This window comes from Mustela nivalis (assembly GCF_964662115.1).
Source record: "Mustela nivalis genome assembly, chromosome: 3".
NCBI lineage: Eukaryota > Metazoa > Chordata > Mammalia > Carnivora > Mustelidae > Mustela > Mustela nivalis.
Window position 1 is genome coordinate 114,688,248 of NC_139022.1, and position 144,179 is coordinate 114,832,426.

General features: G+C 36.6%; 1 protein-coding gene and 2 long non-coding RNA genes across 5 annotated transcripts in view; 1 reads left to right on the plus strand and 2 right to left on the minus strand.

Annotated features, from left to right (window-relative positions):
* The window catches only part of LOC309861028, a 5,163-nt gene extending 4,888 nt beyond the window's left edge, over positions 1–275 (minus strand). The window contains exon 1 of the long non-coding RNA XR_014309737.1: positions 49–275. This is a non-coding gene — a long non-coding RNA (uncharacterized lncRNA). The remainder of the gene's footprint in view (positions 1–48) is intronic.
* Positions 276–12,902: 12,627 nt separating this feature from the next.
* Positions 12,903–118,876, minus strand: SLC12A2 (solute carrier family 12 member 2). Of its 2 annotated transcripts, XM_082723097.1 has the most exons (27): positions 117,308–118,876; positions 91,845–91,964; positions 90,462–90,537; positions 90,063–90,158; positions 72,258–72,397; positions 70,319–70,429; positions 68,046–68,154; positions 65,002–65,129; positions 64,820–64,904; positions 60,398–60,549; positions 54,295–54,402; positions 53,138–53,261; positions 52,001–52,102; positions 49,970–50,125; positions 48,460–48,559; positions 43,533–43,644; positions 41,816–41,956; positions 34,360–34,466; positions 30,507–30,586; positions 27,696–27,821; positions 24,842–24,889; positions 23,287–23,409; positions 21,714–21,825; positions 19,466–19,552; positions 17,840–17,975; positions 17,436–17,503; positions 12,903–15,809 (listed from the first exon to the last, which is right to left on the minus strand). In XM_082723097.1, the coding sequence occupies exons 1-27, from the start codon at positions 118,037–118,039 to the stop codon at positions 15,674–15,676; spliced, it is 3,615 nt and encodes a 1,204-aa protein (XP_082579223.1). In that variant the 5' UTR covers positions 118,040–118,876; the 3' UTR covers positions 12,903–15,673. The 2 variants fall into 2 exon arrangements, with proteins under 2 accessions (XP_082579223.1, XP_082579224.1); XM_082723098.1 differs by lacking the exon at positions 24,842–24,889 and having other exon boundaries at positions 117,308–118,869.
* Positions 19,506–39,336, plus strand: LOC309860722. Of its 2 annotated transcripts, none has more exons than XR_014309557.1 (5): positions 19,506–19,595; positions 30,271–30,383; positions 35,276–35,332; positions 35,858–35,962; positions 38,987–39,336. It is a non-coding gene; the product is annotated as an uncharacterized lncRNA (long non-coding RNA). The 2 variants fall into 2 exon arrangements; XR_014309558.1 differs by having other exon boundaries at positions 35,928–35,962.
* Positions 118,877–144,179: the final 25,303 nt, after the last annotated feature.

Genomic DNA, 144,179 nt, shown 5'->3' on the forward strand with positions numbered 1-144,179 from the left:
CGAAATGCCTGACATTCAATGTATTCAATTCGCCTAGGTCTTACCTACCTTTCCTTTCCTCCATTTTCACTCCAGGAGTCGCCCATTCTACCCCTAATTACTTCCCAGGCAGGCGTCTGGTTACTCGAAATTGGACGCCTCTAATTCCTCTGCCAGGGTCCATGTCAACCTGAGAAGAGCTGGAAGCTTTTTCTAATCCTAAGGAGGCAAAAACGCGCTAAAAAGAGAACAAGAGCGTCTCCTGGGTCAGCTCACGATGGCCAGACTCCCGTCTTCAACCTGAAAAGAGAACGGGGTAAATATTCAAGTCCCAGACGTTGCTAGCCCCTGGAGCCACACGGGGGAGCCCCTGTCGGGCTAAACGCGGATAAACGCGGAGGGCAGGGCCCCGGGATCCGCGGAGCACGCGCGCAGCCGGAGGCCTCGGGATCTTCTCCCAGCGGCCCCGCCTGCCCTGACAGCCCCTCCCGGCCACCCCCCACCCCCACCCCCGCGACTGCCGGTGGAGGTGAGGTGCCCTTTAAGAAAATTCAACTCAGAATAAGGAAGAAAATCTGTTTTTAAAAGCAGAAAATATTTTCAAGTCACGTTCTGTTCTTCAAAAACACTCCCTCTTCCCCAATAAATAAATAAGGGTGAAACTTGAGAAATGTCAAACGGGCGACAGCAGTCAGGAATGAAGTCAGGACTACAGTTAGAGGAGCTGGGAGACAGGGCACAAGAAAGAAGCGGGAGAGAGGAGAGGAAATAGGTCATCCAGATTTCTCCTGTGGGTCTGCCCCTGAGTAGGGAGTGACCCGTCTAAGCAGGATCCCCGCTCCCTCGCGGAACCCGAGACTCAGCATCCCCTGGCTCGGAAAAGGACCTCTCAAAAGACCGGAGGTTTAATAATAAACAAGGATTTGCCTCCATTCGTGGACTTCCCAGCGCAAAGTTTTCTCCAAACAGCTGACAACTGTGAACCGAAATGGGACTGTTCAGTCATCCTCAAATAATAAATACCACCGAGGAGCGTTTAAAGGGCATTTAAGATAACAGCGGGTGCCTGGACTTGGCGGAGCAGGTGACTAATCCCTTAAGCAAACACTTGGACACCTAGCTAAACACTGGCTCCCCTTCCTCGAGGACTTGGCCACCTCACAGAGCGCCATGCCTCCCCACCCACCTTCCTCTTCGTGCTTTGTGGCTCACTTCGCGTGGGAGGGGCCTTTGAAAGGTGACATCAGGGAGGGCGCCCCCTCGCCAGCTCCCCTGCCCTGTTCTTCCCCAGGGATTCTTCCTTATGCCCACCAGCTGCCCCCCCCCCCCAGCTCCCCCCCAAGCTGATCCCTCCCCCAGTTCTTCTCCCCAGTGCTCTGGTTGATCCCACCCTCTCCTCCTTCCCATCCCTTAACCCCCAACCTCGCGGCTCTCCCCCACACTCCTCCCCTGGATCCCCTCCCCCACCCCCAGCCTCCTTGCTGCCTGCCCCTCAGCTCCCTTTCGGGTTCCTTCTCTTTACCCCTCCTGCCTCTTTCACCTGCTCTAGGCCAGCTCTCCCCCAAGGCTGGGCAGCAAGGGTCTCAAGGTTGTGCTCCCCTTCCCTAGGCTCAGCCTCAGAACTACCTGGTCTGGAGCCTTTGGGCTTCCCTGTTGGGAACGTGAAGACCCCTCTTAAAGGCTGGGTTCTTGGGCTTCGGCCTATGCCTTCTTCAGAGGATGTCTCAGAGCTTTCTAGTCTTTTGTCCTCTGCAGCACACAGCCCCTAATTTTTCTCTGAGGAACAAATAAGGGGTCCTTGGCAAGGACATTGTTTAAGATTTGGAAGCCTATTTGTCCTATGTAAAATGAGGATAATAATAGAAACTAGCTTATTGGAGATTTGGGGATTAAATGAGATAACACATGGAAAAATTGCCAGCTGTTACTGAGAAGTCCTTCATGATACGCATCCATACCCCTGTGCTTCTTTGCACTCAGCTAGATGGGAAAGGTATCAATGTGTAACTTTTAAGTTCCATTAAGAGCCAATAGTTGTGACCTTTTTCTCCCGCAAGTGTTTTTCCAGGGCATTAAAAAAAAAAAAAAAAAAAAAAAGTGCTTAGCTCTTCTTGGATTTTGACACTGCTTTCCATTCTATTTACTTATTTATAAGAGGTGTCCGTGAATTCCTCTAGGGCAGGGACAGTGTCCTATTCCTTTTTATGTCCCTGGAACATTACTTGGGATGGAGTAATTCAATAGATATTTATATAGTTCGGTATTTGTCTTTATAGGTCATTTATAGTTGGAAATGGCACAATAGCCTAGGATCAGAATAAGGAGAAGCTAAGGGAGTATGAGAGGACCGCATCATACCACCGTGACCGGGCATCGCTCCAACATTCTGTGCACATTTTAACCAGTTGAGTGAGGGGGTGGGTGATCCATTATTACATTTTATACAAATGGTTGACATACCTAGTGATAAATTAGGCCCTATTTTTAAACAAGTTGTTCTATTCATTTGCTCCATAAATGTTTACTGAAAACCGACTGTGTGCCAGGCACTTGCTAAGTATTAGGGAGAAAACCACCAATAAGTATTCACTGAACCAATAATTACTTATTAAATGACCTTTCTTTAAATGATATTCTAGTGATTAGCATGAAGGAAACAAAATAAACTAACAGACAGAAATAGTAGTTATTGTGAGTAGGGCCCCAAGAATTCAAGCAGACATGAAACATTTTCCAGCAGGCAAATCATATTAGCGTGTGGTTGTTAGGACTGGAGAGCCCTTAAGGCAAGTCACCAGTTCAGAAAGCTCCATTCCTAATAGGGCTCCATGCCTTAATTCCATGTATCCACTTCCCTGCCATCATCAGCCTTCTCCCTCAAATAAATGATATTTTCATTTCTTCATTCACTTAAGAATCCCGTATTGAAATCTACTGCCCCCAACTAGGATAAGCCACTGGAGATATGGACGTATTAAAGAAGTTACTCAATCTAATTGAGAAATCAAATAACAATGGCATAGCCTCAGAGATCAAGTGGGAGGGCTGGAGAAAGAATTTGGCAATGGATAAAGCAGAAAGCCAAGCAGGTCTGGGAATAGGTGTGCCTACAGGATGAGGTGTTTAAATATGAATTCAGCCTGAGGATACTGGGGTCTGGAAGTTGTGAGAATTTGCTGTTGAACCTATGAAATAATTTACCAGTAAAATCATTGGGACCAGGGAGGAAGCAAGATGGCAGAAGAGTAGCATACTGAAACAGCATTAGGTCCTAGGAGTTCAACTAGTTATCAAATCATCCCGAACACCTACAAACTCAACAGGAGATGGAAGAGAAGAAGAGCAGCAATTCTAGGAACAAAAAATCGACCACTTTCTGGAAGGTAGGACTTCCAGAAAGTGAATCTGAAGCATCCAAAAGACAGATGCGGGGGGAGAGGCTGGTTCCTGGTAAGCGGAGGAGCAGTGGAGCACAAAATTGGAACTTTTAGAAGTCTGCTCCACTGAGGGACATTGCTCCAGAGGCTAAGTGGGGGCTGGAGCCCTTGTGGGGACAGTGTGGTCTCAGGTCCCATGGGGTCACAGAAAGACCAGGAGTGTCTGACGGTGGCAGAGCTGCCAAGTATCAGAGCGGGGAAGCTGACTACAGAGCGGAGCTAGAGCCAAGGAGTGCGCTCTCAGTTCAGGGTTACCTTAAGCTGGGATCCAAGGCACAGTTGGACCAGTGCTCTTTAAGCAGGGACCCCACAAGTGGCAGATCTAGACGCCCTCCTTCCTTCTCCAGGAGGAGCACAGGAGCAAGTAGCAGGAATCTGCTGGGTTTGGAGACTCCAAACGGGGCTGTGCACCTATGATAGAAATGCTCAGTCACAGGCTGGGTGAGCATGGAGTGTAGCCAGAGACCAGGGAGACAGGAGGGGTTGATGGCTTTTCCCTGAGGCTGCACTGAGGAGCAGGGCTGGAGCTCTCAGCTCCCCTGTGACCGGAAATTGGGAAGCCGCCATTTTCATTCCTGTCCTCCAAAGCTCTACGGAAAGTGTTCAGGGAACAAAAGCTCCCGAGAGCAAACCGGAGCAGATTACTTAGCCTGGCCCCTCGCAAGGGTGGTGCAATTCTGCCTCCAGCAAAGACATTTGAGAATCACGGGCAACAGACCCCTCCCCAAGAAGATCAGCAAGAACATCCAGCCAAGATCAAGTTCACCAATCAATGAGAACTGCGGAATCCCAGAATTAGGGGAAAGCAACACATAGAATTCATGGCATTTTCCCCATGATCCTTTAGTCTTACAAAATTAAATTTTTTTCAATTTTATTTTTTTCATGTTCTATTTTTTAAAACTTTTCATCTTTCCTCTTTTAATGTTTTTTAACTTTTATCTTAACAATACATTTTTTAAAAAATGGTTTTGTTTTGTTTTTTTAAAGATTTTATTTATTTATTTGACAGAGAGAGATCACAAGTAGGCAGAGAGGCAGGCAGAGAGAGAGGGGGAAGCAGGGTTCCTGTTGAGCAGAAAGCCTGATACAGGGCTTAATCCCAGGACCCTGAGATTATTACCTGAGCCAAAGCCAAAGGCTTAAGCCACTGAGTCACCCAGGTGCCCCTTAAAAAAAATCTTCTAAAATTTTCATTGTTATAGTCATATTTTATCCCTTCATTGTATTTAACCTTATTTTTTGTATACATATAGGGTTTTTTTCTTTAAAATTTTGGGATAAAATATCTTCTAATAGATCAAAATATACCCTAATGTTAGCACATGGCTTTGCTCTAGTTTCCAGTCTGATCACATTCTCTCCTCTTTTTTTTTTCCAAGCAACTTATCAATTCCTTTTTTAGAGTCTTTTTAAAATTTTCATCTTTACAGTCATATTCCATCCCTTCATTGTGTTTACCCTTATTTTTTTGTGTGTATATATATATATATAAGTTTTTCTTTCTTTAAAATTTTGGGAGGTAGTTTCTTCTAAGAGACCAGTATACACCCAAAATCAAGTGGGTGGCTCTGTTCTATTTACTGGTTTTATATATATATATATAATATATATATATATATATATATTGTTTGTTTTTTTAATTTTTTCCCCCTTTCTTCTTCCCTCAGTTTTGGATCTCTTCTGATTTGGTTAGTTGGTTAGTGTATATTTTTCTGGGGTCTTGGCCACCCTTTTAGTATTTTATTAGTATTTTATTCTCTCATTCATATATTCATATCTGGATAAAACAAAAAGGCAGAAAAACTCACCAAAAAAAAAAAAAAAGAACAAGAGGCAGTATCGATGGCCAGGGACCTAATCAATACGGACATTGTTAATATGAGCTAGAGTTCAGAATGACGATTATCAAGGTGCTCACTGGGCTTGAAAAAGGCATGGAAGATATTAGAGAATCCCTTTCTGGAGAAATCCCTTTCTGGAGAAATAAAAGAACTAAAATCTAACCAAGATGAAATTTTAAAAGCTATTAATGAGGTACAATAAAAAATGGAGGCCCTTACTGCTAGGATAAATGAAGCAGAAAAGAGTATTAGTGATGTAGAAGACCAAATTATGTAGAATAAAGGAGCTGAGAAAAAGAGAGATAAACAACTACTGAACCACAAGGGGAGAATTTGAGAGGTAAGTGATACCATAAGACGAGACAATATTAGAATAATTGGGGTTGAAGAAGAAGAAGAAGAAGAAGAAGAAGAAGAAGAAGAAGAAGAAGAAGAAAGAGAGAGGGGGGCAGAAGGTATATTGGAGCAAATTATAGTAGAGAATTTACCTAATATGGCAAAGGGGAGGAGCATCAAAATTCAGGAGGCACAGAAAGCATTTCCATTTCTTTGAAAAAAAATGATGGTATTTTGATATGGATTGCTTTAAACATGTAGATTGCTTTAGGTAGCATAGACATTTCACAATATTTGTTCTTCCAATCCATGAGCATGGAAATTATTCCATTTCTTTGTGTCTTCCTCAATTTCTTTCATGAGTACTTTATAGTTTTCTGAGTACAGATTCTTTGCCTCTTTGGTTAGGCTTATTCCTAGGTATCTTATGGTTTTGGGTGCAATTGTAAAATGGGATCCCTATCAAAATATCATCAATTTTTTTCAAAGAAATGGAATAATCCTAAAACTTATATGGAACAAGGAAAGATCCCTAATAGCAAGAGGAATGTTGAAAAAGAAAGCCAAAGTTGGTGGCATCCCAATTCCAGACTTTCAGACTTCTATTACAAAGCTGTCATTGTCAAGAAAGTATGGTATGGGCACAAAAACAGACACATAGATCAATGGAACAGAATAGAGAGCCCAGAAACAGATCCTCAACTCTATGGTCAACTGATCTTCGACAAAGCAGGAATGAATGTTCATTGGAAAAAAAAAGACAGCATCTTCAACAAATGGTGTTGGTAAAATTCGACAGACACACGTAGAAGACGAAATGGGACTATTTTCTTATACCCCCCACAAAAACAGACTCAAAATGTATGAAAGACCTCAGTGTGAGACAAGAATCCATCAAAATCCTTGGGGAGAACACAGGCAGCAACCTCTTCAACCTCAGCTGCAGCAACTTCTTCCTAGAAACATCGCCAAAAGCAAAGGAAACAAGGGCAAAAATAAACTATTGGGACTTCATCAAGATCAAAAAATTTTGCACAGCAGAGGAAACAGTCAACAAAACCAAAAGACAACTGATAGAATGGAAGAAGACATTTACAAATGACATATCAGATCAAGGGCTAGTATCCAAAATCTATAAAGAACTCATCAAACTGAACACCCAAAGAACAAATAATCCAATCAAGAAATGGACAGAAGACATGGACCGATATTTCTGCAAAGAAGACATCCAGGTAGCCAACAGACGCATGAAAAAGTGCTCCACATCACTCAGCATCAGGGAAATACAAATCAAAACCACAGTGAGATACCACCTCACACCAGTCAGAATAGCTGAAGTTAACAAGTCAGGAAATGACAGATGTTGGCAAGGATGTGGAGAAAGGGGAGCCCTCCTACACTCTTGGTAGGAATGCAAGCTGGTGCAGCCACTCTGGAAAACAGTATGGAGGCTCCTCAAAGAGTTGAAAATAGAGCTACCCTATGACCCAGAAATTGCACTACTGGGTATTTACCCTAAAGATACAAATGTAGTGATCCAAAGGGGCACATGTACCCAAATGTTTATAGCAGCATGTCTACAATAGCCAAACTATGGAAAGATGAATGGATAAAGATGTGGTACACACACACGCGTGCGCGCGTGCACACACACACACACACACACACACACACAGGAATACTATGCAGCCATCAAAAGAAATGGAATCTTGCCATTTGCAATGATGTAGATGGAACTAGAGGGTATTATGCTGAGCAAAATAAGTCAATCAGAGAAAGACAATTATCATATGATCTGATATGAGGAATTTGAGAGGCAAGGTGGGGGGGTTTGGAGGGTAGGGAAGGAAAAAATGAAACAAGATGGGATCGGAAGGGAGACAAAACATAAGAGGCTCTTAATCTCATAAAACAAACTGAGGGTTGCTGGGGTGTGGGGGGGGGTAAGGGAAAGGGTGGTTGGACTATGGACATTGGGGAAGATATGTGCTACGGTGAGTGCTATAAAATGTGTAAGCCTGATGATTCACATACCTGTACCCCTGGGGTAAATAATATATTACATGTTAATTAAAAAAACTAAAAAAAAAAAAAAATCATTGGGACCAGAACCTTCTTTGGAGATAGCACTTAAGTTACGTTCAATTCATTCCATGCTGTTTAAGTTTTCTACTTCTTGCTGTGTCCATTTTAATAATCCTTTGTTAATTATCAGTCACTATGCACTGAAATTTTTTTAGTTTAAATTGACTAGAGCATGCTTGTATAATTTCCAAGTTTATACACTTCAAATATTCCTTTCCTTTTTTACATGTGTTTCTCATCTCTTGATTGGATTTGTTTCCTAGAAGAGACACACTTTTTGAATGTTTTTATCACATCCATTAACTTTTTCAGGTGTCATGACTGAAGAAACAAATCCAGAGAAGAAATGTTCTGTTTTTATTCTCCCCCTCTTTAGAAATGACCTAAATCACATAGAAATTTTTCCTTATAATCCTATAAAAGTATGTTATAAGGTATCAACCTATGGAAATAGTCATTAATTTCCAAAAGATACCATTGTCTTGCAAGTAGCAGTCTGTAGAGGGAAAGTCACGATCATACCTCTAACAGGCTTAAGTAATTCAAAATGTCAAAGTTACTCTTCTACTGGTAAAACCATGGCACAAAATTTGCTTCTTGGCAGAAAGCTGCACATGGAGCTCAGGTTGCACAGAGAGCTGACATGTTCTGTTGGATGAATTTGTACTAGAATAACTGATAAACAAAGCTATCTCTTGAACTTTGGGACTCAAACTCAACGACCCCAAGATCAAGAGTTGCATGCTCTACCAACCAAGCCAGCCAGGCTCCCCAGTCTCTTGAACTTTTTAGAAGGTGACCTGGAAGAAAGACATTAGTATAGTTCAGTGATAGGAATATGATTTTCTGTTTACTACAGGAGACCATGTTTTTTCGGATAAGTTATGAAGGATAAAAGGACTGGAAGGCCCCTCTGTGAGAAGAAATGAAGTGTGGAGGAACCTTTTTCCAGAAACTGACCCAGGTTCCTGCCCTGACTCCACTGCTTACTGTGCTCATAGCTCCTCTAAGCCTTGCTTCTCAGCTCTACCATGAGGAAAATACTCCCCGCTCCAGAGGGGTCTGGTGAAAGTTAAGTAAGCTAAAATATGTAAACAGATAGCATAAGAAGTGTTTAGTTGATGGGAATTCTCTTTTCTTTCCCATCTTTCCCAAATTAGGAGGAAGAAAATACTCAACCCATCAAGGCACCATGAGTGACCCCCTCCTCATGCTCAACACACAGGAGGAGAACCCATCACTCAATCCTATTGAATATTTCTCCAAAACATCTCAAATTTCTGCCTCTCTCCACCTCAGTCTGAGGACGAATGAGTATCTTCCCAAAGAGAAGTTAATCCTGTACCATGCTTCTTAGATTTGTTGGACTTGGTGTTCAAGGGTAATAGGGTGACCTATTGAGATTTAATGCAACATAATAGAGAAAATTAACCAGACTGTTTTCAGTTGTTTTAGAAAAAGTATGCTCTGCCTGTTTTGGTGAGGGAAGACTGCTATTGCATTCTGAATGGTTACTGCATTTCTGGATGCTGTAGGAAAAGGAGTTACTTCTGTGATCTGGAGCTTGCCTGCATTTTCCTGTCCATGAAGACTCATCAGGAAAAGAGGAAGAGAAGGCAGAGCTGGTTCTTATACCAGGGCTGGGGAGATCCTGCCCTGTGGTGTGAGTGGGAACACCTGAGAGATACCACCCGAAGGAGAAAAGAAAAAACAGGTGCCCCAGATGGAACTGCCATGGCTGAGAGGGGCAGGAATGCTCTGCCCAGTGGCCTCTGAGCACCCACTTTGAGTGTGACAGCTGGGCACGGTTGTGTGACTGCTGGGCTGGAGTGGAACAGGAGGGCTGGAACAGATACGAAGTGCTGAGTGCAGAGCTTTGGGAACCTATAAAAAGGTGGTGGCAGCTGACGTCAGGCCTGTAGAGCTGTCTACCTCGGAAGCAACTGCTGGAGCCTGGGCAGCGCAGCCCCTGGAGCAGCAGCCAGCCAGGGCAAGCGAAACTCCAAGGCCCTTCCGTCAGTTCTGGGGCCGCATAAACCCCAGACTCTAAGGGCAAACCCAAGGGAGAGGGTATGGCTCCCCCTGACAACATGCCATCTTTCAACTACAGTTGCTGCCCAACTACTTGTTTTGTGTTTGTTGTTTTTAAATTTTATTTATTTGACAGAGACAGTGAGAGAGGGAGCACAAGCAGGGGGAGTGGGAGAGGGAAAAGCAGGCTCCTTACTGAGCAGAGAGTCCGATGTGGGGCTTGATCGCAGGACTCTGGGATCATGACCTGAGCGGAAGGCAGACGCTCAACCAACTGAGCCACCCAAGTGCCCCCCCCCTTTTTTTCCAGAAGTCACTGATCACTCTCCGTGGTGACAGTCTACCTGAAGAGTCACGTCAAGACTGGAGAGGCAAACCAGAGAGAGGGAAAGGATGAGAGACAGAGCGCTAAGGATGCTGCTCTGAGTCTCTGCTTTTACAGAGTCCCTGAACTCGGCTGTCTTCCTGGCTTTCCTTTCTCTATTCGCCGGCTCTGGGCTCTATTCCTGCCACTGACAAACAACTAATTAATATAAAAGGAAAGCCACGAGGCATTTGGAGGGTTATTTGAGTTCACGGCTGGTATGAGGGGAGATGGAATTACTCATGTGCTGTGGAAGAAAGGAGTGGGGCGTGCGTAAAGGACAAAGGGAGCCATAAAGAAGGGAGGGCTATCCTGAGAAGCAGCGGATGTGAAGGGGAGAAATTTCATGCAGAAGAGATTCGGCAGGAGTACTGTAGGATTTAACAAACTCTCCAGATGATTCTGAAGCACACCACTGTTCTAGTTAGTGTATCAATGCATAATACACCTGTGTTTCATTACTATCAACTTTCTGAGAAAAGCCCATGTGTGAAACTTATGTCAATAACACTGAACTCGCAGGTGCATAGACAGTAAACAAAGGATTATCTTTACTGATGGGAAAGTCATAGACTACCTCAAGGATGTAGGGTACACCTCTGAGATCAGTACCATGTAGCTCAGAGATGCGCATTATGATCAAAGGATTTTGAAATACAGAAGAAGAAATTAATTCTATTCTTCACCATCCACTGTTTCCCAGAAGGAAGTATGAGGGCAAGACTTTTGGCCATGAAGAGGCTGATCTTTCACAATCCCCGAATATTCCTTGAAGCCTAACTTTCCACCTTCCCCGCCCCCTCCCCCTTTCCCAAATCATCCCTGTCATCTTTTAAATTTCTTAACTAGTTAAGTTTCTTAGGAACTTGAAGGAGAGTTGTTTAGACTTAAGCAAAAAAGTCGAGCGGTTGTAATAAAAATAATCTGTGGCTTATCAGTCATTTGGATAAACCCCTCTAGCTCCCTTTTCAAACCGTTACTACCTTCTTTCAAAAGTGGCTTAATTGGGGCTAAATGTACATCCAAAAAAGTAAAATTGTCTCTCACTGAAGTAGTTGTTAATATGCCTTGATGTGTACTGTATGTAAATAAAAAACTCTGCCCGCTTCATTTTACAGCTTTTCTGATTTATCCGTCATTAGAGATATAAGCCGTAAAACCACCCTGTAAACGGCTTCCTTTTAGACCAGAACAGAATGTCCATGTTTCTCTCCCCATCTCAAAAGTGGCAGCAGTTATCTAATGAGATTCTGACCAGTACTGAGTCCCAGACCTCTCTGCGTTCAGTGTCCACAGATCACTGATCCTATGCTGTGGATCAAAAAAACACAATCTCCTTGCAGCTGTGGTCAGAACATCTTGCTAATTTGCATTCATACTTGAGAAGAGGGGAACAAAGGTTACGTGTGGACACGATGCCAGGTTTTTGGGGATGAGTTACGGATGTAGGAGTAGAGCAAGCACAGGTAAGGCTGTACAAGGGGGCGGGGACCAATTAAAAGGCCGTCACATTTTCTCTAAAACAATACTCGCTCACTCCTAACACAAAATTCATGGGTAGGTTTAAGAGGAGAAAATGGGCTTAAGTTCTCAATGCTATTTAATAGCCTACCCAAAATGCCTATCACAAGGGAAAGAGGTCTCTGACCACTGCCGCCCGATTCCATAAAGAGCAACAGGACTTAGACATTTAGGTATTTTACTCGTCTACAAAAACAAGTATATCGAGCTGGTTAACCCACCAACACATTTTGGGTATCTACTACCTAAACTAGCTAAATTAAACAGTACTTTCTGGTGAGTGTTTCCCAGGATTTGTCCCATCTTTACTCAAACAGTCAAGCATTAAACTACTACCTATTTGCTGTAAACCTACAAACATCCTGTTGACACATACAAGACAGAATTGTGTCAGAGGCATTTATCTTTTCTTACTGGTGAAGGAACAAAACATACTGGCTGGAAGGTGAACTCCATTCCTGTTTTGAAACCCGGTGGATGCTCTGATACTAGAAAATGTCACATTTGTAGTTGCCTTTGAATTCTCTTTTAACTCCCCGAAGAAGTCACTAGTCTGAATAGATTTTTGGAAAATAAACAAGAAGCAAAGAACATGCAATGGACACTGATATTTGGTTTCAGATCTATTAAGCCAGACTGTAGCCAAACTATTTCTAATCAGAGTCCACATTACCTGAGCACACACTCATTGGCAATACTGGATGTCTAATATGGAAATGGCTGGTCTATGCACCCTCTGAGTTATGGATCAGGCAGTAGTGAGTGCGTAACAGAGATATCCCTGGAGATGAAAGATCCGGGCTCTGGGCCAACATTCTTCACTGATTTACCACATGACCTCGGGAAATTCCCTACATTGCTCCAAGTTGCTTTCCCAAGAGTAAGAGAGAGAAAATTAACTGTCTGCGTATATAACACACTTATTATAATGTTCAAAGGAGAAATGTACAGTTATAAAACTGTACATTAGCTTAGCCAAAAATCGTCTGAAGAAAAGACAGAGACTATGGATCCATTTTTGTTAAAATAACTTAAATAAAATAACTTAAAAAGAATTAGAAAAGTAAAATCACTTTAAAAAAATCAAAATGAGCTGCATCTTCTAGAGTTCAATGACACTGTCAAGTATCAATAGTGATTATTTCAAAGGCTTAGGGATAGTGTACAATATCAAACAACTTTCTAACATATGAATTTTAAAGGTAAAAGCCAGTAAACAACTCAGACATCGTGAAAGAACAGTTACATAAACGAGGGTACATCACAAAGTCGCCAAAGTTTAATAAAACAGGTACAACAGAAGAGTAGACATTAAATAGTTTTAATGAATCCACTTCCTTTATTGCAGTAACCTCTGTACAAAGCAGCAACTGCAATACTCAACGTTAAAACATTAGAAAAGCATTTGTGTGACAGTTATAGTACAGTATTATCAAAATATTACATTTCAAACTTAGTAGATAAACATCCACCAGAGCTCAAATTTTAAATTATTTCCATAGTCTTTAAAAATAGGTAATGTCAGAAAGCATATAAAAAGAATGCAAAAGGAAACCTAAAATACAATGAAATAATGTAACAAATAAATATGATTTAATTAATCATCAGCTTAACACCATTCTCTCTAAACCCAATAAGTATTTACCTATAGGAATAATGAACTGTCAAATGCCATTGCATATTTATTTCCAAGTTATCACCAATGATTAGAACTCAAAAAAAAATTGGCATTAAAATAATCAAATTTAGCATAAACAAAATAAACTAGAATAGCTTCAACACTAGTTTGCATCTCTAAGAATTGTTGAAATTTATTAGAGTACTACAACAACCTTGAAAATTTTGACCTGGTGTCTAGTGTTAAATGAAAGTAATTTTTTTTTTAGTGAAAAGCTTCTTACATTATTTCACAGACAATATTACCCTCCCCCCATTATGCATATTTAGATATATTTTATGTACTTTATACACATATGTAAGATGCATGACATTTGGTTCCTGCAGTACAGATCACAATGATGGTTTCCTGAATGGGAAAAACTTAAAAAAATAAAACAAAACAAAACAAAAAACAAGTGTACCTGTGCACATTTTCAAGATAGCAGCACTCAGTTCATGCCCTATTATCCATTTAAAAAGTTCAAACATGGTATTGTTTACTGAGTATATGACATTTCTACGGTCTTCCCCTGAAACACTACAAAACCTGCAATAAAGGGAACAATGCTATGAGTTATAATGAAGGGGAACAAAAATCCTAGAAAAACAATTACTTCATTTTAACATTCTGAATTCAAAATGATCAGATCTCCACTTTTCATTTCGTTTATGCTCATGCAGCAAAAATACTGCACTACTGACAGCAGTAGTGATTTTAACAATATCTACCAAGATTCATGAAAATCTGCATATATTCTTCACCACCAAAATTCATACCAACGAACAGTAGAGGACGTGTTCTCCATTTATCACTGAACAGTAACTGTGCGAAGTTACGTGCCCTTCAAATGATCACCAACTCCGTGAATCCTGTATCTTTCAATCTAATTTTGAACTTACGTCTACTGAAACAAAAAAAATGTTAATTGAATGAATCTTGATCACTTTAAAATGCAAAAAACCAGCAACATAAATGTCATTTTATATACACATATGCATCTGTGTATGCATATACACATACATACACACATACAGATATGTAGACATATATCCCTTGAAATGTTTTTAGGAAATCCTTCCTTGAATAAAAAATGAAAAACTTCACATTAATAATCGTATATAAAGCTTTTAGTAACAGTACATATGCACTGTCAAAATTGTACTAGTAGACTATGATGTCAAAACAGACATTCCAAAAGCACAAACTGGCAGTTTTTCTTAACACAAAAGTTTTAAAGTATTAAGAATGGATTAAATTTAAATGTTCAGAATAATCTGTTCAAACCTGAGTATATTAATTAAGACTAAGTGTACTTGACAATTGAATGAATTAAGCCTAAAAACATTTCACTAAGAAACCAGTGGTCCATTTAACCATTTGATGAAGCACTAAAAATTTTAATGATTTATAAAGGATATGTATAGTGGAATCCCACATATTGTTTACTGAAATATTTTACTTAATGACATTGCTTTGTCTAATTTTCAGGAAAAATCTTTTAGCATTTCCTAAAAGTCCCTCAAAATTTGAGGAAAACTCTAAATTAGGACAGATCTCTCTTCTTATAGATACAAATGATTTTGAGGACTTTGGTCTAAAGAATGGCAATACAGGATTTTTCAGCATGGTATACAGAAGTACTGAATAAATCTTCACCCTTCCCTAAGATTTCAAATAAAAATACAAATAACAGCCAATTAGAGATTTAAAAAAAAGAAAGGTTTATTGGGTCTTCTTTTCCTAGATCCACAATTTATACATACCCCTACAAACCTAACCTTGGGGTCACTTTTTGGCTACCATTTTTTGTTTGTCTGTTTTGGGTTTTTTTTTTTTTTTTTTGCATTTTTCATTAACCTGCCCTAATTCTTGCCTTTAGTATCTAACAGATACCTTTATAAAAGTAATAGAAAACATACAGTACTCAACACTAATTGGTCAATGGAAGAAGAAAACAGCGTCCATTTCATTTTAAGTGGGAGAGACTAGAAACGAAAATAACAGCTGAAGGCAAAATTTGACATTCTATAAATTTATAAAAGAGGATATATGGATGAAATTTGGTTAATTTCAGAAGGCACCTCAAGGCTAAAGGCTTTTTGTACTCCTTTCATCAATCACAAAATAACACACTTTTATTGCTATTCAAGTAGCAAAGGAAAACTTTACTCTCGTGAGCTTCAGTCCAACAACAAGGAATCATCATCATTCATTAAGACTGAAATACAGAACTGACTAAAACTGAAGTCTCCATACACATATCAGTGGAGCAACTTCCCTGTGTGCTTTCAAATTAATGAAAAAGTGAAAGAAAAGTCACAGTTCGCCATTGTGATGTTAATGTGTCATTGAAGATTTCAGTGACTTCACTAGGCACTCAAGTACCATCTAGAGGGCTGTCCACTGTACAGGGCCTTTAAGAATAGAAGGTAAGGACACTCTGATGGTTCCCTCGGACGAGGAGAATTGGTGGTAGGTCCTTCGAAAGAGCTTCTAACCACGCCATATAGAGAGCGCTAGAGACAGCACCTTTCCGGGCAACTGGCAGACTCCTGGTATCAAAAAAGAAAGGAATGAGGCCATGCATTTAAGTTGAAAAAAAAAAAAAAACCTGTAATAAAAATTATATATTGAGTCACTAATAATAGTAACTAAGAGTACAGTGGTTATATAAATCATTTTGGAGTGCAGGCAAATTGTGAACATGGTATAGCAGTGACTATACTCATATCACTATTCCCCCTTTTTCATGTTTGAACAAAAGCTTTTTAAAAATTCACCTAATAAGAACAGAAATGAGTATTTCTATAAATGGCAACACATTTGGTATCTAACGTTAAACCTCTCATTTGCCCTTCCTCAATAAGGATAGAATTCTTCTAGGAGAAAGGAATGTTTCTACCTAAAGTAAGAAAGCAGAAACCACACATGGGTAAATGAGATTCAAACATAATTAATTCTACGTATTAATTTTCAACTTCTCCTATCTTTCTGGGCTTTGATTTTTTTTTTTTTTTAAGATTTTATTTATTTATCTGACAGAGATCACAAGTAGGCAGAGAGGCAGGCAGAGAGAGAGGAGGAAGCAGGCTCCCTGCTGAGCAGAGAGCCCGATGCGGGCCTCGAGCCCAGGACCCTGGGACTATGACCTGAGCTGAAAGCCGAGGCCTTAACCCACTGAGCCACCCGGGTGCCCTGGCTTTGATTTTTATCTGTAGATAGTGGTAGTAGTGACCAGCTGCTCTGGGGAGTGTTTCCAGATTTCTGTTTTAACATATTCCATTACAGATATCTGATCAGCAGCCGCAAAAGCTGAAATTTCCTGTTGTATTGTTTTCTGTTAATCAAAATAACAATCATCTGGTAATACTTTATTTCATCATTTGCCCTATTTTTGGAGGCCTGAACCTTTTTTTAACCTATCTAAGGACCCTGGCTCCATGATGGAGAAAATCTGGGTTCAAGTAATATGTAACTAATCTGACTCAGTAAAAGAACAGCCAGATAGCCCCTAGATCCAAGAGAGGACAGAACGTCTGTCTGTATAATTTGTGTGTGAAACACAGGGGTGTAGACTCAGACAGGAACCACTTTTTAAAATTTCATCCCCAAGATAAGTTGATGGTATTATTTCTATAAGGATTTTGTCCTGGGTCCAAATTTTCCTTTTTTTACACTTTTAAAAAAAATTATTATTTGAAGTACACTCTACCCTACAATGTGGAGTTTGAACTCAAAACCCCCACATCAAGGGTCAAATGCTCTGACTAAGCCAGCCAGATGTCTCACACCTCACCCTGGGGTCCAAATTTTAACTTGAGGCCCTCATACTCCACGAAGACTTAATGGCTATGTCGTGGTGTCCTTCAAGCTAAGGAATTTTTAAAAGGTGGGAAAAAAGATAAAAGAAAAATTCCAGAATAAACTATTATGAAAAAAGAATGACTTAGATTCATATAAACTTAAGGTTAAGATTTTTGTTTTACTTCCCTCCCCCCTTAAATGATTTCTCTATATGCTTAAAGCAAAGTATATTAACAAAAGTTTGTTTTTTCTTCCTTATAACTGTTAAGTCATTACCGAGGTTTATGTAGGTATGTACTTGGCATGGAAATTGATCCAAATTGCAACATCATAAAATGAACGCTCAAGAAAATCTTAGTATAGACAACACTTACATGACAATGATATTAGCTGTACTTGAATGTTCCTTTAATAATTCATTTAACCTGATCTGCCGGTAGGTCTGAAATGAAACAGGACAAAGTCATTCCTGAACCATTTGAAAAGTAGAATTTAGTGTAGTTCATAGAGCTATAAGTAAACAAAAAGAAATCTTTTCACTTACTTTTTGTAAGTAAACAAAAAGAAATCAAAGGAATTTTGCTGTAATAAAAATATCCATCCCTTAATTTAGAAAAGAACTGAGGATTTATACACACTGTTCACATACAGATCCAATTTAGAGGAGACTGAATTTATTCCTCCCGTAACAAATGACAGTTCCTGATACTTGTGTCTTCCTTATTTTTTAAAAAATCAATGGAATATTAAGAAAAAGAAAGCAGAACAGACAGAATACCTTGGTTTTATAGAGTTCAAGCTCATTGTCTGTTATTCGCCATGGTTCATCTTCTTTCATTTTATCTGCAATATCTTGTTCTTTGTCATCTTCATGAAGTCTGTATGGCTCAATCATTTCATCAAAAGCTACAATACTTAAAAAAAAAAAAAAAAGACCCAGAAAGATTACTGACAATTAACTTCAATTCAAATACCTTAACCCTAAGATCTCAAATGCTAAATTAGTACTTGAGAAGTTAGTGTTTTCCATCTATTATGCTCTTCCCCACACCCCACAACCATCACTTTGGCAACCTATTTAGAAAATAGCAATTGTTAAGTTTCTCAAACTGATAAGAAATTTATTTTTTTTTAAAGATTTTATTTATTTATTTGACACAGAGAGATCACAAGTAGGCAGAGAGGCAGGCAGAGAGAGAGAGAGAGAGGGAAGCAGATTCCTGCTGAGCAGAGAGCCCGATGTGGGACTCGATCCCAGGACCATGAGATCATGACCTGAGCTGAAGGCAGCAGCTTAACCCACTGAGCCACCCAGGTGCCCTCAAACTGATAAGAAATTTAGAACTGGATTCACAATAACAGAATTGCAATTTCAACTGCTCACACTCACCTGTCTATATTTAACCCCTGCTCCTATGCCCACCACCCCCTCAACCTACATACATTTTCATCACAGCTGCCAACATGATCCTTTTGAGAAATATGTCAAATTGTATTGCTCCTTTACTCAAAATACTCAAATGCTTTCCTAGTTCAAGTACCAATGAGCAAAAAGAGGAATAGTAGTAGAAAAGGTACTAGAATATTCTGAAGAGAGGAGTGGGCAGATAATGAACATTTAAGAAGATGCAGAATTAATCTCTAGATCCAAAGATACTTAATAGGATAAAAGACAGTGAAAGAACATTAACAACATACTAATCCTCTATGAATGTGCAAAACATTTTTCAGTATCAAGCCTCATACAAAGCTCCTGGTATATATTATTTTATAAAAGGAAATAAATCCTTCCCTGATCCTAAACTTACAAAGTGTACCTTGTTATTTTATATTTAATTCCTTATACCGGTTTCATCATTTATTCAACATTTATTTGAGAATAATTAAAATTATGCCTGGTGGTATAATTATACACATAATTATAATATCCTCTATGTGCCATTTTCAGGTAGACAATTCCATGAAGATACTTTTCTTTGACTCTTGAGAATTCTGAATGCAACTATTATGGGCAAATTCTTAGATACTCCCATTTTAGTAATAAAGCAAAATAGTAAAAACGTAATATATAACATGGAGTAGGGATTGAGTGGTGGTAATGAATATAGGCATGAGCAATGGAAATGTAAAGAACCATGTGGAATTTCTGTGGCATTAGGATTTTCAGAAATCACTTAGGCAACAGTTGCTGAATTCTCTGAAAACTGAAAGCCCTTTAGACTTACCCTGGTATCTGCTATAGGCACGCCAACCATCAGTGCCAGATTAAAAAGAGTTAACTTCACATGTAATAACAGAAGACAAAACCCCAGGTAGTTAAAATTGAATGATTATCTCAGTAGGTGGTCCATAAAAAAATTTAAAAATCAGAAATCTGTACAGAGTAATTTATGCAACAACTTACTTTTCTTTCTTTGGCTTAGTATTAATATCTCCTAAGACCATGATATCAGAGAAGTCTATCCGGAACTTGCTCAGCAAAGTAGCCATCCTAAAACAAAAATGAATAGCACTGAGAGACATGAAAGCTGTATGTAAGTATTTTTATTCTATTCGGGCTGAATCAGTACATCTGAAGAAGCAGGATTTATAGGAAAACGGAATCAGGTGCTAGGCAAAGTCCATCTGAATTAATTGACATGGTATGTTCAACTAAGTAGACAACTAAATCCCCTGAGTAGAGACTCCTCTTACATTCTTTTACTTTCTCTGAAATCGTCTTAGTATCCAATAATGAATGGGTAGAGCAAGACATTAATAATGAAATCTGAACTAGTTTTTAAATTTAGTTTTTGTTATGGGGAGTGAGAATAGACCTCCAGTTACAGAGCGAACAAACCACAAGGCTGGCAGGCATAGCCTGGGGAGCAGAGTTAAGGGTATTTACTAGTGCTGTACAGTGGACGGCAGCTGCTCCACCTGCGGGGAGCACAACGGGCCACACGGAGAAACTGAATCACCATGCTGTCCATCTGCAACTAATGGAACACCATGCGCCAGCTCTAGTTCAATAAAGACTTTTTTAGACAAATTATACTGGTAAGTATATGGATTTCAGCAAAAACTAGTAAACACTTGTAGGTTTAATTATTTTTGGATTATTCTTCCATCCATGAAGAATGCATATCTCAAGGTCTAAACATGAGTTTCTTGGGGCCAAACTAAAGCTATAACTGATGCCAAATGAAGTTCACAGAATTTCTGAGGTGGCGGGACTGGGACAGACATGAAAAAGGGGCTCCAATAAGTCTTTGAGCTTCCAGTAAAGAAATCCCTTTTCATTGGGGAACCTGGGTGGCTCGGTAGGTTAGGCCTCTGCCTTCAGCCCAGGTCATGGTCTCAGGGTCCTGGGATTGAGCCCCACATTGGGCTCCCTGCTCAGTGGGGAGCCTGCTTCCCCCTCTCTCTGCCTGCTTGTGATCTTCCTCTCTGTCAAATCAATAAAATCTTACAAAAAAAAAAAAAAAAAAAAAGAAGAAATCCCTTTTCGGAGGCATAGCTGGCAGTGAAGCCTTGGTGACAACAGCAGAAAAATGGAAGGAAAACCAGTTAGCAAAACAGAATTCTATCTTTAATCACTTGAGTTTTCTAAATTAGGATATTAGAAAACAGACTGCCTACAGGTCTAGCTTTTAAATTATTTCTAGTATTTCTTGCATACTTCACTGTTTGAGATGAGTTTACACTTCGCTGAATTCTAGTATAAAATGACTATGTGTGTATGTGTCAGGGCCCACAAAACTCAAATCTAAGGCATGAAAATAAATATGAAATGAGCCCTAGAATGCAATGAATGGTACCAAGTATGTTGTTTTTCAGGAAGGAAGGGTAACAACTGATGGGGAGACAAGGATTAAAAAAAAAATGAGGGAAGGTGTTATGAAGAAAGTGATAGCAATGCATGACATAGAGGATGGAGTATTTCCATAGAGAAGGGAGGGAAAGCTAAGAACTATTTCCAGCAGAGATTAGGAAAGAGTAGGAAGGAGTACATGTCTGAAATGGCATGCTTGTTTAGGGCTGGTGCAGAACTGTAAAATGAAGTGTAAGGCAGAGTTGGGGGAATAGGGCATGTAACAGAGATGAAATTGAAAGTGATTTGGGCAGAGGAATCATATGACCAGAGCTCTGGTCTCCAAATGTGAACACAGGAGCAATATATACAATATATGCTGAAAAGGTCCAAGACAGGACATGGCGTACTTAGTGACGCACTGGAATCAGAACTAGAATAGAATAGCGCAGCAGAAATAAGACAATGGGTGAAAATGGCATCCTACATTTCTGTTGTCTTCAAGTCTAAAAAATGTATCTCATATGTAAATATGTAATCCGGGGGACATCCCCTGATTTTGTTTTAGAAAGTTGCTTAACAGTCTTATGCTCCAAGTTTTTAATACTTTCTAAAATGTCAACGTAGGAAAAAATAATAGGTATCAAGTAACACTAAGTACCTATAACTTAAACATGAAGACTGAATTAAAGGGAACATGGTTTTATTCATGTAACTAGAACTTTTAGTTTTAGTACAGAACAGGGCAACATGACTGGCATTTTCTGGATTGTCTCTGTTTTACCCTACCAAATGTATACTGTAATAATGAGATAGATATTGTAATAAGATAAATGCTCTTCAACTTAAATAGACTTACGCTCTCCGGTCATGGTCTATTCGATTTATTTTCCCACCAATGAATACTCTGATTTTACAGTCTTTCCACTTTTTCTTGGTAGTCAGAAGATAAGGTATCAATAAAGTCAAACCTAAATCATAAAAATATAAAAAATCATTTACTATATGCTAATGTCTCAATTAAGAGCTTTTAAGTCAATTTAATCTTTTAAAAAACATGTTTACACAACTTCATATTTAAAAAAAATTTCTTTCCATCCTTCCTTAATAATTCAGTCAAAAAGCCATGAGGTAGGTCTTAACAAAGAGGAAAGCCCAATGGAATCCAGCCCATGTGAGGAAGGCAGTGAGGTGGGGAGAGTGGCCTAGCAGAGTAAGGCGATCAGTCACATATAGCAGGAGTGAGGGAATGAGAGAATTCACTGAAAATAATGGGAGCCAGGTTTCTTACTGAAATGAGAAATACAAGAAGGGGGAAGCTGGACTAAAGTCTGCAGCGTTGGAATTGGTTTTCAATCTATACCTACACGTACAAACATGTGTGTTTCTGGGACCTATCCACTGAGAGGGCCAGGGAAAGCAGGGACACCCTAGTAGCAATAAGCATATTTAATGCCAAGATCATTGTTCCTAAATACTATTCTCCACTAAAAGCAGCTGGGCTCCTCGTGTAGATGGTCATTCAACGGTGGTGCAGGCAAAGTACTAAAGTGAGCCTAGAACATCTCATTATATCAGAAAATAAAAAATGGCTGGGAAATGCCAAACGGACATACAAGTTGGCCTCCACTGGATCTTGTTGGCCAAATACGGGAACAATGTGAACACCAAAACAAATCACGAGAATGACAAATCATCTCCTACTGAATACAGTGGGAATCAATGAATCCTCAAGTATAGAAATAAGAAGGCTCCTTCCTTACAGTAAAATACCAACTAATAAATAAGGAAGAATTAATGGGACTGGAAAATCATCATGTGACAACCACAACCACACCACACCAACAGTAACAAGAGCCAAAACTATCAACAGGTGCTAAAGATGGGGGGTGGTAAAAGTTGCAGTAACAGTGGCCTATTTACATAACCCCTAAATGCCTTCCAATCCCCTCATACATGAAACTACACAAAGGCAACAGTCACTTCTCATTCTAAAGATCTAGTGAAACCCATCTTACTGAGTGGTCACATAAACCTCACCAATGATGAGGTAAATCCACATCATGTGCCCCCAATGAGATGTAGACAGAAGAGCAAGGCATCACTTCTGTGAGATTTCTACCAAAATGACACAACTTGAAACAATTATGATGAAAGATCAAATGGTACTTCAAATCTAGTGACATTCTAAAAAAAGTGAGTCACATTAAAAAAAAAAATATTAAGGTCACGAGCTCAGGGAAGAACCAGTCAACTTCCAAAGTGAATGACACTGAAGAGAAAACAATTAAGCCCGACACCTGATTCTGAAATCAATCCCATTGTTTTGGGGAATGCTGTCTATGAGCGAAGCATACATGCCATTTTGCTGTACTAAATTCCCACAACCTCAGTATACATAAAATTGCTAAAAAGCGTATCAACAACCTTACCTCCATCATCAAAAAGCCACCAGACATCAATAGTATTCTTTCCTTGTTTTTTCTGAAACTGTGTACTTGCTTCAAGAAGCTTTTGGTCAGCTACATTTAAGGGCACAGCAGGGCCTTTGGATTCTAAACAATTAACCAGAAAAATAAGATGTAAGGGAGATAAATATTCAAGTCCCTTTTGCTGAATTCCTACAATTTCCTAACTTTTGTGTATTTAAATGTTTATAATGAAGACAGTTGTATATGGAGTCCATCATAAGCTTTCAGTTGTTTAAAATTTAAATGTACTTTAAAAAATGGTTACAGGTAAATGTATCTTTACAAGAGCTAAACTCATCCAAACTATCTTGCCTAATTTAAAATATTTTAAAGCACTGTGAAGGAAAGAGAATCATAAATACCAATCAAGAAAATTATAACTGACTGCTAGATTTTCGTTTATGGGAAGCCATGTTAGGCTAACTGGACAAATTAAGTTTATGCCTATGCTGTGAACATATTTCTTTTATAATGTGGTTCCTCAATAATATAAAGATCAAAAACATTTCTTACACATAATGTTGTTATCAATAATATAAAAGACAGAAGGAAGTGGAAGACAAATGAATACAATCTAACAATTCTCACAGTGAAACCTCCAAGCCTAAGGAAGGACAACTTCATCTTGACCTAACTTGTCCCCTCGGTGTGTGATGCCCAAAGAAAAAGCCATGTAACGACACATCTTTCTTTGAAGCACAGAAAGATGGTAGGAACTCCTTGGAAGGGCACTGCTGGCTGTAGATCTCAGGAACAAAATACCAAGGGAGTTCCCATTTACATTCTCAGGAATTAAAAAATAAAATAAAAAAAAATCAGCACTGACTCTATGAGCAAGCAAATGACTATTATGAGAGTCCTACACTAACTGTTTATGAGCAGGAATCCACAGGAGGAAACCTGCTCACGTCTGCAGGCTGTGTCCTTCACTTCTCATGCTGCCATGATGCACGCAAACGTGATGAATGATTTTGCATGATGACATAGTATGGCTGCCAAACCACACTGCTCCGTAACTCTCACCTCTATCTCCTTCTCATTAAAGTCATGCATGGGGACATGACTGTGTATCTCCCAAACGCAGCAGGGCTGTGAGAAATATTATAATTTTTGAAATGAAAAATATATTAGTATCAAAATTAAGGGCTTGGCTGGGTACAACTGATGGTAAAGAATGCAAGGGACACTGGCAAAGAGACCCATTTCAGTGTCTCTGCTTATCATCTGAACCATGCGGTTTAAATTAAAAAGACCAATATTGACATTCAGTGTCTGGGCATTTCAGAAATGCTATGATGATTTAAAATAATTTGTCTTTGATATAATACCTTTCCCTGGGATGATTTAACTTTTTTTAGGTGAACTAAAGATTTTTTTCTAATCTGCATTCAATAAATAACTGTAACATCACCTTACCATGGAGATAAAACTCAGATAAAAAAAAAATAGCAGAGTTGGAGTTAAAGAGTTAACAGTATGAAAAGGGGATTAAAATAAAATGATGAAAAATGCCTGCCTTTTTTCAACAGTGGTTGAGTTGGAGTCTTGCCATCCTCTTCCTCATCTAGATTATGTTCAAAAAACACAAAATATAAGTTAATTGCCTTTATATTAGTAAAATAATGAAAATGTAAATAGAGCACATTTATAAACAAAGCACAGTATGAAGAGACAGTCTGTGAAAAATAATCAAGACTGAAGATAGATATTTTCTGCACTGAGGGTTGAGGATTTTTAAAAGTAAACATTTTTAGAACCCCTCCAAGAGGGCCACTAATACTCACACCTAAATTTTATTCCTGTAGAACTGATAAAAACTTCAGCAGGATTTTTAAACTTTTAAACTTTCATACTTGAAATCGACTGAAAAGATTCTGAACTATGGCTTACAGAATAGAAATATGACATTAAAAACTGATATTGCAGATAATACATAACTTTTAATCAGTGCCACTGCATCACTGTGCAAATGACTGAAAAGTAATTTTAGAAATATATAATGGATATTTGGAATTTACAAAAATTAATCACTTGAAATAATAAGGAATTTGATCAGAGACAGTCTTTGGTTTATATAAAATACCAGGTTATACAGATATATATATATATATTTAAAAATATATAAGCATATCTACATGTTTATACATGTACATATATATGTACTGTTTATACATGTATATGTACATGTACATATATATGTACTGTTTATACATGTATATGTACATGTACATATATATGTACTGGTCCATCTATATTTCAAAATATGTAAGTATTTTCTTGGAGTTAACAGTTTTCCTAACCTCAGTTTTTTTTCTTCATAGAAGCTTCTTTTAGTTGTTCAAGGAATAGAGAACTCCCAACTTGCACAGGAAAGAGTTCACTGCTCTTGAGTTAGGGGCTCCCAGGATTCCACTATTATTACCTTTAACTCTTTTACTGGCTTTGTGAGCTTGAACTAGTTAACTCCTCACCTTCCTCGTTAGTAAGAAGAGTGAAGGATACCTACCTCTTCAGATTGTTACGTTGCAAGCATGAAAGCACTCATCTCAGTGTCTAGCACAAAGTAAGTACTCTGTGTGCCCCAATAACTAAGACAGACATACCAAACATCTAGGATTATATTAGAATTACACAAGAATGTTTTTTAATATTCTGAAGACTTTTCAAATTATATAAACTTTTCTACAATTTCTATACTAATTTTGAAAAGAACTGGCTAGAGAGGAAATAAACACAAAATAAATGAATGCTATTTTTGAACTCTGATTTCTTATGCCTGTGATAGAACAAGAAACATTTCAATGTTTACATTTGATTTTATAGCATTAAATATTATTGTTCTTATAAAGTAGGTATTTGATACTATCTGCTTTTGAGGATATTAAAAGTATATGGGCACACTGTGTATTCATTGTAAAGAGGTCAAAAAATGTCAAGGAAATCCTGACACTTAAAAATGACTTACACTAAGGTAATTAAAGGTATTATAGGTTTTTACACTTTTATAATAAAAAGGGAGTAGTTTCCCACTCTGTAAAAATAATGACTTCACAGGGCTGTGACACACACACAGTCATGAGCTAACGTATGGATAATGCCCACTGCAATGTGGGAGGCACAGAGCGGATGCCTGATGATTACTAATTACTTCTTCCTTTCCTATCATAGTTTTACCTATCCATTCCTAACAGATTCTCTAAAGAAAGGGTCTATTTTAGGAAAAAGAAAATGGCAGTAAAATTAAAAAGTAGGAGGAAATGAAAGCATGTATACCATAAACTAAAAATAAATGCAGGAACATAAGAACAGTTATCAAATCTTTTATAGTTTTGCGATGAAACAGGAAAAATTATAATTGATAAAGCAAAGAACTTAAAGGGGAAATGGGTGTTAACTAAAGCCTCAACTATCATTACTCTAAGCATACAAGGTGAGAAAGGAAAGAAATAAAAAGCAACAGTATAATTTGGAAAAGATTAATTTCAAAGAGACAGAATTTGTCCAAGGTAATCAATTTCAGAAAAAGAATGGTACTTCTTTGATAGGAATCAAAAAAGTATGATATGGTTTGATGATTTACAGTGCAGATTTTTCTTGTGGCATGCCAGTTGGGGCTAGGACAGATGGAGATACTGGCCTGATCAGAGGTAGGAGAGTGAGGGTGGGAGAGTAAGATTTGGAAGTCATCCCTCTTTCCGTCTGATAAACATGACATCGATAGATATATGGATGAAATTATCTGAAAGCCTCATGAGACGTAGAAACCTGTGTGTGGCTTAAAACCAGGGGTAATATGTCTGCGATTATGGCCTAATAGTTCAGTAACCAAATACCAACACCTCGTTCCTTCAGAGAAACTAAAATGAGGAACAGAACTACATTTGATTTTTTATTACATGGTTTTACTTCAACAACTCCAGGTTCAGTAGATGTTAAAAAATCTGGATTTCTTAGTACATAAATAAAATCCCTGGTATTTCAACACCTGGGTTGAATACAGAAAAATTAGGTAGATTATTTTTATCAATTTTAATCCTTTCAGTGTTATCTTATGCTCTACTCTCAGATTACATTTCCTTCCAAGTTCAGATTTAACCCATGCTTCAAGCTAAACTGTTCAAAGTATAAATAAAAACATGCAAGAACATAGGAGTGTGTAATTAATGGGCATGTTTTCTGTTCTGCAATATACTTTAATAACTGAAAAACAGCTAGTCATTTTGTAGTCATCCATTTTACCTTATCAACTAGAAATGAGCAGTACTAATTACAGAAGAGGTTACTTAATAAGACATGTTATATAATAAAACCAATTTCTCCCAAAATTAAACATTATCCCAGATAACATCTTTTGTCTGAATAAAAATTACCTTTGTGTGTAACAGCTTTCTCATCAGATGGTTTTGAAGTATCTAAATCCGATTTTTTACTGTACTCCATACTTAGTACTACATCCTTAACACCAGGAGATTTCTCTTGTGATGACAGTAATTCTTCTATGGACATGAAAGTAATCAAAATGTTATCTAAATCTTATTTTAAAGACTAATGAAAGCAACATGGCATAGTATTAATTAAATGACAATTCATAGCAAAGTTTATTATGAAATAATAAGTTTACAATAAATAAATATTTCTTACATGAACATATGTGATCATCTCTTTTGAAAGGACTATTCACTCAAACATTCTGAGCCATAGTTAAGCATCAGACATTTGACTCAGGTGCTGGGGAATTCATAATGAGTGAGATTCAAGGAAATTAAGAATGTGGTAGACAACAGAATGATGTATAAAATATGAACGAACTCTCAAAGTCATTTACACATGTAAAAACTACAAAATGTGACAAATATTCACATACCTGTAAGATGACAGAAAACACTGAAAAATTACACTCCAGACTAGAAAGCTGAAGCCAGAGGATAAGCTCATGGCAAAAGTACCATTTCTTCATTTTTATTTAATTTTTATTTTTTTAAAAGATTTTATTTATTTGAGAGAGATAAAGAGCGCACAAGTAGGGGGAGGGGCAAAAGGGGGGGAACCCGACATGGGACTCCATCCCAGAACCCCGAGATCATGACTTGAGCTGAAGGCAGGTGCTTAACCAACTGAGCCACCCAGGAGCCCCCATTTCTTCATTTTTAAAGCACTTTGGCAAGAGTTGGTAAACAGTTAACTTCCACCATGAAAACATGCATCACAAAGACAAAAATACATGAAAATGGACCATCCACACATAATCTTCGTCACTGATTTGTGTATATGAGGAGAAAGATCAAGAGAAACGACATTATCGGAGGTACCAACACTATGCTAAGAACTTTACAAGCTATGTCTTTACAACAACCCTTATAAAGTAAGTACTATTTGGGGTTTTTTTTTGTTTTTTTTTTTTTAAGTTTTATGTAAGTAATCTCTATACCCACTGTGGGGCTTGAACTCATGACCACAAGATCAAGAGTTGCATGCTCTTCTGACTGAGCCAGCCAGGTGCCCCAGTGAACATGTCTGAAGAGATGAGGAAAGAGAGGCTTGGAAGTCGACAGATACGCCCAGACTGCACAATTACTGTACTAAGAGAAAAAGGTGGGATTTTCAAAGGAGATCCGACTCCAAAGCCTCTGCTCGTAATCCTGTACCGAACCAAATTCCTGTCTCCAAATCCTGATAATGAGTAACAAGACCTTCAAAATAATTTTCATAATAATTATAAACACTGAAAATATTTTCTTAAAGTTCCGGTCACATTCAAATCTCAGTAAATTACAAAGCTATAAATATAATTTACTAGTCAAGCTGTGATACTTCTGAGAGTGAAAGGGAACACTATTAATTATGCAGTGTTAACAAGTACCCTAAACCTCAATCACTTGTAGTGCAAGAGAGAACTGAAATAGTGTTTTGCAAGGCCTACTCCAGAGGAAGAAAATGCATTTTCAGCAAGCCATACTTTTGTGTTACTGGATAAAGACTTCAAAGCGTTCCTTTCAAAACTGCACAATACCCTTGAAATGGTGGGAGGAGGGGGAGGATTACAACTGTTTAAATACATAAACAGATGACAAAAGTTCATGATGTGCCTCTCAGCTATTTAGGCTTAGTTATTTTTGATGATTTCGTTAATTAATTGATAAGGGCAAAATATTAGGTATGCAATTTTCTTCAGCTTATTCATTCAAGTACTAGAAAATCATTAGAGGGTACGGAATTTTCCAGTTTTTATTAAGGTGGGCAAAAGTAACCAGTACACCTTAATTAGATTTTAAGCTTCATCTAAAAACTTTTTTTTTTTTTTTTGTAAATGCTTTAAAAATTACATACTTGGAAAAGAGATTAGTGTCACGGATTAATGATGGGGAAAAGACAAAGTCTTTGGGGGCTTAAAGGGATAGGGGTAGTACAGGGAGATTTTTGTGGCGATGGAACAGTTAACATATCTTGAATCTGGTGTTTATATGAATCAGGGACATGTGTTACATGGCAGAGAACTACACATGTGTTCATGAACACATGCACACACAAGTTTAAGTAAAACCTATGAAATCTGAATAAGGTAGGTAAACTGTCCCAATGTCAATTTCCTGGTTACGACATATAACAACAGACATACAAGATGTTACTATTGGGAGAAACGGATGAAGGGTACTTAGGACCTGTCTACTATTTCTTTTTTAACTTCTTAAGATCTGTAATTATTTCAAAATGAAAAAGTTTAAAAAATGATTCATAATTCGTAGGGTCTTATGTCAAGACAGAGTAAATGTTATCACCGAGTTTAGTTTTTCATTATTAATATAACTCTGTAAAAAGGCATGACCTTCAAGAACGTGAAAATGTCTGATGATTTAGCAGTCATTATTTTGTCCTCTATTTTATTTATTACATATTTTTACAAATTTGGCCAATCTTAAACCATAACTAACCCTTGTTTCTCTTAAGCTTTTTAGATGGTTATGACTGAATTTTATTCTCTCTGTTAATAACCACCAGCCATCATCCATGTTGGTACAAACTGTTGCAGCCAAATAGATCTGATCTCCACATGCCATACAGTAAGTACATGACTGAACTGACAGCGAATGTTGAAGTTACTGAAGAGTATGTGAGAATGCCATCATTTTCTAACAAAGTCACTTCAGTTTTTAAAATGAAAAACTTATTCAAGCAAGATTTACCTTGTCCTTGTAGATGAGATATATCCAGACCCTCTTTTAGGCGGATAACCACTACTCCATATTGTATGTCAAAGGCGTCACTGTAAGAGGGGGAAAAATCAAAATCACAAACATTTTTGTGTCCTCCTCTATAAAATGAAGACAGTAAGAGATTTTTCTTTCAGCTTTAAATGTCTGATTTTTAAAATACACTTTTAAAAATACAGTGAGGCCCATATGATGATGCTTTCAAATCCTATACCATTTCCTTTTCTTTTTTCTGTAATTCTTTTAAAAACCACTTAAGTATAGATCTTTATAATACTGATACTCTACCTACACCAGGCATTTAAGAGCAGTGCCTGTGCTAACATCATATCCTATCAGAAACAAATTAAAATTATAGAAAAATAACATCAGTATTCCCACCATACTTTATTTAGGCTTATACCCTGAAAGTCAAGATAAATACATAAAGACAAAAGAAAATCTACTGAAAATGTGAACAGGCTGGAGAGTATAAAGGGATCACTTCTGAAAGGAGTCAGTGTATTTTTTTTAACTTTGAGCCAGTGTATTTTAAAACAATTCTTACATTTTTACAAAAATGGTTTAATGAGTAGTCTAAAGATTTCATATGCATTTGCAGGCATATATTCATATGTCCTTTCAAGTTTTTAAATACAAAAGGGAGCATCCTATAACACACACAAAATATGTTAAAACCTCGAAGACAATTCTAAAAACACACTTCAATGCTGGAAACTGTTGAGATGATGGATCACGCAGATCCAATTCTTCTCAAATCTACTGCAAGAATACAAATTTCTAAACCTAGCTTGTTGCCCAGAGTGTAACAGGCTCGATTAACTTTTATTTTTCATTTTTATTTTTACCTTTGGAAGCAATAAATACTCACTATATGCAAAAAAGTGATATATAATCTATAGTTACATATAACAAAAAGAAAAGGCTAAAAGCTTAAAAAAAACAAATTTTGGTTCATACTGACACACACAAAAACATGTATCACTGTAACAGGTCTTTTATTGGTGTTTTGTTTTTTTAAAATAATGGAGAGACAATTTTGGCCTCATTCCTATAATGAATTAACTAAGGTCTAAAGAGATTCATCAGAAAAAGAAATTAATGGACATATTAACCTACCTCTGTTGTATATTGAAAGAAGTAACACTAGAGAAGAGTAACGTAAGTATTTAAAAAATAGTTAATAAATCCCAAGTGAATTAAAATCAATTTGATTAAAAAAAAATCCAGAGAATATAAATTCCTGAGCTTACTTTGGATTAAAATAGCTAAATGTTTTTGTTGTCAACCATAGGGATTTCTATAAGCTACATAATTTCTCTAAGCTATAAAAACTGATCTGGAGTTTCAGACCCTCCATGCTGTCACTAGGCACAGTAAATAAACGTCAACTGCTCTAAGTATTTTTAAACGACTAAACTGAAGTGCCATAAGATAAAAGGATATGCAATATCATTGCTTTAAAACTGCCATCAGTCGCCAAGGCCCTGGAAAACCAGAGAGCGTTATTTTCCTATCTTTTAATTGCTGCCTGCTGTACAATACTCAGAGTAATATTTGACTCACAAACATTCACTTCAGTTCCTGGAGTCAGAAAGATCCTTTTCTTTCAGTGTTCCCATATGAGCTACTACAACTAACAGTGTAAAAATTATTTATAAAAATTGCACTTTTTCTATTTTCTGTAACAATTACTCCATCTTCCTGGTCTTTCATCTTGAGAAAGAAAAAGTACAGCCCATGGAAAATGGCCCACATGATTTAACCTTTCTTTTACACCCTCCTTCCTTTCCAAATTCCCATAGATACAGAAATATACAGGGCAGAATTAGAAAGTAGGATGAAATGAGGCTTACAAAAATGTATTAACCCCAAAGCTAAAGAACAGTCACAGCACTTGAAGATCCAGCAGGGCTTTAATTTTACTAAGAGCACTTAAGAAATATTTGGGTAAAGTACTTATTCATTGTATACTTTACTAATCAATATAAAGAGGTGTTTTAAATCTCTTTATAGGATTATGGGTGATCCTTCAAAGTTATTTCAAGGTAGCTATGAAAACAAAACTGTCGGGGAGCCAGGGTGGCTCAGTCAGTTAAGCAGCTGTCTTCTGCTCAGGTCGTGATCCCAGGGTCCTGGGACTGAGGCCCACCTCAGGCTCCCTGTGGAGCCTGCTTCTCTCAGAGGATAACCTGCTTCTCCCTTTCGCTCTGCCTGCTGCTCTACCTACTTGTGCTCTTTCTATCTCTCAGTCAAATAAATAAATAAAGTCTTTAATACAAAAAAAAAAAAAAAAAAAGAAAGAAAACAAAACAAAACTGTCTTATATGCTACAGGTAAATAAGAATTGGTTCCAATGGGAGTTCCAGTAAGGGAAATAACTCCGGTGAGTTAAGGGTAATCAGATCAAACTTCAGAGAAATAAGATTTGAATCTGGTCATAAGACCTACTTTGCCAAATATAATTTTTTTTAAAAAGGACAACTGTTTGTACATAAAGGGAATACTTTATAAGAACAAATGAACAGCTCTATTTTACCAGCAGCTGTAATAAGAAAACACTATTCTTCTATCAAGAATGGTGGTGTGGGGCACCTGGCTGGCTCAGTGGGTAAGAGCATGTGACTCCTGATCTTGGGGTTGTAAGTTCAAGCCCCACATTCGGTTGAGATTACCTTAAAAAAGAATGGTGGTATAATAGACTCCTAAACACTGAAAACAGTTGCCAGAGCACAGTCACTAGGGAATGGAATAAAGAGGTGATGGGGATTCAGGAAGACACTTATCATGATGAGCACTGAGTGACGTAGAGAATTGTTGAAGCACTATATAGTACATCTGAAACTAATATGTTAAAACTGGTATGTTAACTATATTAGAATTAAAATAAAACATTTTTTAAAAAATGGTGGGGTGAAAAGTCCCCTTCATTCTTTAAAAAGCAGTTTGAGAGAGATAAAGAGACCCGTTAAGCAAATTCCAGAATACTAGGAAAGGAAGTACTTCAAAATTAAGAAGAAAATCTGGCAAAAATAAAAAGAAATCTTATTCTTTTTATTAAATAACTCTGTTCCAAAAGCATTTGCGGTAGATTAAGCAGATGCATTCATAAAAAATCAATTGAGACATAAACAGACTAAAATCAGTAAGAGAAAAAAAGACAAAATAAAAACAACAACAACAAAAAGAATGCATTAAACAATCCCTACAAAGGCAGCTGAAGTCATGTTAACCACAACTAGGATCACTGATAAGTATCCTTCATTTGAAATACCACTAACAAGTGAATAGCAGACCCAGAATTTACACTCAAGAGTAGAAAAGCAACTCATGTAAGTACACTAAAAAAAGAGAAAAGAAATATAAATGAGCTAATGCATTAATCAATTAACTGTAAAACCAGTTTCCAAGGACAGCAAACTAAAACTTCTGAGGGTGATATCAATGATGATATGCCTTTCTCAGCTCCAGATATTATAATGATGTAACAGAAGGTGACGGATCTGACAACACTGGGAAATCTGCTCAGCAGTAGCTACAAGGACTAGAAAAAGCTTCCTAACTTAAAGGGGAAGCCAGAGTATGTACATGTGTGTTCATTTGTATATGTGTGTGAATGTTTGAATGTATGAAGTGACATAGAAACCTCAATAAAAAATTTTTGTTAATAGCTCATCAACTGAAAACCTAATAACCTCATCAGATTGTTTTTCATTCTTATGCTTCTACTAGAAGAGACTATATGAGAAACCTTTGCAAACAAGGCTTCAAAAACCAGCAAGTTTTCACTTTCTGAGTCAAGTTACTGAGTTGAAAGGATACTTACTGAAATATGTTTATGTACATATCCACATCTCGCATATCTGCTTGCAACCAGTCTTTCTTAAATCCAAGGACAAGTGTATTGGGCTTCATACGCCCAAGACCAGCAGCCTAAAGTACAGGAAAAAATATAACTTTAAAGATATACTATTCAGCAAAATATTTTTTAAAGGATCTAATCCTCCAAATGGATAGACTATAAACATTTTTAAGCTGTGCACCCTTAACAGCAAAAACTCTTGAGTATCTAATTCACGCATGTTTAATAAACTATATATATTACATTATCACATATTATGATGAAACATATGCAAAACTTGAAGATAAATGCTTTAAAAATTCTAAATGGACATTTTCATACTCCTATGATTTGCCATAATTTCTCAATTTTTAGTAAGAAAAAGATAGCAGTATATCTAATCTTTCATAAAAATCATAATGATGGTGTTATCCTTGGGTTTTTGCTAGCCATTAACATCCAGAAGCAAAAGTCCAAATGGAACGCAAGCATTATTTGTTGCAGTTCTGAATTCCACCACTAAATTTTGACTTCTTTTGATCAATCATGCACAAGTTTCTCCTAAGAAGTGGCTAACTTTCTTCCTCAAATGTTCCATCAAATTATTTTTTGTGTAACTTCATCAAGAGCTGCAAGTCAATATGCTTAACATACCCCAAATCCCATGAATCTCTTCTTTTGAAAGATAGTAAAACACAGATTTTTGAACCCCACTATATATTTGCAAAGTTTTCTCAGAGCCCCAAATAAAAATTTTCTCACCATAAAAGAAGTAATTACTCATTTCTTGCCTCCCTCCAGGTCCTGGTAACATTTAATATACTTCTGTCACTTGAATTTGCTTGTCCTCAATGTCTGCCCCTTGTGACTGGTTTATTTTATTTAGAATCATGTCTTTCAGGTTCATCCTCATTACACCATCTATCAGAACTAGGGGCTGAATGATATTCCACTGTTTGTGAGTACCACATTTTGTTTATCCATTTATCTGTTGTTGATGGAGGCTCACCTTTTGACTAGTGTGAGAAATGCTATCAACACTGACATACAAAGATAAAAACCTGTTTGGCCCCTTGCTCCAATTTCTTCACATGTATGTCAAAGAGTAGAACTGCTGGTCATATGCAGATTCCATGCTATGCCAATGAACCACTGAACTGTTTCCCACAGCACCTAAAGCATGCTATGAGCCCACCAGCAATGCATGCATTTCAATTTCTCCACATGCTCAGCAACACTTGGCATTTCTTGTTTTTGGTGGGGGGGGGGGTGGCTGGCAGAGAGGGGTTGTTTTAAATTATAGATATCCCAGGAGTATAAAGTTATCTCATTGTGATTTTGATAAGCATTTCCCTATGACTAAGGATACTGAGCATCTCTTCATGCATTTATTAGCTACCTTTAGATCTTTCTTGGAGAAATGTTTACTCAAATCCTTAGTCAATTTTTAACTGGGTTGTTGGTCTTTTTCTTCCTGTTTTAGGAATTCTTATGTTCTGGATATTAAACTTCATCAGATGCATGACTTACAAGTATGTTCTTCCATTCTGTAGGTTGTCTTTCACTTTCTTGATGTCCTTTGATGAACGTAAGTTTTTAATTTTGATGATGTCCAATTTATCTACTTTATTCTTTTGTTGCTCATGCTTCTGGTGTCATATCTAAGAATATACTGCCAAATCCAAGGTCCTGAAAATTTATCTCTATATTTTTTTCTAAGAGTTTTATGGTTTTAGCTTCTATATCGCTGATCTATTTTGAGTCAATTTTGGTGCATGATGTGAAGTCACATTTATTTATTTTTTATTTTTTAAAGTAATTCTACTGTCAATGTGAGGCTCAAATAGAAATCAAGTGTCACATGTTCTACTTGGTGAGTCAGCTAGACATCCCCACACTCAAATTTTTAAACAAGACATACTTAAATCATGTTTTGCAACGATTAAATTAACTCAAATATATTTAGTGCCTACCATGGCCCACTCATGGTCCTAAGGACTTGGGATAATTAGAAATATTTCTAACCATTTAAAACTTCAATTCATTCTCAAAACATTCTTTCCATGCACAAGTTTCTTTCAAAAAATAAGATTTTTTTCCCCCACTCAGTATTAAAAACCACTCTTTGCCTTCAAAGGATAGATAAAAAATAACCATTATTGTTTTTTACAACTATCTGTTAGGTACCAAGATAGCCACTAACCCACACAGTTTTGTTTTTGTTTGTTTGTCTGGTAAAAGTAAAGCAAGAAACATCTTTGAGTTTTAGCACTTTTTAAAGAACTAAGCCACAAGATATCCAGTAACTTCTTGATGGCACAAAATGTTGTCCCTGTAATCCTCTTTTTATTTTCTTTTTCATCACAAACTTTTGTCACAATATTATAATTAAAATGTTTTATTTTTATAAAATTAATAGTAACATCCCACAGCACTCTGTGCCCGTTTCAACTTCATTATTTCAATAACTTTTCCCTGAATGACTGAGCAAAGAAATTTCAAATGTATCACTCATCCCTAAATACTCTGTAAATTCTAATCCAAGTAGCTATTCACTCACAAGTAATGTTTTGTTTCCATAAAACATCATGTGTTTTAAAGAATCATTTATTCCTGAAAATATGTCTTCTCTAGAACAGATTTAATGGTTCATAAAAAATCAGGTTTTTATGGAATTCCACAATTGAAACCAATCAGGCAGAATGCAGTCCTCTGAAGCTCGTCTCTAGTTTCAAACATTCCTGTAATTTGTTCCTCTGACTCTTTAGCAATGTTTTCTGTTCGTCTTCCCCCAGAATTTGCTGATGAGAAATGTATTTATTATATTTTTCTGGGCAGTATCATAACCGTTCTTACTGCAGCAGAAAGACCACTTAACGTCCACAATGGTACATGGCTTTTATTTTTGCATTTCACTATTAAGTAAAAACATTTCCAAACATTATGCAGTTAAGTACTGCTGTGAGATTTGTATCACTTTAAAAATCAGTGAGAAAGAAAACCTGTAGACTTGTGGCTCCTTGTCCTGGATGGTTAAAATGTTCAGCTAATAGTGATGGCTTTAAATTATCATTAGCAATTATCCCATGGCTCCGTAGATTTAGGATGTTGCTATAGGATCTGGACATAATTTATATTTCAAATATTCTTATTGGAATGTGAAATTATTTTGGTCTACTTATTTTAGAATAATTTAAAAGAAATGACCATTTACCTTAAAATCTGGCTAATGAAGGGGAAAGGTGCCAGAAACACTCCGTATATATTACAGAGTATACTTCTAGGCTATTTTTGTCCTGGAAAAAGTTAGAGTTATGTCTATAATGAGATTCTGAATGAGATCCACTGATTTTTTTTTAAATATATTTTTTTAAAGATTTCATTCATTTATTTGACAGAGAGAGATCACAAGTAGGCAGAGAGAGAGAGGAGGAAGCAGGCTCCCCGCTGAGCAGAGAACCCGATGCGGGACTCGATCCCAGGACCCTGAGATCATGACCTGAGCCGAAGGCAGCGGCTTAACCCACTGAGCCACCCAGGCGCCCCATGAGATCCACTGATTTAAAGGGCCATCATAATCTGTGATCTGAATTTTCAGTAAGAACTATTAGATTTTCATCTTTGCAATGAAGGTTTAAAACTGGATTGACAGGTTAATGGCTCCAGCCATTAAAAACAGAAAAGAAGGGGTGCCTAGGTGGCTCAGTCCTTAAGCAGCTGCCTTTGGTTCAGGTCATGGTCCCAGGGTCTGGGGATGGAGCCTCCCATTGGGCTCCCTACTTGAAGGGAAGCCTGCTTCTCCCTCTCTCACTCTCCCTGCTTGTGTTCCCTCTCTCAGGTGTCTCTCTCTGTCAAATAAATAAATAAAATCTTAAAACAAACAAAAGAAAAGAAAAGAAAAGAAAAGAAAAGAAAAGAAAAGAAAAATCCAAATGTATAAACAAGTCAGCAGTCCTGATGTGTCACTGCCAAAGGACTCCTTAAGCAAGCTACAGGTAGAATGCCTCTTTTTAAAAAACTGAATCTCAACTTTTACTGTGAAAGTTGGATGTTTAAATGCCAATTTAAAGATAACAAAAATGCTTATCATCAGTAACTAGATAAATGAGGGACAGAGAAATGAAAAGTCAGAGAGAAAGGTGTAGGAAAGCCTAAGAAAACCATCTAAAAACAGCATTTCTTGGACTATAACATAAATCACTGAAGAAACAAATCAACATACAAAAAAACTATTTTGACAAAGATTATAAATCTCTAACAGATATATAGGCATTTGCCATTTGATGTAACACCTTTCCAGAAGGTACAAAGTAAAGAGAAATACTGCCAGTGGCAATTTATACCAAGATGTCAGTGATTAATTCTCCCATGTGTAAATTTATTTTGCACAGATAGCTCTGCCACCAGAATAAAGTCAACCTCTTGGACATCTAGGTCAAGTGCTGGTATATGCCAGGCTTATAGGATAGCCTCAAAATACCACTCTTCTATGCATCCCACCTTTGTTCCACACTGCTGAAATGCTCAAGACCCACTGGGGTGAACATGTTAGGGGACGTCTGATGGGGATAATGCACCTTCACTCTCATCAACAGTGTCATTTTTATTATAGGAACCTTTACAGGCAGATGTCATCAAAATGCAGGACGTGGACTGCACAGCAGCACCTGTCCAGTCACAGAATGGCAACCTCTCAGGACTCACTGCAGACCTGCTAAGCCACAGCCCAGCAGGTTGTTCTCAAAAGTCCACCACGTGATTCCGATGCAAGCTCAAGCTTAGGAGCGCTGCTCTAAGAAAGCATTTTCCCTCATTTCCTACATAATATTGACTAAATACATAGGAAATGCTATAGAAATGTTCTATACATTGTAGAAAACAAACAGGATTTACCCAGTGGAAACAACCTTATGACCAGAGATAGGAATTTGTTTAAATAATAAAAATTTCGCATAGAAAAGTGAATAGGGGTACCTGGGTGGCTCAGTGGGTTAAGCCTCTGCCTTCATCTCAGGTCACGATCTCAGGGTCCTGGGATGGAGCCCGCATCAGGCTCTCTGCTTGGCAGAGAGCCTGCTTCCCACCCCCCCAACCTGCCTCTGCCTACTTGTGATCACTCTCTGTCAAATAAATAAATAAAATCTTTAAAAAACCTTAAAAAAAAAAGTGAACAAATAATCATGTACCCACTACCTAAAGAAAATAAACAGCCTATGTTTCCTTCTCGTGCCCGCTTTGTATTTTTACTATGTATTTTATTATTTAGGCAGACACACCTACACATTTTTAATTTATATAAAATTTAAAATTTTATAGTACCCCCATATTGTTCCTATATTTTAGCTTGCTATTCTCCTTAATGCTCTTTGTTTTCAAAGTTTCTCCCTATTGCTATATAGAACTCCACTGCATGATTATACCAGGATCTTTAAAACCATGACTGATGGTTGTTGAATTTATGCCCAGCTCTTTGTCACTACCACACATAAAGCTGCTCTGCAGTTTCAGATAATCTCTACACATGAAAGTTTCCCTAAGGTACACATGTAAGAACGGGATGTCCTAGGATGCCCACAGTTTCAAATTTGCAGGACATTGCCAGGTTGCTGCCCCAAACGGTTGTCCCATCTGTGTTATTATAGCAGTGCCAAGATTTCCAAGTGCTCTAACTGCTCCTAACACTTTCAAGTGGCAAACCAAACTCTAGTCAGTCTAATGGAGTAAACATGTATTGTATTATATTAATACATCATATACATTGTAATAATGTAATTACATGTACATTAATTACTTTAATTAATACAATGTATTGTTTTAATATATCCATTGCCATTTATGTATCCTCTTCTTTTATTTTTGCTCCTATATTTCCCTCTTCCTGATTTACACGATTTCTTTACATATTCTGGGCCATATTCTTTTCCTAGTAACATGTTGTCTCTCTGGTCTGTGGTTTCCTATTTTTGTTTTCATGGTTTTTTTTTTTTAGAAGCCCAAAGTTCTAAATTTTAACTAAAGAATACTTATCTCTTCTTCATAGTTCAACTTTCTCTGTCTCATTTTAAAAAATTCTTCCCTACTCCAAGTCACAGAAGTATTCTGTATTTTCTTCTAGTAGTTTAAAAATTTGCCTTTCATATTTGAGTCCTTAATCCATCTAGAAATAGTTTTTATATAGTCTTTATAATGATCTGTTACATCACTTTTTTACAGGGATAATTCATTATCCCAGACCATCCTGGATTTAATGCTACCTCAGTCATTTATTAAATATCCTATACAAGTGGTTCTATTTCTCCTGTTTTATTTTTTTTATTTTTTTATTTTTTTTTTTTAAAGATTTTATTTGTTTATTTGACAGACAGAGATTACAAGTAGACAGAGAGGCAGGCAGAGAGAGAGAGAGAGAGGGAAGCAGGCTCCCTGCTGAGCAGAGAGCCCGATGCGGGACTCGATCCCAGGACTCTGGGATCATGACCTGAGCCGAAGGCAGCGGCTTAACCCACTGAGCCACCCAGGCGCCCCTATTTCTCCTGTTTTATTCCATTAATTAAATTATCACTACTTCAATACCACTATGTCTTAAGTGGTATTGTAAGTAGTGTCTGTAGTTTACAATAAGGCTTTCTATCTGCCACAGAAAGCCCACTTCCACCCTTATTATTCTTGAGGATCACCTCAGATATTCTTACCCTTGTACTTGTCAAGTGTGAGAAATGTGAAACATTCAAAAAGAAGGGGCAGGCGCGCACATACACACAAAAACAAAACAAAACAGAAGGAGCACGGATGATAGCACTCTGAGCCTCCCACCTCTGCTTTAACAAAGTGAATGGGCTTCCAGATAAGCTTTCTTTGAAGAAAGGGATTCCTACAAAAATAGGATAGCAAACACTATCTTAGCCCATTTATTTCTTCCCACAACCTTTAGGGCTGATTGAGGAAATTAAGTTTCAAAGAAGATGTGTAACTTGCTCAGAAAATATCATAATAAGGAAGTGGCAGTGCTAGCATTTAACTCCAGGACTAATTTCAAATCCCATGTAAGTACTGTGTCATACACAAAAATGAAAGCGAAGTCTAAGTTTAGTAAATAAATAGAAATATAGTAAGGAACTAGAAATTAAAAAAAAAATTACGTAAGAAGTGCCATTACTTACCACTTAAAAAAACCCCACTGAGGTAGAGTGGAAAATGACGGGGAAATATCTTAAGGAAATAGCTTAAGATAACTTCCAGATAGATTTTGCCCTGCCAACCAACAGCACACTATCTCTGTAGTTCTTTAAGCACTCAGATTACACAAATCTTAATACTAATACAGATATTTTAAAAGATACACCATATTTATTAATATGAAGAATGACACCTAGCATGCAAAAGGTTTTAAAAGCTTACACAAAACTTGAATTTTGTTATTTGAAAAATGTAACGTATTTACCTGCATTAAATACTGTGCACCTTCTCTCAAATCATCTGCATGGACTGGAGCATAAAAAGCTTTCATCTTGTTTTTGATAAGCCACCGCTGGTATTTGGCTTGATCAATGGACATCTCTTTCATGGCTTGTCTTCGAGGGCCCTTTTGGATAAGAATATTAATAATGCCTTTAACTGAGAGATAAGCAGTCTACATTTGTGAAAATCACCCTGTTATACTAGCTTAAATAAGGTGCCTAAACCTTGGGGATGGGAGAGAACATTTCATTTCCATGTCAATGAATTCTTTCTGTAGCCCTGAAGATTATGACAAGATAGGGTTGATGGAACAGTTAAGGCACAGGAGGCACCATGAAAAGAGAGAAGAGAAGAGGAAGAAATACACACTGAAACATAAATAGGAAGTTTTGCAATACACTAAGTAAATGAGAGAAATAAGAAATTATTGAAAATGGAGAAGAGATCATTGGAGAAAAGTAAGAGCCTTCTGTTTTTCTACAAAAAGTTTCCCAATTTATTGTTTGTCCCCAATGTCTGCATTATTAATTTTGAGGAACCTGAAAATATCACTGAAAAGGCAAGTTTGCTGTAAAATATAAATGCATTTTTTCCTTCATACTTCTGTTAAATGATGAAGAACAGAATTAAGGAAATGAGATTTTCAACTTGGAATTCTATTTAGATCCTTGCAAGCAACACATAAAATGTGTTATATGCAAATGTATATAAAGTAAAAATCTAAAAGTAGGTTTAAGAATACGCCTTGATTGTTCATGAAAAAGTAAAGGAAAAATACAGTTTGTTTTTCCTAGGAGGAAAATTGCCTCATTTGTAATTTCTTGTGGTCAAAACCCCAACCTGAACTGACCAAACCTAGAGACAAATTGAAAAACTCCACCAGTCCTAATGGGGGACCAGGAGCCAGTGTCTTCGTGTTCTCTGCCAGACCGGCTTTGACTTTGGGTCTATACAAGTGAGAGGGCAACTCTAGCAGGAGCTGAGACATGGGGCATCCAACACACATTTCTAACAAGATGCACAGAACGGTTTGGGACAAAAGCTCTTTTGACAAATACTCCAATTTCTCATGCAGAACAGGTGACCCATCATCTAGCAATTCTTCTCAATAGACAAAATGCCAAAAATAGAAAATGACTTTTGGGTGAAAAGTTTACCACTATTTTTAGTAATGTTAGTACTCATGGTTAAAACACAAATGAAGAGGAAATTAACAATGTTCGAGCTTGGAAATTTAGCACTCTGCTTTTCTTTCATACTAGATGTTAGCTATTTACCACAATTCATCTACCTCCTTGAACCTCTTTTTTCCTCTAGTAGTAAACATTCCTTGTGTTCTCAGAACAGTATGAAAAATCTTAGTAAAAAAATGCATATAATGTATTTCATTTAGACTCCTTACCAAGAAGCTACTTTTCTTAGCCAAGCCATTTTTTAAGAAAAATGTAGTTTGGTAAAATCTCATATTAAATAAGAAAAAGAATGAAGATCCAAAATTCTAAAGTCTTTTCTAAAATGAGGTTTTGAGACTGCTTAGAAAATTTTGAATATTTTGAAGAATATAACTAACTTCAAAAAAACCCCAAACTCAACAGATCCATCTTGTCAAATTGCTTCATACTCAGAAAGCCCCACAAATTACAAGTTATACACACAGAGCAAAAAATGCCTTAATATAAAAAAACAATACAAACACTTACCATATGTACATGACTACAGATCATCAAACCAACATTTTTTGTGAAATCATGAACAAGATGAAGTAAAGCTGGGCGTGAATTTGGAGCACCTGTCATAACAAGACACTGTGGCCTAATTTAAGATTAAAAAATAAAACAAAATTAGAGGAGTTTAGATTTTTGATAACATGGACATGTTTTTAAGTTGCTTCTCTTAAGAATGTATTATTACACTAGAATCTCCTTTATGCAACTGTCTTCAGGACAATACACCACAGAATTCTCAAAAGAAGAGGTCTTTCAACCAGGGTTTATCAGTACACGAGAAATGCAAAAACAAAACTTCTTGGAACAAACATCATACCAAATGTGCTTCTAAAATAATAGGTAATATAATATATCAAGATTCTGGTAGGTATTGCAAGAAGAAATAGAACAGTAGGGGCGCCTGGATGGCTCAGTGGTTATTAAAGCCTCAGCCTTCAGCTCAGGTCATGATCCCAGTATCCTGGGACGGAGCCCCACATCAGGCTCTAGGCTCAGCAGGGAGACTTCTTCTTCCTCTCTCTGACTGCCTCTCTGCCTACTTGTGATCTCTGTCTGTCAAATAAATAAATAAAATCTTAAAATATATATATATATGTAACAACTTTTCACCGTCTAAAGGTAATAAAATATTCCAGGTTCTTTCACAGAACTCAAAAAACTTCCTAAGAATATGGCGTTCTCTTCATGTACAAACAGGTCACCTTCCTTCTTAGCTTGATCATATTATAGTGATTTCTACTTCATAATATCAGCTCTCTCTAATCTAGCTTAATTTTCATGACAGCCATCATATAAGAAAAATCAGCTGCAGTTGATTTGAAGATTTTTATCTGAAGTAAAAGTTTTAATTTTAATTATGATGAAAATCAAAACTAAATTGAATTGCCTTTGTAGATAAAAAACAGTGGTATGACTTTCACATATTCTTAACTCTTGATTTTAGCTGACAAGAAATGGAAATCAATGTTATTTTATGAAAAATATTTAGGTATCCATTTTAGAAGTTCAAATATTACCATAAATTCTTTAAGTTCAAATATTACCATAAATTCTTTAAAGCAAGAATTTATATTATTAAAACAAACTTTAACAAAAGGCAAATAAACTAAAATTTCTGATTTAACCACTAAATTAAATCTTAGGGTAGGTCCTAATCTCATAAAATAAGCATGAAAACTTGAATAAATACTATTAAAAAAAAAAAAGAAAGAAAGAAAAAAAACAGGGGCTCCTGGGTGGCTCAGTGGGTTAAAGCCTCTGCCTTCAGCACAGGTCATGATCCCGGGTTCCTGGAATTAAGCCCTACATCGGGCTTCTGCTCAGCGGGGAGACTGCTTCTTCCTCTCTCTCTCTCTGCCCGCCTCTGCCTACTTGTGATCTCTGTCAAATAAATAAATAAAATCTTAAAAAAAAACAAAAAAACAAAACCAGAACAAAAACTAACCTATCCAGAATTTTAGTAAGCTATCTGAAAAAGAATTCTCCCTGTCTGGGAGAATGACTTGGGAGAATCAAACACGACATCATCCTCTACAGCCCAGTCTGCTCGGTCTCCCCGTCTGAGCTTTAGCAGGTTAAATAGCTCCCCACATAGAAATTACATAATTTCTAACCTTCTTGGTAGCTTACAACTGACACTCTGAGTGACTTACAATCCATTTCCTCTAAATTGGAAGCAGGCTACCCTTCATACTTTGTTTCCCTTTCCTGTAAGCTACACCATGGATGTGGTGATGACTTTGATCACATGGACAAAAACATCTGCTAGGAAATGACAGAATGACAAGATGCAAGAAATGTGGGGCCTGAATGAGCCAGTGCAGCAAGTGTGCCGGCCATAAGCCACACATATGTCTCTGGACTATCATGTACCAGTGATGTCTGTCTTGTAGAGCCACCGCATAAGTTAGTATATTTTAATGGTAGTTTAACTTACACTTTAACAAACCTAGTCCTACAGTTAAATAACTTGTAGTCCCTATCTTTACTAAATGGTAAATATACCAGACAGGCTTAATTTGGTATAGTTGTATCATGCCAAAATGTATAGTACAAAATATATTAGAAATGATGAGTACCAAAGACATCTGTTTCATTTTAACTCCTTCCTCAAAAAACGCCATCGTATAATGGGATTTTTAAGGCACAAAAATCCACAAAAATATGAACAGTAATACAGAAATACTGAAAGCCAGAAAGCAGATGGTAGAACAAGAAAGGATGTAACAAATCAAGAAGAGGCTAAATCTATGAGCAAGCTGTGACGCTACCTGATTTTATGCCTAAAAAAAAAAATCACCAAAATGCCTACAAATTAGAGGTGGTAGGTGCCTCCGGAAGAGGAAGGGGCCATGTATTAAAGAGACCAAAGTCAGAAGCAGTTGTTTCAGCTCGGCACAAGAAACCACTAGACAGAACCAAATCATTTCCATCCCTATGATGAACAAGTATCTCTATCCTCCCCCAATTGTTAGGCTAGGGCTTATTTGCCAGAAAGGGCTCAAAATCACAACGTGGTATCACTTCCTGATACTCAGAATGGCTAGTACCAAAAAGACAAAAAGTAAGCAAGGATGTAGAGCAAAGGGAGCCCTCATGCACTGGTGTTTGGGGAATGAAAATTGGTGCAGTCACTATCGAAAACAGTTTGGAGGTTCCTCAAAACACTAAAGAGAGAGTACCAGAGGGTCCTGTAATTTTACTATTGTGTATTTTGGTGATGAAAATGAAAACACTAATTGGGAAAGATAAATGTACCCATATGTTTATTGCAATGTTGTTTACAACAGTCAAGATACGGAGGAAACCTAAGTATCCAGTGGTAGATAAATGAATGAAAAATATGTGGTATATATACACACAATGGAATATTACTTGTTCATAAAAAATAATAAAATCTTGCCATTTGCAACAACATGAATGAACCTAGAGGGTATTATACTAAGGAAGATAAGCCAGACTGAGAAAGACAAATACCGTATGATTTCACTTACATGTGGAGACTAAAAAAATAAGAGAAAATAAACAGCAACAAAGGGAGAAAGAGAATCATAGAGAACAAACTAATACAACAACAACAACAAAGAAAGAAACAGACTCATAAATATAAACTGCTGGTCACCAAAGGGAAAGGGATTAGGGAGATGAGCAAAATGGGTGAAGGGATTAAGAGGTACAAACTTCCAGTTATAACGTTAAGTCTTGGAGATGAAAAGTACAGCACCGGGAAGAGCTGATAATACTAAAATACATGTATCACGGTGAGCACCTTCATCATGTATGTGATGGTTAAATCACTATGTAGTATACCTAAAGCTGATTTAGATTTTTAAACATTTTTAAAAACCTTGTTATCATTATTTTTTTAAGCAAGTTCTATGCCCAATGAGGGTCTTGAACTCATGACCTTGAGATCATGCTCTACTCATTGAGCCAGCCAGGTGACTCTAAAACTAATTCAGTATTATACGTCAATATACTTCAATTAAAAGCATTTTTTTTAATTAAAAGAGAAAAAAGAAGTCTGCTGGTCTGTGAGATACCAGCAACAACCAAAGGCAAAAGCAGCTACTTTCATCGGGGGAGGAGTGAGAACACATTTGCACACTGAATCTGGAGATCTCCCAACCTCCTTTCCAACCTAAGAACTCTGGTAGCCAGGACTTTTATCAACAAGCAGAATATTAGAATATTCTTTCTGGGCAATCTAAGAAAAAAACAAAAAACAAAAAACAAAAAATGAAAACAAAAAACAAAAAACAAAAGTCTTCAAGATGACTTAAATTTCTCAAAGAACCAGTAAAACCACATTAATCTACAGTAAGGGTTTTACTGACAAGCCCCACCTATAAATGCAGTTTCCCTGGCCATGGACCACAATTACTTCAGACCAAGCTAAACCTAAGAACCCAAATTAAAGAAACAGGAAACAGTGAATAGAAGACTTCAAAGAAACAGAAACTACGAAGCTCAGAAAACAACATCTTTCATGAAGTTTGGTGAAGGGTGAGATGCTCATGTATATAAAGTTAGGAAAAGAAAAGAATGGCTCCAGAGGAAACAAGGAAGGTGTACAGACAAGAAAAAACAATCATAATTTACTACATGGATCAGCTGGGAATCATTTTAAAAAGTTATAAAAATATAAATATGAAGTACGACCTAATCAAAATAATGACATAATAGTATACTGTGAGGATGGGATAAAGGGAAGAGCGCATGTGTGTGCCACCACATGCGGATGAAGGGCATGCACAGATAAGGCCTAAAACATCAAAAATACAGTGAAACAATAACAATGTCTGAGAATATCAAGTAATTACTAAATGGATCAGTGAAGAGTTGAAAGTGGTTGCCTGTGGTAGGTCACAAGGGGGGACACAACAGATTTTCATGACAAACCCAAGTTTCTTCTCTCTCAACTATGTTTATGTGTAATTCTGATAAAGATTTAAGAAGTTATTTTGGAATAAAATATCTCTTTTCAATGTTCCCATTCCTATAACGAAGGAAAGCAAAAGGTTTTCATTGATGGCAAATTAACTTTGATTCTACTTAGCAGTTATAAAGTACTTACAGAACTTCGATGGCTGCAGAGGGAAGAAACAATTCACTTTGTGAGCACTGACACTTAAAAGCCTTCAAATGGGAGACTTCTAACACTTTCACTCTTGTAACATTTTTGTAAGTTAAATAATTCACCTCTTTGTCAACTTTTTGTAACTAAAAAATCTCATCCTTGTTTTTGAATAAAATGCCCAACCAAAGTCCAGCCAAAACAAAAAAATAATCTATGCTTTCAGGAAACCTCTCATGAAATAGCAACACACAAAAATGTTACTGAATGTTAAGAATGGACTACCATATACAACCAATGATTCTATGCTACCTTACTGCTCACCTAAAGTTTTTCACATGGTCTTCCACTCCCGAAAGACGAATCGAATGTTGCAGTGCATTTAGGTAAGTCAGAGCTTGTGTAGAGGATCCCCAGTTCACATCTGTGGGAAGACAGTGTTCATGTAGCAACACACCAACATTAACCAACAATCAAGAACCTATCTGAGACACAGAGAAGTAAACAGAGCTTTCATATATTAAAAAAAAATCAATTGCTAAAATAAACCACTGTACTCTGAACTATAGCATGACACTATGCTAATCTGAACTGTAATTGCTTTTAAAGTAAAATGTAGAAAAAACTAAGGTGACAAGGCTGCACACATGCCAGGCATGCAACTAAAGAAAGTACCACAAGTAGTTTTTAAATTATTACAAATATAGCCAGACATCTAACAAGAAAGAGGCAGATCTCTGAAAGATTTCAAAACTCTGAAAGGACCATTTATAGTACATAACTGTATAAGTTATTTGTACAGGCAAATTTCATTCTGTATTGAATAAACAGCCTGGACACCAAATATGATTTTAGACATCTGTTATTTTAGAGAAATAATTGTTTTTAAGATGGTTAAAACATTACCTTCTTTGTCCATTTCATTTCTAAGGCCAGCACTCTTATCCAAAACTTCATATCTGGATTACAAAATGCTTCCTCACAATTTCACATGGCAACATGTGAACTCTTCTTTTGGGGCCCAAATTTGTCAAACCTTTTTTACTGGTTCTTCCCTCAGAGTTAGAGGTCACCGTACTACACTGGATCAACATAACCAAGTGTCATCGTCTTATGTGGAGATAGACCCAATAGTTATCAGTGTGATAACTTCTGGGTAATCTTTAACTATTTCCCAGTTAAAAACACCTTTGTTGGGAGGCCTGGGTGGCTCAGTGGGTTTAACCCACTGCCTTCCGCTCAGGTCACGATCCCGGGGTCCTGGGATGGAGTCCCACATCAGGCGACTCGCTTGGCGGGGAGATTGCCTTTCTCTCCACCTCTGCCTGCCTCTCTGCCTGCTTGTGTGCTCTCTCTTTCTGACAAATAAATTAATAAATAAAATCTTTAAAACAAAATAAAAACAAAAAAATCCACCTCTGTCAAATCTTCTTTCTAATATACTGTAAATTCTATGGTACTTACTATACAACAGGTACTAAGACTACAGTAGTAACATATATATTTATGAGACTAACAGTTACTACAGGAGCTATTTCATTAAGTCTAACCCTTCAAAAAAATTTTTTTTTAGGTATATTGAGGGCCACCAGCATGTTAATAATGCAAATGTGTCATTTTTCTGTAAGTAGGATTAGTTAAGTCTAATTTACAGGTAAGTAGGCATTCCAGAGAATAAAGTTATTTCCCTAAAATGATATGTATTTGGAAATGAAGCATTTTAGGTTTTATAAAGCACCTTTCAAGTACACAAAAGATGATGCTTCGATATAAAATAACAAAGAACTTCTAGATGTTTTCTAGCTTGAAATAATAAATGTGAAAAACTACTGACCTGGTTTTTTGTAGGTAACATAAATATACAGCCCAAGGACTATTACATATGTTAGCAATGCAGCCCACCAGTTAATAACAAACATCACTATGCAGCAAAGAATCGCTCCAAGAAGTGATATCCACATGTTGTAGTATTTGAATGCAGGACGCCACCCTAACGGTCACAAATAAAACAGATACATCAAAGTCACTCAGATACCTTATCTGCTTTAGACAGTGGTACATATGTATGCACAAAATAACTTTCTTTGTGGTCACTTTAAATAGTAAGTATAAGGATAATGTGTAACAGTAAAGCCATAGGGCATTACTAAGCCCAAGATCTGAAGGCCAAGAAGAGAGCCCATCTGTTTACTTCTGTTTTATTCTATATTACTAGTTTCTGTATTCAATAAATTCTTCATCAAAAAAAAAAAAAAGTTTAAATCAAACTATCTTAATGAATGGTTAAAAACTACAAAAAACTGAAAGAATTTTTCAAATGTAGCCCTTAATAGTGTAGTTTTATGTTCTGGATTTTAGCAGAAGACATATCTATATTCTAATGAATATACAAGAGAGTTCAAACAGAATGTTCTTGAAAATTGTTAGAAGTTGACCTACCTGCTAGAAAAATTAACAGTTAAATATAGAAACTTACCTTTGGTTAAGTATTTAAGAATTAAGTTCACTCTAAGAAAAAAAAATGCTGAAGACCACGTTTTAAAATTTTTATTTCAGAGCCAAAAATATTTTTAAATCATAATTTAATATATTTCATATTCTTTTTTTAAATTAAGTTTCACACAAAGCTATGAGAAAGAATCCAGGAAAATTCTGGGGACCTTTTACCTAATTTCTCTCAATGATAATATCTTGCAAAAGGATACTGTAATATCACAACCAGGATACTCATATTAATAGAGCCAAGATAAAGAAGAGGCCAGAACAAGTATCCCTTGTGCTGCTTTTTACAGCCACACATACACTTCTAAAATTTATATTCTTAAAGTTCTGAGAAGTTTTTAGGTCCCTAGAACGAAAAGTGCTTTTTGTTCCTTCAATTCTTTCCCTGGTATCCAACTGTTGTCATGGTTTGTAACAAAAAGCCATCAATAAAAGTATAAGAGGCACTTTTTCAGTTGCAAGTGACCCTTTATAATAGAACTCCATAGAACTTATTGTGTTGAAAATATTTTTCTGGGCAGGAAAATATAGCTAAGAAAATATTTTTCTTAGCTATACCATTATAATGTTCTTAGAACCTAAACAGAAATCAGCTAAATAAACAAAAACAGGGAAAGAAAAGCACAATAATTCTTTCAAAGTGTTAGAATTTGAGATTAATGCTCTTACATGCTTCGAAGACAAGAAACAGTATATTACTGGGAAACTTCATGATAAAGAGATCTTTGAAAACTCACTAAATTTGACTCATCTGTGAAGGCTGACTGAGCATTAATGGGCTAAACACTCACAATACCATCTTTTTTTTTTTTTATTTTAAATTTTTTATTTTTTTATAAACATATATTTTTATCCCCTGGGGTACAGGTCTGTGAATCGCCAGGTTTACACACTTCACAGCACTCACCATAGCATATACCCTCCCCAATGTCCATAACCCCACTCCCCTTCTCCCAGCCCCCCTCCCCCCAGCAATCCTCAGTTTGTTTTGTGAGATTAAGAGTCACTTATGGTTTGTCTCCCTCCCAATCCCATCTTGTTTCATTTATTCACAATACCATCTTTTAAAATGTGTTAAAGTTGGGGTGCCTGGGTGGCTCAGAGGGTTGAGACTCTGCCTTGGGCTCAGGTCATGATCTCAGGGTCCTGGGATCCAGGCCTGCATCCAGCTCTCTGCTCAGCAGGGAGCCTGCTTCCCCCTTTCTTTCCTGCCTGTGATCTCTGTCAAATAAATAAATTTGTGATCTCTCTCTGTCAAATAAATAAATAAAATCTTTTTTTTTTAAATGTGTTAAAGTCTTATTTTCTCTAAAATCAAAGACATTGGTGCATTTACAAAATTTTTTAAAAAATGTAAAATCACCTGGAGATTTTGCAAGTGATGCATGGAACACCGAAAAATTGATCAATGCATATGATGCAAGGAAGAAGTTAGAGATAATTGGAGCAATAACATTCAGCTCAGCTGCAAAAGAAACACAAGGTGTTACTTTTTGACTTTTTAAAAAATGAAATTATTTTAAACCTTTAGATGACAGCCTAAGGAATAGTCCAATATCCAGCATTCAGACTTAACAGATACGTATATTTGGTCATATATAGTTTGTATAATTTACTTTTCAAGAATCTAACCTTGGGTCCACAGTTGAAACCCTTTATACCCCATTCTTCCAAAGTTGGTATATTTTTTTCCAATGGTACTACACAGTTTTACTAAATATATATAGTTCACAAGCATTAGGCAGTTCTGTTTTGGGTATTTTAAAAGTCAGACAAATAATATCACTATATTTATTATTCTACAACTTGACTTGATGCATTTGTTATACTGGAGATTCATTCATATTGATATATGAAAATCAATTTTATTCATTTTTTTTACTCCTGAATATTATTCTGCAGTTTCATTCTTTTGCTAGTAGGTATTCAGTTTGCTTCCATTTTTCACTATTATAATTAATGGCACTAGGAACATCGTTGCATGGGGCTTCTTGGGTATATATTCAAGTTTCCCTAGGGTAAATATTCCTAAAGAGAATTGCTGGATTGTGAGAAACTTAACTCAACATGCTAATTTGTTCTCCCAGAGTAGCCTTACCAAATAGATACCTAGCAACATTACATAAGAGTTAGTTTCCACACATGGTGGTATCATCAGACATTTAATAAAAGCCCACTGTCATCTTTACCAATGAAGACCCATTTAGTTCACTTGCGATCAGAGGCAAAAGTGCCCAAAACTAGATTACTGAAGTCTATACCTTCAGAAGGGGGACCTGAAATCTTTTCCCTTATGCTATTATCTCATTTGTTTCAGGGACAAGAACCTAGGAGTTCCCTCTCATGAGGCTTTAGTGACAGCAATAATTTGAGCAAATATTTACTGAGCACTATTATTTGCAGTATTTTCTATATGCTCTTTAAATTGATCACAAAGAAACTAACTTCATTTAGTAAGCAAAGTAAGGTTTTCTATTAGCACGCCATGTATATGACTAACCAATTAAGATGAATCCAAGGGCAATTAAGAATGTTAAGATGTAGCCACGAAGAGGTTCATTATTTTTCCCGTAACCTTTAGCAAACATCTGGAAAGCTGGGTAGATGTTGTCCTTACAAAGGGCCTAGGGAAGAAATGTCAATATTAGAAGGAAACAGAATGCAATTAGCTGTACATATTTCTTACAGTTTTGATAGGTTATTCAGGAATAGAACACAAGTTCCTAATTCTTGGTTCTCTTTCTTCCCCTTGGATGACTCTGCTTTACCTACAATCTGTAAAGGAGACCATGTATTTCAAGCATCAAAAGGTGGCTGGTTCAGAACACCACTGAAGTTTTTATCTGCCTAACCCTACCCTCACACTGAAATTCTTCCATGCAAAAAAAAAAATTTAAAAAATCTGAAAACTTAGGGTGACATAAGTATGACCTACATTAAGAAAAAAAGTCTGAATCCTAGATTTAAAGCATATAAAAATCCCAATTATAAACTTAACCACTTTTCTTAAAACTTTACTAAGAACTGTTTAAAGAAATATATTCTACATTTATGTACTGACTGGCTATTGAAGTTGCAATATTAAGAACAAGGCTGCAGAATCAATGTTTCTTTTTTGGACTTAGTAAAAATAAGTATTTCCTGTTCAGTATTAGCTATTTATATCATATTGATTAAAGGGAGATAATGTCTACCTTATGCAACTTTCTACCCTAAGTAGTTAACAGAACATGTGGCATATAGTAGGCATTCAAATATCTGTAAAGTAAAACATAAAGGCTGACATACTGCTAAGAGGGACAAGATCCTTTAATTCTTCTGATTTATGCTTGGAATGCATTCATTAATCTTGGTAAGACAACAGAAAAAATTAGCAAAGAGAGTATGTAAAAAAAAAACAAAAACCCATCACTACTTCCAGAAAGACAACTCAAGGATTACATCCTGACAGTAGGTTAATGCACTAAAGTTTATAAAAATAGAAACATTCACATTCAAACACACAAAGTTAAACATCTGGCTTGAGATATGTGTGTATAAGTCATATACACATATGAGGTTGTAGAGGTAAACAAAGGATTTGAAAAAATAATCCCAAATTGAAATGTGCTATCAAAAATTACCCTTCAATAACATCTGTAATATGAAAATACCTACCTGAAATATTTTGGGAGCACTCACAAGGGATGCTAATGCAGAAGAAAGAGTGGCTGAAAAGATACCAGCAGAAATTAATGGTGCAAATCCTGACACCATGCTCATTACCTTAAAAAAGGGACAAAAATGAAAAATTAAGTCTTGCAAACCACTAAAAAAAAAAAGTACTATACATATTTATTATGCTAATGAAGGAGACTGATATCAGGGAAATATGGTAATAATGAACAGGAATAATGGTTACATGCATTATAAATTTCTGAAACAGAAATTTTCTTAGCCTTTACCTTCAATCTTTTTTTTTTTTTTTAAGATTTTATTTATTTATTTGAGAGAGAGAGAGAGAGAATGAGAGTAGAGAGGTCAGCAGGAGAAGCAGACTCCCCGCAGAGCAAGGAGCCAGCTGTGGGACTCGATCCCCGGACTCCAGGATCATGACCTGAGCCGAAGGCAGTTGCTTAACCAACTGAGCCACCCAGGTGCCCACCTTCAATTTTTTTATTTGGTAAAATTTCAAAGACATACAATGGTAGAGAAAATACATAATGAGCAAATCCTCATGTCACTGTGAATCAAACCCCAGCTATCACTTAATGCATAAATGTTTCAGTACGTACCTCTAATCGGTAAGCACATTAAAAAACCTTAACGGCAAAGCTGCTGTCACAGTTTGAAAAGTAATTCTTTAATATCACCAAATAGCCTATTAGCATTCCAATTCCCCCAACCTGTCCATCTTTTCTTGCCTTTTTAAATAGTTTGTTTCAATCAGGATTCACAAAAGGACCACACATTAAATTTGGTTGATATGTCTCTTAAATCTTTTTCAATCCACGAGTTCACTGTTTGCTTCCTTTACATTTTATTATTTTTGGGTCACTGTCCTATAGAAGCCTCACACTCTGGATTTTGCTGACTGCACCTCCAACTTGTGTTATTTAACCTGCTGGTCTCACCTCTGTATTTCTAGTCAACTGATAGACAAGATAGAACTAGTTGACTGATAGGTCATCAGACTGAAGCCAGGTCTTCTGACAGGAATATTTCAAGATGGTACAATACACTTCTGTCAGGTAGTTCTTTCTGTTTGTGGTTTTGTTTTGGTTAAGGTAATAGACCTGTACTGTGGTTATGTTTTTTCTTTTTAAAAAGAGACCTTAAGGGCACCTGGGTGGCTCAGTTGGTTAAGCAACTGCCTTCGGCTCAGGGTCATGATCCTGGAGTCCCATGATGGAGTCCCACACAGGACTCCCAGCTCCGCAGGGAATCTGTTCTCCTTCTGACCTTCTCCCCTCTCATGCTCTCTCACACACTCTCTCTCAAATATATAAATAAGAATTTTTTTTAAAAAGAGACCTTAAATACTGGACCTAAATGTGGAAATATTTCTGCCTGAAAGGATCTAAATCTATGATTGGTCTTCACATAATCCGGGAAGTAGGAAGTTACAAATAAAATGAAGTCAGCCAAGCACTGGTGACGGGTAAAGCTTAACAATGTATGCTAGCTAGGTACATTACACTGCTTTTCGATCTTCGTACATGTTCAAACATTCCCCTACTTAAGTTTAAAAAAAAAAAATGGATTGACCACTTAGATCGTGACATGACAACCAGATAAATCCAAACTCAGAGGCAAAATGCAAAGTAACCTGCCTAGACTCTTTAAATATCAGTGTCCTGGAAGATTACAACAGGCAGGCTGGTAAGTCCCAGATTAAAGGATTTTAAAATAATAACTAAATGCCATGCATGACCTAGATTGTATCTAGGATATAAGAAAAATAACTGAAAGAGACATTACTGAAACAAGTGGGGAAAGATGAAGGTGGAATATATTTCGGTAACAGTATTTTATCAACATTAAATTGCTTAAGTGGGATAACTATACCACACTCATTTGGAGTATTTCAAATACTCTGATAGGCATTTTATGATATGTATAATTTATTCTTATATGTTTGAGGAGAAAAAGAATATAGATATATTCAAAGATAAAGCAATGGGGTAAAATATAAACTAGTAATTTTAAGTGAAGGGGTAGGTAAACAGGTATTCACTGCACTGTCCCTTCACATTTTTGAAAACTGTGAAAAAATAAAATTAAGCTGGAAAATACATCTGGTAGATTCAGGTACTGCCATCTTGACCCATCCATTAAAATTTCACCAGCAGACAAACAGTGACCATCACCTAAATTCATTATTACTTCCTTAGGAGATATTTACGTGTGTGTGTGTGTGTGTGTGTGTGTGTGTATTTTTCCCTTTGGTAAAGTAAATTTGCATTTATTATAAAGGAAATTTCTATCTGTAGAGAAGTTTCCCTCTCTTTTTTTAATATCTTAATTTAATTTTATAATTTTCAGTGTTCCAAGATTCATTGTTTATGCACCACATTGAGTACTTCATGCAGTCCATGCCCTCCTTAATACCCATCACCGAGAGTACTTATTTGAGAGAGAGAGAGTGTGCGTGCCCAAATGGGGATAAGGGGAGAGGGAGAGAGAGAATTTTAAACAGCCTCCATGCCCACCTCGGAGCCCTACACAGGCCTCCACCCCACAACCCCAAATTCATGACCTGAGCCAAAATCAAGAGCTGGAAACTTAACTGAATAAGCTACCCAGGCATCCCTACTTTTCATTTATATTGACCGAGACCATGTGCCAACTGACACCAAGGAGATAAGGAAATATGCTGTTAAGGTATTAGTGACTATTTTACACTTGACTGTAATTTTATATTTTAAGCCAGATGTAAAGTTAACTACAGGCACAATCCTTGGCCATAATGCATAAGTCTGGTTATAAGTGTATATAATTCCACCTTGTTAAAAATCCCCCCATGTATCTTTCAAAAGACTCAATTTTAAAAATGAAAACTACATTAAAGTGTTTTAATGAACATTAGTATTGTCCTCTCTAAGCATTTCAAGGAGAAAAAAAATCCTGAAAAGATCATTTTCTATTCAGCCCTTTAGTAACAACTTGGTTAGCTATATGCCATGTGCTTTGCACAATTACTGTATTTCACAGCTATTAATACTAGATCAGCATTGCCAATTCTGTCTTTAGGTAAGAGATTATAAAGGACATATAAGATGGACCAAGATCAAAAGGAGCAGACTTGATTTCTGTTATATATACTTATCAAATACATAATGACCTCAAAGATAAGTGCAAAGACAAATGAAGAGAGAAAGTAAGGAACAGAGAATATGATAAATTGCTGGATTAAGGCAAAACAGACACCACAAGCATTATATGTATCTGTAACATTTCATCTGTCATGTTTTGAGTAAAAATTCCATTTTTCTTCTTCCATTATATCATCTCTTACCATAAACAGAGGTAAATAATGCTCCACGCTTACCTAAACACTATGCTTCTAAAATCTGCCAAGTTTCCTGTTTTCTAATTATTTATTTACCTAATAACCTCTGCATTTTCCACCATTTAAAGTTAAAATATGAGTAGTAAAGATAATGATAATGAATGTAAATAATGGTAACACCAGTGTTGTTCAGAATACAAGGATAACAGAAACAAAGGTCTCTCTAATAAGGGGCGGGAAAGACAGAAGTCCAATAAAAGGTAGAAAAGTGGCAAGTAAAATGAATGGTAAGATTCTGCATGGTGTGTCTGTGTGGGGGTATGTGTGTGGGTTGATGACTTGTGATTTAGAAAATCTTCATAAAAATGGGTCTCCTTGAAAGCAGGAAGATTTGGACAAATGTAAAGAAAAAAGCAGGTGCATTTCCAGCAGAGTGAAGCACCGAAACAAAACAAAACAACCTTAAGAGAGTGGGTTAAACACGTATGCATGTGTATGTACACAAACATGTAACCCCTCAAGTTCAGTATGGATAGAAGGCAGGGTGATGTTAAGTCTGGGTATGAAGGGTTTTGACTGATAGAGCAAAGAAGCTCATACTTTATTGAGCAATAAAGCTTAATAGTCAGGTTTCAGATGACATTAAAATATAGAACTATATTCAGAAACATGAAGATTATACATGAAAAATAAAAATTAAAAAAAATTTAACATAACTTGAAAAGAATATTGTAAAATTTAAAAAAAAATTAAGAAAAGTAAGGCGATCCAAATCACTTTTCCTCTTAAAGTATGAAAAGTCAATTACATGCAAAACAGTGTGATCAAATGTGGCTTTGTATAGACTTCATGATTAGATTCCAACTTACAGCCTCCTCAGATACATTCTGTTCGCCATTCTTCAAATGACAAGCAATTTGCATTTTTACAGGATTTTTTTCCAAATTATTTTTACTTTACAAAGCACTTAAAAATTGTTTTAAAAATTTATTTAATTATATTAGAAAAGCAGCTTTATGTAAACCAAACTCCTCTTTGGTTTCATGAGTCCATACCAGACTTGATAAAGACAACACACTTTTGTATTTTAAGGCAACAACACAGAAATCTGATTGGCATTTTTAGTCACTGGGCAGAGATCAACATTTGCGCTTTTCATACACAATATCAATGTCAGAACTGGCCTGAATCATTAGCGGGATATGAATACTTTCTTTCATTCCTACAACTATGCCTAGTCTTGTGACTAGAACAAACAAACTTCTCTTACATAATTGGGTTCAATATTTATAACAACTGAAAATGTAGTCAATTCCTTAAAACACAAAATAAAAAAATACTGCCATTAAAAATTTAAGTCACAAATTTATTATAAAATTTAAGTATTCTATATAAAATGTATATTGTTCTAAAATATAGTGAACGCTCAGTTACTCTGTTTATGTTTACACTAAACTGTAAAAACACTAGAATCAAAATTTTTAGTTTTCATTCTGAATTAGTATAATCTTCTCTGTAAAAACCTATAAATGTTAAAAAATTTCATTTCACTTTCAGAACCTTACAGAGGTAATAATAAAAAGAAGAAGGACTGATATTCTCTAAATACTGGACAAACAGTATTGTGTTTTATATAGCTCTTGTGTTTTAAAAGGTCACAAACTTTCAAGAATGCATTAAGAATTTTATTCTATTGTTCAATGGGAGTTTAGCACAGCATGAATACATGGGCCTTACCTAATAACAATACTGATACTCACCAATACTTTCTAAAAAGGGAAGTTATTATATAAAGCAGTTATGAAGACACCCCAAAATAGAAACTCAACTCATTTCATTGAGTGCAGAACTCATTTAAAATACTTAAAGGGTGGCCTGGCTGGTTCATTGAGTGGAACATGCAACTCTTGATCTCAGGGTTATGAGTTCAAGCCCCACATTGGGTGTGGAGATTACTTACAAGAAGATTTTCTAAAAAACAATAAAATACTCAAAATAATACTTAGGTATAAATACTTAGGTATAATACTTAGGTATACTTAGGTATAAATCTAACAAACACATTGAGCAAGTACTTGTATTCTGAAAACTATACAACACTGATGAAAGAAACCAAAGATCTAAATAAATAGAGAAACATACTGGGTTCATGGATTAGAACACTCAACAAAGTGAACATGTCAATTCTCCCCAAATTGAAACACAAGTTTAATATGTTCCTATCAAAAATCCAGTTAAGACTTTTTGTAGATAAACATCATTCTACAATTTATGTGAAAAAGCAAAAGGAACTAAAATAGCTAAAACAATTCTGAAAAAGGATAAAGTGGGAGGAATCGATGTACTTGACTTTAAGACTTATCATGTAACTACTCTTAACAAGAATGGATGGTACTGGTGGACTGACAGATGAAAATGCCAAAGAAGAGATCAGAGAACCCAGAAATAGACCCAACAAGTATGACCACATGTGAGATGTTTCCTTGCTTTATGAATCTATTCACTACATATATTACAAACGATCATCAAAGTGTTGCCCTCGTGAGTCCTTTAGCTCTTGAACAGCTTCAGATTTTACCCTTTAAATTACTTATCTATTTGCCCAATTACTCATTGACAGACTTTTCAAACAGCTATCTGAGTAAAAAATAACAATGGTCCTACAATGGTCCTCCATTCTAAGTGAGCGCTGTACTCTGAATGCTCAGGTTTGACAGCAGCCTGACATCTATGTATACAATGTCAGCAGAATAGAAATATGAGGCTCACCTGGAAATTGTTCATTAGGCCATAGTAACAAGGATTGCTTTCACAAGATGAAAAGTCAAAGTTTAATTTGCAGGCTGCAGAAGTACAGTTTGTTAGCTCTGTTACAATAGTGTCATTAACATTCCCAGTGGCATCTCGAACAACACAAGAACCTGAAGGACAAGAGACAATAAGAACAAGCAATAACTAAAACTTATATTCATTTAAAAATTATATATGTTCATAAAGGGATTTATGGTACTGACTGAACATGAACTGGTTAACAGTATTTACATTTTTAGCATTAACAGTTTAAGTAGATTTACCTGAAACAGAATTGGAATAGCATCACAGCCCCAAATATTTAAGTAGTGAAACAAAATCTTACAAAAACCAGTATCACACACATGCACACTTGAAAACCCCACACATATAACTGTACTGTTTGGTTAAGTAAATATAAAACACTATGTTGGAAGAGTTCCAAATGGTAGAAATGTTTTCCTGTACTCCAAGTATTTAATATGTGAAACATGCCAAAGATCAGACTTCAGGTAATATCAATCTTCTGTGAAGGGAAACAATTTTAACATTAATGAACTATAATTCTATTTAAACCTTAGGCTCAAGTAAGTCTATCCTGATAATAAGACAGTGTGTGACTGCCGAGATTTGCTTAAAAATAACCCATGAGGCAGAAGAAATGGGTACAGGTGAATCAAGATTAACCATATATTTCTATTCCTTGATAACTTTGTTGAAAGTAGGTGATGGTTCATTAGAAAAAGCAGTCTAACTTCTCCAATGAAGGCATGCAAATGGCTAATAGACACATGAAAAAATGTTCGTCATCACTAGCCATCAGAGAGATCCAAATCAAAACCACATTGAGATATCACCTTACAACAGTTAGAATGGCCAAAATTAACAAGAAGGTAAACAACATGTGTTGGAGAGGATGAGGAGAAAGGGCAACCCTCTTAAACTGTTGGTGGGAATGCAAGCTGGCGCAGCCACTTTGGAAAACAGTGTGGAGATTCCTTAACAAATTAAAAATAGAGCTTCCCTATGACCCTGCAATTGTACTACTGGGTATTAACCCCAAAGATACAGATGTAGTGAAAAGAAGGGCCATCTGTACCCCAACATTCATAGCAGCAATGGAAAGAACCACAGTGGAAAGAACCAAGATACCCTTCAACGGAAGAATGGATAAAGATGTGGTCCATATATACTATGGAGTATTATGCCTCCATCAGAAAGTATGAATACCCAACTTTTGTATCAACATGGACAGGACTGGAAGAGATTATGCTGAGTTAAATAAGTCAAGCAGAGAGGGACAATTATCATATTGTTTGACTTATTTGTGGAGCATAAGGAATAACACGGAGGACATGAGGAGATGGAGAGGAGATGGAGAGGAGAAGGGAGTTGGGGGAAGTTGGAGGGGGAGATGAACCACGAGAGACTGTGGACTCTGAGGAACTAACTGAGGGTTTTGGAGGGGAGGGGGGTGGGGGGTTGGGTGAGCCTGGTGGTGGGTATTTGGAGGGCACATATTGCATGGAGCACTGGGTGTGGTGCATAAACAATGAATTCTGGAGCACTTAAAAGAAATTTAAAAATAAATAAAAATTTTTTAAAAAGAAAAAAGCAGTCTACTTTTGTGTAAAATATAAAACTTCCATATTACGACATGACATTTAAAAAGTTTTCTTGGAAAAAAGCACTTGGTTATTTGGAACAATATATGATGTGTAACTATTAGTAATTAGCATTCTTTAGACATTGGAGGCACTTTTACAGTCCTAACTCATCATATAGGAGGTAAAAATTTTAAACATTGCAGCCAAAAGTGAGCAACAAACAGAAAGTTAAGTTTGAAAGGGAGAATATGTTAATGACCAGACACACTGTATCAAGTTTTTTTCTTTCTGAATTTCTTCATCTAACTTTTGGAGCAGTGTTTAGAAGGTACTTGTGAAACCATCTGGGGTGAGGGGAAAAAAGAGCCCTGTTTACCCTACAGCAGCAATGCTCTTATGTGTTTCCTACTCTAATGTTCTACATTGCAGGTGACTGGGGGAAAAGAGGTTCCCTTACTCTGAATGAGTTACACATCCACTGTTGTAAATACTGGCCCCACTCCTGATTGTCAGGGAGGAAGGGCTACTCCTACTACTCCAAGGGCTAGTATGGACAGAATGAATTAAGTATGACAGCTCATAGCCAGAGAGTCAGATACAAACAGAAAACCTTTATTTGGTTTAACTAATTATTTTCCGATTTGAAACATAATCAGCTATATCATTCTTTAAATTAAAACTAAATTTTCCTGAGCCAGGAACTTTTAGGGGAACATGAAATGTTTCTGCTAAGCTTATATATATATTTTTTCCTAAATATATATTTATTTATATCGTATATAAAAATATATAAATATAAAAACATACATACATACATACATATTTTACACACACACACACACACACACACACACACACACACACATGATTTTTGTTTCTAAATGAATTTCAGAGATCCTCCTATGGACTCCAAGAATAAATAGGGGTGCCTGGTGGCTCAGTAAGCTAGGCGTCTGCCTTCAGCTCAGGTCACGAATCAGGGTCCTGGGGTGCAGTCTCGCACTGGGTTCCCTGCTCAGCGGGGAGTTTGCTTCTCCCTCTCCCTCTGCTCCTCCCCTCCCCGCCACTCATGCTCTCTTCTCTCTAGCTAACTTTCTCTCTCAAATAAATAAATAAAATATTTCTAAAAATTTTTTATCTATAGTCACTGCAAGTAAATTATATGTAAATCAATATTTTTTCTTGGGAACATTTCAGCTAAAGAAACTACTTTACTAAGAGTCTTTAAAGAATTGACTAAAAGACAAAATAAAAGTCCTCTTTGCCAGGAAACATTCTTTAAATCAAGTGTGAGTTATCTTTATTTTTTTTTATTTTTTTTTTTTAAGATTTTATTTATTTGACAGAGAGAAATCACAAGTAGATGGAGAGGCAGGCAGAGAGAGAGAGAGGGAAGCAGGCTCCCTGCTGAGCAGAGAGCCCGATGCGGGACTCGATCCCAGGACCCTGAGATCATGACCTGAGCCGAAGGCAGAGGCTTAACCCACTGAGCCACCCAGGCGCCCCAAGTGTGAGTTATCTTTAGTAAGGAATCACTAAGCTTTCATTTCTTCATGTGTACAACAGTGATTTAGAGATTGGCTGACCACTTAAGCCCTTTCCAGTTCATTTAAAATGCTATGATTTCATGAATGTAATAAAAAGTTGAAAACCAGGTTCATTCCATTTAGTTAAGACTTCAGTAACACTTTTCACTCAATATAGATTACCCTATTTATCAATCAAAAATTTTTTTGGTAAAAAACACCAACAGAAAGTTAAGTTTGAAAGGGAGAATATTTTAATGACCAGACACACTGTATCAAGTTTTTTTCTTTCTGAATTTCTTCATCTAACTTTTGGAGCAGTGCTTAGAAGGTACTTGTGAGGGTGCCTGGGTGGCTCAGTGGGTTAAGCTGCTGCCTTCGGCTCAGGTCATGATCTCAGGGTCCTGGGATCGAGGCCCGCATCGGGCTCTCTGCTCAGCGGGGAGCCTGCTTCCCTCTCTCTCTCTGCCTGCCTGTCTACTTGTGATCTCTCTGTGTCAAATAAATAAAATCTTAAAAAAAAAAAAAAAAAAAAAAAAAAAGAAGGTACTTGTGAAACCATCTGGGGTGAGGGGAAAAAAGAGCCCTGTTTACCCTACAGGTGACTTTCACTCAATAAATGTCTTCAAACAATCTTCATACATAGTAAGATTAAAACACAATACAAAATAACCACCATAAACAAAAACATTAAAAATTTTATAAAGGTCACAGAGTAGAATGCATTTACTTCTACTACATAAAGTGTATTTTTTATAAATTGTAGCAAAATCAAATTTAAGAGTTTTCCTAGAAGAGTTTACATAATTTTTAATTTACTTTAATTCATAAAGATCTTATAGTAAAAAACACTAAGGCGTCTGGGGGATTAGGTAGTATCTGTAAAACCACTAGTAGTTTACTTAAAACTCTTTCTGAATTAAAACATGCAACTCTTAATTCTTTTTTTTTTTTTAAGATTTTATTTATTTATTTGACAGACAGAGTTCACAAGTAGGCAGAGAGGTGGGCAGAGAGTGAATGAGAGGAGGAAGCAGGCTTCCCCGCTGAGCAGAGAGCCCTATGCGGGCTCAATCCCAGGACCCTGGGATCATGACCTGAGCTGAAAGCAGAGGCTTTAACCCACTGAGTCACCCAGGCGCCCCGCAACTCTTAATCTTTTTATTGAAATATATCTGCAATTAAAAGTTAGAAATACAATATTATGGAAATAAATATTTAAAGTATGAATCATGAAATTTCTGAAAGAGAAATGGAAGACTATTTACCTACAGATACTGCAATTCCTATGTAAACCACCGTAGTAATTAAAATGGCTAAAAGTGTTCCTTTGGGTATAGCTGACTGAGGATCCTAGAAGACAAGAAAAAAATTTTAAGTCTACCTTTAAAAGTAAATATATATATACCATTTTTAATACAGAATGGATACAGTACTTCATAATACTTACTGCAAGATCACCTGAGATATTTGCTCCAGCAAGAATACCAGTTGCAGCAGGAAAAAAGATGGCAAATACAGAAAAGAAAGTTTCTTCCTCTCGAAAATCTGGTCCAAAGTTCTCATTAAATATTTCAGCTGTGGAGAACAAAATATCTTTGGCAATTAATGGACAGCAGATTAGACTCTTATAATTTAGGTCAAGTGCAAGTGTTCAAGTTCAAGTACCTGGTAAATTCTTGACCATTTCCTAGTAGAAGCAGGGCATTGCCTGTTTTCCTTTATGAGGGAGCAGTTAATAATCAAAATAATGATTTGACCTGGGTCATGTCTACTATTTTGTGTATCTTAATAATTATGTTTCAAGCACCTTTAACTTGATTGTTATCACTAGTACAAAGGTCAGTCAAAGCATGGATAAACTTCTCAACGTCTGGGGTCAGTAAAAGAGACAGGAAAGGAGGTAGGAAAATAAAAAACATCATACTCATCTGTATCCTTTTTCCCCCCTTATATCTAACTTATATACTATCTGTACAGTTTTCTCTTTCCTTGTGGTGACCTGCTTAATTTTTAATGCTGAATTATTCATGAGGCTTCCATATAATCTTAGCTAAGGCAAACTAGTTAAAGTCCCTTTCCATTTTAACAATAATAAATGCTTCAACTAGTCTTACTATTTCCATCTATTCTGATGGGCCGTGATAGTGAAACAACCAGTTAACTGTCATCCACCCACTTATCCATCATCTGAGTAACTACCATGCACCAGGGTCTTCTACTGGAACCATGAAGTATCTTACTACCTTAGTAAAATGAATGACAAGGCAGCAAAGCATTATCAACCACCAAAAACGAAAAGTCACATTCTGAAGTATATTTAGATTTGTTTATTTCAGACTGAGAAAAATCCCAGATATGCTTCTTATACATTATTTATTACTATACTAGGTAATAATGCAATACTTTTTTTTTAAAGATTTTATTTATTTATTAGACACAGAGAGAGATCACAAGTAGTCAGAGAGGCAGGGAGAGAGAGAGGAAGTAGGCTCCCCGCTGAGCAGAAAGCCCGATGCGGGGCTCGATCCCAGCACCCTGGGATCATGACCTGAGCCGAAGGCAGAGGCTTAACCCACTGAGCCACCCAGGAGCCCCAATAATGCAATACTTTTATAAGGGGCCAAGGATCTGGGAAAAAAAAAAAAGAAGGAAATGAAAAACATGGTTTAGCAGATATTTGCAGCTATTTTTAAATCAATAGAAGTCACAAACAGAAAATATATAATTACTAGGAATTTTGTAGAAATAATCATCCCCTAGAATTTTTAACACTTATTTTAGAAATAAGGTTGTAAAAAGAAATGTTAAAAAATTATAAGATAAAAAATTTTAAGTAAAAAACCACTTGTAAGGACAAGAAATGTCACAAATATAATTTATGGAAGTGTAAAATATAAAAATATATCTACCTAAGGGATGCTATTAACTTTCACTTCGGGCATGTCTAGTCAACACCTTTTCTCCCAATCCAGAAAATCAGGAATTTAAAGTCCCTTTTATAAGTAGGCACAAGCAGGGGAACCTGGGTGGCTCAGTGGGTTAAGCCTCTGCCTTTGGCTCAGGTCATGATCTCAGGGTCCTGGGATTGAGCCGTGCATTGGGCACTCTGCTCAGCAGGGAGCCTGCTTCCCCCTATCTCTCTGCCTGCCTCTCTGCCGACTTGTGATCTCTCTCTGTCAAATAAATAAATAAAATCTTTTAAAAAAGAAGAGGAAGAAGAAGAGGAGGAGGAAGAGGAGGAAGAAGAAGAGGAAGAAGAGGAAGAGGAGGAAGAGGAGGAGGAAGAGGAAGAAAAAGAAGAAGGCGGTGGCAGCAGCGGCGGCAGCATGAGCAATAGTAGTAAAAACAGGTATCACACTATCAACCCAGGCAGGACCAGTAGGCACAAAAAATGGGTGAGTGTCACTGGTTAAGGTAGAAACCTTGGAACAATTCCTATCAGAAAACTAACCATGCAACTAAATCAGTGTCTGAGAGAACCAAACCAGTGCCACTCACAAATAATGAAGTACTGCATGTTATTACCAGTGAGCCAAAAGATTAGTAAGTTTACACCCAAAGGTAAACCAACCAGATCTCTAGGACCCACAGTTTGGGTCGCCTGATTTTTTTTCCCTAGTAAGACTTTGTGAAGGAAGAAGTGCACTGAAATACATCCTGTATCTTTTCATAGGTCTGTAGGAGTTGCTCTGGGCTCAGTGACTAGGGACTACTGCAGTTAGGCCTCTTCTTCCAGGGCTTCAAAACAAGGAGTTTCTTGAGTAGTTTTGGTCACCTGAAGACACATCAATTACCCTAAGTGGTAAACCTCTCTGACACTAATGCAAGTGTTCTTCCTGGCACCATTTCACCCTGTGCAGATGCAGGTGCAGACTGGTTCCATTAGGTGGAGAGCAGGGGATGGTAACGGGGTGGGAAATAGGGAGAGAGACTTAAGGAAATAACAAATGCAACTAAATTTCACCAGCAGGGACAATTAGAAACAGAATGAAAATGGTCACAAAGATTAAAACTGTAGAAAATCCTCACAATGTAGGATGTAAAACTGTCAAATAACCGAAGTGGCCATTATACCATGAGTGTTTCCTTCATGGGTATAGGCATGTTTAGACTGCTTTGCTGAAATACAGCTAACAGAATGAAAAAGCCACATGAGCATAAAAGTCACCATTTCAGTCACAAATTCCTAAAATGGCAGAGAACAAAGACACCTTTCCTCAGAAGCACTGATTTTTCTACATTCTAACATCTTTTGATGCTAAGAATGAAAAACAGAAGATATAAATAAAAGTAGTATTTTACTCTGATCATAACATACATAACAGAGACAACACTAAATTGGATTGTTAATTAGTGTGAGTCACTCCAACAAGAGCAATTATATTACAAATTATCTACAGTGTATTCTTTGTTTACTAGTAAAATGCTATAACATGCACAAAATATAGAAAAAAAAATGTCAAAAGGACAGTCTATATTTTTTTTACTTACATTTATAACCAAAGAAACCTTTGGGCTTCTTGCTCTCCAATGGGATAAATGTTCCTATGACGAAATCAGCAATTGCAAGTAGGAGAATCACCAAAAGAACAATCTGAGCCTGGAATTTTAAACATGAAGAATCAAAATCAAATCTCTAATGTCTCTACACTGATTCAGTTTCATTACCTTATAACTTCTGTGACTGAAGGGATTTGTCTTGTTTTCCCAGTGCCTCAAAAAGGTTTTTGAGGCATTCAATAAACTTATACTATACGAGCGATTTTTAAAGAACTATCCTAAAATGTTCAATATACCAGGGGAAAAATGGATAGTGTAAGTAGGATCATGCCAAATATTTCTGAAATAAATTCGGGATGTGCATGCCACCACACAAATCATAAAGCACTATAAATCCACAACTCTGCAGGCTTTGTATCCTTTATCATTATTTACCGTCCCCTCCAATAGAAGTACAATCTTGACATGGGGAACTTGTTTGCTACAAAAACAAGTTTTACACCAGGTCCAAGCACAATGTTGAATGTCTGACAGCCACAGGAAAAGAAGAAGAAAAAAAGACAGAAAAAAGAAGACAATATCCAGAAGGAAGACTGAAGTAGCAAGGGGACTGGAAGGAACAGTCTATGAGAACTTCCATCTTTCCTCCTACACTCTTTTTGTTTTGTTTCAGTGATATACAACTGACAGGTAACAATCTATGAGTTTCTGGTGTACCACATAACAATTCAATATTTATACACATGTAATTGTAAAGTGATCACCCCAATAAGTCTAGTTAATATCCAGGACCATACATAATTTAAAACTGTTTTTCTTGTGATGAGAACTTTTACGATCTACTCTTTAAAAAAGCAACTTTTAAATATGCAGTATAGTATTAACTCTAGTCACCATGCTGTACATTACATGCCTCTGAGATTTATTTGATAACAGCAATTTTATACATTTGACTCCCTTCACTATTTTGCCATATTCCCCCACCTCTCCGCTTCCACTCTTTACCTCCCAATAAAGTTAGGCAGATACTCATGAAAACCTGGAAACCATGGAAATAAAAACTGCTTAAATGCTCATCCTGTCCTATGTAGGATGAAATTCTATTCTTTTCAGTTAAGTCAAATGGTTAAAAGTATAAGTAAATGAGTTAATTATATACTAATGACTTAAAAAAACAACCTTGGAAAAATTATTCTTTCCAAATTGCCTAATTTTTGATATGATAAATATTATTATTATAATAATAATATAATATAATATTATTATATAATATTATTATAATATTATCTGGAAACACTTCAGAGATATCAGAATTTCTTACATTAAGAAGTAGAATACATATGTAAGGAATAAACAGGGAGGCCTAAGAAAAAGGAATAAATAACTATGTACTATTGAGGCACCATTCAAGAAACTCAAGACATCAAATATATTATTATATAATATATTATATTATAATATAATATAATATAATCATATAATATATATCATATATGATATATAATATAATCATATAATATAATCATATATAATATATCATATATAATATAATCATATAATATATCATATATATTATATGATCTTATATAAGATCATATAATATATAAAAGGAAATATGACACCTAGAGGGGACTTGGAGATCCTCAGCAGACCCATGTGGACACACAGTCAGGAAAACAGCTGTACTGAGGAATATTCTCTCAGATATAGAGAAATAATGCCAGGTGCTCTGCCTACTAGTTATTAACATGTGACTTTAGCAACTTTTCCCAGAAACAGCGGTCCTGGCTTTGGTAGCCATGATTTCTGAGACGTCAACAGCAAGGAGCGAGATGAGCTTCTCTAATCTCTTACAGGCACTAACTTGACATTTATTACCCCTGTATTTATTTTTGAAGTTGAATTGTTAAATTACAAAGCCAAGAGTTTAATTTGGGCTACCTGACATATTGACCTGAGTGATTCTAAATAACTTTAATCAAGATTAAGGGAGGGGAGGGGAAAAGAGGGAGAGGAGAGGGGGCAGGAAGTCCAAAGTCAGAAAGTACTGTATTTAAGTGGATGCTTAGACTGACTGTTACCTCTGAACATTCCCGGCCTTGTCGGATAGAAAATAACCTGATACATAAACTTCCCTGAAAATGGCCACTTAAGAAATATTTAAAATCTAAAAATATTACCACACTTTGAGTAGTCTCTAAACAAAAGCTCTAAAAGTTCTTATGTTAAATACATACAGATATTCCAGTGAGTTCATTACTTACTTTTGCTTCCCATTCCATTCCAGCCACTGAGATACCTAAGAGGAGCACCACGGTAATGGCTCCAATAATTCGAATATCATTGATTTCATCTATCATAAGTATGGAATGTTCCTAGAAAACGAGAATTATAAATATAATGAACAATTTCAGTTATTCAGATAAATTCTTTAATTCTTCTGGAAACACTTCAGAGATATCAGAATTTCTTACATTAAGAAGTAGAATACATATGTAAGGAATAAACAGGGAGGCCTAAGAAAAAGGAATAAATAACTATGTACTATTGAGGCACCATTCAAGAAACTCAAGACATCAAATATATGATCAAATTAATAATGCTATATTTAATACAGACTTAAATAAAAAATGAAATTGCTAACAAGCAAATAAAAATCATAATACACTTAAGCAGGACTCACAGTTAGCATTTTTTAAAGACATATATTTTGTATTATTGTGATTAGTAAACTCATGTTTTTAATGGTCTTTTATGTTGCATAAGAAAAAGAGATGAATACACATTCATGTAGATGTCTAAAAACACACACTGTTCCCACTCTAACAAGCAAAAGTATTTGTGGTTTAATATCTATAACATTAAAAACATGCTAAATTAAATAACAAAAGAATATTAACTCTTAATAGTTATACTGCTTACTTTCTTGCAGCCCTTGCTTTTCTCATCCCTTAGGCCTATACAACTAAGGTCAATGCCAACATAAGTGCCAGTCTCTCTCAAATCTTACACTTTCTAATGGGCGGCTTCCGACCATAGAACAGAGTTACAACCTAATCTAACATGATGGACGCTATTAAGTGTCTCTCCAGGTCGCTCTCAGTTAATAATGGTGAATCCTATTTCACTTCTGCTGCTTTAACTACCCACACACCTTAACTCTTTTCAAACAAATCCTCTTCTCAATGCCAGGGCAGTATTATCAACTACTTCCTGGCCAGCTCTACTTGGCTATACCTCTGGTTCTTCCAATCAGACATCCCAAATTACACTGTCCTGTGCTGGTCTTTCTCAGTGAATGCCATTACCCTCCATTTAAACCTCCAACTCAGAAATCTATTTTTTGTATGTAAATCTATATATCTATTTATTTATATATATGAATCTATATCTATAAACCTGAAATCCTTTCTCTTTTCTCTAATTTCCCTTTCTCTTTCTCTAATTTGCTATATCTCGATAATCATCAAATCCACTCATTTGACTTTCTAAAAATCTCTCCAGTTCACCAATACCTCTCTAGCTACACTGGTCATTGTTTGAATGCACACCACCAGCCTTTTTCAGGATAGCTATAACTTTCTGAATGGGTCTCCCTCTACACTGGTGATCCCTCAGATCCATGCCCTATACTATGGTTCCATGTTTCTTCAAGCCCCAATATGATCTTATTCCAGCCCCTAACTCCAACTGAGATTAAGACCCCAATTTAGTAGCAAATAATAGCTTTACTGATTTGACCCTTTTTTGCCTCTCTAGTCTTAAATCTCTATTTTATGCTACAATTATATAGAAATATTTACAGAATTAAAAAAACAAACAAACAAACAACAAAACCACACCATACTCTACCCCTTCTGGGCCCTTGTTCCCTTTTTTCTCCTATTCCCTCATGGCACATCCCACCTCTCCTACCTGCCTACTGACTGTTAGACTCCCTTCCTTGGAAAACCCTTACTCACACTCCTTTGTGACCTTTGCCCCTTTCCTAGGTGGTAGTAAGTGATTACCTTTTGTGTTGCCAAAGTCTTCTCTAACTACCCACTTCTGACAAGGTATTATCATTACTTTGTCTATCTCCTATATTAAACTTCTTGAAGGACACGTTCTGTGTTCATCACTGCTTTCCTAGGTCCAATACGAGGAGTGGCACATAGACCTCAATAACAATTTGGGAAACCAACATCTAGAAGTGGAAATTACCTTAAGCAACTCCACCACGGTTTCTGCAAATCCAACCACATACATAGCAACTGCAACAGCATTGGCAAAAGCGAAGATCAGTCCAATTGCACCACCAAATTCTGGCCCTAGACTTCTAGATATTAAATAATATGCTCCTCCTATGGGAAAGGGGAAAAAAACCAAAAACACTCAAATTAGGAATTTAAATGTCAAACAATCCTCTTAATTACACAAGAGTTCAGAAAGCACATGCCTTCAATAAGCACGACTGTTAAATTAATAAGCAAGTGCGTGAGCATATTTTCAGGAAGAAACATCCCAAAAGAATTCTTTACAACCCACTTCATTCATTAACAGTTCTCAACATTCTGCCCATATCAAATATAAAATCATCTGGCCTTTTAAATACCTATTCTCTCTTCTAAAGCTTAGATGAGAATGGACAAAAGCCTCCTTCTCATATTCATAGATACCAATATCATCTCCTAATGGTTTTCTAAGTGAAGTTTTAGTCTTAATGTAAAATCACAGTTGAGATGATTGCAATAACCTAAATTGGTATGGTAATTTGTTGGTAACATGACTACTAAGACTCCAAAAAATTTCCAAAGAAATCGCAAAGAACAGCAAGTATAAGGTGATATCCTAAATAGATATAATTTATAGTTTAATAAATCCTGACTAAATGCAATAGTCAACAAGGACATTAAATGAACTATCATGAAACATATATTTTTTTAACTTAAATAATCAGTATTATGATTTTGAGTTAATCTAATGCTTAGTTGAAATCTCTAAGAATTCTTCTAAAATTCTATTTTATTTCTGGCCTCTAGGTCATAATCAAATTTAGTTTTAATAATAATGAAGATACACAAACTTATATACATATTCTTAGATACTGATGAACTGCTTAATTCTTAAGGCCATAGGAAGAGGGACGCCTGTGGCTCAGTCAGTCAAGCATCTGCCTTTGGCTTAGCTCATGATCTCAGGGTCCTGGGATGGAGCCCCATATCAAGCTCCTTGCTCAGTGGGGAGCCTGCTTCTCCTTCTGCCAGCTGCTCCCCCTGCTTGTGTTTCCTTTCTCTCTCTGTCTTTGACAAATAAAATCTTAAAAAAAAAAAAAGACCATATGATGAAATGCCATTTAATACCTGAGTATTTGTCCTGTTCTCTCAGTATAATAAAGACAAATATAACAAAAAATTCTATAGTTCAATAAAGTACAAAGAATGCCAACTTCATTCTGGAAATACCTGTAATATGTTTCATAGTTAATTCTATCAATTCTCTCAAAATACACTATAAAACCATCCACTCTAAACTTCCTTAGTTACTTATTTCACCATAATTTCTATCACCTTGGAATCCTCAAGAAAAAAATGCAACCTGATCATTTGTAATGACTGACCTTATGGTTTTTTAATCTGATGAAATTACCTAGGAATTTCCCAGAAATATTTCTGAACACTAAAAAATTCTAATGGACTTAAAGACAAATTTTTCATAAAATAAAGATCTTAGCCTAAGATATTAAATTCATTATAATTAATCACAAGAAAAATCCCTGAAATACTTTAATTATCAAGACTATATTTAACATATATGTTCACAAAATTGATTTATGCTATTTCATTTACTGCTTATACAAACAATGAATTACATTTATCCTGACTTCACAGATGAGAAAAGTAGGTCATCATGAAAGGTTAAGTGATATCCAGGATCTAGGTTGGCATCTGGCTCCCTGCCAAGTGAGGAGTCCTCTTCTTCCCTCTCCCTTGCTCCTCTCCCCTATTTGTGCTCACTTGCTTGCTCTCTCAAATAATAAATATTTTAAAAAAATAAATGAGACTGAGAAACATCACAAATAAGACCTATAAAAACAAAGAATTAATTCATGATGTACTTTATAGTTTTGATTTCAAGTCTCTTTATTACTAAGAAGAAAAAATAGATATCTTAAGGTGCATTTAATATGGCAAAACATAATGGGAAGGGCAATTCTCCCTGGGAATTATGAATATAAGTAGGCAAATTCTGATATTTCAGAACTATTTTTAAATAGTTTAAAATATCTACAATTTAAAATATCTAAACCTTAAAGCCCCACACCTAGTTTTGTTAATTTTTAAAAGATTTTTATTTTTTTCCAAGAAAATAAAGAGTTCATGGATAATAAAGAATATAAGAGTATCTGCTAATCTCACTACACTTTTACTCCTGACGAAAAGCAAACATTCTCTGCCTTGTTTCTTTCACTTCTACTACTGTTTCCTACAGACAACCAGTTTTAAAAGCAGTTTTCCTTTTTTTGTTGTTTTGTTTTCATCAAAATCAAAGATAGTATTAAAGACCTACCACTTAGAGAGACTGGTCTGGTATTTTTACTAATACGCATAAAGCAGGTATTCATCTTGAATATAAAATTTCTATTTTGTTAAGAATTACATTTTACTTAATTCTAGCTAAATACTGTTCTCATTCCCATTTTACGTATGAGAAAATCAAGGCTTAGAGAAGTTAAGTAAATTGACCAAGGTCATACAAGCAGCCAGGGAAGAACTGGATTTAAACTCGGGTCTGGTTTGAGTCCTTACCATACAATATGCATGACAAATATCAGTCTTTTGTTATGACTGAAAATGGCAATGAGAAGGAAGAATTACGAATGAGTAAAAGGCATCAATAGACAAAAATTACTTTCTTTTAAAAAAATCTATTTGTCAAACAAACACAGAAGTTAATGTTGAAAAAATATTCTTCACAGGGTTTCGTAATATGGCCATAAACTACACCCAACTCATGCGTGTAGAGGACATAAATGAGTCAGATACCAGAGTACTAAGTAATGATACTACATACAACTGGGTTCCATTTTCATCACATATTGATTTGGGGTTGTATGTCCCTATAGCTCTTCCTAAATTTCACATCAATAACAAAACCCCAACTGGGTTAACCAAGAGCTTAAGATTAAAAATGTATTATTGGCTATAAAATAAGTGTCAGCAAATTTCAAAGATCTGAAGTGATACAGTTAATGTTACTGACCACCTAAGAATTAAATTAAATGTATGGAAGTTCCCTAATATCTGTAAGTTACACAACATACTTTAAAGTAAACCACTGGTTAAAGAATACACCACAGGGAAGTTAAAAAATACTTTTAGTGAATGATGACGAAAATAGAACATATCAAAATTAGTGGGATATACCTAATGCAGAAATTATAGTGGAACTTTTTCAAATGTTTGTATTAAAATGACATAAAATCAATGATCTAATAAGAAACTTAAAAAAAAAGAGTAAATAAAACCTAAAAGAGAAACAAAGTACTAAAGAACAGAAACCAATAAAGGAAAATCAGCAAAGACAAAAGTTGTTTTCAAAAACATTAACAGAACTGGTAGACAATGAACAAGACAAAAACAAAAAAGAAAACATAAATAAACCAAATCACTAATGAAAAAAGGGACATATATAAATCCCATAGTCATTAAGTTAAAAGGAAATATAATCAATTTATTACAATGAATATGCAACTCAGATGAAATGGATGTCCAAACTGTGGTAAGAAGAGGAAAATGATTAAATCTTATAGCTAACTAAAAAATTAAATTTATAATAAAAACCTACACACACACACACATACACACACAATTTATAAAAACTACAGGTCTAGATAACTTCACTGAAGAGGAGGTGAAAAGATCAATCTGACACAAATTCTTTCAGAAAACAAAGGAGGAGGAGATGCCAGCCAATATCCCTTTTAAGATGGTCATCATCCTGATACCAAAATCTGACAAAGGTTATTAGAAAGAAAGAAGATTTCAGATGAATATTCCTCATGATCTTAGACTCAGAAATTCTTAACAAAATGTTAGCAAATAAAATGTTGCAGAAAGTGTAACATCTCTTAGGAAGTGGAACCTACAAATGCTAGGTTAAGATTCAAAAAACCATATTAATTTGTGAAAGTAACAGAGTAAGGGAGGAAAACCATATAACCATGTCAGAAGACGCAGGAAAAGCACAACAAAATTTAATATCCACTCATGATAAATACTCTCAGCAACTTTCTCAATCTGACAAATGACATTCTCAAAAAACCCGTAGTCAACATCTTCTTACTTGTGATATGTTGAACTTATTCTACATAAGAATGAGCACAAGGCAAAGATGTCTAGTCTCATCACTTCTATTTACCACTGTATAGAAAATCCTAACTAATTCAACAAATGAAAGAGAGAGAGAAAGAAGAGAGAAAAAAATTCTAAAAATTGGCAAGAAAAAATATAAGCCATGTCTATTCACAGATGACCTATTTATGTTTATCAAGATAACAGAGTAATGGTGTCAAAATACTAAAGGCTATTTTACTTCTCTGTATAAGAAACAAAACATGGAAAATAAAATTTACAAATACCATTTATAACCAAAGAACATGAAAAACTTAAGGATAAATTTAATAAAATATAGGCAAAACATATATACTGGAAAATATAAAACACTACTATAAGAAACAAAAGATCTAAATAAATGGAGAGAGACAAATTTTCATAAACTGCAAGATTCAGTATTATTAACATAACCATCCTCTCCAAAAATATTTTTAAGACTGAAATACCAAACCCCATTAAGATTTTATGGGCTTTTTGCTTGTTTTTAACAGAAATTAGTACACCTAGTCCAAAAATGTAGGTAGAAATACAAAGGACCTTGAAGAGCCAAAACAATCTTGAAAAAGAACATAGTTGAAAGACTTAGAAATTATAAAGGTAAGCAATCAACAGTAACTGGAAAAATTACTTCCATAATTCTCCCATAAATGGGAGAAACAAACTTATCAAAGGAACAAGCATATAGTCTAGAAAATACACAAACAATTGATTTTTCAACAATGGCACCAAAGTTAATTCAAAAGAGAGAAGACAGCCATTTTAATAAATGGTGCTAGACCAATTACTTATGCAGGGAGGTAGGGAGGGAGGAGAAGCACACTCTCTGTCTCACTAATACGCAAAAATTTGAAACTATTGACAGTCAAAAACCTAAGTTCAAACTATAAAGATACTAGACAAAAAGAAAAAAGAATTTCTTCATAACCCTTAAGATATGCAAAAGATTTCAGTTCACTACAAAAAAAAAAGCCCTAGCCATAAAAGAAAACTCAAGAATCTGGATTTCTTCAAAATGGTTAACTTTTGGGGCACCTGGGTGGCTCAGTGGGTTAAAGCCTCTGCTTTCAGCTCAGGCCAAGCCCCACATCAGGCTCTCTGCTCAGTGGGGAGCCTGCTTCCTCCTCTCTCTCTGCCTGCCTCGCTGCCTACTTGTAATCTCTGTCAAATAAAATAAATAAAATATTTTAAAAAATGGTAAACTTCTGCACTTGGTAAAAAAAGATTAAGAGAATTATAAAGTGATGAGGCAAAGTTGAAAAATGGGGAAAAAATACATACATTAAACAAATCAACTGTATTGAGAATATATATTTTTAAGAATTCCTACAAATAAATAAAAGATAATACAACTTAAAAATCAGCAAAAGATTTGAAAATATTACAACAGAAGATGTACAAGTGGTCATAAGCACATGTAAAGATGCTTACTGTAATTAATCATCCACAAGAGTAGGTATAATTAAAAATACATAACAAGTGTTGGTAACAATGTAGAAAAACTAGAAGTCTCATATATTGTTGACGGTAGTATAAAATGGCACAACCACTAGGGAAAACATTTGACAATTTCTTATAAATGAGACATACAAGTACCTCACAAATCAACAAATCCACTCATAGGTAATCTCCCAACGTATGTAAAACAATACAAACACAAAGACTTGAATGACTGTTCCTGTCAGCTTATTCATAATAGCCTCACCCTAAAAATAATCCCAGTGTCCTGCAATAGGTACTAAATAATTTATTGTTACTATAGGTATACAGTAATAAAATAGAGTAATGTATAGTAATGCTACACTACAACAAACTACTAAACATACAGAATAACATGGACGAATCCCCAAAACTCTATATTGTGGTAAGACACAAAAAGAGTACCTTCTGTAGAACACAATTGCATCGTGGGCTAGAGGAGAGAGAATGATTATAAAGGAAACTTCCAGTATGATGAAAATAGTATGTATTTTGTTTGAGCTAGATTTATATACTTATCAAAACTCAAAGAACTATAAACTTAATGTGTATATTTCACATGTGAGCTTTACTCTAATAATATTGACCTAATTAACTATAAATCTATGTCAACAACTACCATTTCAAAATTTAAAAATGGTACAAAATGATATAGCAAAAAAAATTTATGTGCTAGACTTCAAGAGAAGATTAAATATGTCTTAAGCAAGTTCATCGACTCACTGCTTTTAATGAAAGGAGACAGAAGTTACTTCTAAGCTAGACCATGTGATAAATCAAAGTTTTGTTTTGTTTTGTTTTTTTCTTTTTGGAGCTTTTCTTAAAAGGCAATTAAATAAGGGCACCTAGGTGGCATTCAACTCTTGATTTTGGCTGAGGTCATGATTCCAGGGCTATGGGATAGAGCCCTGTGGTGGGCTCCATGTTCAGCAGAAGGTCTGCTCAAGATTCTCTCTCTCCTTCTGCCCCTACCCTCTGCATGTATATTCTCTCCTTCTCTCAAATAAATAAATCTTTAAAAAAAAGAAAAAGCAATTAAGTCCATAAATTCATCTACATTTTTTTTTTGGTAAAAACAACCCAACCCAAGTTCAGGATTAGCATCAAACATCTGCCAAATGAACAGAGTTGTGACCCAGATTCTTTATCACCACCTAGCACCAACACTCTCCATTCACTTCTGTGGTTGTTAGGCGTAACCTCACAGAATCCTAGTACTGTAAGGCAATTCACTGGTCATCAGGCCAACCTCCTCATTTTACATAAGGATACAGAGATAAAAGTAAGTAGTGATTTTAAGCAACAGTGATGGATAAAGCCATGGAAAGACCAAAGTGATGTGTTGATTAGTCCTACAAGTAAAATCAACACTAAAATGACTGCCTCATCTATTTCATATTGTTCTAAGAATTGATTTAAAACTCCTTAGAAAAATAAAGCCCTATTAAAACTCTATTTTAAATTTGTGCAAAATACTAAAAATCTTTATCCTTGGCTGTTACTAACATACAGAATTCCATGAGTGGTGTATAAGGGTAACAAAGGTTTTTGCAAAGCAGACATTTTATTTTAAAAAAATCGACTTTATCCTGTTTCTTTTTTCAAACAGGTGTCACTGGATTTGAAAACTCTTTTCAAGAGCTCTGTCTTGCTAATTTTTGTTATAAAGCATTAATCAATGATTTCCTTAGTTTCTTCTACTAAGAACCCAGAGTTAACCAATGTGAATGTGCATGGTCAGTTTTACTTTTGATTAGGAGTACATTTATCAATCAATCTTTGTAGAAAATGGGATTACCATATACAGCTATTATGAACATTCAGAACAAATGAACTGAACTCAAATGGCACCTTCAAAATAAAATACACAAAGACAAAAACCCCCACGCAACTAGGCAGGAAGGAAGGAGGAGTGCTTACTATCTTTTGAACATGCACTCTGGATGTTTGACTAACAATTATGCCACAAAAGAGACATTTCTTAAACCACACAGGGCTCCTAGAGGTTCTCATCACAAGGTAAATAACATGTTTTTCTTTGTTTTCCCTTGTATCTATACAAGATGATCGATATTAACTAAACTTACTATGGCAACTTATTCACAATATGTGTAAGTCCAGCCATTATGCTGTAACACCTTAAACTTGTTCAGTGCTATATTCGGATTATATCTCAATAAAACTCTAAGGAAAAAAAAAAACTACATGTGGTTCAATTTAGTACTTGCTCTTTTTATCTGCTAACATGGACTAAATACTGTATATTAATGTGAAACATTTTTTAAGCTTTAGAAATACGTTAACTTCCTTTGAACTATTTCACCTTCTTTTCTTGTAACTCTTGTTCACCCTTGATAAAAACTGCACAAGAAATCTTAACTGTTCAATATGCTGTTGAAAAATCACAGTCAACATGTGATCCAGCACATCCTCAGTGCTGTAGGTATGGGGTAAGGAAGTCTGAACAGAAGCAAATCTTGACACGTTTTTCTACCAAAATGAACTTCCCCCAAAGAGTAACTTGAAAGCAATTCAATTTAAAATACAAACTAATCCAACTACAAGGTAGAAAAACACATATAAAATAAGATAAAATTGGAAGGGTAATGGACTCCTGTTAAAATAAGTTAATTTGGGGCACCTGGCTGGCACCTGGGTTAAGCATCTGCCTTTAGCTCAGGTCATGATCCTGGGGTCCTGGGATTGAGCCCCTCCTCAGGCTCCCTGCTCAGTGGGGAGTCTGCTTCTCCCTCTGCCTCTCCCTTCTGTTTGTCCTCTCTTGAAAATAAATTTTAAAAATCTTTAAAAATAAGTAAAATTTTTTAAAAAGTTAATTTAGCAATGTGACACTGTGAGGGGATAATTTTATGTGTCCACTTGCTTAGTCCTAATGCTCAGATACATGGTTTCCATAAGGGTGTTTTTAGATGACATTTACAATGAACTGATGGACTAAGAGTAAAGCAGATTGCCCACTGTAATGTGGGTGGGCCTCATCCAATCAGCTGAAGGCCTGAACAGAACAAAAACAAACTTCTCCAAGCAAGAGGTAAGAGGGAGGTGGTTCTGCAGTAGACAACCTTTGGATTTGAACTGCAGCATCACCTGTCCTCTGGATCTCCAGACTGCTGACCTGCCCTGCAGATTTTGGACTTCTCATCCTCCACTCCATTATCATATAAATGAACTTCTTCAAATAAATTTTTCTTTATATATACATACACATCATACTGGTTCTGTTTCTCTGGACACCCTATTATGAAAATATTATAAGGTAAATATACAGAAATCCATATTTCCATTTAACAGCAACAAACAGTAAGAAATTAGAATTTTAAATAGTAACTTTACAACAGCACCAAAACCCAATTAATACTTTAAGTATAAATCTAAAAAAATATCTGCAAGATCTGTATACTGACAACTGAAGAACTAAAGAGAGAAAAATGATATTTATGAAATGGAATCCCTGAAAGTTAAGATGTTAATTCTCCCCAAACTGACCTCTATATTCAACAGAAGTTCAAACTAAATTTCAGCAAGACAGTTTGCAGAAACTGACAAAGTAATTCTAAAATTTATATGGAATGGCAAGAGAACTAGAACAGCCAAGACAATTTTGAAGAAGAACAAAGTTGAACAAACTTCAAAAAATACTATAAAGCCACAGTACCAAGGGAGTATGTTATTAGATTAAGGACAGATCTTCAGAAAATGTACCAGAAGGAAATCCAGAAATAGACTTATACATGCAGGGTCCATTAATTTTTTTTCCAGCTTTACTGAGATATAACTGACATACGATTTTGTAAGATATATCCTGTGAGGTTTTGACATACGTACATGTTGCAAGATGTTACCAAAATAAGGTTAATATATCCTTCACCAAAGAGAATTTCCATTTTTGTTATTGTTTTATGGTAAGAACATTTAAGATCTACTCTCAGAAAGTTTCAAGTATGTAATACTAATTATAGTCTGCATCCTATATGTTAGATCCCCACAACTTCTTATAACTGGAAGTCTGACCAACATCTCATCATTTCCCTTACCCATCAACCCCTTGTAATCATTTTTTTACACTCTGTTTCTAGGAGTTTGGCTTTTTGAGATTCTACATAGAAGTAAGATTATATAGTATTTGAGTATTTGCCTTTCTCTAACTTATTTCACCTAGTATAATGCCCTCAAGTTTCATCTATGTTGTTGCAAACAATATCTCCTTTTATTTTTATGGCTAGATAATATTCTATTTTATGTGTGTGTATGTGTGTGTGTAAGATTTTATTCACCTTTCAATGAATGCTTAGGTTGTTTCCATGCCTTAGCCATTTTGAGTAACGCTGCTCAAGGGGGTGCCAACATCTACAACAAATAGAAATTTCATTTCCTCTTAAAAAATACCAAGGAAGTAGGACTGTACGACCATATGGTAGTCCTGTTTTTTTTATGAGAAACCTCCATACTCCTTTCTACAGTGGCTGAACCAATTTTCATTCCAAACAGTGCACAAGGATTCTCTTTTCTCCACATCCTCACCACGACTTATCATCTTTTTTTTTTTCTTAAAGATTTTATTTATTTATTTGACAGAGAAAGACACAGCGAGAGAGGGAGCACAAGTACGGGGAGTGGGAGAGGGAGAAGCAGATTCCCAGCTGATGAGAGAGCCCCATGCAGGGCTCCATCCCAGGACCCCAGGATCATGACCTGCGTAAAGGCAGACTCTTAAGGACTGAGGCACCCAGGCACCCCCATCTCTTGTCTTTTTGACAATAACTATTCTAATAGGTACGAGGTATTAACTCATTGTGGTTTTGATGATTAGTAATGTTGAGCACCCTTTCATGAACTTGTCTTCTTTGGAGACATGTCCATTCAGGTCCTTTGTCTTTTAAATCAGATTATTTGGTTTGTTGCTATTGAGTTATAGAAGTTCCTTCTCTATTTTGATATTAGCGCCTTAACAGATAATATGATTTGCAACTGTTTTCTTTCATTCTGTAGGTTGTCTTTTCATTTTGTTGATTGTTTCTTTTGCAGAGCAGAAGACTGTAAGCTGATAAAGTCCCATTTGTTGATTTTTGTTTTTGTTCTTGTGCTTTTGGTGTCATATCCAAGAAATTCACTAGGAAGACCAAAGTCACAGGGCTTTGTTCTAGGAATTTCCTGGTTCTAGGTCTTAATTTCCTGGTTCTAGATCAAAATCTATTTTGAGTTAATTTTATGAGTGATATAAGAGGTCCAATTTCTTTTGCATGTGAATATACAGTTTTCCCAACACCATTTAAGAGACTATCCTTTTCACATTGAGTATTCTTAGCTCCTTCATCAAACATTAGATGAGTGTACACATGTAAGTTTATTTCTGGGCTCTTGATTCTATTCCACAAGTCTATATATCTTTTAATGCCATTACCATACCATTTTGATTACTATAGGTTTAAAATATAGTTTGGAATTGAGAAGTGTGATGCTTTGTTCTTTCTCAAAACTGTTTGACTATTCAGGGTCTTTATGGTTCATGATAATTTTTCCTATTTCTGTAAAAAATGCCCTTGGAATTTTGATAGGGATTACACTGAATTGATATGGAAGGAACATAAGTGTCCATCAGTAGACAAATGGGTAAGGAAGGGGTGTGTGTGTATGAGAGAGAGAGAGAGAGAGAGAGAGAGAGTGTGTGTGTGTGTGTGTGTTGGAATATTACACAGCCATAAAAAAGAATGAGACTGTGACATTTGAGACAACATGGATGGACCTAGGCAAGATTATGCTGAGTGAAATGTCACAGTGAGAAAGATAAAACTTATGATTCCATAAGTGGAATTAAAAAACAAACAAACAAACAAGTGAATAGACAAACAAAAAGCAGAATCAGACCTATAAATACAGGGAACAAGCTGATGATTACCAAAAGGGAGGAGAGTAGGAAGGTGGGCAAAGTGGGTAAAGGGGAGAAGGAGATACAGGCTTCCAGGTATGGAAAGAATAAACAACTGAAATAAAAGGAGGCACAGCCTAAGGAATACAGTCAATGATATTGTAATAGCGATGTAATGGGATGGATGGTAGCTACACTTGTGAACACGGCCTAATGTATCAACTTGTTAAATCATTAAGTTGTAGATCTGAAACTAATGGTAACACTGTGGGTCAACTACACTAAAAAAAAAAAAATTCAAAATCTCTAACTAATAAAACGCTTCAAAAAGTTGTTACCCAAGAAACAGGGGAAAATGAGAAGTTTGCAACAGACATCCTTTATCTCCCATGAAGAAATGATCAATGTACATAATATGAAACATCTGTGTATTTTGCAGTATCTGTGGAAATTGTGTAAAATAAAGGTTGTTGAGGAAAAAAAACCCTCAAAAGGTGAAGATAGCAAAAACATAATAAAGTTATCAATGATAAAGTAAACTAACAATTTTTGCTCAGAGTTCATCTAGTAGGATTAGAAAATATACCAGAATTCTTATAGCACTAAACCATCTACTTCTGTAAACTTACTAAACAATTTATCCAAAGCCACCTTATGTAAAATTCCAAGGAACCATTTTGAGAATACAACAGAGTTCTGAGAGATCCAAATGGATCCAATATCCATGTTGATTATTGTTCTAGTTAATACATTTTAATACCCTGATCTAAACATATACAATGATCTGTTTGCATCTTAACACTGTACAAATTTCCTCTGTTCTGTTGCTATTATTAAGGCAAGTAGAGAAAATGTGTTAACCAACATTAAACCTTCAGACTAGGACTGGGGGCTATATTATCATTATGACTGATCACATGAATAAGTTAAATTTGAAGAGTCAGGACATACTGCCCTAATTCTGCAGCAGAAAATTTCAAAACCAAGTTGAAGTATTTTTAATCATCAAAGACTCACAAAATTGAAATGCCACCAAATGAGTCAAAGAGAAAACCCAAGTCAAAAATTATTTATAACTGTTTGCTAGATTCACATTCAAACTATTTGTGGTTTGTAAGTAGTATTTTACTAAACTGAAAACAATGTTGTGCTTAAGTCTAATAAAATCTCAAAATACAACTGCTAGAGAACTGCTTGTTACAGCTTCTTCAAACATTTCACTGATCTGAAAAGCTATAATTTGAAAGAAATTCTCAGTAAAAGAAAAGAATTATGGAGCTTAATTCTAAGTTACAAGTTCTTCCTTGGTGATGACAGGAATGAATAGTTTATAACGGACTAAACAAAAAACCTGACAATCAATATAGAAAGCACTTTCTGTCACAATCCGTTAAAAAAATGTTAGTATTACTTTCACCTATATAGAGAAGGAAGAGGTCTTCAATTATTTCAGAGAAAGGAAAATGAATATACAAAGACAATTCTGACATAATGCAGACACTTAAAAAACTTTGGCCAGTAAAATTTGGATAAGATTTAAATTTGTTGAAAAAATAATAATTGTTTCATTTTTTCCTCTCTTCATCCATACAAATTATACATATGACTAACAACAATGTTGCATTAAATCTGATAGATAATGTATATCAAGACTACACTGTCATGCATAGCAGTTATGTTTCATGTATCAGGTCTAGCAGTTAGGTTTCAAAAAAGTAATCGCACTATTATCTGAACACAGCTCCAAGAAAATAGGATCTTCCCTGACCTTCATTGTTACAAACCTGCTGCCCATCACAGAGAGCTCAATAATTATCTGCTGAATGACTGATATACAAGTCATATAAAATTTCACCTTGGTCATGGAATAGACAGGTTTATATTAATTGTACATTTTCAGAACTACCTATTTGAATTTGATGGTAACCTGGATTTTTGTTTGAAAGTATACTGAACTTTCAACTTAATGTTCAACACATACAATGCAACACCATTCAAAAACTAGCATTTCTTATTTCACAAATGAGACCGCGTTCACAGACTGTTTGAGGATGGAAGAACTCCTGTCTGAGGCATCTAGAAAATACAGATCTTAGGGGCGCGTGGGTGGCTCAGTGGGTTAAAGCCTCTGCCTTCGGCTCAGGTCATGATCTTGGCTTCCTGAGATCGAGCCCCGCAAGGGACTCTCTGCTCAGCAGGGAGCCTGCTTCCTCCTCTCTCTCTGCCTGCCTCTCTGCCTACTTGTGATCCCTGTCTGTCAAATAAATAAATAAAATCTTTAAAAAAAAAAAAAAATACAGATCTTAAGTGAACGTGACTGCTGGCCAGCACCCTCTTGGAGAACCTGCTGCACGTGGCCCAAGTAAATTCTGTAAAACCCAGGCCTCAGAAACACCTGATAAGATGAGCACAACAGTAAAGAGCTCTGGGCTCCCAGCAGGCCACAGTCATCTGTAGAACCTATGTGTCTGTTGGGCCAGGGATTATGACAAAGATGAAGGTGAGAGGTACCTGCTAAAGTTACTTGGCACTGCTATTCTTATTCTGTGCAGAGGGCATGATTCTCTAACCTGCTAGTAGCTTTTAGCACCTAAGAACCTTTACTAAAAACTAATGAAGACTGAAACTACGCATCTTTTATTTTCTAAATTTTGACTCTTTTTTTTTTTCTTTTAAAGAAACCTTGAATGTTACCATATAATTTTTATCCTAGATTTCATACTTGGACATAATTTTATTTGTTTACAAATTGGCAGTTACTTCATATAATAAAAAACAGATGCACTTTTCTAGTGTTATCTTTTTAATCTCTAAAATGTATTGATAAAGCCAATGTTAAGGTAACCTGGCAGTAAAATTAAATTTCTCCAAAGGCAAAAAGCACATAGCACTATGAAGAGTATGTATTTCACATACCTCCAAAGAGACAGAAACGTACCCTATAAATTGAGAATAAATATTATTCAATATTAACAAAATATAAATAAATTTTATGATTGAGTTAAGAATCAAGAAAAACTATTCAATATTACCTCAAAATAGTTTGTTATATTAACAAGATAATGAGGCAAGTTCAAAAGAAGATCTCCGAATTGAAATTACTATATAGAGCAACCAAAACCTTCAGGTAAAATATTTCCTTATTAATTCCCTTAATAATCAACCTCCAGTTCATGGATAATTCAGATGGATCACCAGACATCACTATTTCCATGGTATCCTTCCATTTCTCCACTCTAAGCCTTTGGCACCCTGACCTGTGGCTATTTCTAGCTGTAGTCCTCTCTTCCCTGTGTAGCCATTTTAGGAGAAGTCAAAAATCAAGTCCTCAGTAATTGGACTAGAGGAGATCCAAACCTGGCACTCTTGGGCCCACCCCACTAAAAGACAAAACAGTTTTTTGTTACAAATGGCAAAAAACCCACACCTATAAAGTGCGTCTCTCACAGTTTGTTTTAAACCATAACTTCCACTCTTTCTTTCTCCTTGGAAAATTTTGTCAAACAAGGATTCCTGGGGTGCTTGGCTAGCTTGGTTGGTGAAACGGGCAACTCTGGATCTCAGGGTTGTGGGTTTGCGTGTCACGTAGTATGTAGAGAAAACTTAAAAAAAAAAAAAAAATTCCGTGTTCCAGAGAGATTCCTAGTCTGGAATTTACTGTCATCATGCTATAGTGTCATTTAATATATTGCTCTCTCTTCTGTATATTCTCTGAAATGCTTCTTGGAGCTACAGGCATGATATAATTCCGATTCAGTCCCTCGAGAAATAATATGTCACATGCTTTTACTGAGTAAAGAGCTTACAAAGTTGAAAGATTTTGATTCTCTTTCCTTTTCTTGCTACGTAGAACAGTTATCAAATTTAAAAAAAAAAAAAACACAAAACCGTCAGGCACCTGGGTGGCTCCCTAGTTAAGCGTCTGCCTTCGGCTCAAGTCATGATCCCAGAGTCCTGGGATGGAGCCCCACATCGGGCTCTGTGCTCAGCTGGAAGCCTGCTTCTCCCTTTCCCACTCCCCCTGCTTGTATTCCTTCTCTCTCTCTCTCTAATAAATAAACAAAATCTTAAAAAAACAAAACAAAACTCATCAGTTTCTTGATTACAGTGATTTTAGGTAAGGAAATTTTCATTCAGAAAAACTTGATTTCACATGGGTTTCTTCATATTTATCAATTTTCATTTATAGCATTCTTCAAAGGTAAAAAACAAAATTTTGTGCTGTCTGTGAACTTACGAATTTTATCATACATTAGTTCTTCAATTAAACTAGTTATTATTGGTAGTAGTATTGCTGTTCAAACTATCCAAACTTAAGTCAGCATTAGCTCCTTCAAATGGGCTCCTGGGTCCTTCTGACCTGAACTAGTAGCCTCTGTTACACATCCTTTATTTTCCAATGTGAAAAATGTCTAGGCTCTTAAAGTAAGTTTCCTGCCCAGATTTGGAACCAATTATTTCTCCAAGGTCCTCTGGTATTCCTCTGAATGAAAATACATCACATGGGCACTAGGGGGGCTCACTGCTACTGGGCTGGTTATTTGTTATATGCAATTTTTGCATATAGAACCAAGCAACACATACTTTGGGTATAAAATGATAAAGTCACACCAATACTTTCAATTTAAATCATGACTACAGGGTAATATATTCTTGCCAGATTTAGACCTCTATCAACTTTATCATATGGTGAAAATACCGTTTTGTCATGAAACCAAAACAAATCTCATTAGGACTGTCCAAGTTCCATGAAGCAGATAAAGGGATGACAGAAGGGGCTTATAGTCATTGAAAAAAATCTCCAAAAGGCTTTCACTGCAGATGATGATACAACTTGCTTGTATTCAGTAAAGAATCAGCCAGGTTTCCAAAGTCACCAATTGACAAGTGAAAAATGAACTCCTTCTAACAAAGTTTCAAAGTATGTGCTCAAATTCTCTGAGCTAGATGTATTTATGAATACATACAGAAATTGGTAATTTTGAAAGATGAAGTGGCTTTTTAGTTACAATGTAGGAAAATCTATGGTTCTCCTAAGTTTCACATGGAGAAAAATCTGTAGGGTTTATGCTGCCAGTGGCTTCATGCCCCACTACTCCCACTGAGGCTTACAACCTTGATTGGAAAGCTTGAGGATAAGGAGAAATACTTTGATAATTTGCTAGTCCACCACATCCACTTCTTTCACTACCATTCCACAGCAGTAGCAGAAATAAATGAAGCATGTATGTACCATACATAAGAAGCCAAAAAGAATCTCTGTGTTGTCTGAGTAACTCTTTGGACATATCAACATCTTATACCCCAATATAGCTCATCTAGACTCATGTATACATAGAAGTTGAGCCAAGAGTCATGCATGCTTATCACAGTCATATTGCTACCAGTATCCCCCAGGGCCATAGTGATCTGGATCTAGCAGTATATAAGAAATATGAAGACAATGAAGACAAATGAAAGGCTCAATTTGGTTCCCTCTCTAAATACCTGGTGTAGACAAGGCAGAAATTGTGTATGTCTAATGTCAAATATGGATCTGTAAAACAGGTGAGGCAGATGTTACAAGCAGATTCTCCTCTCGGTTGATTGCTATGACAACTGTATAGGAGCTGGTAAAGTCCATTTTCTTTCCTTTCTCCAAGAATATCCTCATTCCATTTAAATGATGAGTTTTGATTTGGAAAATGCAATTTTTTTTCTTCTTGTTCACAGGCGTCCCAAGGCCATTCTTCTGGTCTCCTGGGTGCTTTCCCTGGGAAGGTAAAATCTCACAAAGCAGATCTTGTGGATTCTAATGAAAGAGGCCTCAGAGACCTGAAGAAGAGAGCTAGAGTTGATAGTATGGATTCAAAGTCCCAGGGTTAACTTACACAAGCTGTCAGATCATGGGAAAAGAATTCTAAGTTTCCCTAAAAGGGGAGGAATGAGGTTACACCTGTATAACCAACCAAATACAGGATGCAAGCTCCTGATATAAGAGCTAAAATCAGGAAGGAGGTAAGAGACAGCCCAACAGAGAAGAAACCGGGTCAGAATCTCCATTCTTGCTACCAAATACAATGAACATCCTAAGTAATTTCAAGCATATATGTTCGTGTATGGGCCAAAATTAAATTTTACATTCTAATATGCTAGTTTGAAAGTGCTTAGTAGCAAGTTTCTCACCTATATAGACCTATGCTGTTTCTAAGATAAACATAATTAAAAAATTTAAAGCTCAGTTTACTGAGTAACAGTAATCTAGTGACAACGATGTGAAAAGACTGAATTTACCTCCACGTACAAATCCATTAGTAGCTATTGCTGAAGTAGACAATCCCGTGATAGTTGTCACAACAGTGGCCATTATAATTACAACAACTGACAGACCTTTAGGGCAAAAGAAAAGAGACTGAGAATATTTATATTTATTTCAACCTGCCTTATCTAGAATTAGTTAGTATACAATGTTTACATTATATTTAACAATTACCTCATTTCTATCCCATTGTAGAAAAATCTACTCAAAAATTTTTAAAAATTAACATTAAGACAACACTCTGACACAACCAAGAAAATAGTTTAGAATAATGCCAATTGTTTGAATTTTATGAGGTTCACAGCCTAGACGAGCACATGGTTACTTTGCTTTTTCATTCTCAAATGAATCAAGTAGTATGTAACTTTGCTTACCTATTCCAGCTTGACCCACAATCCATGACAATCTAATGAAGAGCATAACACCCCAAATGTTTAACATACAACGTACCTAGGTAAGAAAAGAGGACATGTTTCAGATGAAGGCAAATGATCAAAAATAATACATCAGTAAATGCAAAACTAGCCAAAAGGAGGACAACATCCATTTAAAACTATAGAAAGTCATTTAAAATTTCTTATCCTTCTCTTTTTAATACTTTTTAAAAAGAACTTACTGAGAGAGATAAAATGTAGATAATTTAAGTGTAATATAACATCACAAAGACCTGAAATAACAAAAGGTACTAAACAAGGTTTAAGAAATATTTTACCACTTCAATCCTAAAGAAATAGTTCCTATTCCTATTTATCCATGCAACTAAGTTTAACTTTTGCTTATTTTTTAATAACATCCTTCTTTCATTTCTTCAGAAGATTTAAGTATTGTAAAGTACATCAAAACAAAATGCTAATTGTTCATACACCTTTTCTTTTTAGAGTATTTATTTAAGTAATCTCTATACCCAGGGTGGGACTCAGACCCTGAAAGAGTTGTGTACTCCTTTGACTGAGCCAGCTAGGCACTCCTCACACATCTTTTAAAACTCTGAACTATTTGAGAGAGTTTCCAATTTATTTTTACTTTTCCGTATTATGCTTATATACAGAACACAGTCATCTAAAATACTAAAATCTAAGAAAAGGCAAACAATATTACCTGAAGCTTCTTCACATTTATTCTACTGATTAAGCAATGAAATTACTACTGGAACTGGGATTTTCCCTTTGCTTCTCTCCTAAATGTCAACATGACTCAAATTAAGTTCTCCCAATATCCCAATGGGAGGTCAGTTAGTCTACCACTCTCCTCCAATCAGTTCCTTAGTGCCTATTCCAACACAGAAAAACAGAAGTACATCTGGAACTTAATCACCTGAACCTATCTAATGAAGTAACCTCAACACTTAAGAAAACGATTCTCTTTCCCTGTTCCATGTTAATTTTCATACATTTCTATTCAAAAAATAACGAGGAATATTTAGCTTTACTGCCTGCTCAGCTTTCTTAATTCTGATGCTTCCATCAATTTAATAGTTTCATACTGAATTTCTGAAAAATGACAATATGTGAGATTTATAAGAGGTAACAAAATAAAATTTGAAGGCAATCAAGTATAATATGACTCTGTTAATACATATATTCTGTTTCCTTTACTGAATTTAATATCCACAGAAAAGGAGGTACATATAATTAATTTGGTTTTCCATAACATTCACATAAAAAGAGAACGAAGAGCTCTCTTAAGAAATGATGAGAACATCAGAAAGATTTTATACTAAACAGAAATGCTCTAAAATTCAATCTCTAGGTACATACTAATACACCCTTGATCCAGCCAAACTTCACAACTCCTTTACTTTCCGCAGTGTACGTGACCACAGCATCTCTGGTTGGAGTACTTTCTTCCCCATTGGCAAAGCCATCCTCAAAAGGTTCCTGGTTAAAAAAGGAAATGTGAATTATGCCTAATCATGTGAAGTTTAAAATCACCTGATGAAGACAAATATCACTAAACACATTTATCATATTTACAAGAACACCAGACTTTCAAGAATCAAGGATGTCTGTATACTTCACTTAAAAAATAAATAAATAAATAAGTGAAAGAAAACCCTAATTACTGGTGTTGAAAAAATATAAATCTTATCATGACAGCAAACCCATTTTAATAATTTCAAATTTTAATTACACTGTGGTGGTATCTAGAGAACAAATAAGTAAGTACAGGTTTAACTAGAAGTCAGTTCCAATCTGTCTCTTCAGCCACAACTTTAGAGTATCTAAAGTGGCATCCTTCCCACAAATGTAATTTCAATATTAACAATTTAAAACTCCATCACCAATGAACAGTTCTCCCTCTGTAGTCCATTACAGCAGGATTCCCATGGATCCCAAGATTCATTCCTAACTCCTGCCTTTACTCATTTTGTATCTGCATTCAGTCAGTCACTCAGTACTCTTCATTTTTCTCCTCATAATTTTTCTTAGATTCAGACATAAACTGGTGTTAACGCTTCATGTCTCATTGTATTTTTAGTTTTTCGCTCTCTCCATTCTCCTTCCCCTCTCACTCCCCCTGGTTCTCTCATACTCAATACACTCAAGAACCAGTAACACAGTGTTAAACAGATCACGAGAGGTGAAGGGAGGTACTGGGGCAGAGAAAATGTTTTAGATCTAGAATTATGTCCCTGATACTATCACCATAGTTTTTCCTTACCCGTATGTCAAGAGCAGGGAACAAAATACAGCTGTGTTTCCAACATCATTCTTTAAATAGAAAAGCCAACTAAATCAATTATTATTTAAGCCTGAAAATTACCATGGAGATTTCCTACCATACTTTTAAAAACCATTTCCCGTGATGCATACCCTCTAGTGAATTCCCAATATAAATTTTTTAAAAAGATTTTATTTATTTGATAGAGAGGGACACAGTGAGAAGCAGGGGGAGTGGGAGAGGGAGAAGCAGGCTTCCTGCCATGCAAGGAATCCGATATACGACTCAAGCCAAAGGCTGATCTAACTGAGCCACCCAGGTGCCCCAATATAAATTTTTTTTAAATTAGAACAGAGGTATATCAAGTTCTGTGTTACTGGAGAGAAAAATCTGTATCATAATCCAAACTTCCCCTTTTCCCTTGACCAGTATCTGTAAGCCAAGTAAACACATTTAATTATATTTAAAGTACTAATGCTATATGTAGCAATATGTATCAGCTTAGATTCCATATTTATATAGCTAAATGACTGCTAATTCTTAGATTTTTACGGCATAGAAGAAACGCTGCAAGTTAGATGCAATAATTTCTTTTAGTGTATTTTCTGAAAACTAATTCATCTAGGCTTTTTAATGACCAGAAAAAAATCAAATTTCCAGCTAATCCTCATGTTTGCATTGAAAGACGCAGCAGTAACTTCAACTATGTGAAACACTTGGAAAACAAGTCATTCTAGGATCATTAAGAACTTAAAGATGAATGCTAATGTTAACCACTGCTGAGAATTGACAGGTCTTTAAAAACACAAAATCACAAATAGGCAGAGAGGCGGGGGTGGGGGGAGGGGAGCAGGCTCTCTGCCTGACAAGGGGGCTAGACCCCAGGACCCTGGGATCATGACCTGAGTGGAAAGCAGAGGCTTTAACCCACTGAGCCACCCAGGCGCTCCAATGTGTCTTTTTTAACAATGTAAAAGCATGCCGGAATTATAAACCTTTTGCTGTGGGTGCTTATCAGAATTTCACCACAAAGTTGAAGATCTAGAGATAATTATATAAGTTTCCACTATACTACAAACAACTGTATTCAAAAAATGAAGATTTTCCAGCATATGAAAACAGTATTTTAAAATAAACACGAGTCCACATAAAATGAAAGTTTACCTTCCTCTCCATATTCCAATAGCTCTATGTAAAAAACTATTTGTTATTAACCTCTAAAGTACAATTTAAAAATTATAATCAAGTACTTATTACTTGCATTTCAATCAACAGATTTATATATAACAAAATTGGGTTAAATTGTATTAACTTCCTGCAAGAACAGGAAACCAAAGCATAATACACATACTGTGTTCCTTTAAATACATTAATTCAGGATAAATAGGGAAATGGTGTGGTATTCTGTCTACATACAAAAAAAATTTTTTTTAATTTTATAATCCAGAAAATTTCACATTTACAATTATGAACTAAAATTATGCTCACACAAAGCTGCATAAATAACATCTTCAATCTACCTAACAAGTTTCAAAAAATAATCAGTTTGTGTTTTTACCTGTTTTTCACATAATGAATAAAAGGTCAGAAATAACATGAGTGAATTTTATTGGTAATGCCATATTAAATGAGATGGACCAAATGAGTCAAATTGATTTGGATTTATTTGGGAGGAAAAAATTTTTCCAAAAATAGCACGGCGATTCTGAGTCTACCAAGCAGGGACTAAGGATGGGGTATGAACAGAATGGGGAAGTGAGGAAGAGACTGAGAAAACAATGGAAGACCCAGAGAGCTAGGCCCACAGTAACTGGAGGCATTTCTGAATCAAATAAAGAGATACACTAATAAATTACGGCAGCCTTATTTTAGTTAGACATGCTGAATTTGAAGAGTCATGAGACAACTGAAGAGTTCTATCAGACTATTAAAAAATTCATGATTGGAACTTAGAAGAGGGGCCAGGGATAAAGAGCAAATGGGTGAAGCTATGAAACAGAATGAAAAGAGAAACTTACAGAGAGAAAGCATGAAGAGTTGAACATTTTTCTGAGGATATAGAAAATACAAGAATAAGGAGGTGCCTGGGTGGTTCATTTGGTTAATCACCTGCCTTCTGCTCAGATCATGATCTCAGGGTCCTGGGATAGAGTCCCGCATCAAGCTCCCTGCTCAGCGGGGAGCCTGCTCATGCTCTCTCCCACATTAGTCTCTCTTATCTCTGTGTCTTAAATACATTTAAAAAAAATCTTTACAAAAAGAAAAGGAACTCTGGTCTCCACAGCCATTATTTCTTTGCAGAAAGTAAAGAAAAAGTTTTTGCAGTATGAGTAATCTCTTCTCTCCTCTGTATATTCAAATTTCCACCTCAACTGCATCATTCTTTCTCCTTTAACCATGGTTAACTTTTCACTGCACAATGACTCCCCCACACAAAAACACCATTACCATCAACAAATGCCCCACCAAATTTGCTCAACTGTTATAGGACGTTAATGACTGCAAACCTGGTTTCACCCCACCACAACACCAAAATAGTTTTAAGACACCCCAAGACTTCTCTGCTGCCAAATTTAATGTACATCTTTCAGTCTCTGTCCCGCTGGACTTATGAAATGGCATATGATACTGTTCACTACTCTCTGTTTCTTGAATCATCTTGAAATGCCATACTTTCTCTGAGCCTCTTCTACCTAGCAGTTAAACAGGAACACTTGGTCCCAGAGCCATCTCCTTTGCTCATCCTGTATTTTCTTTCTACAATCAATCTTATCATCTGTAACTTATAGCCTTAAATACTATCTATATGTTAAGTAATAAGCGATGGCGCCTGTTCATTTAGATCAGAACCACCCTCTTGAGTCTGAGTCCTGAGTGTGAATTCTAATGTTGCCACTTGGATATTTTTTTTTTTCCTATTCTAATTCTTACTAAATGAGAAAAAGAAATTGTCAGTGTGTTATACACAGCAACTTTTCTCTAAATGAAAAGAATGAAATGATTTTTCTTTCTTGGATCAGTTGTGGTGAACACTTAACTATCAAAAAAAGAATATGACGAGAAAAACAATAAGGGCTTAATAATTAAAATCCTTTATAACATAAAAGTATGTTAGATTCCTCAATGGAGGTCTTAAAAACTGTTATGAAGTTTGTTCAGTTTCCATATTCAACAACTAAACTTGTCTTTCAATTCTCCCATTTAACTTATCTTTTACATATCAAATGTCATATTTCAATTCTGACCAAAGAGAAGACACCACCTGTAATACATTGACTGAGTTTCCTCATTTTTCAGTAAAAAAGAAAGAAAAAGAAAAATCTCATGAAATCAAGCTCTTGTTTCTTCCCCAGCAGAAGAATTCTCTTCAGATTTTTAGAGACAACATATGATGAAACCAGATTTTTCCGAACACTGGACAAAAATCAAGCTTTAGGAAAAAAATACTTAACCAAATTTTTTTTAAACTGCCACTGAAAACTTTAATACTGCTTTAAACTAGCTCTGTAAGCTGGAATGCAAAGTTGTCATCTGCGTACAGCCTTCTCAGTCCCCAAATATGCACATCAACGCGCTTCTCGATGTTAAATGCTTTAGTTCACATTTCATTAAAATGTCAGTGATTTCTCTTTCTTTGGACATCCCAGTCACTAAATCCAAAGAGTTTTCATTTCTGGAACAAAAGGTAGCAAGGAGTTCTTTACAACTATACAGACAAGGATGTTAATAGTCACAGAAGAGGACTGTGCAGTGAGTTCTGAACATGTTTTTTTTTGCATAGTAAGTTGAAAAAGTGTTTATTGTTGGGCAGAGAAACATCAAGACTGTAGTACAATCTCTGAATACAGTTAAATACTAATAAAACACATTTCTAGCAGTGTTTTTTTTTTAAACTATCTATTCATTTCAATAGGAATTTAATTTTTATAGTTAAACTGGTAAACACCTGGTAAAAGTGTCTTTGCTCAACAATTTCAGGTCACAATGGGCAAAAGATAATGTTTGCTATTTTATTTTGTCTTATTCATATTTTATTTTAAATATTTTATTTATTTATCTGACAGAGAGAGAGAGAGATCACAAGTAGTCAGAGAAGCAGGCAGAGAGAGGAGGAAGCAGGCTTTCCGCCAAGCAGAAAGCCTGATGTGGGGCTCGATCCCAGAACCCTAAGATCATGACCTGAGCCAGAGGCAGAGGCTTAACCCACTGAGTCACCCAGGTGCCCCTGTTTTATTCATATTTTAAAGAACTAAGCAAAGCTGCAACAAATGTCTCTTTAGGCCTAAGGCTGCCACAATACTATTTCCAGTTAGACTTAAGGATGCTCAAATATGAACATGCTACAAAAAAGAAGTGTTCCAATCCCTTAATTGTATTTAATATATTAAAAAGTCCAAAGTACCATATAACATTCTTCTGTTATTTGAAGACTCTACATTTACAAAAAGCCACTTCTGGGTATAAATCATAATCACATCCTTCTACTCATTCATACAACATATATTCATTCATCAGTTTTATCAATCACCCTAATAGGTACCTTCCAGCCCTCCTAGACTTGTTATTTTTATACTAAAGGCTAGAGATGAAAGGCAAGTCGTCTACCTTAAATGTGGCACATTTTCCACTATATCAAAGTAGTCGCTAGTAAATTAAATGCTTAACTCGTTCAAAAAAAGCTAGGGTCCTTTTTCAATAATACCTTATCTCAAGTCACTGCCTTTCTGTGACAGTAACTCTCCCAAACTATAAAATGGAGATAATAGTCCCTGCCCACCAGTACCATCCCCTTGCAGTCTTGGGGCTCTCTAAATAATGGTCAGTTTCTGGTAATGCAGCCTCAAGAAGCAGTTGACATTTCTCCCTTGATGCTATAAAGCCAGCTGATGCAACTAGACTTGTAATTTAGAAATCTAAATTTAAATGCGAGTGCCACGTTAGAAATGTGACATTATGGAGTGCCTGGGTGGCTCAGTGGGTTAAGCCTCTGCCTCCAGCTCAGGTCATGATCTCAGGGTCCTGGATGGAGCCCCGCATCAGGCTCTATGCTTGGCGGGGAGCCTGCTTCTCCCCCTCTCTCTCTCTCTGCCTGCCTTTCTGCCTACTTGTGATCTCTCTCTCTCTGCCAAATAAATAAAATCTTTAAAAAAAAAAAGTGACATTATGACTCACCTATTTCAAAAAAATTAGAAAACTTAATCTTAGGTGTCCTGCTTTTTCAATGCATGACCACTTTTCAACAAGAACAAGATTACACACTCAGTTGACCCTAGCAGAGCCAGGACAGCAGTTTCCCTAGGACTCCACAAGTTCTCCAGGCAATGATGTTCCCGTGGCACCTGTTGAGAAGCTCTAACCTATCCGAGCACCCGAAGACTAAAGCCCGTGCCAGTGAGCATCACTTAACTGCTCTTGCAACTAGAGCTCCTCTTCCTTTTGTCTGCCTACTGCCTCCCTGAAATATATACTGCATTAAATCTTGATCATGTTGTATGGACCCATTGTGAGTCTATGTTTCTGTGTGAAGGTCTGTTTATTTACAGGAACAAAATTTGCTTTTGGCATCACCTTTGCAACTAGAAAGTGGTTGTGACACTAATACGTTAATTTACACAGTTAATGTGAAGATCACATAAGGTATTCTTTTACAAAAAACAAACAAAAAGCCCAAGACTGATTATTCACTGAAGATAAGGTTGCAAATAAAAAACTAGATTATGACATAGTTTTAAGTTTTTCAGTAAGACAAGTCTATATGTATTAACTAATCATTTTCTTGCTGCCACAAAATAGGAATCAAAAATTCATTTACCCTGCCAAATGCTACCTTGCTTTCTAGCATTTTAACCTATGAAATAAAATTTGGATCTCAATCACAGCTGACATTCTTATGCAGTAAATCAACCTTACCAAATAATCCAAAGTGACAGGAAAAGACTAACATGAACAGGAAAAGAATGTGGAGGCAAGGGTGGGGTGTTGATACACAGCTATAAAGTTTTAATGCATTTAACAATTACTTATTCAGAAGAAGGTGCTAGGTTCAGTGTAGTAGCTACAGTAAAGAATACAGAAATTTAAAAATATGCAAAAACATTTACCCTTATTTTATTGTGCAATTCCCAGTTTTGCTGGCAGATGACACCATTTAAATGTTTAAAAATTCTGTTAATTACAACCATTAAAATATCACAACTCCAACATTAAGGGAGATCTCACATAAATAAGACTAAAACAGTAATTCCTTCCAAAAATTTTAAATTCTATCCTGTATTAATGCTTGCACTGAAAGAAAAACAAGATAGAAAAACTTCCTTAGCAGTGTCCTAAGCTGCCTTAGTACACTTCGTTCCCTCTATTTCCCTATGTTTCTGAGCAATCCCCTTACTATTTCCTCTAAGCACATGACATTTGGAAAATATAACAGATATAATGGTTTCTTCCCAATTACTTTCAAAGAGTTCAGTTCTGGATGAGAAATGGTTTGTGGGTTAGGAAATAGTCTGATTTTTCTTTCATATTGGGGGGTGAGGGGAACCCTGGCACTGAATCTGACCCAATCAAACCAAGTCTACAATCATATACACCAGAATTTTCCTACTAACCGAGCCAGATACAATGAAACAGTTTTTCCTGCTTTCAATAAATAGAAGTTTCTTATAAAATGTAAGTTGTATAAAATCTAGGTCTGTTTACTCATTACCTTTGGGATAAACTAAGAATTCTTAATATATGAGACCTTCATAGTCTAACTGACTTATTTATTTATTAGATTTTTATTTGTTTACTTGAGAGAGAGAGAGAGAGAGAAGGAGATGGCATGCATTCACAGCAGAGGGGGCTGGAGAGGGAGGAGCAGGTTCCCTGTTGAGCAGGGGAGCCTGATCTGGCTAGATCCCAGGACTCTGGGATCATGACCTGAACTAAAGGCAGATGCTTAACAAACTGAGCCACGCTGTGTCCCCTATCTGGGTTACTTTAGTAACAGCCACCATTTACCAAAAACCTACAGTTTTTGGTGTGTCAGATATTTCCCTAAATGTTTACAGGTCTTATTTCCCTAATTTGGCACATCTTTGAGAGGAAACAGTCTTTTGAGAAGTTAACACATCCCAACCCATAAGCTATTAATGTGTTGGTGCAGAGACTCTTCTAAATGGTCTAAGTCCACCTATTACAGTGAACCAGTTAAAGTATTTTGGGCAAGGGGACAAAGACAAATCACCCAACTCTGGAAAGTGATCTGCTCAAACTTCACAATTCCCCAGCCATTCTCATTGTTCAACCCTGTTTCATCTTTCCCTCCTTCCTCTGCTTCCAAATCTAAAGATGCTTTTGACATCGTCCTCCTAACAAAGACAGAAACTCTGCACTGGATGGTACCACAGGCGATTATTTCTAAATCTGTTTGTACTTTGTAGAAATTCCCCCAGGATCTACAATATCTACAAAACTTTTTGCCCTACAAGATTCTTACAGACGACTGCACGGGACCACCTATGGAGGAGAAAGAATGGCCAGCATCTAGACATAATCTATCTGGGAAGGCATATCAAATGTTTAAATATGAAATTATGTACCAGATGGAGCTGTGTGTGTTACTTAACTTTGGAAGTGTATTTGGAGGCTGTTGTGATATGAAAGGTAGGTAAAATAGGCCTGTCATTCAGTTTCTACATTGTCCAGGACTTCCTTTTTCCACTTAAAAACCGCATTGCCTGTTCCAGCTAGCAACTCCATTCAACCCAATGTTCCAGGTCATACAAGTTTCTTTCATCCGGTATATCTTTACCATTGTAACCTCTTGACCCCTGGACCCACCTACACATCCATGTTTTGTTACAACTCACAGTAAGATTTGACACAATTAAAGAAAAGGGAAATATTAGTCAGTTTTAGAAGTTACTGTGTTTTTCCAGTCACAGACTATTTTCCTATTTCTATTAATTTTGCTTGAAAATTTTGTACCTGCCTTATTCACCCCCAAACTTCTGTCCTAGACGTGAGAAAATTATCGACAAGGTTCTAACTAAAACATTTACTCCGATATAATACTGCTTCACTGCTGAAATACTGGTTTAACTGTACTTTCTCCTGGGGAACATTCTGCTTGTTGCTCCCCCAGCTTGTAACACACTTTGAAGATGAATTTGTTCCTCACATCCTCTAGGTCTGAGATTAATTGGAGCCTCCTCTTTTCTAGGCTGCCCAACATACAGTTTATTCTCATCAGTGCCCCTTGTACTGTCTTCATAGCACAGATAATACTCTGTGATTGTCCTTTTTATTTACTCAGCTCCTGTCATCTATGCATCCACCTCCACTCCTTCAGAATGTATTAAAATGGAGCATCCATCCACAAGGGCACAGACCCTTCCTGTGATTTTACTCACAGACAAAGCAGATGAACATGGAGTCTTTACAGGCCATCTCTACTTTCCAAATAATGTCCTGAAATGGTAAAAGTAAAATTCAAAGTGTCTCTGAGTCAGTTTTAGGTTATAATTCCAGTTCTACTATTCAGTATCTATGTAAACTCTGGCAAGTTATTTCTCAGGCTGTCAGTGTCCACATCTGTAAAATGGAGATAATAATGCCAATTCCCTACTGTTTGAGAAGATGAAGTGAAAAAAAACATGATGACTAAAAGAACACAAAAACTCATACACTGCTGGCGGTACCCTAAATTGGTAAGCAATTTGGAAAAGAAAACTGGGCATTATCTTTTCAAATTCAAAACATGCATGATGTTCAACCCAGCAATTCCACAGTGAGGTATAGCCCTATAGATATAAAATACTTATATGAGGGACGCCTGTATAAAAATGCTCATATCAGCACTATTTAATTGCCAAATTTATATTCAGCAAATTATGTAGTAATTGCCAAAACAAGTAATAATCCAAACATCTATAACTGCAGAATAAATAAATTGTAGGATTTCATACAGTGGAAGATGGGTAACATTAAAAATGAATGAAATATAAATACAACCATAGCAGTGAACTAAAGATAACAGATAAAAATATACTGCATGATTCTATTTATATGAAGTTATAAAGCAGGCACAGCTAGACTAAGAGTCTTCAGGAATACATAAGGATGATAAAAGGCATTTAAAAAAAATCAAAACCAAATCCCAAGGAAATAATCACCATTAAGTCAGGACCTACTTTCCGTGGGGAAATAAGACTTGAAAGGGGTGCACGAAGGGCATCTGGGGTACCAGTGATGTTCTATCTGTTTATCTGGGTGATGACTGCATAAGTGTTCACTTGATTAAGTTATACATTTATGCTTTGTGTTTTTCTGTTATAACCCACAATTTTAAAAAAATTACTTAAAAGGTTCAACAAGAACATGTTTTAAGTGCTTGGTGCATTGCCTGACATTAACAAGTAATTACTCAATACGTTTTAGCTATTACTGTAAACAACTAATAAGCAATCTATTACTGCAACTGTCCTGTTGTGCACTTAAATAACCAGATGTTGAACAAATATAAAAGTAAATACCACAAAACAGCATTAATCTAGACTCTACTACACAGCTTCTTATAAATGGTTAATAGCAGGGCTTAAAATTACCCCTGGAAGAAAAAAATAAAAAAACAATGACTGTCACATACAAACAGGATCACCATTCTGCCTGGTGGTAAATAAGACACAGTGCAAATATCATGGCTTTTATTGTTAAGGATCAAACTGCTAAAAAGTTTTGCAATTTACCTGGTACTGAAAAATGGGCTTACTAAGTTAGATAACTTCCTCTCTTCACTATTTCCCTTAGTGACAAATGATAAGCACTTTATTTCAACTAGGGTTAATGTCAGGAAGCACTGTCTGAGAAGACAAGCAAACTTCTGGGCCCAGCTTTATTTACGCCAATCAAATCATCATTATAGACAGGCAGAAGAGTGAAAATTTTTATTTCATGACACTATTAATAAATATGAATTATTCTTTGTTTATAAGCAGCTTATTATTGATTTAAAGAAACCCAAAATTAAATCTAAAAAACATTAAAATTCACAAAAAAATGCAATTTAAATCCTAAAAACAAACTTTTGAACTAAGGTATTAATAAAGACACTTTAAAGATGAAAATCTCTCATATAATTTAAAAGCCATCTGTTTACTAAGATAAGATAAAGTATTAAATTAACATCCTAAAACATAGCCAAAATCAGTAACTAAAAATGAATACATATGCACATTTAGATGCCAAAGTGGCTGGGTTTATTCTAATAATTTTTTCATCAAGTACTAGCCAATTAGCCAACTAGCCAATTATATCATCCCAAAGCTACCAACATTTCCTATCCGTGCTGTCGGTGATTGGTGTATTCAGTGTAATGCTCCCCATACAGACTACTCTCTCAAAACAAAGTATTGTTTTACAGGAATCCAATCTGCTCTGGTTAACAATGGTCTATTAATATCCAGTGGCATTAATGCAAAGCTCAAAACTCAAGTGCCACAGATAAAAGTGGATGGTGTGACCATGTGACTTTACAATGAACCAAGTCAGAACTGCTGATTACAGTCAAAGAATTCAGTACTCTACCTAGCCCATCATGTTCTTTACTAGCCATTCAAGACTGAGTTACAACACTGTGCATTAAAAACAGCATAATGCATGCATGATTTCAAATCCCATAAAACTTGCTAACTTCAACAAATAATTTGAACCTAACTCAAATTATCAGAACACTTACCACTCCCACTATCAATTAATAATATGACTCTGTGATCTACATTTCAAATTGTTTTACTTTTAAAACAAGAAGGACCAAAAGTTATCAAGGATAAAAATACATGACCAGTGGCATCATAAGTGGGGAAAATATTAGAAAAGCAATATAGAGAACCATGTGACAACAAAAACTACAGCTAGGGCATGGCATGCACTTGGTATTTCATGTACTTCTCACTATGAATTACTGTCTTTCTCATTTTCTATAGCAGGAAACCAAGGACCAAATGGGAAAGACCAAGATTTAAATCCCTGACTGACAGCTCAACTACACAGGCAGGGTAAAGAACCTGGGGCAGATGGAAAAAAACAAACAAATATCAGAAAGGAAATGCTCCTGATAGATGCAGCTACGATGGATGAGATCCCTCAGTATGATGCCTTTTTTACTGGAGATGATTCCCCCAAATGTGTGTAACTCAAATGGATGGAAGCCTAAGTAACTAGAAACATTGGAGAAGACAGTCCAAAGCCAAGACAGGAATTGAGATTTAAGTGGCAATCTCCAGAGGAAAAAATGGAATGATGTCAAGGGTGAGCCCCAAATCTTGGCTAACCATAAAATTACACAGGTATAAGGAAGACCTCCCCACCCCAAGGAGGCAGGCTAATAAAAGCAGCAGCTGAAAACCAGAAAACAGAACGGTTATATCAGCTAACACAGAGCTGGAAAACAGGAACCAGTTTGCAGTCTGAACCCAGGCAGTCAAATACCTGATGGAACAATAATCCTTAAAAGAAAATAAAACTACCACCACCACCACCGGAAGGCACTATAATGTATTACCTCCATGTTCAATTTTCACTTCTAAGTATTAATAAATAGGGAACTATAGCTCGTAATTAGGAAAAAAAACAACCATTAGATATTAATGCCAAGTAGGTCCAGATGTTGGATTTAGTTGATAAAGACTTCAAAACAGGGGCAACGGGGTCACTCAGTTGGTTGAACGTCCGACTCTTGATTTCAGCTCAGGTCATGATCTCAGAGTTTTGGGACTGAGCCTAGTATCAGGTTCCCCACTCTCTGGGGAGACTGCCTGAGATTCTCCCTCTCTCTCTGCCCCCCTCCCACTCACTGTCACTTGTGCTCTCTTTCTCTCAAATAAATAAATCTTAAGAAAAAAAAAAAAAGACCTCAAAACAGCTATAATAATATGTTAAAAAAACTAAAGGTGAATATGATTATCAATTAATGAAAAGGGTATCTCTACAGAGAAACAGAAGCTATATTTTAAAAATTACAAATTCTAGACCTGCAAATCGCAAAACCTGCAATGAAAAGTTCATTAGATGGACTCAATAGCAGAAGGTAAATGGCAGGAGGAAGCGGTGAAAAGCATTAACTTACAGACAGAAGAAATTTAACAAATTGAAAAACAGATACACACACACACAAACAGCCCTATATACAAATGCTGAAAGCTACAAGTAAAGAGAAAAATGACATGGTTAATGGCCTTCTTATCAGAAACAATGGCGGTGAGAAGACAGTAGAGGTGCATACTCAAAGGGTTGAAAGAAAACCCTGTCAACCAAGAAGACCACATCTAGCAAAATTATCTTTCAAAAGTAAAGTGAAATAAAGACATTTTCCCATTAACAAAAATCATTTTTTACCAGTTGACCTCCTTTACACGAAGTACTGAAAGAAGGAAAGGACTACCAGCACCATGATCTACAAGAAGAAATAAAAATGAATGGAAATAAATGAGTATAAAATACCATACATCTATTTTTATTTTCTTCTCTCTTTAAAAGCCATATGGTTGTTGAAAGAAAAATGTATAACACTGTACTGGGGTTTCTAATTTATGACAACCAGAGCACTAAGAAAAGGACTGTTTTAAAGTTCCTATATTTTAGCTGAAGAAATTCAGTATTATCTCTAAGTAGAGTAACCACTGAAATAATAATAATAATACAAAGAAACATATCTCTAGAAAGTCAAGAGAAGAATTAAAATGGAATACTAAAAAATATCTGATTAGCACAAAAATTGTCAGGAAAAGAGGATTAGGGAATCACAAAACAAATAAGGAAACAGTGAACAAGTATCAAAAACACCAAAGCCTATTACAACCAAATTGCAATAGAGGTAAATGGAGACTAAATAAGTCAGCAGAAAATGCAAGTTATGGTTATATACATCATATATAACCATATATGGTTATATACATGTATGGGAGTATTACCCACTCACTCACTTAAAAGAGCAGATTACTGTGGGTGACAGAAAACTTTTATTACTTACTTACTAATGATTAGTTATTTAATACTAGGTCAAATAAAAAAATAGTAGTTTTAAAATGCACACAAAAACACAAAAATTTTGTAAACTTTCCCTATCTTCCAAAGCTTCTATATTTTCTTTTCATAATGAAATAATAACAAACATTTTAAATAAAGTACAAAATGAAGTGTCTGGAGTACATTTTTAAAGTGTTAGTTTTAAAAAGGATTACTCCTCAGCCTCTTAAAATTCGGTACTCTAGGATGCCTTGAGACTGAAATTTCCTCAAATTGTGTAGTTCGCTGACTCTCTTTTGTATTAAGATTTAAAACACTGTTTTAAAAAAATAAAAAATAAAATAAAATAAAACACTGTTGTAAATGTGTGCCTGCACTATGCTGGATGGAGATGCTACAATAACCAAAACTCAAGTGGTGTTCTTTGCATCCATTCTAAAGGGCTACTCTAGAGTGCTATTTACTGAGAACTTTGTTTCTGCTTTTCATGATTTTCTTATTTTTCATCTCTATGACACGCTGGCTGTCTCTGGCTCCACCTCTGCCATGCTCATTTTCCCTTCTAATTTATTTTGTGCCATACTTGTTATAAATGTGCATAAAGTATAACTATATAGTCCACAAGCATAGGTGGGGTGAAACTCTCTGATGTGAAAGCCTTTATGTTAGTGCTGTTGCTTTGTTTAATTAAGAGATCAGCTTTTTTTTCAGGTGAGCAAATCTTCCAAATAATTGGGACTGAAAGAAGTGAGGCAGTTTAGTAATTTCTCCAAACCCACAAATATCAAATTTGCCTATTATTATTTCTAGAAATTTACAGATAAGTCAGTGCTGCAAGTAATTTATCATAAAGTTCACTTCTAAAACAATAGAGCTTGGGTATTTATGTCTGCAACCATTAGGTTCTACAAAAGAGAGATACGAGGCACAAGGGTAGGTCAGTCACTTCAGCATTTGACAAGTAATTTCAACTCAGATCATGATCTCAGGGTCATGGGTTCCAGCACCACGCTGGGCTCCCCACTCAGTGTGGAGTCTGCTTGTCTCTTTCCCTCTGCTCTTCCTCTCACTCAGGTTCTCTCTCTCTCTCTCCATCTCAAATAAAGTCTTTAAAAAAAAAAAAAAAAAGAGGGGGCAGTACCTCTCTCTGGAATAAGTCTAACTATTCTACATGAACTCTTCAGGATTCAGATTTATCCTTTAGTACTTTTAATGTCTGATTTCCCTACAGGATTTTAATAGGCCACTGAATAAACATACACCTTTGTCCTAATACCTTGCATGTGAGCTATCCATTAACATACCCAGGTTTAAAAACAGCCATCTGTCACTTACAGGCTATGAGACTTGGGCAAATTGTTATAAGCCTGAATTTATCTATAATTTACCTGGTTTGGAAGTCTATCATACCCAGACTATGGGAAGCTCCTGAAACATGGCAGATCTCCAATAATTGGTAACTTAATGTAATGCAGTATAGAGTTACTGAAAGGTTAAAGTCAGATCTTTGAGAGTTACCACTTATCCATATAAGGGTATTCCAAAGTTGAGTATCACCACATCAAAAAAATAACAAATGTAGGGGCACCTGGGTGGCTCAATGGTTTAAGCCTCTGCCTTCGGCTCGGGTCATGATCTCAGGGTCCTGGGATGGAGCCCCACATTCAGCTCTCTGCTCTCGGCAGGGAGCCTGCTTCCCCCTCTCTCTCTGCGGGCCTCTCTGCCTACTTGTGATCTCACTCTGCCAAATAAATAAATAAAATCTTTAAAAAAAATAATAAATGTACTACTGTTATAGACATAACCAAAGTGTAAGACTCTCAACATGCTTTGGGACACTGGTTCTCAAACCTATCTCTCTGTGAATCACCAGGAAAGCTTATTAAAAACAAAAAGCTTATTAAAATATATATTCTGTGGTAAAGAGGTAGTTTTTGTCCAGGTGATTCTTTTAAAAATTTTGAAATCACTAGTTCATAAAAAAAGATAAGGAGAGAAAGACCCAGTTTCAGAAAGATTCAGCCTAAGTATTAGTTGTATGGCTGTAGGCAAACCACAACCTTGTAAAATCATATTGCTACTCCAAGACCTTCTTAAAACCTACTTCCTCCAAAGATATATTTGAACACCAAATACAGATATAGAAGTTAAAAATCTTTGGATACTTCAACACTTCGTACAATATTAAGAAATTCTTCATAGCCTTTCCAATTAAAGACCCAAATTTCCATTCTCAGATGGAAATAGGTTTATTTCACTGATCCAACAAACACTTCATGGATGGAGTAATACGTTTAAACACCTTTATGTAAGGAGGGATGCCACGCAACATTACAAGAAAATTTGACTTTAATAATTTTAAACTAGGGATGACTATTTAATGTGGAAGAAAAGAAAGGAGAAATGAAAAAAGGAAAAAAAGTCCCTTTAAATATCACTTTCTTTGACAGCATTAACTGATCTTTCTGTAATGATAAAAATGTTCCAGCTCTCCAATGATCCAATACTATCGCAATTAGCTCCATGTGGGTATTTGAGCACTTAAAATGTAGCTCTAGTAACTGAAAACTTGAATTTTTAACTTAAATTTAGACTTAGTTTCACAGCCATATATAACTACTGGTTATTGTATCATAAGGTGCAGCCCTAGAACATTTAAAAATGTAGTCCTTTTGAGAGATGTGTATCGATAGGGAAAGGCAGAGGAAACAAACAAATACTAAGATTCCATTTATAACAAACTTTCTTAGGGGTACCTGGCTCCCTCAATGGGTAGAACATGCGACTCTTAGTCAGTGGTTGTAAGCTGGAGCCCCATGTTGGGTGCAGAGATGACTTAAAAGTAAAATCTTAAAAAAAAAAAAAAAAAAGAAGAAGAAGAAGAAGAAGAAAGAAAAAAAAGAAATTTCCTTATGTAATTTTTTTGAAAATTTTCCAACTAAAAAAGATACATTCATATGATAAAATGGACGAGTCCAAATCTTTTCTACCTTATCTTCAATGAGCTAAAAAACAACTGTCATGGGTATTTTAAAAAGAAAGTAATCATAAAGTAACAAAAATGTACACAGTATTAAACTATATCATACTGGAATTAGCACCAATTAAGAATCAGAATATTTGCTCCAAGTTCCAACCCTGACTCAGGAAAATCACAAGTCCTATAATTTTGGACAGGTTACTGAGCTCTTCTGCTGCTGCTTTTTTCCCCCAACATTTTATTTATGTGTTTGAAAGAGAGAGAGAGAGCACAAGCAGGGGGAGAGGCAAAGAGAGAGGGAAAAGAAGATGCCCCACCCACATTGAGCAGGGAGCCCAACACATTGGCTGGATCCCAGAACCCTGGGATCATGACCTGGGGCGAAGGCATATGTTTAACCATCTGAGCCATTCAGGTACCTCTGAGCTCTTCTGCTTCTAAACTCCAAATGTGAGTTATCACGGTAATCTGTCAAATGTCCTTTAGAGACTCTAAATAACAAATATAGGGTATGTCAAAGAATTTTTCTTTTGTAGTCCATTGATTAACAAAGAAGGAGTTCCCTTACTGAAAATGTATTGATTGAGGGTCTGCTACCTCAAGCCTATATACAAGGTACTAGGGACACATAATGGTAAGTAGCCACATAGTCTGCTTCTCATGGACCTTGAAGTCAACTCAAGCCAATTAAATAACCACATTAATAAATATACTATTATTAACTGAAATAAAGTATCTCAGGGAAAAAGTGGTTTGTCCTAGCTAGAGAATAAAAGCTTCCTCTGAGGACAATAGGACTGAAGCAAAATCTTAAAACTGAAAAGTTAACAGTGTGTGTATGGGGGAGAAGGGAGCAAGAGTTCATGGACAGTATCATGTACAAAGGCCCTATGGAAAAGGAAGTACTGTGACACTGAGTAACTGAAACACTGAAGAAGAGGTAAGCCAGACCTAGACAATGCAGGGCTAGTTTTAAGCCAAGGGATAACATATCAATTTGGTTTTAAAAATATTCTGGGTACAATAGTGATGGGAGAGCACAGTGAATAGAGAACCCAGTTAGAAGGCTATAGAGGGACATGCTGCAGTTTGGGTTTGGATAGTAGCAGTAAAGATGAAAAAAAAAAAAAAACAACAACAACAACTTTGGAAATAAAGGTGATAGAACTCGGTGATAAACTGGATGTGGAACGATTAGAGAAAGCATCAAGGACAACTCATACACTTCTCACCAGTGTAACACAAAGAATAGTGGTACCATCCATGCAGACATAGGGCAAACTAGAAGAGGCTTAGGCTGATTTGCTTTTGGAACGGGAGGGAGAAAATCCTAAATTTGTGAGTACATGGTGTCTTTAAGATTAGAGAAAAAAATCCAGCAGTCACTAGATGTCCTCAATTCAGCAAAGGGATTGTAGGTAGGACACAAAATTTTGGAATTCATTAGCCTACAGATCATATAGCATAGAGGAGAAAAAGAAAGACAGGGCGAGGAGAAATGGCAGAATCTAACCTTGAAGATGGCCAATTTGGAGAAAAAGGAGACTGCATAAGACACTGGACTGAAAGAAACACAGAGTTAAAAGACAAAATGGTGCTACAGAAGCCCTAGAAAAGAGAAAAAAGACCTCAACAGAAAATCAAATACTGCTGGAAGGTTGAATTTTGATGGGAGATGGGACAGGGGAGGGAGAAGGTATTCTTCTGGACTTGATAATAGGGTGGAGATCACTGGTAACATTGAGAAGTAAAATGATGGCATAGATGTTCAGGATCTGCATGGGTCCTTTAAATCTCCACTGGAAAAATCAAGCCTACCCTAAAAAGCCAACTACCCTCCAAAAGTGCTGAAATGACTCACATACTGAACTATGTTAGAAGCCACATTGTCGAAGGAACTAATTCACATGAACCTAAGAAAGAACCATCCCAAATGTTTCTGCGATTCTTAACCTAGGTGAGTATCTAATTAGTCAATGTTCAGGAACAGTATAGTGAAAATTTAAAGCAGGGGAATTTCGGAGCCCAGGGGCACTACAAATCACCTGCTGTAATTAGCTTTTGCACAGAGACAACATTCCACTAAGCTATTATTTGCTTTTCAGATTCTCCCCATCTTCTAAATAGACATCCCTGAGTTCTCTGTCAGTACTCAGGTTTTCATAATAGCTTTTAGAAAGCAGTAATACAGATTCTAGTAAAATATCAAAGGATAAAGTAGCCAGTGGTGGAAGACAGATTTCATATTTATTTTTTTAAAGATTTTATTTATTTGAGAGAGAGAGAGAGAGCATGAGAGAGCATGTGTGCATACACGCCAGAGAGCACCATGAGAAGTAGGCTCTTAGCTGAGCAGGAACCCTGACAGGAGGCTCCATTCCAGGACTCCAGGATCATGACCTGAGTAGAAGGCCCCTGCTTAACCAACTAAGCCACCCAGGTGCCCCCAGCTTTCATACGTTAAATGAGAGACTGCAGATTCCGATGTATAATTTTTTAAGATTTGAAAGAGAACGAGAGCACATGTGTGCATGCGTGTGTACACACACACACACACACGCACACACACAGGCGGAGGGAGAGGCAGAGGGAGAGGGAGAGGACCTCCGACACCTTGCTGAGCACAAAGCCCACCACTGGGTTCCATCGCATAATGCTACGACCAGGACCTGCACCCAAATCAAGAAATGGATGCTTAGCCCATTAAGCCATCCAGGTGCCCCACCACTGATACATTTTTAACTTGAATATTTTAAGTTGTTTTCCTTCTTGTCCATCCCTCACCCTTTCACCTTCTGGAACTGACCCGCTAGTTGCACACCCTTTTGTATCCTCTTTGAAAAACTATTGGTTTTCACAACCTTCCCTAAAATCTTAAGTATAAAAGCACATTTTTATGATACAAATTAGAACCCATTTTCTTAAACACTATTATTTCACAAACCAGTGGATGCCATTTTATTAATAAGGCTCTTTATTAAAATCACCATAAATATCAACTTCATTCTAAAGAGGGGAAAAGCCCTGGCATTAATCTTTCCATATACCCCTCATCGAAAACAGCAACAAATTCCAATAATTTTACCTTTTTAACACACCCAGCATCTCGATACCTCTCATTATATCAAACATGGTTATCTCAGGTTTGCTCCTCATTATTGTTCTGACCTCTCCTATCACTCTTCCTCTTGCTCCTCCCATCTTGCTGGCCTCCTTGTTTCTGTAACACCAAGCACACTTCCACCTCAGGGTCTTGATGTTCATCATTCACCTGCCTGGACTGTTCTTCTCCCAATATTTATAAGGGTTGATCCCTCACTCCCTTTTGCTCAGCATCAGAGAGACCTTCTCTGACTACCCTCATAGAGCACACTGGTCATTACCATCTAGCCATTTGGACCTATTTGCTTACTGACTCCTAGGACTAGAATGAAATCTCTGAGACTTGGCTGTATTTGTAGCTCTACAAATATAGCACTTAAAACAGTGCTGTTGTTTGTGCTCAGTAAGGCTTTGTTGAGTAAATAAATTCATGTCACTTCAGCGTGGAACTAAAGGATTAGTACTTTGGATTTTCTAAACACTTACATAAAACATGTAAGTAAAAATTATGTAAAACAGATACACTTAACACATAAGAACTGAGATACGTTATTCCAGTCTCATGGGATTGGGACTGTGAGTATAGCAACACAAATACACATAGAGAAGACATCAATTATGATTGCAGTGTACAGTTCTGCCACATTTTAAATCCCAAGGTCTCTCTTTCCTTCTCCCCAGGCAGTCACCCGGTGTGTACCTGCGTGACTGCATACAGTGTTATGGATAAACCACACTTCACCTCAAGTGGCATGGGTTTAGCATGGTGAAGCAGCTGCCAAAAGTGCACAATCTTTGATATTTGACTTTGATATTTGACTTTGCCATGTGCAAATATTTCTTATCATGGTCCTACCTTTATTCAGTCTGGGAACTCCTCTACTCCTCCCCCGTTTATGGGATGTGACCCATTCTTTCCTTCAGGAAACTTCAAGGACTGAAGTTAGGTAATAAAGTCATTAGTAGTGTCCGAAATTTCTTGTCCCAGAGTCAATACAGCTCACTAAAAGAAGCAGCTACACAAGTTAGTGGAGATGACGTACTGTTTAATATTTTAAAGTCCTTCTTAAGAAGGAAGAACTGCCTACCCTAACACATTCAGTGAACAAATGTATATTAAGTACCTGTTCTATGTATGGAGATACATGAGACACAAGCTCAGATTCTACGAAAGTCACAGTCATATTTATCACTAACTACACTATCGCAATCATTCCTCCTCATTTCTCTCAGTTATATCATTTCACTTTCACGAAGTCAGGGCAGAGGGATGATGCTGATAACCCACAGTATGTCCTCTTCAACATCCCTACCATCTCCGAGCAGGTGGAGCGGGGGGGGGGGAGGGGGGGGGGAGGCAGGTAGGAAGAAGAAGAGATAACAAAGAGAAGCTACTATGTCCTGGCATGAATCACACCCAAAACTCTGTGATCTTCCCAGCTCCCATGCCTTGACTAAGGACAACTGTGCAAAGGTAATCGTACCTGTAAAAGGGTTTTTAATAATGCTTTAATCCTGTAGAAGCTATTATGGGTCATCCACTCAATTTTTCCACATTTGATCATGTTTTCCATTACATGTGTTGAAGTTGCCTATCAAATATTAATTTGTCTGACCTCCACTTTTAAATTTCTCCTTGTAGGGGCAAGAATCAGTACTTTGAACTTACTTTTTGAAAAAAGACTAAAAAACAAAACAAACAAACAAAAAAAAAACACTTCCTAGTAAGAGCCCTGAGGAGTTTCTGCCTTCTTTAAAACTCCTTTCTCAGCTTCCCTGACAGTGCTATCCTGGCTATTTCTCACCAGCCTAGCAGCTCCTTCTTGCTTCCCTTTTTAATGTCTCCACAACATCTAACAAACCTTTATACATTCTCTACACTTAAAGTCAGACCCCATTTCTTTTCTGTTACCTGCCCACTCTCCCTAAGTCATTTCAAGTCCATGATTTGAGACTCTCCCTATCTATACATATATATACCTACACTTCTTTATATTAGATATACAGTGTATATGCACACATACATATATACACATACATGTGTACATACCTGTGTGTATATAAATACTTATATAAACACATATGGACACACATTTATACAGATATAACATGTATTCTGTCTCCCTCCCTCAAAATGACTCTTGGACTAAAATATAAACTACCATTCTAACACAATTCCTTCTTTCTGCTCTCAAATCTAGTTCCTCTCCTGTATTTGCCATCTCAGTAGTAACACCATCTATTCAGTTGCTCAAGTCCAAAACCTGGGAATCAGCTCCTCTTTCACTCCCACATCCAATCCACCTGCATACGATTCTTTCTGCCACCAACTCTTATTATCTGTAACTCGGTAATAGCTTGGATCTCCCTGCTTCCATTGTTGTTCCTGCCAATCCATTCTTTATCCAGCAGCCAGAGATGGTATAACAAAACAGATCATGTTGCCACCTCATAAAAAATCCTTCAATAACTTGCCACTATGTTTATAATAACATCTTCTCCTGGCCTCTTTATAGTTCTTTGGACATACAACTCTCTCCTCTCAGTATATTTACATATAGGGCCTCTTTGGCCTGGAATGCTATCCTGCCCTATCATAAACTTATACTTTAGGTTTTAGCTTCAATGTCTCACTTCTTGAAAAAGGCCTCCCCAACCCCAATTAAAATTAGGTCCTTTTATAGCCTTACTAGTATCTTACACTTTCCTCACAAAGCCCTGAAAATAAAGCTTGTACCTATCTTATTTGTGCAACCATTTGGTTAAGGTGTATCTAGACAAAGTCAGTATATGTTCTGCTAACCACTCCATCATGCCACAGTACCAAAAGCCATGTGGCCAACACTTAAGAAACTCCTCTCTCCAATAAAAATTTGACAAATGGAAAACTCATGAGTCCTGGCTCTACAAAGGCTGCACAAGACAGTAATACACACCATGGAAGCGCCCTATTCCACTTCACATGGATTTTCAGGGGAAAAATCTTTAAAGTCACAGTGGTGGGTAAAGAAAGGAAAACAAGAGGAAGAAAGACTATATAGTCCTCTCCCCTAACAAGTTTCTAAAGTGCTTGTCTTTTACTTCTTTTGATCTTTTGTAGAGCCTAGTAGAGAGTTAGAGCCAGTTAAGGTGCATACTAAAGCACTTATTAATCAGAGTAAATTATGTGACATTCAATCAGGCGCTAGAATTAAATGTTACAAAATTCTAAATATTATGATTCACTGAGGGCTAGAAGCATTAGAATAGGCTTCATGGAGGTAAAAGTAAATCTAGGCATGGTGAGGATCTAGTCAAACTATGCTAGAACCTCTCCTACCCTCCTTCAACAGCGGTCAGTCTCCATAGTCAGATCTGTACTCCTTAACATGACATGTTTCTTCAGTCCATTTGTAAAATTCTGAACAAAATTATTTTCCATATGAGGTACTATGCTTAGTTACTATCTAATAAACTTTTTAAACTGACCATAAAGGTCACTTCTCCCAAGTGGCAGAAGGTTAAAACAAAACAAATCAAAACTACAAAGAATTCCATATACTACCTGTTGCATAAATGGAGCTATGAACATAACATTTACACACTACATTCATCATGTAGGAATTAAGAGCATCTAAATTGAAACCCTAGAGTTTGTGTACTTTCTGATAGGCCAAGACAGATCAAAATAATAACTACACAAGCCATTATCTTCTAGGCACTGAACATGAGCCTTGATGTCCTTTTCTTTTCTAATCTTCAAAATAACCACGGAAGCTGAGGAAGATGAGGCTCACAGGTTGGATAGTTGCTTCAGATATACAGCTAACTAAAAAGTTTTCTTTTTGAGACACTGTAAATGGATCAAAAATGCCCCAAAAACCCTCATGTTTTGGAGAACTTGAAGAGCTCTGTTGTTCAGAAAACTTAAGAGTAACAAAAACTTTCCTAGGATATTTACAAGTTCAAGGTATATAATATCCTTCAATTCAAAAACCCTTTTAAAAACTTAGGAGTAAATATAGACTGCCTTACTACTTAACTGTTCAGCTTTGGTGCAATCAATCCAAAATATAGCTTATGGTATTTTTAATAATAAAATTGCTATAATGAAAGGGAAATTACCAGCTATACATCTACTTTACAGAGATTTGGAGTTTGGCAGGGATAAAAACAAATTACAAGTTTCTTTCTTTTGAAAGAAACTACAAGAGTATAAATAAGTGTCTTAAAAACTGTTTTTCTTCTGATATGACAAAATACTGTAAGGGAGTAACAGGAGTAGTATTATCCAAAGCTAAATGATGTCAGGCTTTTAAAGAATCAGTAAGCTGTTAAGGATTGAGACCTCTGTAATTATTTCAAAATGTATGAATGTTTCATTATCAAACACTAGGACAAGTAGAGTCTTGCATGAAATGAGTCTATGAGAGCAAATAATCACACCTGAAGAAATTACATACTTTCTCTATTCAAACTTTTCCACACTATGACATCTCAGCCTATGGTGGTACCAACTCTGGATTCACAAAATTTCATCAACATAATCCTTCTACACTTGTTAAAACAAACATCAAATAATCCCAACTCATAAAAGTTAAATATTAATTTTCAAAAGCACTGAGCTTATCTCAAAATAGTAATTTTACACCCTGAAGAAATAAAAATTGGATGTGGCCATAAAAAATAACTATGTGGAAACCAGTAGACTTTTAGGGATGGTTTTCTGTTCACAAAGTGTAACTACTTATGCAAGACCCCAGAAGATCTTTCTATACATCCTCCACAGGAAAAAAAACAATTCTCTTGTTTCTCTTTCAGTCTTTCCCCTCCCCCTATTTTACACTTTGCAGTCCCCCAACTTTTTATACAATCCTCTCCCAAAAAGTTTACATAATAAAAAATAGATTTATGCCATTACCAGGAAGAGCGTATCCCAAGATTTTTCAAAGGATATTCAAGAGAGCAGTAATTGAGTCTTAATAATTCATAGACCACAAACACACCCTGTTAAGATTTTCCCTTCAAACACCACTGTTCCCACTCTCGGGACCCCTAATGGGTATACATAAGCCACACAATACGACCTTTAAAATGGACACAGATGGCAGGTGCTCTCCACTCTCTCCCCAGAGACACCCTCACCAAAACCTCCCGCACATTCCCTCCTCGGGGCCCACAAGCACAGTGTCATTCAGAAGGATGACTCTTAAGGGTGAGTGCGAAAGAAAGCGTACACCAGATACACAAGTGGATGGTGAAGGTTGTTAAAAGCAATCTCTCTTCTATTACCTAACTAGCTTAACCCGCTGCAAACTTTTAAGAGATTAAGTTACATTCCTCGGCAGTTCCACCCTTGACAGCTGACCGCAGAGATGCCAGCGAGTCGTGCCCGTCCATTCCTGCCACCTCAGCCGCGGCGAGCCAGCGGCCACATCCCGCGGTCAGCGAGGACCAGTGGTTGGGGAATGAGGGAGGGCTGCGAGAGCTCACCTTTTCCAGCTCATCGTGGAGCTCGGCCAGGCTGGGCCGGAGTAGCTTCTCGCCCAGCTGCGCTGCGGTGTGCCGGTAGTGATCGATCCTGGGCACGGCGTCCATGGTGTTGTGGCCAAAGGTGCGCAGGTAGTAAGTGTTGGTGTGGGTATCATAGTAGTAGTGCTGGTGATGTCCACTGCCGCCGCCACCGCCGGAGTGCAGGCTGCTGCCCTCGCTGAGCACAGTGTCCCCGCCGTTCTGGAAGCTCACGTTGGGCCCGTCGCCTCCGACCCCTGCCGCATCCGACAGGCTCTCGTCAGCAGATGAAGACGCAGCCGGGTCCACGAAGTTCACGCGGAAGCGGCCCTTGGCTTCCTCGCTGCCCTTGCCTGGCCCGCTTTCGCCGCTAGCTTTCCCGTCCGCTGGGGTCTCCTTACCCCCAGCCCCTGCACCAGCCGCCGTGCCCGCCGCAGCCCGCCCCGCGTTCTCGGAAACGAGGTCCACCTGGAAGCGGCTCTGGCTCGGGGTGGGCCCCAAGGGTCTGCCCAGTCCGTCCCCGGCCGCCGCGGCGCCCTCACCGCGGACCCCGCCGCCACCCCGGCTCGTGGCCGCAGCATCCTCCGACACTGAGGGCACGGCCGTGCCGGGCAGGTCCACCCCGGCGGCGGCCAGCGCGGCAGCTGGCGGCGTCTCCCCGACCCCGGCCAGCCTCGGGGCGCCGGAGGAGGGCGCCGTGGGCCCCGGTTCCATCGCTGCCAGACCCCCGGCAGACTCCGAGAGCTTGGCGGACGTCGCGGGCTGCACGCCCTCCGCGCCCCCCGCCGGCGGTGCCCGCGGCCGCAACGCCAGGTGACGGAATCGCTCGCCCGCCCGCCCGCCGCCGCTAGCCCGGACCGGCACAAACGCCGCCGGCAGCCGAATCGGCGCGCGAGTGCAGTGGGCGCGGGGCGGGCCCCGCTGTTTAAAGCCTCCGCGGAGCCGCAGCGGTGGCGGCTCCGGCAGCAGCACGCGGGAGGCGGGGTCAGCGGCTCCTCCGCCCCTCAGCCCGCCCACCCGCGGTCCCGCAGTGTCGCGCGGCAGACGCTCCCTCGCCGGTCCGGCCCTCCCGGGCTTCTGCCAGACCCCACGCGAGAGCTGCCTGCGCGAGGATCGCGTCCGTCCAGTCCGCGCCCGGCCTCGGGCAGCGCGAGCAGCACGAGCGGCGCGATCAGGGAGCAGGCGCGGCGACGCGCAGCCTCACCGCCGTCGCCGGGATCTCCGCGCCGCTACCTCCTCTTCCGTCGACCTCCTCCCACCCTTCCACCTCCTTCCCCCGCCCCCTCTGCGGCGAAAAGGAGAGCCCCCCCGCCCCGCCTCGCCGCCGGCCGCCTCCCTCTCTCCCCGCCCCTGGGGCTGCACGTCAATGGGCCGGCAGCCCAGGCCTCGGCAGAGCAGGCTGCGGACGACGCCCGGCCCGGCGGACGAACGGGCGCCCCAGTCCTGCCTCGGCGCGCGCCGATTGCTGATGCTCCCGCGGCAATTGCCACCACAGCGAGGGCTTCAGGAGCGCACCCTCCCTCTCTCTCTCTCTTTCTCTCTCTCTCTCTCTCTTTCTCCCTCTCTCCCTCTCGTTTTTTTTTTTTTTTTTTTTTTTTTTTAAGTTCTGAGCTCGCAGTACTTGGGCCGAGCCGGCGAGATCTCGCGAGATGTGGCATGGCTTCAGGGCCGCTTCACCTCAGGCTGGTGGTACCCGAAGCGGTGCTAGAGCTGCGGGTCGCCCCTAGCTCCGGTGGGTGAAGCCGGGGATTTTCCCGTCGGGCCCGCAGGTGCTTCCGGAGTTGCCTGCGAGGTGCGCCCCGGGCGAGGTCGGCTCGCAGCTCGCGCCGGCCGCCACTGCCGGCCCTCACTCCAGGCCTGAGCCTAGGGGGAGGCAGGATTTCCTCTGAGCCGCCTTTGAGGCGGTCGACACCCCGCCTGGCCGCGTTAGATTTGCATAACCAGAAACACTCCAGTGGAGATGCAGTGGGTGTGTCCACACTTCGATGACACCTTTATTTTAAAAGCTGTGATGTTTGAAGGTGAGAAGGGAGCTTAGTTGTGATACCAGATCGTTTCAAAAACGATTCTTAACTTGAGGCATTTCCAAAAAGGATAGGAAGCTCAGCTCAGAAGCGAGTAACTAACAGCAGTTAACTAACCGTAGACCCGTGACTAACCATGGAGCACTAACCGGGAACTTTCGGCACGATTTAGGTTGTGAAGAATTCCTGTTTACCTCCTCTGTTCTGCAGACTTGTTTTCTGTGAAATGTAGGGCAATATAGTGATTTTGCAACTTTCTTAGCAGCAGAATCTATTTTTAACCTAAATTCTATGCACAGCCCCCACAGAAACGCAGATAACGACCACGATTGACTTCTTACATCGCTTGTCTTTTATTTATTTGTATTTATATATTTTAAGTTTTTATTTCTGGGGGCAAACACCCTCCTTTGCCGAACCCTGGAATTATGACTGAAGAGCTATAGAGTTCTCAGAATTGTTTGGAAATGCTGTGAAGAAAGTTGCAATCAGACAATTCTCAAGAAGTTGTGATACCCATGATCTTAGTTGACCTTGGCAAACTTTTCTTCTGGATTTATTATTTCTGTTGTAAAAAATGGAGAGAGGAAGGAACCACTCTCGGATCATGTAGCCGCAGTTTTTAAAGTCCCTCTTCAGCTTGTGATGGTGGCTGACAACCAGAAGAGGCCAGAAAAATCAGATGGTCCTTAAATCAGTACAGTTCGTACTGGGCCATTGCTGCCTCAGTATTTGATCCGTGTGGTACTGAAGCTAAACTGGTACCTGTTGGAAAACATTCACTGAGCAGAACAAACGATAAGCACCTACTATGGGGTGCTCTGTATTTTGGGAATACGAAGGCAAAGCAGACAGTTGCCTCTCTCATGGAAATGATAGTCTAGTGGGGGAGAGAGAGGCAATAAAGTTCAATGGGTACAATATATAGGGTACTTGTAGTGAGCACGAAGGAAGGAGAATGGGATATGTGTGTGAGATGGAGGTGGCAAAATTTGTCATGGAAGGGCCCCACTGAGACGGTGACATTTGCATGAGGTAATGAGAGAGATGTATATTTGGGAAAATGATGTTCCAAGCAGAGGAAAAACAAAAACTGAAAGGTGAGAGCATGCCTAACTAGTTCTCAGAATTGCATATAGGCCAGTGGGGCCTCAGAGGCCTGCTTAAGGGATGGGGAGAATCAAAGGAAATTATGTCAGAGTTTAGGGGTTGGGGCTATGATGGACCAGAAAGGAACTCTTTGGCTTTTGGAAGGACTTTGGTTTTTAATTTGAGTGAGATGGTATGTTAGTTTGGACTGTCCTAACACAATACCATAGACTGAGTTGTTTAAATAATAGAAGTGTATTTCCATACAGTTCTGGAAGCTGGAAAGTCTAAGAGCAGGGTGCGAGTATGGTCAGCTTCTGGTCAGGGCTTTCATCCTGGCTGGCAGGCAGCTGTCATCACTGTGTCCTCACAGTCGGAGAGAGAAATCTGGTGTCTCGACTTAATAAGAAGAACAGCTTCGTTGAGTCAGTGCTCCACCTTTACGACATCATTTCATCTTATTCTCCAAAAGGCACTATCTCCAATGTAACACACATGGGTTAGGGCTTCCACATACGGATTTGGTTGGGAAGGTCATTTCACTCCGTAACAGATGGCAAGTTAGTAGAGAATCTTGAGTAGAAGAAAGACATGATTTGACATATGTTTAAAGCATCAATCTGCCAGGGCACCTGGGTGGCTCAGTGGATTAAGCCGCTGCCTTCGGCTCAGGTCATGATCTCAGGGTCCTGGGATCGAGTCCCGCATCGGGCTCTCTGCTCAGCGGGGAGCCTGCTTCCTCCTCTCTCTCTCTCTCTGCCTGCCTCTCTGCCTACTTGTAATCTCTCTCTGTCAAATAAATAAATAAATATTAAAAAAAAAAAAAGCATCAATCTGCTTTGTAAATATACAAGAACACAAATAGTGGGGCCAAAGAAAGAAAGAAGGAGACGTGTCAAGAGGTAACCCAACAATCCAGGAAGGGATGATATGACTTTGACCATGATGGGTAGCAATGAAAAGGGGGCAGGGGGCACAGGGGGGAATAGTTGAATTCTGGAGAGGCAATAGAATTTCTGATAGTTGTGGAATGTGAAAGAATCCAAGGGTTTTGGCTTGAGTGACTGAAAGAATAGTGTTGCTATTTTCTGAGGTGGAGGAGTTGGTGAGGGGAGCAGGCTTGGGTAGGGGGTATATCAGGAGCCCAGTCTGAGATGTCTGTTGGAGGAAACAAATATATGTGTAGTAATAAATAGCAGTCACTCATATAAATAGGTAATTGCAGACTGAGAAGTTCTAGGACAGACTGGAACACGGTACAGTGAGAATGCGAAATAGAGGGACCAGTGAGGGAGGAAGGGATTTTTCACCTGAGGTCTGAAGGATAATTACTTGTGGGGGTGGGGGCCAGTTCAAAAAAGTGAAATATTGTGAGCAAAAGCCCTCGTGGACTGAACATGGCCTGACTAAGGAACTTGCAGCCAGTTTGGTTAAAGCATAGAGCCCAAGGGATGAGAGAGATAGGAGATGAAGCTATCTATTCTAAAAGCCTTATACAACCATTAATGGGTTTCCATGGTGATAGAGGGGGGCATGATCAGGTGTAACTTCGTTAGAAGTCTCTAGTTACATTGTGGGCAGAAGATCGGAGAGGAGCAAGAATAAGAAAGATAGGATACAACTTCAGTATTCTAGGCTTGGGATGATAGCAGTACTAGTAGCTTATATTTATATGGAATTTGTGCCCTGGATTCAGTGCAAACTCTGCATTCATAATGTTATTTAATTCTTAGAACAACAGCATGAAGAAAATCATAGCATTACCCCCATTTTGCAGTGAAAAACTGGGTCAAGGAAAAAAGGTTAAGTGACTTCTCCAAGGTCACTCAGCCAAAATCAAGATTTGAATTCAGGAAGTATTGCTCCACTAATCAAACTCAACATTATGGGAGATACACGAGAAATGAGGAAAGGGAAAAATTTGAGAGATATTTCAGAGGTAACTCAAAGGACTTGGAAATGGATTGAAGGAAAGGAGAATAAAGGATGAATTTTGTAACTTTTTTACCTGGAGTTAGATGATGGTAACATTGGTGAGAAAAAGAACATTCCAAAACTAGGTTTGGAGATAAATATGAGAAATTTGGCCTAGAACATATTGGGCCCGAGGTACTTTTGAGACATCTGATGGGAAAGTTAAGAAACTATTTGAATAGATGGGTCTTGGGCTCAAAGAGTTTGTATGACAGAGTACAAATGAGTGAGTTTTCTGCAAATAGATGATAACTGATACCGTGGACATGAATAAAATCACTCAGGGAGTTGGTATAGAGTAGCAGTGTACAATAGAATTTTCTGCAGTGGTGGAAATATTCTATATCAGTGCTGTCCTATACAATCACCATGGGTGACTTGTGGCTATTGAGCACTTAAATGCTTAGTGCAACTGAGGAACCAAATATATAATTTTATTTTCCTGAGTTTATTAAATAGTCCCATGAGCTAGTGGCTACCATATTGAACAATGTGGGTATAGAGTTCAAAAGAAGACCTAGAGTCCAGCCTCGTGTAATTCCAACATGTAAAGAGGATAAAAGAGTGGCCTGAGAGATGAAAGGAGAACCTGATGAAGTCATTTTTGAAGTAAGATCAGCTGAGTTAAATTGGGCCAAGAAATGGAAAAAAATGAAAAATGATACTATATTAAATTTAATAACATATATTAGCCAACACAATGGGAGGATTATGGGGGAGAACAAAGGTTCCAGGAGATAGAATCAAATTGTGCATGTGAAATTTACAGAAACACTGTCAGGAGAGGTCTCCATTATTTCACTGTCAGCAAACAATTGGTTATCAGATTTACCATGTGTCAATTTAGAGACTAACCTTGAGGAGAACAGACTAGTTGTCATTGCCATGGTGGAGTACCCCCACCATTTTGCTCACTTTCCCCTTTTGCCAAAAAGTTAGCCTGTGACATTGCATGTGTCAATGAATTTACTAGTATGGATTGAATATACTTAGAATTTAGACTAGAAGGGGCTTAGGTTGTTATTCCAAGCCTTTCAGTTAACAAATACTAAAAATCCTTAAAGGAGACATAGATTATGTTTAAGTCTACAACTTTTCATATCTGCAGATTTAGAACAAGTGAGATACAAAACCATGTTGACTTTAAAATCAGCATTTGGGCTTTGTTGTTGTTGTTCATAGTGAGTTTTACTTGGATGTGCTGTGTGTGCTCATAGTCCACCTAGTTATGGTTTTCTTTTTTTACTAGCTGGCATTCTGCATACAGATTAGGTCAGTGGTATTTTTCTTGACCAATGAAGTTATTATCCTATCATGGAAAAAAAAGTTACCCTAGAGAAGCTTGTTTATGCTGTAAATGTCATAATTTTGTTTTCTTACTCAAGTCTCAATCACATTTTTTTTAAGATTTTACTTATTTATTTGACAGAGATCACAAGTAGGCAGAGAGGCAGGCAGAGAGAGAGAGGGGGAAGCAGGCTCCCCACTGAGCAGAGAACCCGCTGTGGGGCTCGATCCCAGGACCCTGGGGTCATGACCGGAGCCAAAAGCAGAGGCTTCAACCCACTGAGCCACCCAGGCACCTCTCAATCACATTCTTCTTTAAAAATTTGTATTTGTAAGTTATATCTTTCAAAAAAGACAGCTCAAGATTTTAGTGAATTTAAATCTCATTGAAGTAGTATGTTCATAGTAAACACATTTAAAATAAATGTAAGTGTCAATCTCTTTTCGTTCCCCACTTCCTCTTATGCTTGTATTGTCATAAAGCTAGTTAGGGAAATCTTTTTTCACTCAAATTTTGTACTGGAAAAGTTATTTTCTGTTTGCACAGATTTAATACTTATAACTCTATAGGCTGTGAACATTTGCAAACCTTGAAATTAAAAATTATTGTCAAATATTAATATACAGAGTAAATACTTTTACAGAATAGCTTAGTGGTTATAGTCATGGTCTCTTCTTGGCCAGACTACTCTGGATTTGAATCTTAGCTTCCCTGGCTCCTAGTCTTGTCACTTGGGCTAGTGTGACTTCTGTGCCTCAGTTTTCTCCCATGTAAATTAGGGATACTAAATGTAGCTACCTCATAGACTTTTGAGGATTATATCTTTTACTACCTGTAAGGTGCTTAGAACAGTGCCAGACACATGTTAAGCCCACATGTATACAAGCATTAAATATTTTATTTAAAAAAAAAAAAAGAAATAGTACTCAGGCAGAACTTTTAAATTGTATCTTTTTTGTGGGTGTTTCCTATTTAGTTTTATAATTTTGCTTCCTATTTTGTTTTTGAGGCATTTAAGTGACTTTTTGAGTGGTTTGTAAGCTCCTTTTTTTCTGTTACAGAGTTTGTAATTTTAAAGCAGTTGTTAGCATCATTTTCCTGCCACTTACTTAGAAGATGAAAAACAATACCCTAAACTGAGGATTTTTTTTTAAGGATGAGGATTTTTAAGGATGTTCACCTTAAAGCCACTTATTCTTTTTACTGGGCACTTTTACAACTAGTGGTTTGTTACTAGAGCCATTATATATTAAGTGTATGTTACATACTAAAATATGCTATAGTAGTATTTTGTCTGTATTCACTGTATTTACTATACTTTCAAAAAAATAGAGGTTAACAGCATAACACAGCAACACTTAAAAAATACATAACCTAATAGTTTAATTGCCTCTTTATGGAGTCAAATATCACAATGTATCCCATAACTAAATTCACTATTCATGAAAAGTCTCTAATTTCCTATCCTTTATTATACTCATTAATGATTGATTCATTTTTCACTTTCAAAAAACTGTAAGTGTAATTGAGATACGTTTTTATAGTTGTTCAGGATGCCTGAAATACAAAAAACCCCATAAACATGAGGGATCTTAAGGATTATGAAGTAAGCCACTAGTTTGAAAAAGATAATATTTTTCCATTGGCACTTTTAAAAAATACTGTTTCTTATTTTAAAGTATCTCTACATCCAACATGGTACTCGACCTCACAACCCTGAGATCAAGAGTTGCATGCTCCATCAACTGAGCCAGCCACGCACTCCCCAAAAAACTTTTTTTTTCTTTAGTAACACATTGTAATGATTAGCAGCTCTTATAGCTATAGTATTAGACATGTAATGAACACTCAAATACTTATTTAAGAATAGGACATTCCTCCTAATGGCTAAATTAAAATTTTCTACTAATAATTCAAATTTTTCTTGTCCTACTCTTCAGAGTTTATGGTAACCCGTAAAATGTAAGGCTTCTTTTTGTTTTAGTTTCTAAATGATTTCCTCTTACGAGTCATTATAGAGCCCAATTTCTAAGTACATAATTATTTTTATTACTTTCCTCTGGGCCCTTTCCAAGCAATTTAATCTGCCTTTAAATGTGGGCCAAAACTATTAGGTACAGTATTCCAATTAAAAAAAACAACAACTGATGATTGTAAAGGTAAAGACAGACTTTTACAGTACAAGTAATTGTTTTTACTTAAAACTGGGCTTATCACATCAGACTTCAGATTTGGCCCAACAGTTAACTCTTAGATTAGTCAAAAACTATTTTTAAAATTTTTAAAGAAATTTTAAAATTTAAAAATTAAATTAAGAAATTTATAATTATTTTTCTACCAATTTCCAAAGACCTGAAATTCTAGACTATAAATTAAAAATTTCATATTTATGAGGTCCATTAAATATTTTTCTAATTATAAAATTTCTAATTATAAAAGTAATATATATTTAATACAGAAGTCATAGGAAAAATAAAAGGGAAATATAATGCCATCGTCCTAAAGATTTGCCATTTAGTTTTAAACAATTTTTTTATCTTTTATAATTTTTAAAACTTGACAATAACAGGAACATCTTTCTGTGTATATAAATATCTTGCAACTGCATGATTCCTAATGTCTTCTTAATGTTGCGCCATTTGGGTTTATTATAAGTTATTGAATCTATCCTATTTTCTTAATGTTTTGTTTATTTCCTTCCTTTATAAATATAGCAAGCAGTGCTGAATTGCTTTGTGCATATGGCTTTCTTCATAATGGATTATTCCCTTAAGATAAATTCCTAGAAATGAAATTGCAAGGTATGTGTATTTTTAAAACTTTTGGCATACCTTGCAAAATTGAGTTTCCAAGGTTTATATCAATGTATTCTTCTATCAGCATTGTACTTGAGTGCTTGTCTTCCAGCACTGTTACAAATTCTGAGAAGGGTCTTCTTATCTTTGTCAATCTGATTAGTAAAAAAATGGTTTAATTCTCAATAACTGAGTGCTGGTGAGGATAAACTTTTTAAAATTTATTAATAATATGAATGATTTTTATTATATATAATATATCTCAATTGCCTATTGATATCTGTAGTATACTGATACTGATAGCAGATATTGATATCTGATGTATCCTGAAGTCTGCCTTCCTTCTGCCTTGTTCTGGTAATAGCGTACATGTGTTTTTTTGTTTGTTGGGGGGAGGTATGGGAATGACCTCTTTAAACAGTTTTGAAGGATATAATATTTAAGGACCTTACCTACCCCAGCCAAATTGAGAACACATTAACAAATGTACCATCTGGCTCTCCCAAGAGTTTTGGATTTTGAATGGTGTGATGCAAAGTCAGAAAATAAGTCCAGTTGCTATTAGCTATTAGCTTCTCATTCCTTATTGCCTCCCTCACTGGAGAACTGCCTTGCCTGGGAGCAGTCCAAGGCAGGACTGGCTAAAGGGACAATAAACACAAAGGCCATTACTTCTGTTTGGGACTGCTCTAATGAGCACCCTGTAGGATTGGCAGAGGCTTCAGCTGTATCCTCCTTGTGAGTCCGCGTCTCCCTCTGCCCAGTCCTGCCTACAGCAGTTCCTTATGGGTATATCTTGTGAGAGCACTTCCCAGCCATCCTTCTCTGTGCCATCTCCCACTTCTGTCTGCTTCCAGGAACCTGCCCATTTATTCCAGTGATAGCACTCAAGGAAAACTGTATAGTAGTTCATGCTACCAAAACCCCCAGGAACTCTTTCTCTGGTCCTTTCTGCATCCAATTCTTCCTTTTAACTTTCTCACACTTTAAGTCAACCGTAGTTGGTTCCTATGGCTTGCAACCAAGAATTGGTATTTATACAATGCCATTTTCCTGTCTTTTGCTTATCAATTTTATGAGCTTTTAAATACCACATGTATAAACCTTAAACTAAATTGGTTCTCTTTCATTTGTCTGTTGCATTGTAGTTTTGTTCATGTAGTGTCGACATTCAATTATTTAAGAAATGTATTGCTCTCAAATATTTCAGTGTTTTTCTTTGTTATTTTTACCTTTGGTGTCATGTTTAGACAGGTCTTTGCCATTACAAGATTGTGTACAAAGAATTAACATGTATATGTTTTGATTTATGGTTTTATTTTTAATCTCCTAACTCATAAAATAATTTATTTTTGCTTTTGTATGAGACAGTGATTTAGCAATTTTCTACAAATAATTTAACTGAGTTTTTAAGTCGTAATGTTAGAGTATACTTTAACAGTATCCTCGAATTTCAGAGTTTAAGTGCAATCACATATATCTTTTACTCAGACAGCAGTCCGGAAGTGCTATGTCTCAAGCTTGCCAGGCAGCTCTGCCTTCTCATCACAAAGGATGCTCGCATCTCTGCGTCAGAGGCACTTGCTTCACTTCTTGCTACTTTTCAGGCAGTGGGAAGGGGAAACTAGAGACAAGCAACTTCTTCAGCATCACACAACACACGCACACACGCATAGAGGCATGCACACACACACTGGCATCCTATTGACCAAGATTTAGGCACTTCACTATGGGAAATACATTTTACTGGATATTCATGTGGACAGCCAAAACCTATGGACTTCTGGTATTTTCTATGATAAGGAGTCCTATCAGTTGGTAGAAACATGCATTTTAAAAGGTAATAAAACATCCTAATACTCTTATTAAAATGGTAGTTATATTGAATATGGAAACTGAAAATGTACCTAGAAACATCAAGATTAGTACATAGCTAACATTGTAAAATGGTGTATGTATGTGCACGCTGTGCACATGCTGTAGCAATTCAAATCTTTTCTTCCCCCTCCTTCACCATCTCTACCACCATAATATTTGAATATTGTGCATGAGTTCAGAATGGTTTTTTTTTTTTAAACTAGATGCTTTTAAGGCTTTGACATGCTTCATGGTACCTTTTTTGTTCAACTCTCAGATTCTTTTTATGCAGACCAGGTGAATATGAGCAGTGATGATAAAAAGGATACATTAGTCTGATCATTTAAGAGGATTTATAATTTATGAAGTAAATTCATCAGGAAATATAATATTCTTGAAAAGATATAATATTTGCCTAATGCTGATTTAGGAATGAATATTAAAGATCTAATAATGATGAAGAAATAAGAAATTCTATCTTATCTAAATACAGAATCTGTTCTTAGTACAATACAATTTTTATTGTGGTAGTTTGGACACAGTTTCATATTCAGTCTCTCTGTACTTTATTTTGGGTTTATAAGTGCCCAAACTTTAGAATCTATTCTATAAGCCTTTGACTCCTTGCCGACTAGAATAAGATGTCCTTTGGAATAATGTTGGTCTATGTGAAACATGGTTGTGATGCAGAGTAGTTTTGAATGCTTTATTTTTGCAGTTTTTATTATGATGTATAACATATATAGGGAAGTGTTTAAGACATATATGTACCTTTTGATAAAAATTGCAAAGCAAGTATCTTTGTGAGCCTCCATTGAAGTCACAAACCATAATATTGCCCAGTCCCCAAAACCCCCAAGTATGCCCATTCCAGCTCACAACCCTTTTATCCTACTCCTAGATAAGAGAGTCCTTTCCTTCTTTTTATATACATTTATGTCTCTAAACAGAATATAAATAGATTCATATTACAGGTGTTTTTTTGTGTGTCTTGCTTCATTTCAGCTTATATTTGAAGAGTTGATCCATGTTGTGTGTGTTGTAGTACATTCATTTTCACAACACTATAGTATTACCTTGTATTGGTATACCCCAATTGATGTAGCCATTCTGCTGTTAATGAATATTTTGGTGGTTTCCAGGTAGTTTTGTTTTGCTATTGTGAACATTGCTGCCATGAAAAAATTAGTATAAATGTTGTAGTGAATATTTGTAAGTTTTTGTAGATTCTATATTTAGGAAGGCATTGCTGGCTTACGAGGTATGTTCTTTACCTTTGGTAATCATCATCTATCTATAGAAGGGGACACACTGTTGTCCAAGTAAAGTGGTTGTACCAAGAATGGTATTATTTTTAAGGTTCTTTAGCATCTCCTCAGATATTTGCTAAGTTTCTTGAGTGAGGAATGTTACGGTATTGTATTTTATTATAAAAGTTAAAATACCTTGTAGAAAAGATGGAAACCAATTCTTTTCCAGTCATTAATTTAAAAAGATATCTCAGTGTGGATAAGATCTATCAATCTACAGTTTAAAAATACATTATGGGGGCGCCTGGGTGGCTCAATGGGTTGAGCCTCTGCCTTTGGCTCGGGTCATGATCTCGGGGTCCTGGGCTCGAGCCCCGCATCAGGCTCTCTGCTCAGTGGGAGCCTGCTTCCCCCTCTCTCTGCCTGTCTCCCTGCCTACTTGTGATCTCTGTCTGTCAAATAAATAAATAAAATATTTTTAAAAATATATATTATGTGTCATATATAGTATGTTATATTAATACACTATTATTATTAATGTAACAGAATTACATTGGTTGGGTATATGATAATTTATTTACCAGGCAAACTAATTGATAGATATTTAGGTCATGTCCAAGTTTTTATTATTACCAGTGATTGATCCATAAATACCTGGTAATATTTGAGGGCTTATTCATTAGGTACATTTGTAATTACAGAATTATTGCTCGTAGTGTATAAGCACTTTAAATTTTGATATATACTGCAAAGTTGCCCTCCAAAAAGCTCTATCAGTTTATCTTTTAATCAATTACTATTTTTCAGCATTGTATATTGTCAGAATACTTTATGTTTGCTGTTCAGATAGTTGAAAATATAATTTGGTTTGCATTTATTTATTTATAAGTGAAGTTGAGCATGATTCCATTTATTCTCCTTTTTCTGTCAACTGCCCATTAATATCTTTTGCCTATTTTTTTTTAAAGGTTTTATTTATTTATTTGACAGAGAGAGATCACAGTAGACAGAGAGGCAGGCAGAGGGGGGGTGGGGAGCAGGCTCTCTGCTGAGCAGAGAGCCCGATACGGGACTCGATCCCAGGACCCTGAGATCATGACCTGAGCCGAGGGCAGCGGCTTAACCCACTGAGCCACCCAGGCACCCTCTTTTGCCTATTTTTCTGTTGGCTAGTTGCATTTTTCCCTTAGTAATTTGTGAAACTTACTCCAAATTAAAGAAATTAACATTTTTTTCTATTATGTGTTGCAAATACTTTTCCTATTTTGTGGTTAGTTTGTATACTTTGTAACTTTTTGCACATAGGTTTTATTCTTATTTATGATTTTCATGTTGTGCATAACTTGCAAATTGCTTGGAAGCTATTTCATGTGTTGTCATTTGCTTTGTAAATTTATAAAGACAGCTAAATTTAGCTCACAAATAGCTTTTTTTTTCTTTTTTGCAAAGACGTGTGTGTGAACATCCTTTTAGGAACCACTATAGATTGTGACTACAGTGAAGCTAAACAGTTTTGGTCGTCAAACAAAAATGTGGTTAACATTTAAATGACTACTATTTCCTTCTTCCTTCAGTGGCCCTAGAAGTCAATGGGTAGGAAAGTATTAGTAAAGGACAGTATCTTCTCGACATAAAGTATTACCCTAAAAAGTTAGAGAATACCTTCTCTCCAACCTTCCTTCAATTTCATGCATTACTTCATCTGAAACACCATATCCAATACTGTCAGAAGTACCAGCATCTCTTATAACAATTTATTCATGGATAAACTTTGATTTGTAATAAATGAAATTGATTAATATGGGCTTTATATTTGCCTTAGAAACCCTATAATAGATATTTTAATAGAATATTTAAAAGAACAGATATATGAAGTTCCTCAAAACACTTCAGGACATCCAAATGAGTTGTTATTTGCATATATGGAAATAATCTATGTGAACCTAGCTCAGACTCCGTTCTAAGCTAAAATGACTTCTAGTTCAATCCAAATTAAACTAAGAGATATAACAAGTTCAAATAAATAGTAACACTTATAAGTAGTGGGGAGCAACAAGCCATGCCAGACATTTTTAGCTTATGTTCTTGTTTCATTTGTATTTTAAAGCTTTTTATAAATTACTTTGTAAAATTAGCTAGTATGACATCAAATTTTATCTTTGGCTTTTGTTCAGTAGACTAGAAACTCAGAGCCATCAGAGAGTTCCTAGTTGGAAACATGAGATTCCATATTGCCTCAAACATGAGATTCCATATTGCCTCAAACTAATCTTGTTCTCTCCAGAGTTCTTCAGCAGCCTATATAAAAGAAGCATCAGGCCAGTTTAGACTGGACCTCATACTTTTGCTTTTAAAAGTTAAGGAAAGTTGCAGTTGGACTGAGGGAATTGTAACTATCCCAGGTCTGACATTTAAAGATGACCAAGATTTTCTAAGATTCTGAATATCACAAAGCTTTTATTTTCAATAAATGCATCTTGTTAAATATTTAACTAAATGCTATTTAGTTTATGGCTTTGTAAAACTTTATCTTAAGAGTTTTTTTTAACTGCATCTTAATTTTTACTTAAGTACTGTTGCATTTATAGTCCTGTGAGAAAACTACTTATTTGACTCCAATTCTAGAAATTAAATAAAACTATAATACCAATTACATCATACATTAAAAATGTTCCTAACATATTTAAGTATCTTTACTTAAAATATATATTTCTCATTAAACTCTGGGATTAACTTTAAAAAATATTTTGGACTATAGTATTATAAGTTGAATTGAACATTAAATTATGCCTCTACTACAGAAAATATAAGAGTCACTTAAGATTTAGTTTATTGGAAGGTAAATAAAATTTTTCTGTTACTGGACCCTATCAGAAATAAACCTTTCTCAGTATCAGAAATTTCAAAGTAGCTGAAAATAGTTGTTTAAATGTTGGGATTTTAAACTGCCTTTAGAAATCTCTCTCCATATATTATTTCCTCTGTTTTTTAAGGGAATACTGAAGATACTTTTCTGGTTCAGGTCAACTTTTGGAAAGATAAAGCTATCATAACATGCTGAAGGTGGTAGCTATAGGTAACAAGTTTAGATTTATTGAGAGACAGTTCTCCATTCTTCATGGATCCTTTGTGTTTCTACATATCTTGCAGAGACGTGGCCTTCCTTGCAGCCTTTTTTGTTTGTTTGTTTGTTTGTTTGTTTGTATAGTAACCAGCCTTTGAAGATTGAGATAATGTCTCCCTGGGATCAGAGAGCCGGTATGCTCACTGGCCATTATAGAAGGTTCAGGTTCCTTAAGCTCAGGTTCCCTAAATTCCTCTCAGTAACATAGCCACTGTATGTGCGGGTTTTACCTGGTTCTCTTCATGTTGCCTTGTGGGAATGATTGGGGCTTGGGGAACTCATGCAAATGCTGATTCTCTCTGTCTGCTATTACTGTGAAAAATACTCTTTTGTTTCTGATCGTAGGGTCTCATGTCTTCTGCCACCACTGATGAAACTATAGCAGGCTAAGCTGCTCACTTGCAAATAGGGTAAAAGTCTCAGAATCTTTGCAAATCTTGACAAGATGATATAGAATAAGGTTCAGTAAACTTTTTCTGTAGAGTTAGATAGATAATATATCTGTTACATATGCTTCTTTGATTTTTCTTGTGTATGTACATGGTCCTTTAAAAGTGTAAAAACCATTCATAGTTCGCAGGCCATACCAAAATAGTCTTGGGCTCAATCTCACCAAGGGGCCATATGTTGCTGATGTAGATAGAGCCCTGATGGACCTCCACTGTTGAACATGGAATTAAGTGGCTCTTCTGCTTTCCTAGCAAGTTCCTCAGAACCTAATTATTATGGGTTGCTTTTCACACATGTTTTTTAATGATTGATGATAAAATGGAGCTTGTACTGCTGCATATCTGCTGGGAAATAAAATACACAAAATTAATTAGATAATAAAAAGAAAAGGCAGTGTTTTCCTAAGTGACTTTTCTGGAACATTTTCATCCTTACCCTCACTCTTGGCAGTCAGTTGATTTGTGAGCGTATAGCTCTGATTTATTTGGTACTAACAATAGAGGACATGCAACTTGTCCCTTCTACGACACAATGCTCACAGTAAAAATTTTCGTTGAGTTTTTGGGAGGGCTTATTCTAAAAATGTGTAATTTATTCCTTTGAAAGCAGTCATACGTTGACCTATGATGTTCTTGTTTTGTGTGAACAGAATTTTTCTAAGCGTATAAAACATCGGGTCGGAATCAGTCATCTAGTATTGATATATTAGATAATTTTAGTCAACCTTCTAGGACAAATTAAAAAGGTATTTTAAAACAAAACAAAACAAAAAAACGTGGGCATCTCACAGTTAACATTAATGAATTAACAGGCTAGGATCTCTGGGAAGGACGAGAACTTGAGAAATGGTTAGGTAATGGGGCCGCTTTTCCCCTAGGGGTAGAAGTGAAGTGGCTGGCCCATGGTTTTGCAGCCTAGAATAAGCACTTAAAGGCAAAGAGATGGGAATCCAGTGCCCACTAAGCAGGAACAGTGGTGAACTAGTTGTTCATCATCAGGATGAAAACCAAGCATTACAGCTTAGAAGAAAGTGAGAACCAGAAAGGAGATAAGCATTTCCAGGGACAACCACCAGCTTTAAATTATCTCTCTTTGGTCATTTGGAGGCGATCCTAGATTGCCAGTATTCCCATGAACTTGGAGTAATTCGCTGTAAATCTCTTGAGAAAGATAGCAGCATTCTAGACCTCAAGTTATTTTTACCAATTTTGCATGAGGGAGCAAAACCAAAGAGATAAAAAAAAAAAAATAAAATAAATGCATTACAAAAAAGCAGTGGAAACAGTAGAAGAGCTACATAGCTACGTAGGGACTTTTACATATTGGAGTTAACAGGCATATGCTCTGTTTATCCAATTATACTTTTCTTGAGGCTAAAAGATTGAAAATTTATAGGAAAGCCTGGGTGGCTCAGTAGGTTGGTTGAGTATCTGCTCTTGGTTTTGGCTCAGGTCATGATCTCAGGGACCAGAGATCAAGCCTTGCATCTGGCTTTGTGCTAAGCATGAGGTCTGCATGAGATTCTTTCTCTCTCCTTCTGCCCCTCTTCCCCACTCCCACTGTCTCTCTAAAATAAATAAATAAATCTTATTGAAATTTTATAAATTATAAAGAAGCAAGTGGAAATTCTAGAATTGAAAATAAAATTGAAGTTAAGACATGAATGGACAGACACATCATGTAGAGAATTTGTGAAGTGGAATGTAGGTCACAAGAAAACATGCAGAGTGAAGCTTGGAAAGCTCAGATACAGTCAAAGTGAAAATTAGTAAAATTAAAGAAAGTATCCAAAATAAAGCTAGAGAGAGAAAAGGATGAGAAATAGGTAAGAAAGTATGAGGGACTTAGAAAATCTAGTGAGGGGGCGCCTGGGTGGCTCAGTGGGTTAAAGCCTCTGCCTTCGGCTCAGGTCATGATCCCAGGGTTGTGGGATCGAGCCCCGCATCGGGCTCTCTGCTCAGCGGGGAGCCTGCTTCCCCTCTCTCTCTCTGCCTGCCTCTCTGTCTACTTGTGATTTCTGTCTCAAATAAATAAATAAAATCTTTAAAAAAAGAAAAGAAAAGAAAAGAAAATCTAGTGAGGTCTCAGATTTTTAGAGATTCCCAGAAGTCAAGGAAAGGAAGAGAGGAACAAAAACCGTATTTGAAGAGATAATGACCTAGAAATCTTCAAAGCTAATAAAGACATGATTCTCCCATTTCAGGATGGCTAGGAAGTATAGGCAAGAAGAACAAAAATAAGACTTTACATCAAAGAAAAAAAAAAGTAGCTGAAAATCAAAAACAAGAACACTTTAGAGCAGCCGGGGGGTGGGGGGGAGAACAGGATTGCACTAAAGTGCAACAACTGGTCTGAGAGCTAACTGTTTTTTTTCATTGTTCTAAAATATATATAACATACAATTTACCATTTTAACTATTTTTAAGTCTACAATTCAGGGACATTAATGACATTCATAATGCTGTGCAACCATTACTGCTTTTCATTTGTAGAGCTTTTCATTTTCTTGAACCAAAACTCTGGACCCCTTAAAAAGTAACTCTCCATTCTCTCCCCCGCTAACCCTGATGACATCTGCTGTACTTTCTGTCTTTATAAATTTGCTTGTTACAAATATTCCATACAAATGGCATCATAATGTATTTGTCCTTTTGTGACTGACTCATTTTGCTTAGCATACTTTCAGAGTTTATCCAGTCTGTACTTCATTAATTTTCATGAATGAATAGTGTTTCATTTTATGTGTGTACCACATTTTTTTATTCATCTATTTTCTGATATACGCATAGGTTGTCTGCACCTTTGGGCATTATGAATGATGCTACTCTGGAGAGTGCTATGAAAGTGTCTGTTTGGATACCTGTTTCCAGTTCTGTTAGGTGTATACCTAGGAGTGGAATTGCTGGGTCATATGGTAATTCTATGTATTTTTGAACAACCACTCAACTGTTTTCAAAGAGGTGACATCTTAATAAAAATATATAAGCCAGAAAACAATTGAATACCATCTTCAAAATGCTGGTGGGAAATAACTACCAAACTAGAATTATATATCCAATGAAAATATCCTTTCAAAATTATGTTTTCATACAAACAAAAATTAAGAGAATTCATGATCAGACATGACTTATAGGAAATACTAAAAAGAATACTCTAGATAGATGTAAAATAATTTCAGAAGGTTGAAAATGCAGGAAGGAAAGAAACAATGAAAGTGGCAGATATGGGGGAAGGGGATATAAAGGAATACTGACAGTATAAATAAAGATGATGATGATGATGATGATGATGATGATGATGATATGGAGTGAAATACAAAGACAATTATAATACCTGACAAGAATGGCATATAAGGGAGGAAGGTGTTGAGTTTCTAAGGACTTTGCTTTGTCTGGGAAGAGGGTGAATCTATTAAATAAGAGTAGATCTTGATAAGTCAATCATACGAGTTCTAATCATTAGGAAAATTGGTAAAAAGAAATAGTATAAGAATATATAACCTTTCAGTTAATATAAAGGGTGAAATAAAATAAAAAATCCAAATGAAGAGTAAAAGCAGACACAAGATAAATAGAAAACACTACATAAAGTGGTGATTTTTAAAAATTAATTAATTTTTTATCTTTAAAATTTTATTTGTTTATTTGAGAGAGCATAAACCGGAAGAGGGAGAGAGAGAAGCTGAACTCCCCACCACCACCCTGCTCCCCCTTCCCATCCCCAGCTGAACAGGCAGCCCCCCCCACACACACACACAGGGGCATGACCTAAGGCTCTTAACCAACTGAGCCACCCAGGTGCCCCTGGTTTTTTCTTCCTTTTTTTTTTTTTTTTAATTTTTCAGCATAACAGAATTCATTGTTTATGCACCACACCCAGTGCTCCATGCAATACGTGCCCTCCATAATACCCACCACCTGGCTCCCCCAACCTCCCACCCCCTGCCCCTTCAAAACCCTCAGATTGTTTTTCAGAGTCCATAGTCTCTCATGGTTCATCTCCCCTTCCAATTTCCCTCAACTCCCTTCTCCTCTCCATCTCCCCATGTCCTCCATGTTATTTGTTATGCTCCACAAATAAGTAAAACCATATGATAATTGACTCTCTCTGCTTGACTTATCTCACTCAGTATAATCTCTTCCAGTCCTATCCATGTTGCTACAAAAGATGGGTATTCATCCTTTCTGATGGAGGCATAATACTCCATAGTGTATATGGACCACATCTTCCTTATCCATTTGTCTGTTGAAGGGCATCTTGGTTCTTTCCACAGTTTGGCGACCGTGGCCATTGCTGCTATAAACATTGGGGTACAGATGACCCTTCTTTTCACTACATCTGTATCTTTGGGGTAAATACCCAGTAGTGCAATTGCAGGGTCATTTTAATTTCTTGAGTAATCTCCACGCTGTTCTCCAAAGTGGCTGCACCAACTTGCATTCCCACCAACAGTGCAAGAGGGTTCCCCTTTCTCCACATCCTCTCCAACACACATTGTTTCCTGTCTTGCATAAAGGGGTTTTAAGCACAATTATATCATTAATTGCATTAAATGTAGAAGAGCTAAATGCTTCATTAAAAGGCAAACTCAAGATTGTACTATTTACAAACATGATATTTAAAGTGTGAGGATGCAAAGAGAATAAAAAGATATTTAAAAAATGCAAATACTTACCAAAGGTTTGCTAAGATAGTGGTATAAATATTAGAGAAAGCACACTTTAAGGTAAAAGGCATTACTAGAAATAAAATGTAGGCTTCACAATAATAAGCATTTTAATTCAGCTTAATGTATGTAAAATATTTATGTATAACTATACAGCATCAAAATATATGAAGCATAAATTAATGTAACTAAAGAACTAAAATTCAAAATCAGAAAATTTTGACACACACCTCTCTCAGTACCAGAACAAACATTTAAAAATTGTGTGTGTATATGGGATCAGCAAGAATGTAGAAGATGTGAACAAGATTAACCAACTTGACAATAGATCATTACACTGGCAGGAAAATTCTAGACCCAGGCTTTTATCAAACATTTAAGGATGCCATATGTCAGTCTTACACAAGATCTTTCAGAGAAGACAAAAAGAGGAAACATCAACTTGTTTTTGGAGACCAGAGTAGTCTTCATACTCACACCTTACAAGCAAATAATGAGAAAGGAAATTTAAAAACTACCTCACGCATACATAATGTATCAATGTTAATGCAAAAGATTATGCACGATGACCAAACTGGGTTTATTTCATGAATTAAACATTGAGTTAATATTAGAAAAGCAATCAGTATAAATAACCAAGTTAATAGAATAAAGGAGAATAACTAATCGTATCATAAGCTCAATAGATGCAAAAAGTGTTTGAAAAACTTCAACATCTATTTGTGAATAAAACACTTTGTAAACTAGAAGTAAATAGAACTTCTTTCATATGATACAACATTAGTAAAAAAAAAACTTACATTAAATACTATATTTATACTTAAAGTATTGAAAGCTTCCCTTTTGAGATAGGAAACAAAATAAGAATATCACATATTTTTATTATGTTGAATTGAATGTTATTATGTTGAATACTTTTCTTCAACATTGTCTTGGAATTCTAGTCATAAAACAAATAAATAAAATGAATGAGTGAATAAAGAAGTACTTGAAAGGAAGAACTGAAACTGTCATTGTTCATAGTCAATATGCATGTGATTGTAGAAAATCTAAGAGGATCTACAGATAGAAGAAATATTAGGTGTGTTTAGCCAGTTTGCTAGGTTTACACGGAATATACAAAAATCAACTGCATTTCTATGTACTGGCAAAAAAAATTAGAAAAAATATTTTTAAGTATTATTTATAGGATGTCTCGGTCAGTTGTTTAAGCATCAGACTCTTAATTTTAGCTCAGATCATGATTTGGGGGTCAGAAGATTGAGCCCAGCATTGGGTTGTACACTCAGCAAGAAGTATGCTGAAGGTTCTCTATCCTCCCCCATCTGCTCCTCCACCTCCCTCCCTGCCCCTCTCATGCTTGTTTGCTTGCTAACTCTCTCTCAAATAAATAAAGTAAAATAAAATAAAACAAGATAAAATAAAACGCTACTATTTAAAGCAGTATTAAAAAGAACCATGGATTAGATCTAACTAAAGATATGCAAGCCCCACGCAGAAAACTATCACATTTTATTAGAGCCATTAAAGAAATCCTGCAGAAGGGTATATTATGCCCATAAATCAGAAGACTATATTGCTATAAAAAAGTTATTTCTTCCTTGAGTTGATCTATTGGGTCAGTATAATTCCAATAAGAATCCTAACAATCTTTGTTTTAGGGGAATCTTAACTGGGGAGAAGCACAAGTGATAAGCTGACTCTAAATTACATAAGGAAATTAAAAAGGTTAAGAATAGCCAAAATACACATGAATTGAAGAATAAGGTGGAAGGACTGGTTGACATTTTTGACTTAAGAGAAAGTTATTGTAATTAAGACTATGACATATTGGCACAAAAAAGACCAATGAAATAGAATAGAGATCTCAGACACCACCCCATACACACGTGTGTACTTGATTTCCAAAAAACATGCCACTGCCGTATAGTGGAGGAAGAAGTTCTTCTCATTATATGCTACTGCACAAATGAATTTCCACATAGAAAAGAAAATAAATGACCCTTTCCTTACATTTTACACAGAAATCAACTTAGTGGGATATTACATCTAAATTTAAGAGCCATAACAATTCTTCCAGAAAATAATAAAGGAGAATATTTTTACAAATGCATGGAAAGGACTGATTTCTTAAACATACCACACACACACACACACACACACACACACACACTGATTAAAAGGCAAAGTTTAGTAAGACTATATTAAAATTAAGAGCTTCTCTTCTTAAAATTAACAGCTTCTCTTCATCAAAATATTAATATTAATTTAAAAAATTAATTTAAAAATTAATATTAAGAGAGTGAAAAGTCAAGACAAACTGGGAGAATGTATTTGCAACACATATAATAGAAAACAGGTTTTATTCAGATAGAGAATCTCCCTACAAATCAATATGAAAATGCTATAACAACATAGTAGGAAAGTGGGCAAACGACTTAAAGAGGTATCCAAATGGCCAGTAAGCTACCAATATTGAATTTCATTAGTAATCATGTTAATTTTGATTAAAACCAAGATAAAATTTCTGCATACCTAACTAGATAAACACACTTAAGAAGGCAGCTAATGGGGGCGCCTGGGTGGCTCAGAGGGTTAAAGCCTCTGCCTTCGGCTCAGGTCATGATCCCAGGGTCCTGGGATTGAGCCCCGTGTTGGGCTCTCTGCTCAGCAGGGAGCCTGCTTTCTCCTCTCTCTCTCTCTGCCTGCCTCTCTGCCTACTTGTGATTTCTGTCGAATAAATAAACAAAATCTTAAAAAAAAAATAAAATAAAAGAAGGCAGCTAATGTCAAGTCTTGGTGAAGATGTAGAGCAAAAGAAACTCTTCCATTGCTGGAAGGAACATAGGCTGTTATAGTCACTTTGGAAACCAGGCTGACAGTATTTCCTAAAGCTGACCATAATTATTTTCAGTAATCTGTGATTCTTCTACAAGATATGTACCCAACAGAAATGTGTATGGAGAGATATGCACAAATATGTCCACAGCATCATTATTCACAGTAGCCAAAAAGGGGACATAAGTCACATGTCTATCAACAGTAGAATGAAAAAGTAACCAGTCACATAGTCATACAATAAAATATACAGCCATGAAAATGAATGAGCTACACCTACATGTGAGAACATTGATGGATATCACAAATGTAGAGAGAAGCCAAGCACAGCGGGTCCATACTAAGTGATTCCCATCATGTAAAATACAAAAACAGGCAAAATTTTATATTTTAGGCATCCACACATAAGTGGTCAGCCTATAAGAAAATGTAAGGAACTGATTACCACTGAAGTCTGAGCACTGGTTACCTTCGATTGGTAAATAGGAATTAGTGATTTGAAAACAGTACAAGTGGGCATCTGGGTTGCTAATAAAATTCTATTTCTTGAGTTGGGTGGTGGTTACACAGAGTGTTTTGTATACTTTTATGTATATGTTACATTTCACCAAAATGAAAAAAAAAAAAAAAGATTTTAAAGCCATGGCTGGAAGAATAGGAGTTGGGAAGCAGTGAGCTATTCTATGACTTCAAAAATTGGTTCTGATGTTACAAAAATGTTAAATAATTATTATATTTTTCAGGATGCTTTTGGTTTCAAGCAATAGAAACCTTTCTCAAAATGGAATGAAATACTTAAGCTAGTACTATGGAACTTCTAGTAGAGACTCTGAGAGTGATTGATCCTGGGACTCAGTATCAGTCATCTATCACCGGCCAAGACACATAATAAATTTATTTATTCAATAAAAGTCAATCTCCAACTCTAGATTCTGTTTCTCTTTCCATGTTAACATGGTTTTTCTTCTACTGGTGAAAAATTCCTCCGTGTGGTAATAAAATTGCCATAAGTCATTCCTGACATTGTCCTTAGGGCTTGCACTCACAAAAGAGGACTTCCTTTTGAAAGAATTCAGAATATGCCACCCTAAAACACATCAATCTGGCATATGGGTGATTTTGAGCTGAAGGCGGTTGAGAAAAAGGAAACTAAACAAACCTGTCAGCAACCCCATCCCTACCCCTTCACTGTGAAGGACAGAACAATTCTTAATCACTGGAGATAATTCTAGACTGTTACTTGCTCAGAGATGGCACCAGAAGAATCTATATAACAAACCTTGCTACCTAGACTTTACCTTCTTCGTTTCCCTCATGTATTTTCCTTCCCAAAATTTGCTACCTTTGAAAGCATGAACATTTTTCCTTTGTCTTGTCACTTCTCTATCACACATTTATTTTTCTTTTGTTAAGATGCAATATAAGCCCAGTTTCTAACCACTCCTTTGAGTTAGTCATCACTGAGTTCTCCCATAATGTGTGCAATGCACACATTAATAAACTTCTAGAGTGTTTTTTCCTTATTAATCTGTCTCTTGTCAGTCTACTTTGTAGGACTCCAGCCATTGAACCTAAGACCATACACTTCCTATTGACTGACAGAAACTTCTCAGAGAGGTCTCCACTCTGCTTTGGATTACTCTGAACTGGGTCATGTGCACACTGTTAGGACTGGCTCTGGGCCGGTAGGGGTAGGTTCAGCCTTCCAGAACCTAGAGGGATGGACGCTGGCGTACTGACTGAACGACTGCATCATGAAATCCTTTTCATAATAAACATTTTGGTCTAAAGCAGTGCTTTTCAACTCAGGCTGCCTGCTAGCATCACCTGGTGAGGTTTTAAAAAATATTGATGTAGATACTCCAGACCAATTAAATCAGAAGTTTTTGGATGTGTGTGGTGGAGGGGAAGGCATTGATAATACTTTTCTAAGTTTTCCAGATGATTTTGATGTGGTATTTCATGTTGTGAACCTTGGGATTATTGTGTAAATCAGTGAGCTAATATTCAAGACATAAAAATAGAAAAAAATATTTGTAGATATTAATCTATTGTCTCAGGTGAGTGCTACAGTTACTTAATGTAAAAATTACTTTTTTTTAAATTCATAGGTCGTGATAACCTGTGATTCCAATTAAAGATTTTAAAAAAGAGAAGAGTTCAGCCCTTCAAGTATTGGTTTGCCCTTCTTAAGCCAGAGGTAAATATAACACCTTTATAAACTCTTGATTAACAAGATAATCGAAGTTAGGTCAACTCTATTTGCACATAAAAAAGGAAAGTGGTTCACATTCTGCTTTAAACCAACAAGAAGTGGATTCATTAGCATCTCCTAGAACCTACTGGTACACCCTAGTTCATCAGCAATATAGATGATTGATTGTTCTCTGAAAGGAATTATTTGAAAAATGCATAAAGTTTCCATACTATCCTGTTTTCTCATGGGTTATAATTGCATTTGAAATGCTGTTTTTTTCAAAAGCAGAAGCTACTCCTCTGGAAATATAAAGGATCAGACTATAATAATTCATCCAAGGCTATTATAAGATAATCTTACAAACTCAATATGAAAAAGGGCTGCCACCATTTCTGAGTTCTAATACCATATTGATAGATAGATTCTAATATTGTATAACAGATGCTACTATTGTGCTAGTCCAACATGTCCATGCTTACCCTTTGTGAGTGGTAGTAACTGTTCTCTCTTAATGTTAGACTCACTATGCTTTTGTATGCAGCAGCATGACACAGTGAAAAGTAACTTTTAGGATCAGATACATCTGGAATTAAATTCTGTCTGCTTTTCATCAACAGTGAGGCCTTGGGAAGGTTAACTTCTTTTTTTTTTTTTTTTAAAGATTTTATTTATTTATTTGACAGACAGAGATGACAAGCAGGCAGAGAAGTAGGCAGAGAGAGAGTCGGAAGCAGGCTCCCTGCTGAGCAGAGAGCCCGATGTGGGGCTTGATCCCAGGACCTGGGATCATGACCTGAGCTGAAGGCAGAGGCTTTAACCCACTGAGCTACCCAGGCACCCCAGGAAGGTTAACTTCTTAATGTCTTATTTCTCTCTACTGTAGGATAAGAATGGGACCCATCATGAGCCTTAGGAATGACAATCACCATCATTCTACCATTTTGCTTCAGAATTTTTAAAAACTTATACAAGTATGAAAATGAGTAAATGTATTCTTCTTGTACAAAAAAATTAACCATTACAGAGAAGGAATTTAGACTTTTAAGACCACTAATATCAGTCTGGCACATTTTGAGAGACTAAATAAACAAACAAACAAGGGCCAGACTATATATATAAATAGAACTCTGATACACAACCTCTGCAACAAGCAGGCTCATAAGCCAAACCACAAGATCTGCAGCAACTGGTCCAGAAATCTCAGAAGCTTGATCAATCATGGTCAGCTTCCAACACAGGAGCAACCCAAATATGCTCTCCAGACCAGTCACATATGACCCCTGACTTGTAGTCTGTCTCTAG

Bases quoted from the DNA above. Each gene is read 5' to 3' on its own strand.
- SLC12A2 (XM_082723097.1), bottom strand. From the start codon at position 118,039: ATGGAACCGGGGCCCACGGCGCCCTCCTCCGGCGCCCCGAGGCTGGCC. The intron at 68,155-70,318 runs GTAAGTAATGAA...TTAAAATTCCAG, and splicing joins GAATGGAATGGGAAGCAAAA to GCTCAGATTGTTCTTTTGGT. The intron at 30,587-34,359 runs GTAAGTATCCTT...CCCCTCTTACAG, and splicing joins ATGTACATAAACATATTTCA to TGACGCCTTTGACATACAAT.